The sequence below is a fragment of the Lissotriton vulgaris genome, chromosome 7, assembly GCF_964263255.1.
Source record: "Lissotriton vulgaris chromosome 7, aLisVul1.2, whole genome shotgun sequence".
In the NCBI taxonomy this organism is placed as follows: domain Eukaryota; kingdom Metazoa; phylum Chordata; class Amphibia; order Caudata; family Salamandridae; genus Lissotriton; species Lissotriton vulgaris.
Window position 1 is genome coordinate 1458119717 of NC_141695.1, and position 144179 is coordinate 1458263895.

The following is a 144179-nucleotide window of genomic DNA, read 5'->3' on the forward strand; positions in this document are numbered from 1 at the left end:
GAGCTCATCATAGCTGGCTCCAGGGTATGTCGTCATTCAGCCCGGTTTTGTGTGACTGAATGCGAAACACCCATCTCTGCTCTTTTTCCAATAGGAATCGTTCATTACTGACCAGTTCTATTACAGTCCATGTAATTTCCTCTGGTTTGTGATTTCTTTCCAAGAAATGGTTAGTGAGTTTATTACTTGATTTCCTGCATTTTATAGTGCTCTTATGTTCCCCTATCCTGATTTTTACTGCCCTGCTGGTCATTCCTACATATTCAAGTTTGCAGGGGCAGGTGATCAGGTATATGACATTGGCGCTATTGCAGTTACTGAAACTTCTCTGTTCCCAGACGGTACCGTTGTTGAAGGTTATCTTCTTGCTTTTCTTAGTTAGACCACAGACCCTGCACCCTCCACAAGGATAATGTCCCTGGACAAAATTCGGATCTCTGTGTACACTGATGTTGTTCAGTTTAGGTCTGGTATGGACTAAGACATCTCTCAGGCTTTTTGCTCTTTTGTGTGCAAACATGGGTTTTGGTATTTGCATCCCACCACTGTTCAAGATCTTCCAATTCCTGTTGATAATTTTGGTCACTAGATTTGAACCGGTGTTATATGTAGTCACACAAATTGGTCGTTTTTCTTCCTCCTTCGGTGTTTTTGCTTCCAAAAGGCTTTCGCGGCAGTTGTTTTTAGCCCGTTTGTAAGCCTGGTTTATGATCCGATCAGGGTACATTCGTGCCTTTAGTTTCTTTTTGAGATCATCCGATTGTGTTTTAAAGTTTCCAATCTCGGTACAGTTCCTGCGTAAACGCAGAAACTGTCCATAAGGGAGGTTATCCCGTAGGTGTTTCGGATGGAAACTGTTGTACATTAAGAGACAGTTCTTTGAGGTGCTCTTAAAGTGGGTCGTGGTCATCAATCTCCCATTTTTGGGAAATATGTTCAGGTCAAGGAAAACCAGGTTCTCTCTAGAGGTTGTGCTGGTGAATTTTAAGAAGTCATCTTGTAGATTTAGCCATGTTAGAAATCTTTCGGAGTCCTTTTCATCTCCATCCCAGATGATCAGGATATCATCGATGTAGCGTTTCCATAGCTTGATGTTAGATCTGAACGGGTTGTTGGGGTTCAATATTTTGGTCACCTCTAGGTGATGTACGTATAGCCCAGCTATACTAGGGGCAAATGTGCTTCCCATGCTGGTGCCGTGCTTTTGTAGATATAGGGTGCCATTGTATTCAAAAAAGTTCTCCTTTAATGCAAGAGAGCAACAGCTCATCACCACATTCCGTGGTGTCTGGTATTCCCAAAAATCTTCAAAAAGGACATCCTCAATGATTTCTAAAGTTGCTTGGTGCGGCAAACTGGTATAGAGGCTCTCTACATCACAGCTAATCAATAGCTGGGTGTTAGGATCAAAACTGACTTCTTCCAACAGATTCAGAACATCTTTAGTGTCTCTGAGGTATGTAGATGTTCTTTGAACCATCGGTCTGAGAAAAGCATCTGCAAACCTAGAAACAGGTTCCAGGATAGATCCAATGCCGGAAACTCTGGGTCGTCCTGGGGGGTTCTCAATGCTTTTGTGGATCTTGGGTAGAGTGTATAGATAGGGGATTCTCGGATCCTTTTGACAGAGGAATTCTCCTTCTTTCTTGGTGATCCAATCATGTGCTATTGCTTCCTCTACCATGGTGCCAATCTTTATTTGTATAGTTGCTGTGGGATCCGTTGGGAGAACTTCATAGTTTCTTCTGTCCTGTAGCAGCCTCATGCACTCATTGTCATAGTTCTCAAGGTTCTGTATGACCGTGGCACCGCCTTTGTCGGCAGGCTTGATTACTACTCGTTTGTTGTTACTGAGGTCTCGTAATGCTTGCCTTTCCTTGTTGGTAGTATTGTGGAAGACACGTTTCTCTAGAGGGTTGATGTTTTCCAACTCCATCATTACTGCCTTTTCAAACGTTAGTAGTTCAACAGGCAGGGTGTTATCCATGGGAGTGAACTTTGATTTTGGTCTTAAGTTCGTGTCTCCATGGTCTGTTTCATCATCTTTGTCTTTAAAGAAGACCTGCAGCTTCAGGCGTCGCATGAATTCCTGTACCTCTTGGCAAAGATGGAATTTATCCATGCTGGCTGTGGGCACGTATCCTAGGCCTTTTTCCAAGACTCTTTTCTGTGGAGCTGTCAATTCAATATCAGAAAGGTTCACAACCAGACTTACTTCTGGGTCCTCGTGGCGCCTGTCATGCTCCTTGTTGATACCCGAGGAGTTTCTTCTTCCTCGGTGTTCCAGTGGACCGTGGTGCCTCTCCGGTTCCTCCCCTTCGTTCGTCCTTGGCGCGCCCCTAAAAAAGGAGTGGAGGGGTCAAAATATCCATAGTCTTGTTGTTGGTATCCCCAAGTTGGGAATGGTCCCTGTGGGTGTTGGAAGGGGGGTGGTCCATATTGTTGTTGTGGCGGGTACATCATGGGAGGGTTGAAATTGTTCCATCCTCTCGAGCCTCGAAAGTTCGGTCTACGAAAGTTCCTCCTGTTTCCCCGATATCTCGGACTTCTATTCCTGCTGGAGTTTGAACTTTTGGAGCCTGAATCAGATGTCTCATCATCTGTAGCATTGTCGTTGGCTGATTTATAATCATCCTTGATATAAGGATAGATTCTTTCTTTTGTCCATCGGCTGTTATCTTTTTTAAATTTCTCATATTTACTTTCCTTGAGAGTGGTCTCGAACTCATTGAGAGATTTATTCATCTCATCTAGATACTTCTTGATATCGGCAGGAGATTCATAGCTTTTTATGCGAATTTCTATGGTTTGTATCTCTACCTTGAGTTCACTGGCCAGTCTACTCGCAGTCTTTATAATGAGAACAATCCAATCTCTGGTGCATCGCCACGAGATTTTTGACCAGTCGATTTTGAAGGTCTTATCTTGTAGAAAGATGAAGGGTTCATTGCGAACAACAAGGCCAGATGGTGCAGTGTTCACCTTAAGGTATTCGGACATAAGTAAGCCATGGATGGCTGTTTTTATCTGAGTTCTTCTTAGCTCTTCAAGTTCATCCCAGTCATTGTTTTTATTGGAAGGGCCCGCAGTGTTCAGACCCTCAAATGTTCCCAAGGATGCCATCAAGTTAGAGATCTCGTCTTCAGTGAATGCTAGGCCCAAGTCGGCCATCGTTGGAAGCAGTGGTAAAGAGGGGTCCCCCTTGTCTTTCAAAAGCTTGTTGTGGAAATGCAGAATCACTTGTGTGGTGGTAGAGAGGAAGAGTTCGTGAATTCTTCCGTGAGCCTCCGCAGCTGTGCGCTGCCAGTAAATCCAAACCAAAAGAGGAGCGTAGAGGTATTGATAGGATCACCCTCCAAGCAGGACTTTACATAACCAAAGAGATTCTATCAAAGAAAAGTGAAGTGATGATTTTTATTTTTATTTTTACTAGTGGAAACGGTATTAGGCTCTCTCTTAGGAGTGAAAAGATGAGAGCACAATGTGCTTGTTAAAATACCCCTCACACACTAAAAAACCGTTAGTGTCATGCTTCATCATAGGGGTCTTCCTGCCCCTATAACGGGACGGGGCGTGCTACGACCAGACGACTACGCGGGAGCACTCAAGTAGTGACAGTGGCTATGTGTGGGTGTATGGGTATCAGTGAAAGTGTAGGGACCTAACACTAGTGAGTGTGAAAAAAAATCGAAAAAAGGTTAAAAATTCCCTGGCATAGTAGAAAAAAATACACTTTATTAACTTCTGTAGCTGGGAACATTAAGAAGGGGTTGTGAGGTAGAGCAATAGCTAGCTACCTAGTCGACATGTTTCGTAAGCAGTCCCCTACTGCTTACTCATCAGGACCAAAATAGTGATCCCTACCTGTAAGTACTCATTTCTAAGAAGATATGCCTACTGTCCTACAAACAATACAGCAAAAATCAGCTGGCTGTTTGGGCTTCGGGGCATGAGTAGGCCCAGGTGAAGCAAAAAATAATTCAATGAAAAATGGACCCGTTGTGGTCTCTGTAAAGGAAAAGAGAAAGAGAGAAACCAACATGTATGCGTAAATTAGCATCACAATCTGAGTGAAAATGCAAACAGATAATCGTATTCCACAATGGTGGTGAAATCGCTTTAAATCTCTTGAAGCGATCATGTACCTGTATAAAATCAAACAGGTGAGAGCTTTACAACTATCGGGTTCAGCTGTCTTTCGATAAAGTTTATCTCGATAGGAATCGTATAGTGACCTCAAAATGTGGGTACACTATCATCTCATCATACATACCAACACTCATAACTCCATGCATTTCCAACAAACCAGCAATTAAAAGGGGAAAGGAGGACCCTCCTTCGCATTGTCTACATGTTAAACGACAATAAGCGTTACACTCAACTCACAACCATGTCAAGGGGATCAATACATACTTTTGTCAGTATTGTTCAGAGCCCCATGAGTTTGCAGGCGAGGGGTATTCTGCGCGGTTTACTGTGAAAACAAAACCGCACCTCGTATTATATGCTGGTTATTTACGAGATTTTTAAGTTGTTTGTACTGCCCCCGTTGACCCGTTTATTAAAGACTCGAGGTCAGAGTCTATTACTCACATGTCCGGCAGGTCTAGAAATCATTATTCCTACCCCCGTGCTACTCCGAGGATTGCCCAATTCGTGTATCCGCTGTTGTTTAAGAACCCTGCATTTCCGCGTTGTCATTCTGGTGGGTGCAGCTTACCGCGCTGATGCTAGTGCGCTAACCTCTCAAGATGGCTGCCACCTGGAGGCACAATCGAAGAGTAAAACGGAAGTCTTTCTACAGTGTCAATTCTTGCAATGAATCGTTTTTTTATGAGTGATGATAGTTATAAAATCACAGTTGGTGAACAAAAGGGCTACAGTTTGTGGTAATTGGTCTAATGACAATGTACGCCCTCGGGGGCTGCGGGGTTCAATAAGGATTGAGTGGGTCTTAGTCTGGATAATCGGAGGAGCTCATCATAGCTGGCTCCAGGGTATGTCGTCATTCAGCCCGGTTTTGTGTGACTGAATGCGAAACACCCATCTCTGCTCTTTTTCCAATAGGAATCGTTCATTACTGACCAGTTCTATTACAGTCCATGTAATTTCCTCTGGTTTGTGATTTCTTTCCAAGAAATGGTTAGTGAGTTTAGTACTTGATTTCCTGCATTTTATAGTGCTCTTATGTTCCCCTATCCTGATTTTTACTGCCCTGCTGGTCATTCCTACATATTCAAGTTTGCAGGGGCAGGTGATCAGGTATATGACATTGGCGCTATTGTAGTTACTGAAACTTCTCTGTTCCCAGACGGTACCGTTGTTGAAGGTTATCTTCTTGCTTTTCTTAGTTAGACCACAGACCCTGCACCCTCCACAAGGATAATGTCCCTGGACAAAATTCGGATCTCTGTGTACACTGATGTTGTTCAGTTTAGGTCTGGTATGGACTAAGACATCTCTCAGGCTTTTTGCTCTTTTGTGTGCAAACATGGGTTTTGGTATTTGCATCCCACCACTGTTCAAGATCTTCCAATTCCTGTTGATAATTTTGGTCACTAGATTTGAACCGGTGTTATATGTAGTCACACAAATTGGTCGTTTTTCTTCCTCCTTCGGTCTTTTTTGAATACAATGGCACCCTATATCTACAAAAGCACGGCACCAGCATGGGAAGCACATTTGCCCCTAGTATAGCTGGGCTGTACGTACATCACCTAGAGGTGACCAAAATATTGAACCCCAACAACCCGTTCAGATCTCACATCAAGCTATGGAAACGCTACATCGATGATATCCTGATCATCTGGGATGGAGATGAAAAGGACTCCGAAAGATTTCTAACATGGCTAAATCTACAAGATGACTTCTTAAAATTCACCAGCACAACCTCTAGAGAGAACCTGGTTTTCTTTGACCTGAACATATTTCCCAAAAATGGGAGATTGATGACCACGACCCACTTTAAGAGCACCTCAAAGAACTGTCTCTTAATGTACAACAGTTTCCATCCGAAACACCTACGGGATAACCTCCCTTATGGACAGTTTCTGCGTTTACGCAGGAACTGTACCGAGATTGGAAACTTTAAAACACAATCGGATGATCTCAAAAAGAAACTAAAGGCACGAATGTACCCTGATCGGATCATAAACCAGGCTTACACACGGGCTAAAAACAACTGCCGCGAAAGCCTTTTGGAAGCAAAAACACCGAAGGAGGAAGAAAAACGACCAATTTGTGTGACTACATATAACACCGGTTCAAATCTAGTGACCAAAATTATCAACAGGAATTGGAAGATCTTGAACAGTGGTGGGATGCAAATACCAAAACCCATGTTTGCACACAAAAGAGCAAAAAGCCTGAGAGATGTCTTAGTCCATACCAGACCTAAACTGAACAACATCAGTGTACACAGAGATCCGAATTTTGTCCAGGGACATTATCCTTGGGGAGGGTGCAGGGTCTGTGGTCTAACTAAGAAAAGCAAGAAGATAACCTTCAACAACGGTACCGTCTGGGAACAGAGAAGTTTCAGTAACTGCAATAGCGCCAATGTCATATACCTGATCACCTGCCCCTGCAAACTTGAATATGTAGGAATGACCAGCAGGGCAGTAAAAATCAGGATAGGGGAACATAAGAGCACTATAAAATGCAGGAAATCAAGTAATAAACTCACTAACCATTTCTTGGAAAGAAATCACAAACCAGAGGAAATTACATGGACTGTAATAGAACTGGTCAGTAATGAACGATTCCTATTGGAAAAAGAGCAGAGATGGGTGTTTCGCATTCAGTCACACAAAACCGGGCTGAATGACGACATACCCTGGAGCCAGCTATGATGAGCTCCTCCGATTATCCAGACTAAGACCCACTCAATCCTTATTGAACCCCGCAGCCCCCGAGGGCGTACATTGTCATTAGATCAATTACCACAAACTGTAGCCCTTTTGTTCACCAACTGTGATTTTATAACTATCATCACTCATAAAAAAACGATTCATTGCAAGAATTGACACTGTAGAAAGACTTCCGTTTTACTCTTCGATTGTGCCACCAGGTGGCAGCCATCTTGAGAGGTTAGCGCACTAGCATCAGCGCCGTAAGCCGCACCCACCAGAATGACAACGCGGAAATGCAGGGTTCTTAAACAACAGCGGATACACGAATTGGGCAATCCTCGGAGTAGCACGGGGGGTAGGAATAATGATTTCTAGACTTGCGGACATGTGAGTAATAGACTCTGACCTCGAGTCTTTAATAAACGGGTCAACGGGGGCAGTACAAGCGACTTAAAAATCTCGTAAATAACCAGCATATAATACGAGGTGCGGTTTTGTTTTCACAGTAAACCGCGCAGAATACCCCTCGCCTGCAAACTCATGGGGCTCTGAACAATACTGACAAAAGTATGTATTGATCCCTTTGACATGGTTGTGAGTTGAGTGTAACGCTTATTGTCGTTTATCATGTAGACAATGCGAAGGAGGGTCCTCCTTTCCCCTTTTAATTGCTGGTTTGTTGGAAATGCATGGAGTTATGAGTGTTGGTATGTATGATGAGATGATAGTGTACCCACATTTTGAGGTCACTATACGATTCCTATCGAGATAAACTTTAGCGAAAGACAGCTGAACCCGATAGATGTAAAGCTCTCACCTGTTTGATTTTATACAGGTACATGATCGCTTCAAGAGATTTAAAGCGATTTCACCACCATTGTGGAATACGATTATCTGTTTGCATTTTCATTCAGATTGTGATGCTAATTTACGCATACATGTTGGTTTCTCTCTTTCTCTTTTCCTTTACAGAGACCACAACGGGTCCATTTTTCATTGAATTATTTTTTGCTTCACCTGGGGCTACTCATGCCCCGAAGTCCAAACAGCCAGCTGATTTTTGCTGTATTGTTTGTAGGACAGTAGGCATATCTTCTTAGAAATGAGTACTTACAGGTAGGGATCACTATTTGGGTCCTGATGAGTAAGCAGTAGGGGACTGCTTACGAAACATGTCGACTAGGTAGCTAGCTATTGCTCTACCTCACAACCCCTTCTTAATGTTCCCAGCTAGAGAAGTTAATAAAGTGTATTTTTTTCTACTATGCCAGGGAATTTTTAACCTTTTTTCGATTTTGTTTCACACTCACTAGTGTTAGGTCCCTACACTTTCACTGATACCCATACACCCACACATAGCCACTGTCACAACTTGAGTGCTCCCGCGTAGTCGTCTGGTCGTAGCACGCCCCGTCCCGTTATAGGGGCGGGAAGACCCCTATGACGAAGCATGACACTAACGGTTTTTTAGTGTGTGAGGGGTATTTTAACAAGCACATTGTGCTCTCATCTTTCCACTCCTAAGAGAGAGCCTAATACCGTTTCCACTAGTAAAAATTAAAATAAAAATCATCACTTCACTTTTCTTTGATAGAATCTCTTTGGTTATGTAAAGATAGACACCATCGCCTTGCTGAACCATTTGGCTGAAAATGGGCATAAGGTGTCTCCGAGCAAATTGCAGTACTGTCTGACAGAAGTACAGTACTTGGATCACCGAATTGAAAAAGGAAAGCGGAAGGTGTCACCAGACAGGATAGAGGCGATCATGAAGATGAATTCGCCTACGACACAAAGAGAGGTCAGGATGTTCCTAGGAATGGTTCGTTATTGCCGACAGTGGATAGCTAACTTTTCCCTGAAAGCAAAACCCTCACAAAAACTGACGCACAAGGAGGTGAGTGATCCGGTACCATGGGACAAGGATTGTTTGATGTCGTTCCTACAGCTGAGAGAGGACTTGTGCCGTGCTCCAGCTTTGGGAATGCCTGATTATGCAAAACCATTTTTACTTTACTGTTGCGAAAGAGAAGGTTGTGCTTTGTCAGTCCTAGCACAAATTCATGGAAATGCCCGTAGACCAGTTGCATATTTTTCGGCTACTTTAGACCCAGTAGCCGCAGCGTTGCCCGGATGTCTCAAATACGTTGCTGCAACGGGTGTCAGCATTGAAAGGTGTGAAAGCATTGTGATGGGACATCAATTAGTGGTGTATGTACCTCATTCTGTAGAACTGTTAATGACCAGGACCAAGACACAGCACTTGACCAACAATAGGCTCACGCGCTGCGAGCAAGTCATTCTTGCTGCGGAGAACGTGACCCTTAAGAGGTGCTCTGTTTTGAATCCTGCCACTTTGATGCCACTTCCTAATTATATAGAAGACGAAGAATGTGAAGATCACGATTGCCTTGATGTGACTGAACTATGCACCAAGCCAAGACCAGATATTGTGGATGAGCCGTTGACTGACCCTGATGAAATTTTCTTTGTTGATGGCTCATGTGTAAGAGACGATACTGGTCAGTTGAGAGCAGCTTATGCTGTTTGCACCATTACTGGAGTTGTGGAAGCCGCTTGCCTGGAAGGAGTACACTCCGCTCAGGTAGCTGAAATCATTGCATTGACACGTGCCTGTTTAGCAGGTAGCAAAATTCGAGTCACCATTTACACAGATAGCCAATATGGTTTCGGTGTAGTTCATGACTTTGGGCAATTGTGGTCTCAGAGAGGTTACATGACCTCTTCAGGTTCGCCTATTCGAAATGGGGAGTTTGTGCGACTATTGTTAGAAGTCAAGTCAAGTCAAATGATCTTTATTCGGAAGTCAAAGCATCCATAAAAGTACACACAGGTTATGTTAAAAAGGATACAATAAAATAATTGATAAAATCCAATACATTGTACAATTGATCATACATAAAATAACATTAAAAAGTTGCGTACATGCATACAGAATAGTCCTTTTCAAATGCAGAAGATAACTATTTATGCATCATCCGATGTGCAAAAAGCAATTTTATGCAAAGATAAGCAATGTGCAAATGTTCTTAAATAATCCCCAGACGGGCGTATCTGAACAGTCAAAGTAGCCACTTATCTGAACACCAATGGGAAATACAATACTTAGGTGTGCAAAAAAGCTAATGTGCAAGAGTGCAATGTGCAAATGTTCTTCATGCAGATTCCATACTTGCACGGGAGCGAACACTGGCTTTAAGAAAACTGCTCACAATAAATATCACATCATCAGAAGACATCCTTCGGAAAATTTTCATTGCCTGATTCAGGTCCCTTAGCCCGTGTCTTCAACAATACGGTTTTAAGTGTTGACTAGTGTAGCGTTTGTAAAAACCGCAAAAGAAAAAGTAATGTATCAGACTTTGTTTGCTGCCCATGGAACAAGGACAGTCCAATTGTTTCAGATGTTTATTATAACCAAGGGGGAAACTTAAAAGGTTTACAAAGCTTCCATCCCAGAATCGAAACAGAAGGCTCCTGTTCCACCTGCCTATTGTGGTGAGCAAATATCTTTGTGGTAAAACTAGGGAACCGTTATCAGGCTCAACTACAGAAAGATATTTAGCGATGGAAGATTTGGAATTTTCAGATCTTGCCCGTTCCTCCCCATATAATTCATATAGTGCTCTTTTAACTATATTTTTATGAGAGCAGTGGATGGTGTTAGGGGAGCTGAACAAAAGGCCCTGGCCTACACTAGACAGGCTTTCCTCAACGGCTGTTAACCAAGGTACATGGTGAGACCTCTCACTTTGTAAACAATCGGTTATTATTCTGCGGGTTAGGTGGGCCGCGGGATTTAGCCAAATTTTGAGCCAAAAAATAACAGGTCTTGAGCGGATAAAATCCTCTATGTATGGAAGTTTGAGCTCATTATGGCAAATAAATGTTGGGGCACATAAAACTCCCCCCAATATTTTTCTGCAAAACCTATTTTCCTCAATTTGGATATGTGTGCAATTAGAATATCCCCAACCTTCCGCCCCATAGGTTCCAGTGGGTTGGCATTGTGTACGGTAGATCTTTAAAAGTGAGGAGATAGTATCAGCCTGTTTAGGTTGCCAATGGGAGAGAATCGAATTGATGGATTTACTGATTTTGTTTCTCCCATATGACACATGTGGTGACCATGAGCCCGTATTCGAAAATAACAGTCCTAAGTATGGAAAAGTGCTTGTGCATTTAAGGCTATTATCCCCTGTTTTAATTGCAGTTATATTATATTTTTTGGGCCCGCAATTCATAATAAAAGATTTTTTAAAATTTGTGGTTAGGCCCAAATCTGCCATAAAATTAACAAAACCAGAGATTAGGGTACGTAAGGCGTTGGGTGTTCGGCCTAATAACACTGCGTCATCCGCGTACAGCAGCGCGGGGATGGGGTTACCCTTTATGATTGGAACATCATCAGTTAAAGTGCACAAATTGCTGCTCAGCCCATTAATGTAAAGAATAAAAAGCAGGGGGGCGAGCACGCAGCCCTGTCTGACCCCCCTGCCGATTAGAAATCATTCGAAGTCACACCCTCATTATTAATGCGCACTCTAGTCTTCAAATCCCGGTGCAGGTAAGAAAGAAAGTAAACTAGGGAATCATCCAAACCATAACTAAGCAAAAGTGACCACAAATTCGAACGGTTAACAAAATCAAAGGCTGAACTTAAATCCATAAAACCAATGTACAAAGGAGATTTTTTTATGATGGTGTACTTTGCCATTAACAGATTCAGGTTCAGACATTGTTCGACTGTACCAACGTGGCTTCTAAAGCCGAGCTGGCAGTGGTCTAATATATTGTTATCTTCGGCCCAGCTCCTCATCCTGTTAAAGATTACCCGCCCTAGAACCTTCAGTGTGTTGCCAATTAGTGATATTGGGCGGTAACAGCCGGGATCTTGTCTGTCACCTTTTTTGAATATTGGAACAATAACGCTATTTGACCAAGATTCAGGGATAGAATTGTCAGATAAGTTAATAAATAAATTACATAACAGGGGGGCCCAAATGTTGATTTCAGATTTAATTTGATCTATTGATAGACCGTCCGGGCCGGGCGCTTTATTCCCTGCGCTCTCAACTATAGCTTCCTCAACCTCTGATAGTGCAATATCGAGGGGTATAGCAGGCGTAACATGGGTGATACTGTCAGTGGGGGGCCCTTGTGCGGCATAGATTTTAGAAAAGTGCTTGACCCACACATCCCCTGTTATGTTGCAATTAATAGCTGTAATGTTGGAGCCAAAGGATCTTAGTGACTTAACCTCTCTCAAGAACCCCGTAGTGTCTTTCAGGGCCGCAGACCGGACCTGAGAGTCCCAGTGGTCCTTAACTAGGGCCTCAGAACGTATGCGTACCGCGGTTTTATATGCTGTTCTTAAGTCTTTTACAAGTGTCGGGTCCCTAGGTTTAGATTTCAGGGCTTCCCTTAGCTCTCTATTGGCCCTGGAGCAAGAAGAGTCGAACCAACGAGGGCCACAATTCTTGTTCGTACGGGCAGGTTTCGAGGATTCCCTTTTAATTGCCAAACAGAGATCGCTAAAGGAATTAACGACATCACGTCCAGATCTATCAAGGCATCACGTCCAGATCTATTTATTGTTAGAAGCGTTACAAGGTCCGGCAGCAATTGCCATTGTTAAATGTGCAGCACACACCAAAGGTACAGATTTTGTGTCCCAAGGAAATCGTTATGCCGACGAGGTTGCTCGCTACTGTGCGGAGCAAGGATACTCTTTCACGGAAGTGGAAGTGGGTGGGACACAGGAAAAGACAGAGTTAAACATGATGCTAGAAACAGTTGATACTTGGGATGATTTAAAAGACATGCAAGAGAACGCATCAGATTTTGAGAAAAAGGCATGGGAAACTGCAGGTTGTGTAAAAAGTGAAATGGATTTGTGGATTTTAGCAGATGGAAGGGCAGTATTACCAAATGAATTAGTGAGTCCAATGGCACGACAGATACATGGTCCAGTACATTTAGGAAGAGATGCCATGCTGCGGGTATTTAGTCAGACTTGGTATAACCCAAAGTTCAGAGTAGCCGCAGAAGCAGTGTGTCAGAGGTGTGTAGCATGTCAGCAATTGAACGTAGGGAAAAGGACACCAGTTACATTGAGTCACATTGGAAGGTCTGGTGGGCCTTTCAACCGAATGCAATTAGACTTTATTGAGATGCCAAAAAGCAACCGCCTCAGGTATGTTCTGGTGGTTGTATGCATATTTTCCAGATGGGTCGAGGCATACCCTACACGCAGGTGCGATACACTCACAGTAGCAAAGTTGTTGCTTAGAGAGTTAATACCACGCTTCGGGGTGCCGACCTCTTTGGAATCAGACAGAGGGACACATTTCAACAGTGAAGTTGTGAAGATGCTTTGCTCTGCATTAAATATTGATCAGAAGTTGCACTGTAGCTATCGACCAGAGGCTTCGGGGATCGTGGAGCAGATAAATGGAACTATAAAATCCCGAATGGCCAAAGTGTGTTCATCGACGTCCTTAAGCTGGCCTGATGCCCTGCCCTTGGTACTCATGAGTATGCGTAGCACACCAGACAGGAGAACAGGCCTCTCCCCACACGAGGTTCTAATGGGAAGGGCAATGAGACTTCCATCTGTTCCAACTACAGCTTTGTTGAATATCACAGATGATCTGATCCTGGATTATTGCAAGGGACTTTCTGATGTCATTCATTCTGTGTCTCTTCAGGTGCGGGCTGCTGAAATTCCATCTTCCAGAGACCTATGTCACGACCTGTGCCCTGGTGACTGGGTGCTGGTGAAGAAGCACGTCCGGAAGAACTGCCTAGACGTGCGCTGGAAGGGGCCCTACCAGATAATTCTGACAACGAATACTGCAGTGAAGTGTGGTGGGCTGCCAAATTGGATTCACGCCTCCCATACTCGAAGAGTTCCAGCACCCCTGGAAGAAACAGCTCCTCTCACAGATGAAAATCCAGTTGTGGACGGCGAACCACTAGAGGGGATCAGTCAAGCTGTGGGGTTGTCGGAGGAAGCTGGGAGTGCTTCAGATCAAGCGGAAGAAAGACAAGACGACAGTGAAACTGAAGTTGCCACAGAAGGAGAAAGTTGCTGTGAATACGGCTCAGACACTGATCAAGCCAAAAGTGATCAAGAACCGAGTGTGAGGACAAGGAATAGGAGAGCAAGGCGTGGGGAAGCTAGTTGGCCTGAAAGGAAGAAGAGGCTGAGCTTGAAGCCAACTCCAGAGAGAACTCTTGCTCCTATATCTGAAGACTCAGATCTGGACGAAGGTGCACAGAATCAAGAACAGGAGGGTCCAAGAAGATCAAGGAGGGTCCGAGTGCCCTGCAGAAGATACGCCACTCCTGAGTGGACCTATCTAGCAGCAGATGTCTAGTGCACGGAGATCCGGGAGGGTGAGGGAAGTGACAGTGACCAGTACTGACCCAATCATAACATTGGAAGTGGTGTTGTTGGTACCTGGACTTGAGATCGAAGGGTTGCTGACACTCACTGTCCCAAATCCTCCTTATCTGAGCAGAATAAGAGAACTGGTTTTAAACAGAGTAGAATTTCCAACTTTTGGTCCAACGATACCAGCACTCGAGGAGATCACTCTTCGCTTAGAAATTTTAGAATACGTGATTAGAGCCGCTGGAACACGCATGATTACAGACTGCTAATGACTTTGTAAATAAACATATAGAGAGATAACCTAGCGCCAAGTGGAAGAAGAAGAAATTTAGGGACTTTTCCATTTAGTGGACGGAGAAGGGCTAGGGTTGTCTGTTGCTATAATTCAAAAGACTGATCTTGCAAAAGGGATTATCAGCTTCCAGGTGTGGTTCGAAAAGACCGAATAAGCAAAGAAAACACTGTTGAAGGAGCAAAGAAAAGAGACTTTGTGTTGTGGCAGAAAAATAGAACTACACTGTCTTGAGATCATGGAGGCCGGCAACCCGAACCGCAAAACAAAATGCATAGTAGGCACACTTTTAGTGGGAGTAATTTTTCTTATAGTTTTAGTAGTTACTGTATCATATATAGTGGGACATGAAAATGAAGAGAAGGCAACAAAAGAAGCAAAAGTTGTAGTGACACCGAAACCTACTACTGCTGGGCAAAGGGGGGAAAATACAGAGAAAGATAAAGCTTTACTAGCAGCAGAAGCTCGTAGGTTGCACGTAGATGAACCACAAGGAAATTTCAAATCAAATGCATATGCTAAATTACTTTATGAATACATTGATGCTATGGATGCAAAGGACTGCTATGTCTGCATGCAATTGCCAGCTTCTGTAGACGAAGGTATTAGGTACCATCATCTTCCATTGACTTATGGAATCACATGTAGTTTGTTGCTTAGTATATTTTATGAACGCAATAGCTTTGAGTATTATTTTTCAAACTTTGACGCTGTTTTACCAGAGGTCCCGGCCTACAAGCATATGAACAAGTGGGATTATTATAAGAGTGAAGATCGATTAAGGAAATTTTTCATTCCTTGGAGAACGCTGGATACTTCATATGCCCGAAGAAATAATTTGACTTGTAAAGTGTCAGAAATTGAGAAAAGGTTTATAGGGCAGGTGGATGATCGATATAGGAGGCAGAAGATCCTAAAGGCTTCGGGCCAATGGAAAACAGATTGGACCAAGGAGGAAAAGTCACACAAAAGGAAGGGTAGTAATGGTCCAATAGCTTTAGATCGAGTGCAAAGAGGGAAACTATGTATATACAGGGGTAAAACCAACTATGAGAATGTGTTTGTGGGAGAAGTAAGTTGTGAACATGCTTTCCAAATAGAATACTATACAAAGGATTTCTTGAAGGGAATGCAGGTGATCCCGAATGTATATTTTGTCTGTGGAAGAAATGCATACGTGAAACTACCGGATAATTGGTACGGATCATGTTATTTAGCAATTGTCTTCCCCAAAATATGCCATGCTAAGGATCTAGAAATCATAGAGGGAGGAACTCAAGCCAGAGGGAGAAGGGATGTAAGCAATGATGAGGTAATTGGAGACGTATTTGGTGCTATGTTCCCTCTTTTAGGGCTAATACTGAATGATGTCAAGATTAGGAGATTGGCAACAGTTGTAGATAGATTGTCTGCCAGTACTGCTAGATCACTAATGCTGGTGGAGGGAGAGATGCAATCGATAAGGGCAATGGTTCTCCAGAACCGACTTGCTCTAGACGTTCTGTTAGCCAAAGAGGGAGGAGTCTGTAAGGCTTTGAAGGTCCAGGAATGTTGCACTTACATTCCAGACAATTCAAAACCTCTTGAAAAATATATACAGAACATCACTGAAATTCATCATGAGATTGAGGATCTAACACAGGTGAATGTGTGCGAAAAAGTGGGTCATGGAATGGGTAAAGTTGGAGGTTGGTTTGCCAACCTAGGGAAGGGTTTCATTTGGTACATACTGAAACCTATCATCATAATGGTGATTTGTGTAATCACATTGTGGGGGTTGGTGCGGCTATATCAATGGTATAGATCAAATAGGTTGCAAAGATCCATGAGAGAGCAGGAGCAGAGGTTAGCTGCGATGCAGGATAACCAGTACAGGAGTCTGAGGGCCCTGGAGATGATGAAGCGAGGGAGCACTGCAACGAGTTCTGTTTGATTCAATTCATACCCTCAGGGATGGTGTTGTGATGGTGATGACCTCTAAAGGTCATCAAAGGGGGGAACTGAGAGAGTGCAAATCAAGTAAAATGTAGAGGTGAACCATATTTACAAGCACGTTGCACCAGTCTAGTTAAAGGAACATATAAGAGTGTTGAATTTATAGAGTGCATACATATAAGGGTGTTTAATTAATACAGAGTGCATATATCAGTATGAAAAGCTAATGTAGGAGTGTTTAGAGATGTTAGAATGTTATTAAATTCCATGTTATGTGGCTGTTGCAGAGGAGAATGTAATGCTGCTAAACGTAGAAATGTGTAGGCCTCATGGAAGTTCACTGAGAAAGAATACGTGCCTTTACAATTTCACATGATATGGATTACTGTTGTCATAATTAAAAGTATTATTGATCATAGAACTGAAAATATACGTTTTATAGAAGTGTTCCTTATAACCAGTTGTGTGTAATAAGTTAGAATACTGTTTAGGCTGAGAAATAAAGGTTCATAGTGTGCACAGGCCCATTTCATGTAATTCTAGTAGGCCTGAAGAGATAAGGTTGTTTCTTTTGATCTGCATGTGCTAGTTAGAATCAGGTCGTGTTAAGCATAAATCGTGGACCATGCTCGAAGGTTTACGACTTGTGAGATAAGCTGGAGGCCGGAATTTGGGGCCCACTTCATGGGTGTCTGTTTGCAGGTGCGAGGGGGTTCCAATCAAGAGAGTGATGAATAGAGCTCTGTTCTGGGAGACAAGCACAGGCCTGGAGGAGGGTTCAGGAATTTCCTGGGGGGTACCGGCTTGCCGGAGAAGAGCCTGAGAAGCAAGGTCAACGCTAACAATGAGCCCAGAGGAGTATCAGCATGGAAAAAGCCAGAACCGACACCACGTGAGGGGTGTACGTGAGGGGCGTCTCTGAGGGGCGTTTCTACTGTAATTGTGATTTTGTATTAGGGACAGCACCCCTGGGTGGAGTTAGCACAGATGGCTTGAGGAACCTAAGAGAGCGGATGGGTAGGCAGATAGGGCATAACTGCGATGCACAGATTTACAACAAAGACTAAGGGAAAGTGAGTGATCTTCTTTGGAAGTCACCACGGCTGACACCTTTTGAGGTTAAGATCTTGCTAAGTAGGGATGTCACTTAGTCTAGTGTAGGGACAGTCTAATTTGAATTTTCCTTCCCTTTTGTAAATGTCGCACAAGTTACAACTTGTGTCTATTCTTACAACCTTGATGATCTTTGAATTAGTTTTGGTGATATTCTTCTGTCGCCTAAGAGCATTAAGAGAATTCATGTTTGTACTAATGTCAGTGTATCTTTTGAACCTTATATTGAGATGTTTGTATCTCCAGTTATCTTTGGCTTTATAATAAAACTTTTAAAACTTATTCGCAGTAAGTGGTTCTTCAGAGTTGTGTAAAGTCTTAAACTGATTAACCTAGTAGTGGATTGCTTTTTACTCTATGACAGGTAACAAAGGTTCAGTCGACCTGAGTTGGGATCTAGATCTATAGTGATATCATAAGAGATCAAAAATCCCGCCGTAACAGTTTTGTTAAGCCATCCTTAAATAGGAAGGTCACCGATCCATTCCTTCTCTTTCACAGATCTTATGGCCATTGTGCCTCATTTCTTCACAGGCAACTCGATATGACCTGTTACCAGTGGGTAAGTAGTCCCATCGCTTGTTCTACTGCCCCTCGTTCGACTTATCCGACCTTAAAAATAAAAAAAACACCCTCTGACACACATCCTGTTACTTTGCTTACAGACTGTCGTGCTGCACCTTTGTGTCTTGAAAAAGACCCGCCGCGACCTTAAACACAGGCGCAGAAGGGTCGAAACGTCGACATCCCACCACAGGCCATTGATCTCTAGGATTTCAAAGACTAAAAGAAATATTAAGAATCCCTAGACATTCATCAGCATATGGCCTCAGAAAGATGACTTTGTATTATGTATATATTGATTGTATAGATTGTGTATCTTTCACTGTACAAATTCTCTCACCATTTGATCACTATTCACTATTGTCACTATTTTTGCACAAAAATACACTTTGACAGTCTATTGTCTGTATTTAATGAAATACCAATTGAATGAATTCAATTCATATAAATACCAAAAATGCAATGAATAAGACCTTTAGTCATTAATTGTGAGGTTTTGAATTGTGTTGTCTCAAGAGGGTGTTCTGCAATTACAAATAATTGTATTCTTTAAATTACTCATGATCTGCACACGACAGAACCGCTTTTTATAATAAACATTAACTACCCAGGTTCTGAGGGACACAGGGTCACCCCTTTTTCTTTAAATATGCCCCATGGGGAGATTACGTTTGTGAAGGATGGGGCCCCTTCCTGCACAAAAGCAATCCCTGCAGGCATTTTCCTCTTTCAATGCATGCTGTAGAATGCAGCATGCATTGAAAGAGGAAAAAAAACAAGGAGAAATGAAAACATTTCTCCTCGTTTCGCTTGGCTATATCACCCCTATGGTGTCGCAGAAAACTGATGCATTTCCAGGTTTATTATTTCTCGTAAATCTTGAAATGCATCAGTGGGCATGGGTGTTTCCTGGGAACACCCAAAGCAACACCCATGTCCCGCCCCAACACGCAAAGTGCTTCGTGAACAGGGGCGATATTTACAAGCACAGGTTAAGTCACGCAGGGTGACTTTAACTGTGCTTGTAAATATCCCTTAGCAGGCTGAGCCACCGGTGCGTCACGCAACGTGATGCACCGGCGGCGCATGGGGCTTGTAAATCTGCCCCCAAGTGTTAAAAGACAGAAAAATAACACAGATGAAAAACGAAGGTGAACAGGCAAGGGTTGTGAGATGGATTTTTCCACTTGCTGATGGAAGATGTGTGATATGCTAAGCACGAGAAGCCATGGATATTTAACAGGTTTTAAAAGGAACAATGTATCTACAAACAATCTTCTAAACATTGAGTCGCTACTGTGCAAGGAGTGTCAATAAAGTTTTGCCATGCTACGTTTAAGGAAAGGAGAAAAAATGAACTCATCTGTTTGTAGTTCATTCTGCAAAAAGACATAAAGGCAGTGGTAAATAACTTGCAGTGAGTCACAGGCAGAAACCTTCCACCCCTGATCAAGCCTTGAAAGAGGAGAACCGTGTTGGGTGTATATGACCCGTTGGGCTTCCTGTATGGAATTAAAAGCATTTTACCAATTAAATCTGGTGTTGGCGTGAAGAAGGGAGGCATGGTGTGGATTTAAATGCAGTTGGCTCCGGTGCCGCTATGCTGGCCCGCCAGGCAGGGTCTGAGGCTCACTGATCGGAGCACTTTCTGTGGTATATATATGTATATATATATATATATATATGTATATGACTGCCACGCACTCCAGATTCCTCGAGTGAGAAAATAGTCGGCACTCCGAGTCTGTGTTTAACCAAAAAAGATTTATTGGCAGACCGCCATGAGTACGTGCTTCGCCCCCAGCTACGCGAACTTGTTTGTGGGTTGGTGGAAGTAGCACGTAGCCTGGGGGGGACCATTGAGAAGTGGCTAGATCATATTATGATCTGGGCGAGATATATCGATGATCTGTTTGTCATTTGGCGGGGCGACAGATCCCCGGCTGAGGAATATGTTGCGACGCTAAATGACAATCATCTCAATTTGAGATTCACAAGTACTATAAGCGAGACATCTGTACATTATCTCGATCTAGAGGTCTTTGTAACAGAAAGCTCCCTACAAACCAGACTTTACCGCAAGCCCACGGCGGGCAACACCGTTTTACATGCAGCAAGTCATCATCCCAAAAGTATGATTAAAAACATCCCACTTGGGGAATTACTACGCTTGAAGAGAAACTGTTCTGATCCTAAAGACTTCTCAGAGGCACGAGATGAGGCTTTGTCTAGGTTTAAAGACAGAGGATACTCTAGATCACTACTAACAAATGCAGTGAATAAGGGGAAGCTGGTAGAAAGAAAAGACCTCATCAAGATGAAAACAAGGGAGACAGAGGCAGAAGGTACAGTAAGGATGATTACCAGCTTCAACATGAGATCTAGTGAGCTGGTACAGATATTCAACAGAAATTGGCACATCCTAGGAACTGATACCACTATGAAAAGTATACTACCATCCAAACCGTCTATAACTTACAGACGGTGCCAGTCTCTCAGTGACCATCTGACCAGTAGCCACTTCGAGGAATCCCCCAGAACATCAAAATCTAAACCCATAAATGGTTTCTTTCCTTGCATGCAAGTACAGTAAAAAAGCGGACTAAATATGAGGGCAGACCAAACGACCCACGACCCATAAGAGAGATTACAAAATTCCTGAATTGCAACTCGGAATTTGTAATCTATTGCCTGGTATGCCCGTGCTCCAAAAGATACATCGGGAGTGCAATCAACCCGGCCAAAAAACATATCTTGGAGCACATGCGTGCCATCACAAACAGAGATAAAAACTATCCGGTGGCACGCCACTTTGAGACCCACCACAAAAGCAATAGGGACCTATTGTTTTTTTACCTGATCGATCAACTGGGTAAGAAAGATCGAGGTGGAGATTGAATAACATCATTAAGGGCACTAAAATCCAGGTATATAATTGACCACCAAAGTATGCAGCCTAACGGACTAAACAATGATGAGGAACTTTGGGTCCATTTAGAATGACTAAGTATACCGCTTAAGCTGGCACAAAAAAATGCAATTGTAGTTCTGCAGTCATCACCTTCGATCCTAACTACATAGATTAGGGGGCTATCCTATTGGAAAGTTGTTTTTTTAGTTTATACCAACGTACTCCCAATTTATATCCACTTCTCTACTCTTGCTATAACCTATCTGGGATAAATGATCCATGAACTGTATCATACGCCCATACAGGGCACAACAGAAAATCAAGGGAACTAACATTAGTCGATCAAGCCCATTCAGGGCTAGATACAATAAAATGTACACAAGTGTAATAAGAAATGTAATATCTGAGAACATCGATATATCAACAAAAGATTTCCTACACTCAGGGATGGTACTGTAATGAATTATAGACAATGTTGGTTACAAACCCTGTTGTTTCTTTTTAATATTGCACAAGCACTTTATTGTCACCATTTCCCCGGTGTATAGAATGTTTTAATGTGTATAGATGTAGTGAAAAATTGCACATTATAAGATGGCCGCCATTAAGAGCTTGGCGAGGTTTAGTCCTTTCTTTATGCATATGGAGGGGAGTGGATATAATGGTGTTTTACACGCAAACATGGTTGACACTGATGAAGCCTAAAAGGTGAAACACGTTTGTCAAGGGGGCAGGGGGGTCTGCCAATAAATCTTTTTGGGTAAAATACAGACTTGGAGTGCCATCTATTTTCTCACTCGAGGAATCTGGACTGCGTGGCAGTCATTTAACGCGGCTCACCACCGCGAGACAGAGCACCCGGGAGGAGGAGGAGCGACGGCGGTGAAGGAACTGTTTGGAAAAAATATATATATAACCTACTGGCGGTCGCCAGTAGGTAGTTATAGTTAGAACCTAGTTTCAATAGGAAAAGCATTTTTTGATTTGTTTTAACTTTGGATTTGTTTGACAAATCTTCCTCAAATTCTCCAAAAAAGTCTATATACTCGAGCTCCTATCCTGAAAGTTAGGGGGTGATTCGTGAAGCGGGGGCTGAGAAAAAAGAGGGGTCCAAAAACTTGTTTTCTCCATGTTAATTTCTATAGGAAATTTTGCGACGAGCTACAGCCTGACCTGCTGAACGGAATTACCCCAAATTTGGCAGAAAGGTAGAGCTTGGTTCAGAAAGCGACTTTTTTTAAATGGTGTAAATCCGTCCAGTAGTTTTTGAGAAATTCAAAAAATAAGAGTCAAAAAATCAATTTCACATAGGAAACTTTGTGCAAGGCTACAGCTGAAACTATTGAAAGGAATTACCCCAAATTTGGCACAAAGGTGGTGCGTGGGTCAGAAAGCGATTTTTTTAAATGGTGTGGATCTGTTCAGTAGTTGCTGATAAATTAGAAAAAGAAAAGTTTGATATCTGGGCGTAGCCTAAGTCCTGTGTGCGAGCTTCACTGTGATTGGCTGCTAGTAGTGGAAACCAGTGTTGGCAGCCATCTTGTGGCTCGGTGGAAGTGAGTCACCCAAAAACAGAAAAACAAAGATATAAAACAAGGGAAGGGGGCAGGGTAGAAACACCCGGAACCCCTAGGCCTGTTCAGGAGGTCTTAGAAGGACCCCTAGAGCCCCAAAAAGTATTTTAAAAAAAGAATCGGCAGAATATGCGCTGGGGACGCACGTTTAAATTTAATGAGGCCCTTGAGTTGGCTAGGTTCCGGGGCATTTCTTAAAAAATAATAGCGGGGGCTCGCAGGGGTTGCGCGGGCCCACTGGGGTCCACACAGTCCTGTGGCTTCGCTCATGTTGGGAGGGGGGTTGTGCGGCCCCCCTCCTGGAAGCCTGTATGTGCTTATAACTTTGGTGTCATTTGACAAATCTTTACGAAATTATCCAAAAAGTTTCTCTTTTTTTGATTAGGTCTTAAATTGAAAGGTTGGGGGGGAATGGTGTAGGAGGGGCTGAGAAAAAAGGGGGTCCCAAAACGTGTTTTCTCCATGCAGTTTCGATATGAAACTTTACAGAAGACTACAGGTGAAACTGCTGAACAGAATTACAGCATATTAGGCAGGGAGAAAGGTGATGGTCCAGAAAGCACACTTTTGTTTAAATGGTGTAAATGTGTTCAGTAGTTTTTGAGAAATATAACATTTTACAGTTATCGATATTTGAGAATTGTGACATGTGATTAGCTGAGGGGTTAGAAGCACGAGCGTGCGGCTCATTGGCTGTGAACTGTTGAAACCAGGAAGTTTTGGTAGCGATTTTGTGATTTAGTCCATTAGCTCACATGTCTCCGTGTAGGAGCTATCGGGTCCGTAGTTTTATCTCTGTGAGGCAACACTGGCATCTGTGTGCGATATGCCTTTCATGCTGCCGCTCCTCATATCACTAGGTCATGGCTATGGCTTTAGAAGCCCGTTCGTCAGCTCCCACCTCTCTAAGTTTGCAAGCTAGTATGCTGCTGTGGGGCACAGGTGTCCCTTTGCGAGACTGGGTGCGAACTGTTTATAAGTCAGTCGCACTATATGAGCATTGAAAAGCTATTTTGTGATTCAGTCTGTCAGCTGGCATCTGTCTGAGGCAACTTTGAAAACATACCGGAGCTCTGTCTGTGAGAGATACCCCTTTTAGGCTGCTTCTCCCCACATCAGCAGGTAATGCACTCCGTTCCCATATCACCAGCATACCCCCAACAACCTTATTGGGCCTGCAAGTCTCCCTCTGCGAACCACTGGTGGGCTTGCAGGTGTTTTGGTGGGACTTCTCGGGCTGCAGTTGTATCTGTGAAGTCAAGACTGGAAATATACTGCAGGTCTCCCTCTGCGAGATATTCCCGTCACGCTCCCTCAGCCCAACATCACCACTTCTCAGCTATGCCTTTAGAAGCCAGGGCGTTGGCTCGCAGCTCTCTAACTTTGTGAGTTAGTACGCTGCTGTGCCTCAACCTGGGCGAGCTAGCAAGCTGCTGTTCCTTTGGGAGTGGACCGCCTGTAGTTCTCCCTCTGCGAGTGGAGTGCCACGGGCCACAGGTGTCCCTCTGTGAGCCTGGATGCAAACTGTTGATAAGTCACACTATATGAGCATTGAAAAGCCATTTTGTGATTCAGTACGTCAGTTTGCATCTGTCCGAGGCAACTCTGAAAACATACCGGAGCTCTGTCTGTGCGAGATACCCCTTTCACGCTGCTTCTCCCCACATCAGCAGGTAACACACCCTCTTCCCACATCACCAGCATACCCTCAACATCCTTATTGGGCCCGCAAGTCTCCCTGTGCGAACCACTGGTGGGTTTGCAGGATTCCGGTGGGACTTCTCGGGGCTGCAGTTGTATCTGTGAAGTCAAGACTGGAAACATGTCGCAGGTCTCTCTCTGCAAGATACCCCCTTCACGCTCCCTCTGCCCAACCTCACCACTTCTCGGCTATGCCTTTAGAAGCCAGTGTGTCGGCTCGCAGCTCTCTATCTTTGTGAGCTAGTACGCTGCTGTGCTTCTACCTCTGCGAGCTTGTACGCTGCTGTTCCTTTGGGAGCAGACAGCCCGTAGTTCTCCCTGTGCGAATTGAGCCTAAGGGCCGCAGCTGTGCCTCTGCAAGCCTGGGTGCGAACTGTTGATAAGTCACAGTGAAATTTTATGGTGGTAGGACGTAATTACCTCATCGATTTTGAATGTGTGCACTTAACGCTCTAGGTCTTGTGCATTCCACAGACAGCACCGTTTTGCACCTTAACTTCCATTCTAGGTCAAGTAAACTGATGAAATGCCGCTCCATTAAGAGACATTTCAACCCAGAAGTATTTATCTTATCGACTTCTGATGTAAAAAAATTCAGTGCCCCTTTTAGGCAGCTTTAATGTTGAAAAACAAAAAGGGAAGTAATAAAACTGTACCTTCTGTCATTACTGGGCTCACCAACTCATCCGGTCCTTCAAAATGTGTTCTTTTTACTGTGGCTCGAAAGGAAAGTGAAACCGAGTCCAGGTCCTACGGCAGAACTGAAGGCAGGCTCATTAAAACTGCTTTCACTCTAGCTACATACTGCTGGCATTACTAGCTTTCGTGCGATAAGCTAGCATACAGCTGTAGGCCTTACAGCCAAGACCTTAGCACTCACGACATGAGAGAGGGACTCTCTAGGTGCACTTGACATGCGGCAGCAAGACACCCACAGAAGAAATGAGTACTAATTATTTCTTCTTGCAAGCGTCTACTTACTGCTGATTGGCTGTTAGGAAGGGCTGGGGAAGAGCCGATGAGTCAGTCTCCTTCCTGGACTCCTCCCCAGCCCCTCACAAAGTCCAACCAACAGTGAGCAAAATGAAAAAAAGAGGGTGGAGCTCATGACTTTCCTCGAAGCCTGCTCCACCCACTACTGCCTTGAATGTGCTGGTCAGTCCTGCCCCCAACCATTGAAACCAATGGCACCGAGTTGGCCATGCCCAGGGCCACAAACATATCGCCTAAGTGCCGATCAAACCACTGGCACTAACGAGAGGCCACACCTCTTTAATGATGTCAGCACTCACACTTGTGCCTCAGAGGTGAGTGAAAATCTCGCTCTGCACAGGTGCAGTTGCATGCCCTGTTACAAAAAAAACACACACACATATTGCGCCTGATGGAGCAACCAGTCCTTTAACTGGGCTGCTTGTGAAATGTATCCTTCTCCTCTTTCTCTCCTGTGTGGCAGGGCACTGCCCCGTTTGCCCACATGCACCAACCGCCCCTGCATTCATTAATTCATTCAAATGTGAGGAGCCTTAAAATCCCTGCGAAGAGGCTGGCATTACTAGATCTACTAAAGCAATCTGGAGCAGATATATCCCTCTTGCAGGAGAAACATCTTTTAGTGAGGGATAGACATAGGCTCAAATCCTCTCTGTCCCTTAACCAGTTGTATCACCTCGCCCAATATGAAGCAGGCAGAAAGGAGATTCTTTTTTGCACATTCTTTTCCAGGTATACCCTTGATGTAGTCCCTGTTAAAAATGGAGGAGCAGTGGAAATAACAGTTTAGCCAGGTTCTACCTTTTGTACAATCCTCAATGTGTATGCACCTAACATCAGCAGAAATGTTTTGAAAACAGTTATTTCTAGGGTGTTGTAATGCGTAAAGGATGACCTGTTAGTAGGAGATTTGAATAAAGTCAAGGATAATTCACTAGATAGCTTACCCATGAGATATTGTGCCATAGGGATAGCCTCTACCAATTTTAAACAGTGGTTAAATGATAGAGGATTGTGGGACAGCTGGAGGGAAAGGTGGGAGCTAGAAACCTTCATAAATATGCAAGCTGAAAAATCATTGTTTGCACAAAGCCAAGTACTATTATACCTCTAATAACATGGGTAAATTCATTCCAGCACAACTACGAGTTTGAACAAATCTAGACAGAATCTAGACAGCTCCATCTGATGGTACCATGGTCCAAAATGATGAGGCAACAGCAAATTCTTTCAGGGAATTCTATCAAAACCTGTATTCTAAGCTACCAGGGGACCTTGACAAGGTGCTTCAATACATAGGCATACAACTCAAAGACATGACTCACTCTACTTGCCAACTTACAAGAAATTAGTGAATTAGGATAAAAGGGGTAACATTGGCCATTGCAAGGACTCAAGTCATCAAAGCCCACAGAAAAGTACTTAAAACTATTCCGGTCGAACTTAACCCCCATTCTCACATCTCTTCAATGTGGAAAAAAATGACATTCTTGTGATAATCTGAGCAGTCAGATTGGGTCCCTTCCTTCCTGACATCATCATACCAGATCAAGCAAGCTTTATCCCAGGAACGCAATATGGGGATGACTAAAAATAAACTACTTCATTGTGGTATTCAAAAACCTTGGAGTCCTTTAAAAGCAGTGTGAGACTGACACAGAATTCTGAAATATATAAGGACAATTTATTACACTCATGTGAGGTGAGGCTTCGTCGCCCAAAAGCCATGGCAAATGAGTGAGGCATTACATTTTAATACTCACGCCAAAAGTGTTCTCAGTCAGGGGGGTGACATCCTTGGGAGGACCAGAGGTCAGGAAGGTCAGAAAACACACCGAGCTGCAGACACAAGAAATCAGCAGAAGCGCGCCGTGCACAGCATACCTCCTTGCAGAAACCAGTCCCATGCTGCTCAGCAGTTTTCAGCCTCCTGGCAAGTTGATCACTCCTCCAGATTGTCACCTCTCTGATGAGTCCCTTCAACGCGGTCGCCAATTGTGGTATTCAAAAACCTTGGAGTCCTTTAAAAGCAGTGTGAGACTGACACAGAATTCTGAAATATCAAAGGACAATTTATTACACTCATGTGAGGTGAGGCTGCGTCGCCCAAAAGCCATGGCAAATGAGTGAGGCAGTCTGAGGAAGTCAGAAGGCTGGCGCCTTATATACATTTCAGACTTACACAGTAAGCATACATGAAAGGGGGCAGTCTTGGTTCCTGTGAGCACACAAGGAATACCTAATATGGACATGTAGAACCAAGTGGGAGGAGCTAACAGTTTCAGAACGTAGTGAACACATTCCTATGTAAAACTTAATCAGTAACAGATGCAGACTCTACCAGGCATTTCTGAGCATGCGTGGAAGTGGAGGCGGCTAAATATATCTTGTTACTAGGCAGACTTCAGGCGCAGCTAAAAGGAAGGTAGGACAATGCACATGGCAGCACATGGTAGCCAAGATGGCCTCCAGAAACTAAAATGGCTTCTAAAAAGCGGATAAGATAACTTCTAAATGCAAGATGGCTTCTGCTAACGCTAACCCATTTATGCTAATTTACAACAGATGGCCCTTTTAGCGTTTGCTGAAGACATTCGTATTATTCAGTAGGAACATGGAAAACAGGTGCTCATTAATTTGAACATAATTTCGTCAATTTTCTAATTCATTGCTAGATAACCATTTCCATCCTAAACATTTCAGCAAGGGTATGACCAGGAATACTAAAGAACGGAACATTAGGTCATAAGCATACATACAAACAGTAGGAGGAAATAATGACCACTATTACAGAGAAAATTAGCATTTTCACCACCCTAAGCAATAGCAAATCCTAAAATCTTTCAGAAAACACTATATACTCATGTAAAATGGTGGCAATGCAATCCTTCAATGCTCTCAAATGGGATAGGGACACTTTTCCACAGAGAATGAACTTCTATTCTACCTGTGCTAAAAAGAATACTACTCTAAAATACTGCAGGCAAAACAATAAAAATTAATTCCACAACACCCAGTGTCTTAACTTTTCAGGAATCACTTCTATAACCACGACTTATGCCCAGAGTCCAATTCCAAGTCCCTCTGGCGGACTATTATTGTTCATCGAATCTCTTCATCCATCGCAGCAAGGCCTCTTCATTTCAGACCTTCCATAGAAATGTATCTCAGCATCCGTTGGAGTGCCCTTTTTGGCAAACACTCATAGTTCAGTCAAAAGTCTCAATGTCACAAGGGCAGTGCACCAGTGTCTCTCATCTGCGGCAGACACTTACGGCAGGCACTACAAATGATGTACTCTTCGTCATCAAGGGCACAAAGCATCTCGTGCAGATCCAAGCACTGTCAAGGAAACTCCTTCAGCAAATCAGCAGCACTTTCAAACTCCAACACTCCTTGTTCAGTGTCAGAGGACGCTCAAGCTGCTCGTTCATGGGCACCATAAGATAGTGCCTCTCGCCAATCTCGAATTCTCCATTTAATTTCTTTTTCGTTGGAGCAAAGGTGAAAAAGAGAACGGTGTGGCCAACTTAGACCAAGGCTCAGGCCAAGACGCAGACCAAAGGACTCAAGGGGTTCAGGCCAAAACTTAGGCCAAGGGCTCAAGGGGCTGTACACTGTCAGAGGTTGCCAGTACATAACAGGTACCTTTTTGCGTTTTGTTTTTTTTTCCAATTCAAATTCTGTTGCAAAACCAAAGAGACTCCTTTTCTTCTGTCGTGGAACGCTGGGCAGTAGAGCGAACAAAGAACTAGGGTATACCATTGATGGCGTGCAGATTCCTTACTGGGTGCTGGGACTATAAACCAAAACTTCCTGCTTTTATCTATGGCTGTCACGGATAGGAATTCGAATTCATCTTTGTCATTCATTCTGCAGGTGTCACTCTCCCTTTGACTCTGGAGAATCCTGCAGAACCTATCAATGTAGAAGATATGACACAATTGTTAGTTTCCTTCAATTGTTGTACAAAAACAATTCAATATTTAACAAGGGGATTGCAATCAGTTACCCTACAATCTTCAAAAGAGTGGTCATACGCCATGAGACTATCATAATCTAAAATGCATTATCATTCTCATAGAACGCAAAGCAATGACTCTAGCCTCTTCAATTGTGCTTCCATATGAGAGCATGTCTTCTATCATCTAAGGGTAGACAATTACATAAACATTCTATCTGAATGGAAGTCCTTACATATGGGCTAAACATTTTCCTAAATGAGTAAATCTAAGTGTTCTAAAAACCCTCATCGTAGAACAACTCAAAAGCAAAATCACATAACAGATGATCAGGGGCATTCAGAGAAAAGCTAATTTATCAAAATGGGGAGAATGAAGAACAAGAGCTATATACTTCTAATATTTCCATTATTAAAACACATGTGGTCCATCAAACATTAAAACAGCAGCTAAAAGAACTGAGAACCTAATTAGAATGGGCATTACATTTTTCCCACATTCAAGAATGAACATACAGTGTCTCCTGTTGAGATGAGAAACTTTCCTTTATTATATTATTAAATCAGTTAACCAGTCTATCACTAAGCTGACAGTCAGACTGGAAAGCATCAAAATATAGGCCTAAAGAAAAAGTCTTAAAGAGAAAGAAACAGTCTGGTCAGGTCATACTAAAGGGAATTATGCATAATGTTGTTGTTCCTATTACATCTCTGCAGTCTGGACACAATGCAACATCTGGGGAGAAGCGCTACACCATACACAGTAATCTCAGCTAATGGTCCAGTTCCTTTTTCAAGGAGAAAATGAAAAATTTAGAAAAATGAAAAAAATTAACAAGAGCCACGAATCTATAATTGCATCCTCAGGTCCAATCAAGGATATGTATATAAATCTAGGCCTGTCTGTTCCATAAGGGAGAAGAGCAGTATCTGTATTGTGGCTTCTTGTATATCTCTTTTATTTTACTTCAATACTATTATGTCCAAATTTTAACATCCACTGGTGAGGCGAATGTATTTTCATGATCACAGTATGCAAACATCATATCTGTGAAATTTAGTATGAACAAAAATATTAACCACGTGGTGTAGAGCGACACATACCGTCATACATGTCTCTTCACAACACAGGCAAATTAGTAATAATATCAAAAAGCAGGTAATAAAACAAAACAACATCATGATCAAGCCATCAAATATACATGCAGTATAATAAGCGCAAAAAGCATAAACAAAGCACAATGGCATTTGTAATCAAGCAGAAAAACACATGCATTCATGCAACTGAAAACCTGAAATCCAGACCTGCTTAATTTGTCAAAAACGAAATCAAAACCAAATTGTACCAAACATACGCTTTTTAATTTACTCACACCCTGCTTTTACCAGGTGATCACCAGTTGCTTGTTATCAAACTGGTAAATAAAATTACAATGTGACTTGTGATACACAAGGGTCAGCAAGAACCATTCAGAAGGGAAAATTGCAAAATCATGAAAAAAACACACAAACATTTCATTTCAAAGAAGTCATAATAAAACCCATCTCTTTGCAACATACTACTAACACAGCGCATAACAGAGTAAATCTCAACTGTTAACCAACCATCCGTATTGTAAAACATGCTAACCCACTTTCATTTTGACTGTAAAACTTTTTCACAGACACATTGCATCCCTTGCACCAGCCTTTCCATGTGGCCCCTTCAGACCCCCTGCCCTCAAGGCCCTGAGAGCCTGCTGCCTCTCATGGCCCTGGGAGCCTGCGGCCCTTCATAGCCCTGGGAGCCTGCGAGCCCCTCATGGTCCCCCCTCTCCCCAAAGCCCCTGAGGGCCTGCTACTTTCCTTTCTTCAAGGCTGGTCAAGAATGCACTTCTCAAAAACAAAAGTCTCGTGCAACCCATCTAATGTGCAAGCTTGAATTTTCTGCAAGACAGAGACGCTTGCTCCAAGCAGTCATTGCTCCATCTGTCTTCACTTACTCCTAAACCCCCTTCTCACTGACCTTAAGGTCAAATTCTGCCAGGCGTACCGTGCGGTCCTCTCAGGCCCTAGATCCTATTTCCTCCCTTAAACTGACAAAGTCAGAAACCATTCCCCACTCATTCTAAGCTACAAGATCAACCCTGTTGAAAAACACATGTTATATAAATGACTTCTTTTAGGGATAAAATCCATTTAGTCCTATATTATAAAAGCATTTACTATGAACAAGTTGCAGAACATAATAACATAGCATACCAGCAAAGACAGAATAGGCCCTGCCGAAATTTGAATTATCAATCCTGATATTAAACATAAACCTCTACATCGGGCACAGTGACTCACTGAGCTATGAAGAACAACCTCAAATAATAACAACGCACATGTTTTGTAATAGACACAAATATGCATTCTCTGAAAGCCAGAAACTCTGCAAGGCTATGGTAAATCACAAGAGTGCTATGTAAAAAGCCCATTTTAACTGATTTTCGACTTTTGACTTTGGGGCACTTAAAAATGAAAATCCTACACTTGCATTACATATTAATCAACCCCAGAATGTGCTGTACAAATTACAAAGAGTAAACATGAAGTATCTTGCATGTAATGGCTTAAAAAAAATGAGCTTTCAGCCTGCGCCAAGTAAACCCTTAACATGCAAATGACCTATTTATGCAGTCACACATTACTTTAATCAAATTTTAATTTTGGGAAGTCATAGTATGAGTATTAAGCTTTATGAATATCCAAAAACGATTTTGAAAAACACATATTTTTTTTTCAAATAATTTTTCCATGTTTAATAATTTATTCATTTCTTTATTTTTTTTTTCTCAAACCCAATCTGAATTGCTAAAACCACATTTAAAACCCAAACTGCATCTTTTGCCTATCAGTTTAGAAGCAGTCATGTAGGAGCCTATGCGCAAATCCCTAACTTAGAACAAGACATATTTCCGCGCCAGAATTTCAAAAGAGGACATTTGAGCAACAACCCAAGAATATAGTTTGAAAAACTTATTAAAAGAGAGGAGACCCACAATTGAAACGTCTGCCTGTAATATAAAATAATGCAACTTACTTTTGTAACCCTTTAAAACACTTATTCTGAGTTGCTAAATTCAGCCCGTGTTAAAACTACCAGCTAGTCTCTGGCCTGAATAAACATTCCAGTGTCTTTTATTGCCTTTCAAAAACAACACATGCTGTTCTCAAGGCAGGAAATGGCCTGCACGAAGCTGACCCCAGAACTTTCAGGAAACAGACATTTTTTTAGAAAAGTGTGTGCCACAAAATACATTTAAACTTAGCAAAAATTCACTTTTAGCTGAAACTTTAACATTTTACATGTATGAAAATGCATGTAAGCAAAGGAGGGCTTCAAATTCGTTTTTCCCTACAGAACACACAATTTAATTTTGAGGCCTTTCAGGTTCCTAGTGAATGTAAATTTTAACTTTATCTAATTTAAGCATTTCAACAGTTTGCACATATGTGCCTTTGTTTAGTCTATAATTTAAAAAGCAACATATAGCGATTTTTGCAGGTAACATGCCAAATTACTGCATTCTTATTTAATTTTCACCTAATATCAATTAATGCAACATTTTCCTTAACAGACTGAAAACATCAAGAAATCCACAATCACGCATTGAGCTCATTTCACACAGAAACAGAAATATTTCACACAATACAGCACTTAAGGCATGTGTTTCATAAATTCGCGCCAACGCTATTCACAAGCAGAAATTACACTAACAGGAAAAAAAAACACATTTAAACACACATTAAACCCACAGATCAACACATAAGACTGAAACAAAAAACAAGCCACAAACAGATCTTAAACCAAACCAATTGTAAATGCTAGTTGTACGTCATATTTACAAGGAATGTTTGGCAATGATGTTTCAATTCACAAGTTTTAACTGGCAGAGCACCAAAAACCGCTCTGCATTCCCCATTCAGAAAAGTGCACAGAACAAAGGATCCTTACATGTATTATGGCCATATTTTAGTTCCCTGGGGATACAATATCACCAAGGAAGAAATATGTTTTCACACCTAAACCTATTTAGGTATCCCTTCTAAGGGAAGCCGGCTCATTTACTTCACATCACATTATGGTACCTTTCACAGAAGCAACACATTTTAACATGTGAGCTTAACCAAAGACAACAGGCATGCCAAAAAATAGTGCAGAATATACACTACTATCAAAGGTGGAGGAAATATCCTCGCATTACCTGCCTATATGAGTTGCAACACATACATATCAAATCAAATCATATCAAATCATATGCATATCATATTCTTCGAAGATCACACACAATTCAAAGTAGACAAGTCTATCACAAATTCAAAATATGCCACAGTAAGCGTTCCTAAGACTACCTTACCATACAAAGGCATTCAAAACGTAGAACAGGCGCCGCAAAATTACTTTTACCAAACATAAGCTGTCCAAATTCTAACTGCCAAGTCTTATCTAACAGTCTATCTTTTTATGTTACATTTTAATACTCACGCCAAAAGTGTTCTCAGTCAGGGGGGTGACATCCTTGGGAGGACCAGAGGTCAGGAAGGTCAGAAAACACACCGAGCTGCAGACACAAGAAATCAGCAGAAGCGCGCCGTGCACAGCATACCTCCTTGCAGAAACCAGTCCCATGCTGCTCAGCAGTTTTCAGCCTCCTGGCAAGTTGATCACTCCTCCAGATTGTCACCTCTCTGATGAGTCCCTTCAACGCGGTCGCCAATTGTGGTATTCAAAAACCTTGGAGTCCTTTAAAAGCAGTGTGAGACTGACACAGAATTCTGAAATATCAAAGGACAATTTATTACACTCATGTGAGGTGAGGCTGCGTCGCCCAAAAGCCATGGCAAATGAGTGAGGCAGTCTGAGGAAGTCAGAAGGCTGGCGCCTTATATACATTTCAGACTTACACAGTAAGCATACATGAAAGGGGGCAGTCTTGGTTCCTGTGAGCACACAAGGAATACCTAATATGGACATGTAGAACCAAGTGGGAGGAGCTAACAGTTTCAGAACGTAGTGAACACATTCCTATGTAAAACTTAATCAGTAACAGATGCAGACTCTACCAGGCATTTCTGAGCATGCTTGGAAGTGGAGGAGGCTAAATATATCTTGTTACTAGGCAGACTTCAGGCGCAGCTAAAAGGAAGGTAGGACAATGCACATGGCAGCACATGGTAGCCAAGATGGCCTCCAGAAACTAAAATGGCTTCTAAAAAGCGGATAAGATAACTTCTAAATGCAAGATGGCTTCTGCTAACGCTAACCCATTTATGCTAATTTACAACACATGTTCTAGGGAATACTCAGAGAAAGCACAAAAAAGTCCTCTTTCTATCACTGGACCCTGAAAAGACATTTTAAAGATTTGACTCGACATTTATGTATGGGGTTCTACATAAGCTAGACCCAGGACCTTGCTTTATAAAGTGGACCATTGCCAACTATTAAGCATGTAGAGTGATAATATTGAATTGGAGAATATCAGAACCAATTGCTATAGAGAGAAGGACTAGAGGAGGGTGCCCACGTTTGCCACTTATTTTTACTCTCAATTTGGAACATTCTGCTAATGTGGAAAGGAGGAGGGAGGACATAAAAGAAGTCACAACAGGAAGAGACTCTTTTAAATTGACGATCTTTGCTGACAGCATCATGCTTTCACTAACAGATGCCTTTCAATTGGCACCACACTTCTTAGGTGAGCTAAGGGAATTTCAAGAAGCCTCTAATTGTAAAATAAATATTACCAAATCAGAAGCTCTCATTTGTTTCCTTAAACTCGACTAAACAGACCAGTTACAGAAGCTTATCCCTGTGTTATGGACTTTGGACAGGATTAATTATTTGGTGATATAGATTGGGTACCACCTCACAAATCGTGGCCATGAACTATGCAGAGTTGTTCTGAGACTAAAAGAGGGATGTACAGCGATGGTGTACTAAACACTTCTCCTGGCTGGGTAGAATTTCTCTAATAAAGATTAGAGTCCTCCCACAGAGCCTCTATCTATTGCAAACAATACCACTGCCAACCCACCGTCAATCCTTAAACAACTTCAAAATGTGATCTACTCTTCTATGTAGTGAACAGGGTTCTTTAGCGGTCTGTGGTGCAGATAGGTCTTGCAGACCCACAAATCCCTCTTTCTTCCAGGCAGCTAAACTATGTTCCCTCGTAGAATGGGGAGAAAAGGAGGCATTGAAACAGTGGTCCTTTATTGAACATCTTGTAGCAGTCCCATCTCTATGGCAGGTTCCCTGGCTCATAAGATACACCAAAGCTGGGGATTATATTCCTCACCAATATCTAGAACACATTATCTATCTGGGAGACGGCATCCTGCAGACTGGGTTTCATCTCTTCTCCATCATCCTTCACTCCCATTTCATAAAACTCAGGTTTCACACATGCCCTTACTCCCTCAAAGTTTAAAGTCTGGTGTGAGAAGAAATGCGTCACGTGGCTCTCTGTTTGCAAAACAATGAATACTCTAGTTTGAGGGCCCCAAATTGAAATTCATCCTTCCAGAATCTGAAACAATTACTTACACTCAACTCCACCATTCTGTACTTCATCCCATAATCAAAGAGTGGGTTTTGAGACCTCTAACAATGTTGGCAAAATGGTTGAAAGATGGCCCACATGAAAAATCCCTGATCTCTACTTTATATATGTTTCTCATAGATATGGCCCATGATCCCAAAGCACTGGGATAAAGAAAGATGGGAACAGGAACTTTGGACTTGATTATGAGTTTTGCGGTCTTCTGCTATACAGCAGTGGTGGCAGTCTCCCGCCTTCAGTATTATGATGTCACCGTGGGCCAGTGATGGTGTTTCTGTTGGGGGAAATATGTTTTTTATATGTGTCGATGCAGGTGTGTATATTTTGATTGCAGTGTACACATATTTATGACACGTGAAAAAACACCTATTAGGAGTACTTTCCCATTACTGGAGCCCGGACCATATGTGCCCAGTTCAGTCAATGGGTAAATACTGGAAAACTGACTTACCTGGATTTTGGTGGCAACGGGGTCATTTTCTTTGAGGTTAAGATGCTGCTGGGAAAGGGGGTCCTGGAGGAAGGGATCCTGTTCATAAGTCTTTATTTCGGTAAAATTAACCATAAAAGACATCACAAAATAAAACACACAGTTTAAAACATACAATACATTATTAAAACCAACATAATACATAATTGCATGATACATGGTATTTTCTCTGACTGTTCAAATAAGAAAGAAAGAGTGATCTAGATAACAATAATGACAGGGAAAATTTCTAACTAGCTAATGGTGTGCATAAATTTCATTCTGATTATCCAGGACCAGCCTAAATATTTGGCTACGGATATGGCCACCGGAAGAGATGTTACCGCCCCTAGCAACCTTAGAGCTTCCCCAGCCCTTCTCGTTTTTAGATTTTGACAAATAGGTTTTAGCCATTTTTTCCGTGGGCTAACGTATGCAGGGCAGACAAAGAAGAAATGGCTCACAGTTTCCTTCTGTCTTTTGCACCATAGACAAGAATCTCCTGTACCCCCCCCCCCTCCATTTCTGAGTAAAAGACCTCAGAGGTAGCGTTCCTGCTCTAAATTGATGGAACAATTTCCTGTCACTGCTCTTTGTTATGGCATCCCAATAATTTTCCAAGCGTGTGTCCACTTTGTGAGTCAAGAATCTGCCAGTAAGTGTTATTGAGCTATGATCCATGATCAGTCTACTTCTGTAAGCGGTCCAAAACTGGTCTTTAAGATCCTTCTTTCCAGGAAACACACTATTCCTGGGATCGGACCATAGTTGGTTAAGGCCCATATCGGCCAAGGTGGTTCAAACCGCTTTGAACCAAGGGAGATTGCCACTACCTAGTGTTCTTCTAAGGTCTTCTATACCCTCAACAAAGGAGGCCAATTCCGGGGTAACCCAGATTCTCCTCCATAATAAGATCATTCGCAGTTTGGCTGTTTCCTGTATTGGGTAACAGCCTAGGTCCAACATAAGAGGAAGCATGGGCGTCGATTGAGGGAGACCCACCAAGTTACGTAAAACATTTTTTTTATTATCTCAAGTTGTGACAGGTTAGCATACCCCATAGGTCCGCTCCATAGGTGATTGCCGATCTAATCTTGATGTTGTAAATTTTGAGTGCGGGACTCACTCTTTTGGTTAAGCGATGATCTAAGCTCTTTGACCAGTGTCCCACTCAGCTGTGAAAATGTTAATGACAATACGTCTAGCTGAGCAGACCATTTTAATCTTGTTTACCTGTTCTAAATTTACACCATTGAGGCTAACATGTCCCAATCTAGGTCTATGTTTTGTAAATACCATAAACTTGGTTTTGCTTGTATTTACTTGTAGGTCGTTGGCGTCACAAAATTCCATGAATTTATTAAGTGCCGATTGTAACCCCTTTTGGGTTTTGGAAAGTAGAAGCGTATCATCCGCAAAAATTAAAAGCGGGACCTTCATACCTCCCAAACTGGGTGCTTCTGTAGGGGTATGCGAGAAATACTCGACCACTCTATTGATGAAGAGAAGAAAAAGGGTGGGGGCGAGGACACATCCTTGATGGACTCCTCGGGTCACTGGAAACTTTTTGGTGACTTGGCCCTGCATGCCCCAATGAACCTGCGCATAATTCCTCTCATGGAGTCTTATGATTAGGTCCAACAACCCCATAGGCAAACCCATTTGTGACAAAGCCTCCCACAATTTGGTTCTTGGTACTAAGTCAAATGCGGACTTAAGGTCCACAAAAGCCGCGTAGATCACCCCTTCATTAAGGACCACCACCTTCCAATAAATTAATAAAAATCTCAAGATCTGGTCTATTGTGCTTACGCAAGGCCTGAAGCCCGCTTGCAGTGGTGATAGACTAGACTTTTCGTCCATCCACGCTATGATCTTAAATAGCACCATCCGTGAGATGACTTTTTGTATGGCGTCTATACGACTGATTGGACGATAATTTGTGGGAAGGGAGCGATCCCCCTTTTAAAAATTGGGATGATTTCCGCCCCCTGCCAGGAATCTGGTATCGGACCGCCATCTGCCACAGCATTGGCAATCTTCAATATGTATGGAACCCAGGCTGCCTGATCTGATTTAAAGAGGTCAGAGGGTATACAATCTATGCCGGGAGCTTTCCCCCCTTTAGTCTGATTTAAAGCCAACTCCACATCTAAGCGGTCAAAGAGGGGGTCGTGTCTCGGGGTTCTTGGATAGGCCTCCTGTATGCTTGCAACAGAGTCGATTAGAGGGCCAGGATTGCTAAATTGCGCCCCAAAGTGTGCAACGCATCTGTCTTCAGCTACATGGTTTGACGGAAGCTGAGATTCATAAGAGTTCCCCCATTTGAGGACATGCCAAAACCTCGATTGATTAGAGGATAGGCATGCCTCATAAAGATCCTGCCAGTGTTTGTCATCCCAGGCCGACTTGGCCTCTTTGAGGCATCTTTTATATTCTTGCCTGAATTTTCGTATGCCAACACTATCTTGTGATTTAAGTGCAGCAAATAAGTCGTTATGGGCTTTACGGCAGGATTGGTTATACCACTTGCCCCCTCCCACATTTGATCGGGATTTTTTCCCAGGGTTGGTATTTGTTTTCGTAAAAAACAATTTTAGAAAGAGGAAAAAGTTATCATGCAGCCTGCAAATATCTGCTATATCAGTCGTTGAATCCATGGCGTACAAAACCTCCTCCACTTTCCGTGAGATCAAGCCTAAGGTTACTTCCTCAGCAACTCTGCTCCACTGTACCCTTCTACTGTTGTTCTCCAAAAACACATCTGCTGTAGTACAGTTGTTGGGGGCTCCCAGGCAGCAATTACTATCCAGGGCTAGCCTAAGTACTAGCGGATTGTGGTCACTCTCTGGGCGATCCTCCATCTTCATATCAACCAGAGAGGACCAGTATTCCACCTTAATAAGAAGGTAGTCGGTCCTGCTCGTCCTACGTCCGCTATCAAAGGTGTGCTTTCCTTGTTTGTCGGACGCAGTTCGCCCCTTACGGCTCTCAATCCTCGTTCACGGCAGAATCCCAGCCAATGAAGGGCTGCTTCTGTCCCTTTCTTAATAGGAGGTAGTTCCAGGGGCGGAATCTTCCATAATTTATCCTCCTCTGCCTGGAAGTCCATCTCTCTAGCCGTAAATGGCTCAAAAGTGCAATTAAAGTCACCTGCCAAAATGACAAAAGAATCCCTATCAAATTGATTAAAAATTTGCTCCAGGTCATTAAATATGCCAATTGGGCCACCTGGGATACCCCTTGCGTAGACATTTATGATAACTACCGTCTGGGAGCCTGAATTTGTAAGCTTAAGCGCAAGGATGTCAGGATTAGAGATGGATATCTCTGTAATATGGTAGCCCAGAGACTGTCTTAGCCAGATACATAATCCCCCTGAAGGTCTTCCCACACCACCCCTAGAGGCAGGTTTATAGAAGTTTAGAAACCCAGGTAGAAAAATAGGATCAGTTGCCCAGGTCTCTTGAAATATCAAGATGTCCTGGTTGTTCGCCAACTCCACCCACTCCTCAATGTGAAGCTTACTTCGCAGACCAGCTATGTTCCATGAAATAAGTCTCAGTGAGGATGGATGGTTGACCAAACCTAATCCTGCAGGGCCATTAGTGCCAGATCAGGAAGGATTTTCCCCCCTTGGTCTTGAGAGGGCCTGAGAAGGTACATCATTTGTCATATGATGGGAACAGATCTTATCGTTATTATCCACTCCACCAGCATCCAACTCATCAACTTCCCTTATGATAACTTGAATCCCTCTATATGTACTATGCTCCTTCATGTCATGCTCTATATCCTGCACAGCTTGACTCTCAGCCTCATCTAGTACTAAGCTCTTATCCCGTTCCCCTCTGTTAGAGTCAAGCTTCTCATCCCCAATATTATAAGACATTGCATTTTGTTCACCTAGCAGTGGTACTGAAACTGGGGTGTCAAGAAAACCCGTACAATCTCGAGTTAGCTCCAATTCAATGGGTGGCAAATACAGTCATTCATTTAAATCTAACCCTGAGATAGGTTCATAAAGATTATACAACGGGATATTCCAGTACTCATTGTAGTTAGCATATTTGGTGTGATTTTGCGGTTGGGGAAGGCGACTAGGAGGATATTGGCATACTGGAAGTGGGAAGGGAAAGTTTGGATTGTTAATAAATGGGCGAGGAAAGGATGATACTCTCTGAGCTAGATTCTGGGGGTTAGGATATCTGTTGGTCCTGGGAAGGATATGGGGTCTAACCAGGGCCTCTGGGTAAAAGTAGCTCAGATTTCTTGTTGATATTCCACCCTCTTTTATACCTGGGTACCAGTCGCTTATATATGTAACTACTCTGTGATCCTTAAAATTAACGATCACAACATCACCTTCGATATCTTTCGGTCTAGGACCCACCCAGTTGCATCTTCTTACAGAGATTATATCTCCGTTTAGATGTGCAGGGAGAGGCCTGTTGGATCTCAACCATAAAATGATTTTCTTTTTCAAGTTATCGTTGTGTTCAAAATTACCGTTAAGTAAAAGAGGAACACCGGTTAGAAGGATCACAAAGTTAGCTGACTCTGGAGGTAAGTCAACTGTATGTCTGCGATTTGAGATGGGTCTTTTATTATTAATATGCCCCCGAGGGCTCAGTGGGCTTAACCGTTGTAATGGGCGGTTTATTTGGAGCCAACAGTTTCTTATCTTTGGGTGGCTTGTGTACAATCTTCGGCTTACTAAGAATAGTTGGGGCAAGTGTAGTGTTGGCTAATGAAATTCCTTTGGATTAGTTGTGATTACTTGGGATCGAAGTAGAAGAACTTGTCTGGCAATTTTTACAAGTTTGATCTCTGAGTTCCACAGTATCAGAAATTGTACTTGTGTTGGCTGCTGCCAGAAGGCGATCCATTTTTTCCACCAAAATTCTAACTCTCTCCATTAGAGGGAGCATGTAGGCTTTAAGAAGCTGTTCGAATAATTCTACTGGCTCTTTCTTAGACATAGTTAGTAATTCTCCAGGGAGAGATGGTAATAGATGGGTGGCTGGTGATAAATCACTCGCTAAAGGACTGAATAAATTAAGATTGGGACCTGGTGGAGGAGGAATTTTATTCTGTAGATTTTTCCCCTTTTCTTTTGACCCCACCTTTTTTCCTTTTTTTCCTGGGCGGAGAATGGGGAGTCGTCCGCGTCTTCTTAGGATTGGTTTTAGCCTTGTTAGCAATTTGTAGTGAAGTAGTCTCAATGGGGTCGACAATGTCAACTGAGTGATTTGAAAGGGTTGAATGCAGTTGTGTAACACAAATCAGGGGAACTGGGGAATTCAAATCAATTAGACTGTTATAAACAATAAGGGGGCTAATGTTGTGGCTGGTATTGTCAAAAGGGACAGGGGGAGTACTATGTTCTTGAAAGATACTGGGTATGGGTATAGGGTCGGTACTGAGTAACTCAGCATCCGTCTCTATCCTACCAGTACTGCCCAGTTCTTGAGTATTGTTTATATTTTGGGGAATAGTCAGTGGTTTCTTTTTTAGCAATTCAATAGAGCGACGACGCTCTGCACGCTTCTCCTCTAACAGAGGTTCTTTATCGATATCTTTGATTGCCCTCACAAAGTATTTGTCCAGGGGACCAAGAATGGAGACCCCAACACTCGAGGGCAAGGGACTTAACAAATCTAAAGACATTTTTGTACACTTAACGTGTCCCAAATAAGCAACAAACCTATAACAGAGATGTCCAGGCTATAAATGTTAGGGACCATGCCCAGCCCAGCCTCCTGCAGCCCCTGACGGCCACAGACGGTACCGCCCTTGTCCCGGGCTTCTCCCGGCGCACTCCCGCGCAGCGGTAATGTGACTTACTTAAATAACGATTGGGTCAATTAGAGGTGTGCTTTTTCCTTCGTCCGGGGCTCAGGAGCGGGGCTAGCAGGGAGAGCGGGCCAGGTGTCTTCACTTGGCCTGCAGGGACTCCTGGAACATCAAGTCCCTGCACTTGCTCGCAGCCCTGCTCGGCCCTTCTACACCCCGATAGGTTTCCTTAGGTGGCGCCCTGTCCTGGGCACGAAGCGGGACCCGCGAAGCGGGATCCGCGAGTTGTTATCTGAATTCCGGGGTTAAAGGTCCAAAGTCTCACGGAACAACCCAACAGGCACCAAGCAGCTCAGAAATCAAAAGGATCCCACCATACGATGAGAGAGGTGTGCTTTTTCCTTCGTCCGGTGCTCAGGGGCGGGGCTAGCAGGGAGAGCGGGCCAGGTGTCTTCAATTGGCCTGCAGGGAGTCCTGGAACATCGAGTCCCTGCACTTGCTCGCAGCCCTGCTCGGCCTTTCTACACCCGATAGGTTTCCTTAGGTGGAGCCCTGTCCTGGGCACGAAGTGGGACCCGCGAAGCGGGTTCCGCAAGTTGTTATCTGAATTCCGGAGTTAAAGGTCCAAAGTCTCACGGAACAACCCAACAGAGGCACCAAGCAGCTCAGAAATCAAAAGGATCCAGGAAGGGAGGGAGGGAGGAAGGGATCCATGTGGGAGACTGAAGGGACGAAATTGTTTCCTTTGATTCTGCCATCTCGAAACAGTGAGTCTTCCTGCCATGGTCGGCTCATCGGAATGCCAGCTCATAATTCAGACAGAGATTAACTTCTTTGTACCACCCTCTGGCAGCTGCTTTTCCCTTACCACCATCGAGGAGGTCTTCAAATGGCTGTGGTTGGTGCTGGTGCTCCAGCAGTCTTTCATTCAGCAAACTGCCAAAATCATAATACGGCGGACGGACCGCCAACTGTGTGACAATGATTCCTACGCCAACACGACAGCAGTCCCAAGACTGCCAAACTCGTAATCAGGCACTTAGACTGGAATTAACACCTGGGAAGTGTGGAAAGCTGTTTCACCAAGCTTACACCTCTACTACTGAGGTGCACAGGGCAAGATACTGACTTACTGGTATCAGACTCCTGAAAAAAAGTTGGAGGGGAGGTGGATCAACAGGTTCCCTACTACTTCTCTTATGGCATTGTCCCAAGTTGGGGAGATATTGGGTTGAGTACATGGATGAATTAAAAAAGAGTATTCAAAACCAAATTTCTAGAGATCCTAGTGTCATACCATCCATCACAAAGATCCTCAAAATCACTCAGAGGCAAACAACAAGCAATGGCTATGGAAGTCAAAATGCAACCTCTACTCACATCTTGCTGAAAGGCTTTCATCACCACTATCTCTACATGGTTAAATATGGAACACTGTGGCTGTGAAAAAAGGATAACTCTAGTGACAGAGAAGAAACTCAAATTCTATGAAGTGGTCTGAAATCCATGTATACAAATCTTAGTACACACATTTCTAGACCTCTCTTGTGCTCGCTACCTCAAAGTTTCTAGGTTTATCTCAGAGGAATTGTTGCAGCTCTTGTCCAGATTAACACCAGGGGGTTGCAACTGCCAACAACAAGGGATACCAAGCCACCATTGATGATAAAAAAACGGAAAGGGCAACCTTCAGCAATGAATATGCTGTTATTAAGACAAACATTAGGGGTGGGTTTGTGAGGGAAGAGTTGTTCACAGTTAAAATTTGCTGTATCATACTGGCAAGTGGCCCCTGCAAATTGCAGGGAGGTGCCATTGGTCGCGCTTGGGACCAGAAATGGCACCAGAGAGGAGAGCACTGTGTTCCTCTTCTCAGGTTATCAAGTTTTCAGAATAAGCCCAATCGCCTTGTGTAGGACGTCATTTCCATCTAGGGAGCATGGGACCTATGGGAGGCAGGGTAAGGGGTTTAAAAACCCATGACTAAGGGGTGTAAGGCAGTGCACAAATGCATACATAATTGATATTCAAAGAAGTGGTTTCTTCGAAAACTGTGTATAGATATTGTGAACAATTTGTATTCCGAAAAATGTTGAAATAACCAAGCTGTACCTTGGGTTAGTTTACATATGTATATTTGAAGGACTAGCTACAACAAATTTACAGTAAGCCCACTTTTTTCTGTTGGCAGTCTTGTTGTTTATGTTGCTTTATGCATGTCAATCATAATGGTCCATCATAATGGATGCCAGGCAAAAGCATGAGGTGCTACACCTCAATATAAGTGCCTAATCTAGGACCCTCACCATGCCCACACCAACTACACCTCACACACTCTGAGACATCATCAGTACTCTAAATTCTACCATCAGCATATGATGACTGCAACAACATCTTGTGAATTTGTCATTTGTCACAGAATATATCTCCTTTGCACATTCTTAAATTGGTATCCCTCTTTCAACATGCTTCAATTACACATACACCAAGTGCCATCGATTTAGACCTATGTATGAATTGCCCTGTTTTGAAGAAAACGTAATAGCTCTTCGAGCCATATTTACAAACCGAGGGGGATATTCACAATAAAGTGGTGGTGTGAGGCGTTAGGCGAGGGTCTCACACAAGATGATGGCAGGAAAAGTAGCTCCAATGGTATTGCCCAACTTAACTCAACAGATGGCCTGTCCAGGGCACAAACAGGCCCGCAAAGGAGGCTCAGCAATGGGCCTTACTTACCATCACAAAAATACCCAGCCTTTTTTAAACCAACAGGCAGAGGGCAGATTTACAAGGCCCTTGCAACACTTTTGCGCCGCTGTTGCATCACTTTTTTGGCTAGTCTTGAAACTTTAGTAAGTAAACACATCATGGAGCTGAACACTGACTATGTAATATTATGGGGTGGGGATTTCAATTGCAGACTTTGCACATTATCAGAGCTATTTGTATGTACTTACATGGAAGAAAGCCCAGAGGGCCAATGCCATTTTGAACATACTCCTTGTGGCAATGTTTTTAACTCTATATTATCCAACTGTTCCCTCTTTTTAACTATAGATTTGATTTCGGGGGCAGGTCAGGAGGAGATCACTTATACTAGTCGTTGCCAGAGCTGTCTTATCGACTTTACTGCCCTTTCTGACTACAATAAACCTAAGTCGGTACATTTTTCATTTTGAAAAGTACTTTTTAGTGATCACTTTTCTTAAGTGATTCATTTTGAAACACAAAGCAAGAAGGTGACATTAGCAGCGCCACCCTTAACCCAACACAGAAATAAGGGTCTCATGTGTAAATGGGCATCTATGAACCCTGTTATGGCCCTGGAAAAACGTTTGAACATAACATGACATGCCTCGAAGATGAACTAAACCCAAAGAGCCTGCTAGAATCATTCACTAGCATCACTATAACAGTAAACTACATTTTAAAATGTGATAGAAGGCCTAATCCCCTTGAACAGTTTAAATGGTTTGATAGCGACTGAACAATTAAACTTGTTGAAGCCTTAAAACAAAAGCACAGAGACAGGTGTGAGCATGTAGATGCCAGTATAAAAGGACCATTGCAAAACACAGGAAAATTGTCAGGAAGGAGGCATGGGAGAGGCTGTATGAAGCTAGCCCCGATGGTATACCGGCCAATTTCTTCCTGGCAAAACCTGACCTATGGCTCCCAGTTGTAACCAATATTTTAAGTAGTGTCACAGTTACAGGTCCCCTTGTAACATGGTCAAAAGTAATAATTGTCCCCATTTAAAAAAAAGGGAGATAGGTCGAACCATAAATGTTATCGCTCAATATCACTGATTGACACCACTTGTAAGTTAATGGGTAGGATTTTACTTGACCGCCTCAAAATATGGATAGTGGAAAAAGGTAAATTTTCAGATAATCAATATGGTTTTAGAAGGGGCCCGGGTACGCTGGAGCAATGCCTCAATTTTCATCTGGTAATCAGTAAATATACTATGGCAAAAAACACTAATCTATATGTGGGCTTCATGGACCTGACATTGGCCTTTGATTGTGTGATGAGAGGAAAACTATCACAAAAGTTGATAGGTATGGGTATCGATGCGCTCCTGGTTTATTTTCTAGTGCAGATGCATTGTGAAGTGTGGGGCAGAGTGAGATACGGGACTTTTGGAGAATTATCACCCCAAATTAAAATGAACAGTGGCGTTCGACAGGGGTGTGTGTTAGCCCCTTTCCTGTTCTGTTTGTATGTAAAGGATTTGGAGAGTTTCTTGAATGAAGGGGCAATTGAGGTGCTTAGGGTAGGGCTGATAAACCTCCACGCATTATAATATGCAGATGATTGCATATTAATCTCGAGCGGTGTGGCTCTGAAAACCCTTGTCAACAGATTTAATAAATTTATAAGTTGGGTCTAAAGAATGACACCGCCAAGTCACAGGTCATGGTGGTGGGGAAAGTTCACTGTAAAATGAGATCCCGTTTCATTATAATGAAAAATTATCTCAGGTTTCACATTTCTGTTACCTCAGTATCCCATTTGATCAGAAAGGCTCTTGGGCCCATTTCTTAGAGGTCAAGAAAAGGAGCTTTGATAGAACGCATGAACCCCTATTCAGGTTCTCTAGGAGACTTGACTGCAGACCGATCAAGGCCCTCATTAACATCTATAAAGCCTGACGCTGTGCTGTGATTTTGCACCGGGCTAGGGTGCGGGATTCTGTAATTCTTCTACTGTAAATACTATGGAAAACGTATTCCTTAGAAGATTAATGTCTGCTCCCCCTGCCTGCCCTCTATCATATGCCATAGGGAACTGGGGCTAACCCCATTGGCGCATCGAATACAAAGTGCCCCAATCATGCTTTGGTGCTAAATCTGGGAAAATGAAGAACCGGCCAATTTAAGAGTGTTTAAACTGTGACCATGCACACAAAATACCGGTGCTCAGCTATGTGAAGACCCAGCTGGCTCGCATGGGGAGGCAGGATTGTTTTCTAAACCCTTACCTTATTACTTCCGCCACAAAACTCCAACTAATAAGAGATTTTGTAAATATTTTAAGTGAGAGCAGAGAACATGTGGAGATCAGTAAAAAGCAGGTAGCAGACTACTTACCATTGGTTACCACTGAAGGAATTGAGCCGTATCTTCTGTACGCTTTCAGTCATTTAAGGTTTTTTTTTACCTCACTAGATTCAGATTCGGCATTGCTCATTTGTTGGTGTCGTATCCTAGCCATACATACCATGATGCCCAACTGGATCCCTGACCTTGTGACTGCAATCCAAGCCAGAACATGCTGCACTTCCTCAACTTCTGTGAATTATATAATAAAACGCGCAGGGAAATCGTTTTTTAACACTCTTGAGGTTTTGAACATCAGAAAATGTAGGCCAGCTTTGTTCTATCTCCGAATACTTCAATCAGAATATATCTGCCAACTGATATATAGATTTATTTCTTCTGCAATTTGCTCAAGGAGGTTAGTTGGAAAATGATTGTCCTCTTTTTTTTCTAGGACTTTGTATTGTTTTTTACCCTCTGACTTTGTTTAAAACGTCTACCTGCAACCTGTGGAGGATTTAAAAACAATTTCAGTCATTGTCAACAAAGCACTTTGCACTTTAATATTGACTGTTTATAAGGTAGTATGTTTTGGCTGAAACCCAAATTGTAGCTGAAAGTAAATGAAAAATGGGTAATGGATTCCATTTGATCGAAACCTGCCAGCCACTTTGAATAGACACTTTGTGTTAGCTGCTCCCTGCTAGTTTTATGTTTTTAATGCATTTTACGTATTTTTTTTACATGTGTGACTTTTATGGTTTATTAAAAATCAAAGAACGCGTTTTCAATGAATAAAAAAGATTAGCATAAACCAAGTCTCCGGACCGAGTGGAATAGGGTAGGAGTTCGACCCTGTCTGCAAAGCACTAAAGCAGCCTTTAACCCAGAAAACACGGCCCTAAACATACGATTGACAAAATGTATCCATCTCGCATATATAAGGTTTATGCCCTTAGGTGGCCCCCCAGGTCGTCCAGTCCAATAAACTATTAGCTTCTTGCTACTTGTAATCTCCTGCACTTTCTTTCAGCAGTTAGATGTAATAATTTGGCTGCTAGTATTGGACATTTTGTATTTATGTATTTATTTACTTTTAACTGGTCTTTATACCATTTAAGAATTTTTTTATAACATGCATTGGTTTTTATTACACTGTATATTGGAAAGGTTTTAATTAACCATACACAATAAATATTATTATTATTAGTAGCCAGCTACAGGCCATAGGATTAGTGGTTAGACATAACATAATTTTGTTTTCACACCACCACTTGGGCCTCTTTGTGTGCATATAGGGATCAACTACCCCTGCGTCATCCAACCAGACCAGCAATGGACCCCTTTAGATTCTCATATCCCACTGAGTATCTGTTCATGCTACCGTTAATCCTGCTTTACCCATTTGGCCTCCTTGTGGCAACTGTTAAAGACGTTCAGGGATGCAGGACTGTTTATCAGCATGTACTTATGCTCTTGCTACATTGTGTGTAGAGAGAGATTACAGGCTATTTTAGCACACAGTAGTACTCACCATAGATGTATGTATGTAACAATGAGGCATTATGGCGAACCATTTCATGACATTTACATTTATTTCATGTACGAAATTGGGTTTTTGGTTGACTGGGGTGGAAGCCCCACTCAGGCAACCACCACAATCCTTGTCAGCCTGAACCATATAAGTCGACAAATTAACCTGTGCGTAATCCTCTGATAGCTTGGCACAATGCAGTTAGGCTTAATTTAGAAGCAATGTGTTGAGTATTTATGCTGCACCCATGCAGTAATGTAGGAAAAACACAACACTGGAAAAATCTAAGCAAATTTAATAAGTACTGTCAGTTTTTAATTATGAAATGAGACCAGAATGACAAAAATCGAATCAGTAGATCTGGAGATATGCAATATAAAAGTTTTAGGTAGATATAGCGCCTGAACTGGTGGTTATCTAGTCATAGCAAACACAAGAAGGTGATGGACAGAGCACTGAAACTTTTCAGATACTCACCCCCAGTCACAAATCTGTGTTGAATCCATCATCATCCTTTAGCTCACTTCGCCACCTAATGTTCAGATCCAGCTATATGCAAATCAGTCTTGACCCTGTGCATCATGGGAACAGTCTGACCCAAACTACGAAGCTAGGTCTTCCCTGAACTGGAAACAAGCATCCTGGGACCGGTTTCTAGGTAACACCCTTCATCAGCCAGGCTAGCTTGAATTCAGTGGCAAAGCGAGCAAGGGACCCACGTCTGGGCATACCACGCCAACTTAGGGCAAACAAAGCAAACACAAGGAGATGTCATGCCAGACCGACGGAAAGTCACAATTTCAGGCTGGCCGCGATGGGCAGTGCACAGGATAAAGGGCCAGGTTAGTCCTGTTGAAAACATTGTTTTCTTAAATACTGATGTGAAGAATTCCGTTCACATTGGAGGAGGCCGAGAGGTGCAGGACAGCTTCATTGATGGTTGTCGCTGTAGTGCGTAGAGCAGGCTCGGAGGCATGGGCTGTATTTGGTGTGGCGCGAAGAGCTGGTCGGGCGGCATGTATGGTCATAGATGGAGCTTCATGTTGGCAGTCACCGGAGGCTGGTGTTGCTGTAGTGTGATGGGGAAGATCTCGCATTGCTGGTTGTCTTTGTAACATAAACATAACATGTGTATTTATAAAGCGCAAGTTCACCCGTGGGCATCTTGACGCTGAATAAAAGATGTTTATTGTTACCCAACTCAATGGTGCTCATTTTATTGACCTCAGATGGATGAAAGTCTGAGTGGACCTGCCAGGATTTTAACCTGTGACCATGAGGCTGAACACAGGACCCTGCAGTGGACGCATTAGTCCACTGAGCCACCAGACCCAGCTTTAGAGCAAAGAGTGAATGTCAGGACTACTACTGATCAGACCCTTTTTGCCTGTTCAACAAGTCAACAACGAACAAATCCAGACTTACCAAGGGTAAAGACCCTTACCTGGAAGGAAGCTTGGAGATTGAACAACTCCAAGATGGCCGACAATGCATTAGGAGTGCAGGTCTAGTCTTCCGCTGCACCCTGAGCCTTTCTTGGAGCGCTCACAATAGAACGCTGATGCACTTCACCCGAGTCCCCAACAGAAATGCACACATTCATGTTTCTCTCATAGATTAGTTAGTTAGTTAGATAGGTTATCGTCAAGTTCATCTGGTTATTTACCTTCCAAGAATCCAGAGAACAATTCCTGATACCAGTTCGCTTCCCGGAACCGCTTCGTCGAAGTGGTTACTTCGGAACACATGCGCAGATAATTCCTTAAGTGAACACTGCCTCTAGAGACCTGCACAATTACATAAAGGACGCTACTTCGTTGAGGGAGCAGTGTTTGAGTATTGGAGTACATGCAAAATTCGTCAGTATAAACCCTCCTTGACAGATACTGCGCAATAAGTCGAGAGAGCAGTGTCTGCGCTTCACGTTGATGAGACAGCCCTACGAACACCACAAGCTGACAACTGTGAAAGGACTTTATAGAGCTAAGTACCTTAAGTAATATAAATATCTTATAACTTAATAGACAACAACAGCCAATGAATCTCTAATGAAAAACATACAATAAGAAATTAATACTTACCAAAACAGATACCTAGCATTAAGCTGGTAACCTGAGAAAACAAACTAACAGAAAATAAATTAGAATAGAATACTAGGTATGTATAAAACAAGTTATAGAAATTAGAAAAACAAGGTAGGAAGAGAGCACAGATAATAAGCAAATGTTTTAGCTTGATTAATCGCAGAAATTCTTCATGCAAGAAAGAAAGAGTTAAGCTTATAATTGCAAGAAGATACGAAGACAATAGAAGAGATGCAAAGGTCTAAGGTTACACTGGTATTTTGGTCTTAATGAGAGATAATATAAGATTAATTGTAGACACAGGGCCCGATTCACAGAACTAACTTAAGACAAATCCTAAACTTGCTACCATTTTGGTATACTCAGAAGGCACTTACTCATTTTGGTATTCACAGAAGGCACTTACACATTTCGGTATTCACAGAAGTTAGTACTCCGAACTTTAGGACTCCTAAATGCCTTCTGTTAATACCGAAAGTCTTAAAATTAGGATTTTTCTCAGTTTAGTAGTAGTAAAGTTAGGACTCCTAACTTTAGGACTCCTAAATGCCTTCTGTGAATACCGAAAGTCTTGAAATTAGGATTTTTCTCAGTTTAGGAGTAGTAGGTACAGGCAGGACCAGTGCAGCAGATACGTATGGCAGTTACATGGAGGCCCCTGAAACTTGTTATGTCCCTGCAGCTCAGACAGCTGACCCTTGGAGTCATTCAGGTTAGTTTAGGTTGAAGGGAGGCATTCCAGTCTTCCTTTTCAGAGAGTAAGGCAGTCCTCAAGCAGCAGGGCAGTCCTCTGGTGGCAGCCGGGCAGCCCTCTAGTGGTAGGGCATGCCTTCTTCTGTAATGTCCACAATTCCAGGAGTGTACTGAAGAGTTGTTCTGAATATTACATTTTTATACCTGGTGCCAGCCTTGCTGTGTTGGGGGCCACCCTATCCTACCCTCATATTTGGTTCTGGAAAGTTCTTGCCTTCCTCTGTCAAGCTTCAGGAAGTCTGGGGTGATAAAAGTCCAGTGTAAAATTATTTTGAGTGTGCTGGAGGCGAATCCTTTGAAGTGTAAGTGGGGCAGGGCACAGCTCCCCCCAGCCACCCACAACTAGTCCCCTTTGTGCCACTGTCTTGGAGATATAGATAAACCACAGCAGCATAGACATTCACAGTCATGTCACCCAGGTCACTGGCAGAAGGCACAAATGGTTAGGACAAGAAAATGCCAACTTTCTAAAACTGTTATTTTCAAACTTATGACTTAAAATATGACTTTACTACTAAAGAGGATTTTGTCAAATTACAATTCATTCAAACTGAACCCAAACATAATATCTTTACCTACTCCCAATCCGCAGTTAGCACTTATTACACGGAATAGGGTAAGACAGTGTTAGTCCATAGGAGAGATAGACCTTACAGTGATGAAAAAGAACTTTTAGTTCTTTCACTACCAGACCATATTAAACTTAAACCTAAGTTATACCTTTTAAATACCATGCACCATACCCTATGAGCTTTTAAGGCCTCCTTCAGGGGTGACCTATAAGTATTAAATAGGAAGGTTTGTTTTGCCAGATCAAAGTGGCAGTTTAATACTGCACTACTGGGTGCAATGATAGACCTGAGATATTTTTTAAAGGGCTACTTTAGTGGGTATCACAATGAGTGGAGCAGGCCCACTAGTAGCATTTACTCTACATGCCCTGGGTACAGGTAGTGCCATGTACTAAGTACTTTTATATATATTAAATGGGCCAATCCGATGTAGGACAATTTCACCTCACCATGTTTGAAGGAGACCGCATAAGCACTTTAGCACTGGTTAGCAGTGGTAAAGTGCACAGAGTCCTAATGACAACAGAAATGAATTCGGAAAAACAGGAGGGGTGAAGGCAAACAGTTGGAGGTGACAGAGAGGGCCAAGTTCAACACTTCAGTAAAGCAATAAAGAAAGTACTCTTCGTGAAGTGAAATGTTTGCTCCGCAAACATCCATCGACTACTTCTGTACACGAGCATCATTTTATGGTATAAGTTGTTCACATTTCGAAAAAAACATTACATTTTTTAGGTGAATACAAGTGCCCATTAGTTCCTGCTTATAGCATCAGCTATGGTGAACATTAATTCAGCCTACACATTGACTGTGAACATCTAAGAGTATCAAAGGATACCTTTAGGGGATTTTGTTGCATATACATTTTGAATCTGTAGTAGTCAAATAGTTCCTTGTTGGGACCTTAACACTTGGTGTCCTGTCAGTATGATTCTGTTATCCTGTAAAAGCTAGGCTCAATTGTCTGCAGACCATGGATGCCACTCACTATCACCTTACCAGCTTTTAGAAAAACCTAAACAGAGATAATCTGTTTCTGGCTTTACTGAAAACAGCTCTTTCACGTCCATCACCATATCTTATTCTTCTAATAAAAACATGTATTTTCGTTGGTAGTGTACATTGTTTTAGAATTTACCAGCCTAACTATAATTTTTATTTAAGTTATTGACATTGAAATCATGCTTGCTCAATACTCTTAAGATTTGTATGTATTCTTCTACAGCCAACTGATACTTCCATGATTAGAAAATCCTTCTAGTAGTGAATATTGTCTTGTTCTTTCATGAGAAACTGTAACAAAGACCTACCAAAAATGTCCTGCACATATTGCATTGTGGCTCATAGTTCCCTCCTTATTAGCTTTGCAATCCAGGTGTTTGATTATTGTGCTATGTTCATAAACGAAAACACACTGGCTGAAAATGAGTATGGTTAAAGTGCAAAACCCTCAAACCCTCAAATCCCCAAAGGCCCTTCCTAACACATATATATTAAATTAAACACTGTTTTATATCTTTGTTGATGTGTGTGTTTCAGGCCCACATCTGCCTTCTCGCCTCGGAGCCCCTCTGAGTGTGCTCAACCTCTGCTTTTCATTTATTTAGCATGCTCAAACAACGAATGACTGTGGCGCTCTGGGGAGGTTCATCAAATACATTTATTTATGTGACTACCCACGTATTGGGCAATGCTCACTGGGAGTCTTTCTTCAGAAAAAAAATATTTTCTGTGTTTTCCTTTAGACAGCATTTAAAACACTGTGCTAGGCACTAAAGACAGACTCGTCTTTAACCTCAATCAGAAAAAAGACTGTTAAATATTAAAAGGTGATGTTAATAACAAAATCACAATTTATATCAATACACAAATCAAATCTAATAAATCATCAGTAGTGTCATCAATGACGCCATTAAAACATCCCTCTAACCACAATTCTTTACTGTCACAGCCTTAACGTCCTCTCCTATTGCAATGACACACAACTCATTCTCCCCCTATAGACAAGACACCCAGTACCCAGATTAAGTTCCATGCCTGCATAAGTGATATAACTTACTTGATGAAGACCAACTGTCTGAAACTAAACACTGACAAGACTGAAATTATGATCTTCAGAAACTACACATGGAGGTCAACAGATGATCAATGACATAATATTGGTGAAAACAATATTGAATCATAAACTGTAAACAAATAACAAATTATTCAAATGCATTTCAAAATATTCAGTAATTAACAAACAAAAATACACTGAGCAGTTCATGTAATGTTAGGAATAAACATTAAAAATGAAATTAAACATAAACAATACATCCAAAATCACACAAAGGGCCTCATTAGGATGGCAGGGTGCCTCCAATAGGCCACAACGATCAGAGGGACCGACTGACGCTGCCGACTGGCTCAAGGAGCCCATCAGGCCATTGGTCATATCGTATTCCCTACAATAGTGCATTGCATGCACAGGAAACACAGTAGGGATTATGATGTCCCTTTCCGACAGCCTTTCCGTCGCAGTCCGACCGGCTTGGAAAGGCTGTTAGCAAGGAACTTTGGGGGCCCCTAGCAGGGCCCTGCTCTCCTGGGCCTGTGCAATGATGCCTGGGCGACACCACAGGTGCCCCCAAACATCCATATGCTGTGTGCCAGGCACCACATGGTGCCTGGCACTCGGTGCATAGATGTTTAAAACATCCCGTTTTCCATTGTGGCTTGTGCTGCAGCCCTTTGCGGGCCGCAGCTCAAGCCGCAATGGGAAAAGCCATGATTCTGACTGCCTACACACAAGTTGCATTAGGATTTGGCAGGTGAGAACGCCGACTACTTGTCAGTCAGTCCTAATCCTGCAGCCACACTTCATCTTCAGCCCTATGTGAACAACCTGCTTTGATCCAAATGTCTTTTTCTTCCTCACTAGCCTCTTCCTGCAATTGCCTAATTTCTTCCCATGTCCCCACAGAAGAAAACATTAGATGACAATTTGTATCAGATTTCTGCATCTCTTTGTTAATTGAAATTGAATTTTGGGCACAAAAATGTGCAACTTTATCAGCGTATATGATACCATTAGCTACATAATCGTTTCCAGATTTGTTTGCTGGACACTTCACAATTCCAATCTGTTTGGGCAATTGTAGTGCAACTAGTAATTCCTTAACGTAGTTACCATTTAGAATTGGTAAACCAGAAGATGTCAAAAATTCACGTTGCAACCACAATTGTCCAAAATCGTGGACAACCACAAAACTATTTTGACTATCAGTACATATGGCTATTCGCAGATTTGTCCCAATTATAAATGCTCTGGTCAATGCGACCATTTCAGAAATTAATTTGAGCCGAACTTACTCCTTTCAAGCATGAAGCTTCAAGAACCATGGCCACTGTCCAACTGCAAGTGAAGCACGCAAAGTACCTTTATCATCTCTCAGACAAGATCCATCCACAAACATTACACAATCAGATTCAGGCAATGGTGTGTCCTTTATTATATCAGGCCTCGGTTTTGTACACAATTCCGTCACATCAAGACAATCATGATCAGCTTCATCCAACACTTCCTCACTACTTGGACTTGTTAACAATGTAGCTTAATAGAAGGGGCCCCCCAGGGGAAAATGTAGGCAGGTTTGCGGGGGAAGAAACCAAACAATCAAAAAGAAACAGAGAAGAACCCTGCCAAAACATTTTTAAAAAAGGCCCTAAATAGGGTCCTATAAATTAGACAGAGAAACAGAGCCACCCAAACACAAGTCAGAGAAAAAAGATCATTGATGTTTTGACAAATAATTTTATTATTCATTTTTTCATTTGATCTTTTTTAGAATTAACGATACAGTATAAAAAAGTGACAAAAGTACCAATCATTCCATTAAATGGTCAAAAACATAGCAGCAGCTTTCTATAGTCCCCCACAGACCATCTACTCTCACATTCATAAATACACACACTCTATCATATCCATGCACCTAATCTCTCATTCACAACTAGCAGCGTAATCACAATATCACATTAGCGCCATCTGATAGATGGATGACATGGTGACACACAAATCATCCAATAAAGAGGCGATGGTGGCAAAAACACATATAGGACTAATGATGAAGAAAACATTCCTATTGCCCGCAGTGGTTAAGCCGGATTCAAATTTGTGCAACTTGTCACAGTCACATTCTCTGCTTCCAGAATCACTCTCTCACATCTTGTGAACCGACTACTTGTAAGATGCTGTGTTCTAGTTCATGTCAACAAAATCTCAACAGAATGTGGCATATATACTCTCAATGAATGTCCCTTTACAATTGATTCACTCTGTTCCATACTCACACAAGTAGCAGCAATTGCTTTTAAACATCCTGATAACGCTGCAGCCACTGAATCTAGTGTTGCAGAAAAATATGCCACTGGATGACGTGCTGTTCCATGAGTTTGCGTTAGAACTGAAAGTGCACAACCTCCTCACTCACAACAGAATAGTGCAAAGTCCTTGCTATTATCTGGCATTCCTAATGCAGGTGCTGGACAAAGGTTGTCTCGCAAATCTACAAATGCCTTCATTTTCTTCTTAATTCATTTCAATTGGATTGCTCACATCTCAATGTGTCAATCTCTGTAATGGCTAGGCTGTCAGTGCAAAGCTACTGATCCATTGTCTGCAGTATCCAACCATACCCAAGAACATTGGAATTTCTCTCTGTGTTCTGGGAGGATTAATTTGCAAGATCACAGTTATTTGATCTTCTGATACTTTCCTGACTCCTTTCTCAATTTTGTGTCCCAAGTATAAAACTTCTTTTTGACAAAATTGCAAGAACAACTTTATCTGTCACACATTCTTCCCTCGTCTTTGATGAAACAAGCAAATCATCAATGTTTTGCACCAGAACTGAGTCTTCTGGCATCTCCAATGACTCTAAAAAAAATTCAAAATGTGATTCAAAATTGAGGTACTCCCTGTACACCCTCAAGGAACTGGGCACCGTGCCAAAACATGAACTACGAACTGGAATGCAATTAAATATTGGCTATCTAGATGTAAGGGTATTGAGGAAAATGCTTGGCACAAATCAATCACGGTAAACCACTCTGTGTCACAAGGAATTTGGTAAATAATTACTGATGGGTTTAGCACTATTGGGCAACAAGGAATCATTATCTTATTAATCTTCCTCAGGTCTTGAACTATCCTATACTTCCCACTTGGTTTCTTAATCCCCATAATAGGTGAATTACATGGACTCCCTAGTATTTCTCTCAAAATGCCTTGTTCAATCATTAATTCAATTACAGGGGTTACTCCTGCAATGGTCTCATTTTGTTTTGTGGCGTTTTTGGCAATTCTGCACCTTGTTTGACTGAAATCTGAACTCCTTTCATCAATCCAATATCTTTCCCTGAAAAATCACATTAGTCATCACTGTGTCTCTCAGTTCAACAGCCAAATCCTTTGCTGTAAATTAATTACATCTTTGTCCTGCATCTGAAATGCTATACCATCTGGTGTACAATAGATGGTACAGTTCATTTCGCACAGTAAATCTCTACCTTGAAGGATAACCAGATTTGTATCACACACACCACAAAACGATGCAAGTCTTCAAAATCTCCAATGAGTACCATCATTGGTTTTTGTCATTGGCGTTCTGATGAATAGATTTGAAACACCTACAACTTGGATAGTATCTCCAGAGAGGGGTGCGTAAGGGATTTCCACTGTTTTCACAGTGGAACGGGTAGCACCAGTGTCTACAAGGAATGTGATTACATTGCCTTTAACTTCATCCACAAAAGTACCACACTGATCTACATTTAGAGATGCGCCAAGCATGCACTCCTCCTCCCCCCTCGGGGACGGTCATTGAGATGTATCTAAACCACTCTCCTGGCACTGCAACCAGTGTTGTGAAGCCATTTTGATTATTGTTAGCTCGCTCACCTGCATGAAAATCCACATTCGCACTGCATCTTTGTACCTGAGCATTCACATTGTTTGGCATCGGAGCTTGTGGTATCTGTACCCGTGTAACTACCTGTTGTGGTTGTAATTGATTTCTATTCATATAAGTTTGCATTTGCTGTTTATAATCCTGATTCATTTAAATATTCTCTCAAAAAACCTTACACTCGCATTTCCAGTGTCCCAACTTGCCGCATTCATAACAAGGACATTTCTTTTTCATCACATCTTTATTACCTCTACCTCTACCTCTTCCTTGAAAAGAAACACCATCATTCATCAAAACACCTCCCATGTTAGAAATGTGACCATTCTGAGTATTATGATTCTGACCCCTTCCTTGAAAAACTGTTTGAGAAAAATGTACAAAATGACCACCTTTTTGTGCCACTTAAATCTGTGCCCACATGAGTTTCTCTCTCAACTTAATATGCCCTGTTTCAAAATCATCACTACAATATTTTGCATACCATAATATTTAACCCTCGGCAAAGCACTACGCTACATTCACATAGTTTGCTAAGTTTGCACTACGCGAACTGCACGTAGCACAGTGCAAAAATGCGTAGCGTAGTGTAGAGTAGCGGTCATTTTTTGCTTGCTCGAGGTCCTCAACGCCAAGTTGGCGACCGCGAGCAAGCAAAATGACATCCTTGTGAGACTTTTTCCTTGTTCGCGATCAACAACATCAAGTTACTGATCATGAGCATGGAAAATAAACCTCCCGGCGAGATTCTCAACGCTGGGAGGTGAGGTTTCTCATTGCGAGTGGTCGCGCATGCTTGTGACCGCTCGTGATGGGAAACTACCAGTCCGCGTTGAGAAAGCTGCAGCTCGAGTAAAAATCTACTCGAGCACAGAAAAGTACAGCTTGCACTGTGCAAGATGCCGTTTTCAATTATTGCACAGTGCAGGATGCTTGCCCGCACTGTGCTATCATTGAAAACGACATCTTGCACAGTGTGAACATGCTACTACGCAGTTCCCATAGTGCTACGCGTAGCTTGCGTAGTGCAAAGTGCACTTTGCGCAGCTACGCGTTGCGCTACTTCGCAAACTACGCCCACCCCTAATAATAATTCATCTACACTCTTGTTTTGCCAACAAATCAAATGTTGCTGAATCATGCAATTAATCTCAGGTTTCAGACCAAACACAACCTTATACACAAATGTTCCCCTATATTTATCAGTTATGCTTTCAAAACCACTATACTGTTTAAATACATGTAAACGCCTCTCATAATAAGCATGTACTGTTTCTTTCGTCTCCTGAGTTGTTCTATCTATTTTTACCCAATCTGTCTTTTTTGGTGAAATCTTTCCTTCATGTAAGTAATTACTTGGTTATATTTTTTCATCACTTCATCTGACGGTGCTCCAGTCTTTGCATCTCTGGGATATTCTTCTTTTGGCCAATCTACTGCAATTTTACACTCAACCCATAAATCAGCCGGAGCCTCAATGTCAACTAAACCATCCAAATCTTCCAACAAGACTTTTGAAACTTTTGCAAATCTCTTTACTTGTTTGTACCACTCAGCTGGTTTTTCTCTCAATCTGGGAGACTCATTTGTAAAAGAAAGTATATCCTGCCTTGACCATGGAACATGAACATGTCCACTTCCTGGTACCTCTCTCATTGGATCTATCATTTCAATCGCTGTTATCTCTGTCCCTGTTTCTCTCACTGGAAACACAGATAATGCTCCTTTATCTGGAATTCTTTCTTCTTTCTTTTTAGTCCACCTTCCTTTCCAACATTCCAATTCACCCCAATGTCTCAGTGTATTAATCAACTCTTTAATTTGCAATCGCTTACCAGAAGCATTCAAACTCTCCAAATCTTTGTCAGTAAAATCCAATCTACATGTCTTTTACAAAGCCTTTGATTTCTCTATGTCAACTCCGTAAGTATATGCAACTTCAGCAAATCATGAAGACTCTTCGCTCTCATTGTAATATTTTTACACAAAAACAACAATTATTCTTCCTGATATTTACTTAGTCTTTCTGGACTAATTGTACCTAAGATCATTTCTTTCAAGTCCGCTTTTAATCTATATACGTCCATGCTCGAATCAACTTTATTAGACACCATCCCTCTAATCCATACATTCAACTCTTCTGGTAAAGGTACTATTGCAACTCCTGAAGTATTTGCCACTTCTCTCACACTCTGCAATACTCTTCTAGGTTCTACTTGTGCATTACACTTTGGGGTTTCTAGTGATATTTCTGAAATATCAATCAATGTTCCTGTCTCACTCACTTTAGCACTAATATTAATCCTAATGTACTGTCAAAGTATGTACTTGTGAAATATTCCGACCCTCACTATACAATTGAACTAAGGGAACAATCATCACAGGAAGTGATAAAGCTTCTGCATTCAGATTTAATTGAGTAAACTTTTGTGTCAAATCATCTTTTACCTGACTCATTACATTTGTATGTCTTACTTTGCAAGGCTGACGAACCTCTACTTGAATCATGGAGCATTTGAGGGAATTCTCTCTTGTTCGTCCAGAAATGGTAAAGGTCTGTTTAGTATTCATCTAACAACTCATCATCAAGTTCATTTGGATCCGGATCTGTACTTTCTACATTCTTCTTTTTCTCTTTACACTTCCCTCCAACTTGATCCTCAACTATAACAACCGGATATAAACATTCACCTGCTGTAATCACATCGCTTCTCCATCTTTCCATTTGGTATCCCATTTTGCCTATGATTATCTACTCACAGTACTTCTGAATTTATTCGCAGACCTATCTCTGTCTCTCTTGTATGCCTCATGTTCCCATTCCTCAAGTGCTATGTACTGCATAGGTCTAGGAGTTGGTCTAAGTTGCTTTGTTTGATATCTCAAGTTCTCTAAAGTCCTGACATTAAAAGTACCATACTCTGAAAATGGAAAATTCCCATCTTCTTCTGTATATTTCACCCAATTCTCCAACCATGTACATGTATGATATCCTCAATCTCAAAACATAAATGAAGCAGGCTAGCCATCAGGAATTCCCTCTCAAATAACTTCATTCCATTTTGTTTGTTAGGCTAAAACCCAAACACACTGAGAAAATTCTTCCGTATTTCCCCAAAAGCTATTTGTTCACGCTCCCCAATACCAGCGCGGATCACACCAACCAACTAATAACAGCACAGCACCCTTTCATAACTATTCACACCAGCTGACCAATGCCAGCACAGCTCTCTGTGACGTCAGTATAACTCCCACTCCTAACCTTCCCTTTACAGAAATAATTATCAGTAAATTTAAAACTCTTCTTTAAGGGTACCAAGATTAGAAACAATATAAAACAAACCTGCTTGTCTGCTCCACGAAAATAAAGAGATAGATTCAATCACTCAAATAATTATTTCCCTACTCATGGTTTATCAACCAGCATTACTCCACCCTCAATCAAGTTAAAATTCCAAAATTGCCAATTTAATTCATATAACCATCCTCTGCTACCAAAAACTGATCCAGCATTTGGGAACTGACACATTTTTATCTTACGGAACCAATTTATCTAACATCTGTTTATCCTCTTCCTCTATGATTAATTTATTTTAGTGGTCAGGGATTGGCAAATGAATGACATCATTTCAAAATAGGGACCTACATAGGAATGATCATTCAATACAACTACATGGCATTAATAAAGACAAACTCTGTTTCTTATCAATTATGCTTTATCTAAATAAATGTAAATGCTCATCAAGTACAATACAGCTCGAATCATAGATCATCACACAAGAGAACAATAGTAAAGTAATTCATAATAACACATCTCAAATAACCTTGTCGAGAGAGAGAGAGAGTGGGTAGGCGGAGAGACAAAAGAAAAAAACATTTGCAAAATAGGATTTATGCAAATTCGGTATATCATACTAACTTATCAGGCAAAGTACTTGAGATCTTGAAAGCTACTCTCTCTCTCTGGCCATGAGAGTAAGCTGGGCAACCTCAAGAAGATTAAAAAGCAAAGTCAAAGTGTCAGGATCAGCAGAACTGCAAGCCAATAAAGTTAGGAAACAGCAACACAGCTCTCTCCTCATGCAAAATAAAGAATAAACGCGCCAAAGCCCCCACCCTCTCAGTACTAATGGTTATACCCTGAATCCACTCAGAATACAACCCCCATATATCATCACACAGAAAATTCTTGAATCCCATTGCTCAGAAAACAGGGGTGTATAATCACTCCACTCTCAATGTGCCAAACTTTTCAACAGTTCCATTGTGTTTAGACAGCTCACGTCATCAACCTTCCGCAGAGGAAATTCAGATACCGCTCTTCCGTCACTTGTACATTTCTCCATCTCACAAATGCATCAATTTTGCAGTACAAGTGTCCACATACTCCACTCGGCAAGGAAGTTCCAAAGTTTCTTTTTCATTAACTATTTAAAAATAATGTGCATAATGTAAGAAAATGCAGGCCAAAGTATTTATAGAGCATTTATTGTGGGGTTTAATAAAAAAACAACGATAACCACATGCGTATTTGTTTTTCCTAGAGTGCATTTAACTGCTCGGCAGAGAAGGCATCAAGAATATATTTAGGTTTAATTTGCTTAATATAATGTAGAATGAAAAATATGTAATTTTTCCGTCATGAGCTCCTGATGATGGCCTCGGTTTAGTGGAGGAAACATTGAACATTATGATGTGGTCTGCTTTCCCCAGCAGGCCACCATCCCTGTATTATAGCCCATTCTCAAAGGGTCGCAAATTGCGACTAGCGTCAAGAATATTAATGGGACAGGTCAATTGCGACCCCATTGGGAATCGCTAATTTGTCTGAGACACATTAGTTCATTTCATTTTGTGACTCTCCAATTGTCGGTCACATAGAATCGCAATTAGAGACTTGCCAAATGAAATGGTTGTACAGCTGGCCCAATTAGACTAAGCATGCCATCGCCGTGGCACTGCCGACACATCACCACCAGCCTGGCTGTTAAGATGGCGGTTGGGATGCTGCTGGCTTGGTGGTATACTCCTGACCTCCACAATAGCGGTCCAATGGTCAGACCGCCAAACTTGTAATCGGGTCATTAGTGTAAAAAAAGCCAAAAAAGGCTAGTTTGCCTTTTAAATAAAAAAAAGTAGCTCTAGCCTTTGTCTCTGAAACCGAGGTAGCAAAACAGTACAACTCTCTTATGAAAAGGCTATCTTACCAAAAAAACAGACACAAACTAAATCCCCTAATGGACTACTTTGAAGACACTTTGGTTGGCAGACTGCACTGCTTCGGATACAAACGCAAATACAATGGTGGAATGTCTATGACAGTACCACAGCTCAAGAACTCAAAACCAACAACACAGTAGAAGGATGGCAGACCACCATCTAAGCCATACTATGGAGAACCCACCATACAGTCTATAAATTCATAGAAGCCCTATAAAAGAACAAAGCTACCAACAACTAAGCCTTGGGCAATCAGTAACCCAAAGTAAGCCATATGTAAGTAAACAAACCAGTAGAACGTGCAATGTGCTACAGTGTAAATTTAAAGTTGGAATATTTATGAACAACAAAGGAGTAAATTACTATAGCAATCCGTTTGATAAAACACCTCTATACGTACAAAGTAACCAACGGTCTTTAACAAAGCTACACACAATCACAACTTAAGAATTTTAAAATATATATTAAACAATATATTTTTATACATCAGTCATACAAATAATACAGAAAATGAAGCTGACAAATAAAAATAATAAATTTAAAAAATAATTAAAAATCAACGCATCAGCAATCACATAGCACCACATTAGAAAAACACAAAATAAAACCAAGTAAATCAAAAACATAGAAATGTAAAATAATACCTGACAGTTGCTGCAAATTCACATAGGCAAAAAAACATAACATTTCCTGCCACAAATAAATAAATAAATAAACTTACAATTCTGTAGCTGCAGATCCCTGTTTATATGCATGTTCTCAAAATATGCTACACCAAAAAGTGAATTGATTGAAATAATCCATAGTCACAAGGACAATAAAATCTGAAAAATTGAACACAGAAATGCCCCAGTAAACTAGAAAATAAAAAATAAAAATATGGTTTACCAATAAAACCAATTCATTTCCTTAAAGAAAATGCAAAAACCACAGGTCCACAGTAAAAAATCTGATCCGTAAACATGTAAACATAATCACTATATTCGAATACAACATAAATATAAAATTACAAATGTAATAAACATAAATTAGAACATCACAATATAGAAAATAACTCTACCCTACTACCAAAGTCTAAGTTAAACCTAAAACACAACTTAGAAAACAACAGAACCCAAAATACAATTAATTAATCCACAAGATTAGAAGTAACATTATAATTGACTTTAACTAACTCTACCAACATCCCCCACCCCCGAAACCTTTCTAATTTTTTTTTAATGTTTTACCCTATCCAACAACCAGCAGCTGGTAGATGTGACTCAATCCCTACAAATACAGCAAAAAAATCACACAAAAATATTACAAAAGTAGACTTTTATGTAAAAAATGACTGCTTAATAAAAATTTAAAAAATCTTATCTTACTATAGAAAACAATGGGACTTTAAATTACAATTGTTAACAATTCTTAACAGAGGCGAGAATGTGGCCTAGCAGCTAGGGCGGTCGACCTCGGAGCTGGGAAACCGGGTTCGAGTCTCGGCAGGGACACTCAACATTCTCCCCGTGCCGAACAAAAATGAATGTGTCCTTCAGTAACTTAACTGGTGCTTGTGTAAATCGCTTGGATACCTCTGGGTCTAGTTTGCGCTATATGAAACTCTACAAAAAAAACGTTTAGCAAATATGTAACAATGTTATAAAATATGTATGAAACGTTAATAAATGTATTGTTAAAATATAAATAAATGTGTAAAGTATAAAATAAATAGTAGTGTAAAAACAATAAGTATTACATCATAGTACTATTTATAATACACTTTAAAAAGTATATCAAACTTGCCACAAAATAAATAAGCATGTATTCCAAATGCATGTGGTTTAAAAATAAAACATATTTGGAAAAAATGTTAACAAATACAAAAATTGGAAAATGCTAAAAATATGTATATATATAACACGTTTTTTCAGTTTTTGTAGTGGGCTGACCCCATGTGTTCAGGTGACAAAGTAGACGTAGCCAAATTGAGTTTCTTGTATTATATTAAGATGATAGGTAGAAGTTACAGCAAGCCCCACCAGGAGCAGCCTCCTAGCTGCTCAGTCCATTTTCCAACTGACAACACTCACACCAGGCACCCAAGCATTCCCCACATGTCACTCACACCAACATTCTACACGGAACACTCACACTGGCTAAGCAGCTAGTTACAAAGAGGAAGGGAACATATATACATAACCTGAGGATACTACAGTTTCCTATTTTACATACATGTGAATAATAATACCATTATATAATACAAAATTAACTAGAGAAGTATCAATATTTGAAAAAATGCCATACAAAATATGCAAAATGGTATGTATGTGAAAAAATGTTAACAATTATTTTGTATGTTTCAAATATAAACTCAACATTAAAACAAGTATACAAATCTAAATAATACAAATATTAAACTAAAACAGTGTCATTTCCTATGCTATTACAAAAAGCCAATACTAATGATTTATGTGATAATTAAAGTTTTACACCCGTTAAAAACAGTATAATGTAACATATTATATTTAACGTGTTATACACCACAATAGTTACATGTACTACTCCTACTGAAATCGTTTTAAGGCTTATGTTGAATACTAAATGGATCACAGTTACTAGTCACACTCCAATATCAGCTATTTAGGGATAGGTGTTGGACACCAGAGTTGTGTTATTTATTATTCCAACTCCAATCTAAGCCATTTATGGGAAAATATTTTGGACATTGAAGTTGCGATTTTTACTATTCCCAGTCCAATTAAGGGCCTAATTATGAGTTTGGCAGTCCAATGACCCGCCAAACCCTCAGTGGCTGCACTGCTGCACCGACGATCCGATCACCCTAGTACTAGCTTGTGAATTGGAACGCCCAAGAACCGCTGCAACCGCAAGGATTCGTGATTCCTTAGCAGTGTTGCAGCGGTGTGAGGTCACGATCTGCTCAGCACTGCCAAGCATATTACACATTTCCTCACATCCACCTGTTTCATGGTGGTGAGCCCACAATGAAAAGGGTGGCAGTGAGGAAACTAAGGGGGCCTTACATGGCATCCTATTGCCTCAGGGCCAGGGAATGCATGTAGGGGAGGGGACATATTTTGCTCCTCTGTCTGCTTGCACCCCCAGTTCTTGCACAGCATGGACTTCATAGTCATGTGATTTGCGTTCCCGTTGAGGTGCATTTCTAAGGCTCAGATATCAGCCTTTGAAAGGCACCGCCAAAGCACCGCGCACCAGACCAGGAGAAAACTCCTAATCTGGCAGGCGGTTTAGTTTAGTGGTGTGGGAGCGGGGTGCTGGCGTGGTAGCCTGCTCCCACGCTGTCAAACTCACAATAAGTCATTTAGGGGATGGTTCGGAACACTAAAGGGGTTATCTTTACTATTCCCTCTACAAACTAAGCCATTTAGAGGATAGTTCTGAACATTAAAATTGTGACTTTTAATATTTCTACTCCAATCTAAGTCATGTAATGGAAGGTATCGAACATTATAAGGGGTTATATTTACTATTGCTATTCTAATCTAAGCCATTTAGAGACAGGTGTTGGACACAAAATTTGTGATATTGTCTATTCCCACCCAGTCTAAGCCATTGAAGGGAAGGAAGGTTCTGGACACTAAAGGGAAGGCATTTACTATTCCAAATGAAATCTAAGCTATTTTGGGGAAGGTTCTTGGGCAATAAAGTGCATAGGCACTGAAAATAGGGTTGTGCTGCGTGCTGCAGCAGCCCCAAAATAATATTGCTGGAGTTCCAAAGGTGGGTGAGTAATAAACATTTCTCTCAATTGTGTTTTAATCTTTTCACATGTGCACACAGCAAAAGTGACAAGATAAAGACAAAGGGGCATATTTACAATAACTGGCACACCCCTGCATATCAGCAGGGATGCGTCAGTCATTGTGCGCCACATCTCTGCCATCATGGATACTCTGCATTTACAATGTGGCACACCATGGGGCAAAAACAGCACAGATGCGTGACGCATCTGTGCCGTAAAAGTGGCACATTGCTGGAGTTGCGTTGCAAGTGCGACGCAGCTCCAGCAATGCTCTGGGGGCCCTACCTAGTTAATGCTGCGTCAATCCTTACGCCTGCTTCAGGCAGGCACAGTTTCGACGCAGCATGGGCCTAAAAGTGACTGGGTGAAATCTTGTAGATTTCACTCAGCCACTTTTAGGAGGTGTTCCTGTGTCGGAACGCCCCCACCCCCTACGATGGAATGCCTCCTTCTGGCGCAGGGCTTTACAACGTGACGCATCTGGGAGATGTGTCACGTTGTATATACCTCGCACCATGGCGTAAAAGAGGTGCAAGGGGCTTGTAAATCTGTCCCAAAATATAAAGACAGTGTTCAGACATCAGGCTGCATCGTCTGACAAATTGCTGCTTATTCTATTAATTTAGAAATGTGTGTACTTTTCTTTCTCTGACTGCACAGTGAGAGGATTTTGGTGAATGAAGTATATGAAACTTTTGCAGGTGTGAAAGAAAATTTAAGTACAAATAAATGTACTATACATATATTTCAAAATATATCAGCAGTTAGGCAGACACAGATGAAGCACTTTTTTGCATTTTTGAAGAATAATGGACATTCAGATTTTATTAGGATCAAAATAAATGAAAGCACTTTACTAGGTGATATCTAAATAACAAATATTGGCTTATGGCAGAGTTCCTCACATTATATTTTGTGAGTTACCCAATTTTATCAGTAAAACTGTATGTCTTTGCAAATGTAGTGGTCATTTCAATGGGGAATGTGCTGTCTATAAATGAAAGTGATCTACCTCATCTTATTTGTGACAGTATACTCCAAAAGATACCACAAGCTACATACTGTACCCTTACCATAAAGGTGGCTTATTAGCTACACTTATTCTTTGTGTGACGATTGGATTTTTCACAATCTCTATGAAATCAGTGATGAAACATTGATAACAGCATTCCTATTCAGAAAATTGTTCCAGGACCACCGCTAAAGGGACGACATTTACTATTCCCACCCCAATCGAAGCCATTGAGGGGTAAAAATGTAAATTGATACTTGTATAGCGCACTACTCACCCGCAAGGGTCTCAAGGCACTTGTACGAATACCGCTGTGGAACCCATCCTGGCTTTCCCTGTGAGGCGTCCACTCCTGGGCACCCTCAAGGTGGAGGCCAGGCATCCTTAGCGTTGTGGGGGCCGTCGTGGAGATTAAGCAAGCTATTGCCCAGAGTTGCAGAGTGGGACTCCATGATTGGAATAGGCACTGAGGCGAGAATTATCAGGTCCGTGGAATTTTGAGCCCAAGACCCGCTGAGGCAGGGAATTGAACTCTGGTCCCGGGCTAGACCTCTGCATCAGGTTCTGCCGCTCTAATCATTGAGCCACTAACGTTGTGACATTTACAACTCCCACTCCTATCGAATCCATTTAGGGGTAGGTTTGGCCACTAGAGGTGTGACATTTACAATTCCCACTTCAGTCTATCCCATTAGCGGAAAATGTTGTACACTAAAGTCATTACATTAGCTATTTCCATTCCAATGTAAAATAATTATTTGTAAGTGTCAACCACTATGAATTACATATTATATCTTTAACGCTCCAAAATAAATTATAATATTATTAATTAAAATAAATTATATTAATATTATACAAATCATATTAAATACAAATTATGTTACATGTCATAATTATTTTATATTTAAAAAACGTAAAATGCTTTTAAACAATGTAAACCATAGTGTTATTAAATTATATACTTACAAAATTGTCATTAATAAATACAATAAGTATATAGCCATTTAACATAACATTTAGTTAAGTTCAATAAAAAACTAAACAAATAACAAGATATATTAGCAAAACACAACCACCTTACACAAAAGTATGAATAATGAAAATTATATTTTCATATACTAATTTTAAAAATGTACCATAACTACAAACCTAGACATTGCACAAAAAAATAAATACCTGGTTTACTTTTCCTGCAGTACACATAAAAACTATGTTACTCGAGGACATATAATTCACTTTTTTGTTTTAGTAAAATATACCACTATATCAAGTAAAACGTAAAAAATAATAAAAAGCTATAGATTGTTAATTAATATATTATAAAAAATTTAATCTATAAAAAAAAATATATTATTAATAAGTAATTTGTTTCTTTTTTTCACAAAATTTGGAAAAACATAAAATGTAAACATTTTGTATAATATAAATTACCACATATTCAAATATATAATTTACATTTTACCCTTAAATACGAAAATGTTTAATCTAAAAACAATTTCATAATAAAAAATGATTCTTGATAACGAACTTAAAATTTAAAATGTAACAATTTGCCTTTTAAAAATAATTTACTAATATCTACTAAATTACACATTGAAATTATAAAACAAAATTGAAAATGTCAAGGACATGGTGGCCGCGTCGCGCGCAGGAGGCTAAGCACCACAGAGGAGCCACATTGAGGGCCAATTAATTTAATTTAGCCCCCCCTCCAATCGCAGTGGTACCGATGTGCCTTACCGCGTCTGGGGATCAGGCGGTGACCACGGTTGCAACAACAGAAAAACAGTGGAGTCAGGACGCTGACGCCGTGACTCACGTTGGTGTAGGTCCGCCCTGGAGCTCAGGATGAGCTTCGGGGCAGCAGCAAGAGGTCTCCTCTGGGCTAGCGGTGGCAGCATCAGCACATACGCTGCACCTGCGTGTTCTGGAGGACTGGAGGGTTCACTGACGGTTGACGGGGAAGGAGCTGAGGGGCACACAGCCACTGTTCCCGGGAAGGAGACCTCGGACAGAAACGGTAGGAGGCAGTTCTGGTGAGGGTAAATATATTTTAAAAAATATATATAAATGTAGAGATATAGATAAAACAGTTCTCCGACCAGCTAACAAAGATCCCTCCATATTGTTTACCAGCTTCTTACCCTACAAAAAAGGCTCTCCCTAAAATGCAAGTGTGCAAACCTAAAGTGAAGCCTAGGATGGAGGTACAAAAGATAGGGAAATCGCAGAAAAATTAAAATGATGACATTTGAACACAAGGTAAAAATTACCCCCTCGCTGAGGTCCTTCTTCAAGGTTTTTTTCCCCACAGTGACTCTGCAAGAACGAGAGCAAGTTGAGGTAGGGAAGCTTGGAAATAATTTAGATACAACAAGAATGAAGGCAGGGGTATACACCTCAGTACAGTGGAGCTTAATCAGGAAAAGACCCTAAAAGTTACCAATGTATTAGAAGCTGAGTCCCAGGTGGTCGACACGACACAAGATAAGAAAGAGGGGAAACACCCACCAGATATAACATCTAAAAACTTGGGATAAGGAATAACCAACGTAGAGACCTTGGTTAGCTCCCTAGAAGTAATGCTCTCTTCACTCACTATGGAGAAGGTGTTTGCAGTATCAGAAGGAAATCAAGGGGAGAAACATGGCTTCTGTGAGGCCTTGGAAGATGGATACTCTGTCAGAAAGGACGCAAACACTTGAAACTACAGTAGAGGAATTGAAAAAAGATTTAAATAATAGTAAAATGGAGCTTCAGGTGCTGCATCGGGATGAGCAGGGGCTGCAGGAAAAATTGGAACAGCTGCAAAATAACTCCAGAAGGAACAAATTGAGGGTCTTGAACATTGCTGAGGGGAAGGAGGGGGATAATTTGAAAACTTATCTGGTGTCATTGATAAGGGCATCGGATCAGATCAAAGAAACTGAGGCTGACAACGCGAAAGACATTCAGAGAGTGCACAGAGATCCCTTTAGAAAGAATCCAAATAGAGTCAAGCAAAAAAAAATACTCATTAACTTTCAGACATACGCCCTAAAGGAAAAAATCCTCCTATGAGATTAATGCATAACAACAAAATGCACATGGTAAGAAGTCCAATGAAGGTAGACGATTTATTACAAGCCATTAACCCCTTCCATGCTGGGCCGATTTTGCTCGTGTGCTAGGCTTTTAAAGAATGAGTGGCTTTATGACAATATCTTAGAGTCTCTCCCGCTCGGTTTCTGATTTTTCAATAGACACGCTTGGTAATAAAGGAATGTGTTGAGTTATTTAGAAAACAAAGATGGGTGCAATAGATAATATGTATTTTGGAAAAGGTGATGGACAGAGTTTCTGAATGATGCAGAATACTCCTACCCAGTCAAGAGATCAGGGCTTGATCCTTCACCGTTTTTTAGCTCACTGCACCATCCCAGCTTCAGAACCTGGCTATATGCAAATTAGTCTGTTCCTGTCCCAGTGCATGATGGGAACAGGGCAAACCAAACTACCAAGCCAATTCTTATACTGGGAAGGAGACAAGCTACCGGGGACCGGTTTCTGGCATTTCAGCCGTCGTCGGCCCGGCTTGCTTGAATCCTGATGGTGTAATGAGCTAGGGACTCACGTCTGAGTATACCCTCCCACACATAGTGTGGATAAAATCTATTTTGGAAAAGGTGATGGACAGAGTTTCTGAATGATGCAGAATACTCCTACCCAGTCAAGAGATCAGGGCTTGATCCTTCACCGTTTTTTAGCTCACTGCACCATCCCAGCTTCAGAACCTGGCTATATGCAAATTAGTCTGTTCCTGTCCCAGTGCATGATGGGAACAGGGCAAACCAAACTACCAAGCCAATTCTTATACTGGGAAGGAGACAAGCTACCGGGGACCGGTTTCTGGCATTTCAGCCGTCGTCGGCCCGGCTTGCTTGAATCCTGATGGTGTAATGAGCTAGGGACTCACGTCTGAGTATACCCTCCCACACATAGTGTGGATAAAATCTATTTTGGAAAAGGTGATGGACAGAGTTTCTGAATGATGCAGAATACTCCTACCCAGTCAAGAGATCAGGGCTTGATCCTTCACCGTTTTTTAGCTCACTGCACCATCCCAGCTTCAGAACCTGGCTATATGCAAATTAGTCTGTTCCTGTCCCAGTGCATGATGGGAACAGGGCAAACCAAACTACCAAGCCAATTCTTATACTGGGAAGGAGACAAGCTACCGGGGACCGGTTTCTGGCATTTCAGCCGTCGTCGGCCCGGCTTGCTTGAATCCTGATGGTGTAATGAGCTAGGGACTCACGTCTGAGTATACCCTCCCACACATAGTGTGGATAAAATCTATTTTGGAAAAGGTGATGGACAGAGTTTCTGAATGATGCAGAATACTCCTACCCAGTCAAGAGATCAGGGCTTGATCCTTCACCGTTTTTTAGCTCACTGCACCATCCCAGCTTCAGAACCTGGCTATATGCAAATTAGTCTGTTCCTGTCCCAGTGCATGATGGGAACAGGGCAAACCAAACTACCAAGCCAATTCTTATACTGGGAAGGAGACAAGCTACCGGGGACCGGTTTCTGGCATTTCAGCCGTCGTCGGCCCGGCTTGCTTGAATCCTGATGGTGTAATGAGCTAGGGACTCACGTCTGAGTATACCCTCCCACACATAGTGTGGATAAAATCTATTTTGGAAAAGGTGATGGACAGAGTTTCTGAATGATGCAGAATACTCCTACCCAGTCAAGAGATCAGGGCTTGATCCTTCACCGTTTTTTAGCTCACTGCACCATCCCAGCTTCAGAACCTGGCTATATGCAAATTAGTCTGTTCCTGTCCCAGTGCATGATGGGAACAGGGCAAACCAAGGGAAGGAGACAAGCTACCGGGGACCGGTTTCTGGCATTTCAGCCGTCGTCGGAACAGGAACAGACTAATTTGCATATAGCCAGGTTCTGAAGCTGGGATGGTGCAGTGAGCTAAAAAACGGTGATGGATCTAGCCCTGATCTCTTGACTGGGTAGGAGTATTCTGCATCATTCAGAAACTCTGTCCATCACCTTTTCCAAAATTGATTTTTATCCACACTATGTGTGGGAGGGTATACTCAGACGTGAGTCCCTAGCTCATTGCACCATCAGGATTCAAGCAAGCCGGGCCGACGAGGCTGAAATGCCAGAAACCGGTCCCCGGTAGCTTGTCTCCTTCCCAGTGTAAGAATTGGCTTGGTAGTTTGGTTTGCCCTGTTCCCATCATGCACTGGGACAGGAACAGACTAATTTGCATATAGCCAGGTTCTGAAGCTGGGATGGTGCAGTGAGCTAAAAAACGGTGATGGATCTAGCCCTGATCTCTTGACTGGGTAGGAGTATTCTGCATCATTCAGAAACTCTGTCCATCACCTTTTCCAAAATTGCAATAGATAATATGTACAGACCAGAGTGCACACATAAGAGGGGTTGCAATAGTGGTGAAAAACAAGCACAAATATGGATATCAGATGTGAGAGCGGACCGGGGGAGAAGGTGGATTGTAACAAGCATAAAAATAATGGATAGGCTACTAATATTAGTAAGATATGATGGTCCAAATCAAGTCAATTGAAATTAGAGCTGTACCTACGCCCAAATCACAAGCCTATTTGAAAGACATGATGAATCCACATGCTCTGTGTGAAATTCAAGATGGAACAGAATGGGATTCGAATTAAGGAGATCAAGGAGGAGCAGTCTCTGGATATTCTGAGGAGTGAGACAGAGATAGAAGAGGCATTTAAGGAACATTTCTGGGTTTTCTACACTGAGGAGATAACTGCAGAACAGGAGATTGAGGGATGGTTAGCAGGCTCTATCCAACCCTCAGATATTAGTCAGCAAAAGATCTTAACTCAGGATATTACACAGGAAAAAGTCAGTATGGCCATTCAGTCAGGCAAGGGGGAGGTAAAGCTGCTTGGCCAGATTGTATACCAGTGAAGCTGTATACAATTTTAGGGGAGGTGTTAAACCCAATTATGACAGGAATGATAGGAGAGATAATAGATGAAGGGGTGCAACTACCTAACTCTTGGAATCAGGCTATAATCACCCTCAATTTGAAACCAGGAAAGGATCCAGCCAGGTGCAAATCATATAGACAGAAATCTTTCCTGCATTCGGATTGTAAAATCTTCACAAAAATCTTGGTAGGAAGCCTGAGTAAGATAGATGGAGATGTGATACATAAAGATCAGAATGAGTTCATAAAATGAAGTTATCCACATGAGTTAACATATGGGTTATTAGGAGCTATTAATTTGGCAACAAATTATGCAACCCCTTATGCAACCCCTTCTGCAATACCAGCATTAAATGCTTCTAAAGCCTTTGATAGGGCGAGGTGGTCTTACTTGTTCTCTGTTCTGAAATGGTATGAGCTTGGAGGTAGATTTTGTAGAGCAATCCAATTAATATATCAAAACTCCTCAGCAAGAGTTTTAGTAAATGGGAACCTATCTTCATCTTTTAAAATACTCAGAGGTACAAGACAGGGCTGTCCCCTTTCCCCCCTTTTGTTTAATTTTATATAGAGCCCTTTGCACATATACTCAGAATGACAACCGACACACCTTCCTTTTCTCAGGGGTAATGGGTGAGAAAGATAGCATTACATGAGGATGATCTTATGGTTTTCTCTTCGGATCTTGAGGTAGCTCTGCCGGCTTTTATACGGTTGGCTTTAGAATTTGGCAAGGTGTTGGGTAACGTAGTAAATAAGGACAAAACAGAGGTTATGGTATTGAATCAAAGAAAAGAGAAGCGGTTGATCAAGTAGGAAATGTGATACCTGGGGTTAAAAATTGTTCAAGATATAAATGAAATCACAGAAACAAATTTGAGTAAAATATTTAGAGAGATTGTGAAATTAACAAAGGGATGGGCACATCTCCCCTAACGGTTCTGGGGAGGGTTAATCTGGTTAAGATGACGATATTGCCAAAACTATTTAATATTATACCCCTGCACTTTGAGAAATCTTCTATAGATAAAATCCAACAGGCATTGAATGCCTTTATTTGGGCATATAAGGAGATCAGGTTCTCCTGGAAAAATCTGTGGAGAAAAAAAGAGAAAGGAGGAATAACCCTACCAGTTATACAATATTATGCCTGGGCCTTCCAATTAACAAACTCTAGAATGCTTGCAAAAACACCAGACGGAACAGAAATGGGAACTACGGGGCCGATTATGATGGCGGGCAGACTTGAGTCTGCCAGCCATCGTAGCAGGATCGGGACCGCCCACCTGCAATGCGGCAGTCCTGCACCCCTAATTATGATGCAACCGCCACCCCGGCGGTCGCATCTGGCAATTTAATAATGCAGCAGGTGCTGCTGGCTGCAGCACCCGCTGCGATGGTAAATGGCCATGTTGTGCATTTCCCTGCACAACATAGAAGGCACCATGTGGTGCCTGTCACCTTGTGCATGGAAATGTAGTGTGTACCATGGGTACCCCCCAGTGCACAACTGCCCCCCACAGAGGGGGCCCATAACAGGGCCCCGGAAGCCAGCGTCCGCCCGCCTTTCCATGGACACCAGCATTGTGATCTGGCAGGAGGTGCCTTCGAGGACCCGCTCCTATATCTCCTGCCTTTTCTGCTCTGCCAGGCAATCAGGCAATCATTACGATTGCCTGTGGCAGAAGTGTGACAGGCACTCTTTGTGCCCGCCACGCTTGTGGCACGATTCCCCCCGCCATCCTAAATGGAAATGGGAGCCAGATGGTGGAGGGACCACCACCGCCACCGCCGGGCCGGTAGTGGCGGTCCCTCCGCCATCGTAATGAGCCCCTATGTTCCTAGCAATGCTAAAAGAAAGTAGTGTTATAGGCAGGGGAAACCCAATGAACCCTTGTAGGCTTGGGCACTGTGCGATTCAAGTCAAAAGATGCTACAAGGGATTTATTTCTAAATTGTTCAGTTTGAATTGTGAGTTGTACCACAGTAACACACTCAATGGTATCCACAGAATAACAATCTTGTTGTATAATGATAAATTAATTAGTGGAAGGTTAAAGGAAAAACAGAGCACAGAGAATTATATTTCAAACAAAGTTTTTACTAGAAAAAAGTTTGGGGAGATAGATACAAACAAATCAATTGTAGCAAAAAATCATGAACAAAGATAGGCAAAGTTTTCTCTATAGTTCATGACTCAACACATCAACTTCTAATTAATGAAGAAAACAACCCAAATTAATCAATAAAAAGTGGTTGTAAGTTCGTGTTACAAAACAACATTAAAGGAGATGATGAAATGTCGACGTTTCGGTCTTGGCTGCAGACGTCAAAAAGACCATCATCAGGACGATGTTTATTCAAATGCTGAAAAGAACTCCCTTAAGGTTTGAAAATTTAGACCTCCTCCGTAGGTCTGCGAGAGTCTGGTTGACAACAAATGAATTCTTAAATATAAAGAGATAAGACCACTTCAGTTGGTCTCAAAAAGACCCGCTGTGTACTTGAGTCGAGGTTGTAATCCGGTCGTTTTGAAGAAACAGCTCAGTCGGCAAAAAGTGTATCCTGACCCGTTCGTCTGTGGAAAAGAAAGTAAGGCGGATGTAAATGGCTTCCTTTTTAAATTTGGAAACCCGAAGTACTTAAAAAAAATTACACTAAAGGTACTGCAAGCAATGGTGAAAATATGGTACTACATCAGACAACGTTCACAATTAGATTACTATTCTCAATGTGCGCCTATTTGGGAATCACCAGGGATCACAGAGTGTCCTAAAGACAAACTAGAATTACCTATAAGAAACGCAGGTGTAAGCGCCAGGGGTGATTTGACACGGGCCGGTAGTCTTATACCATGACGATAACTAAATGCGATGATGGATGGTAATTTTTCAAAGTTTAAATACATAAAATGAAAAAGTTAGGAACAAACCAGAAAACTGCTGTTGGATGTGGGAAAGGATTTGGTAGAGTAACTGATCGCAAAACCACCTGAAAACAAGTCTCATTCTGGTACAGGGAAATACACACCTTGGATGGAGATTTCACTTTGGCAGAAGAGTTGTGGGGAAGATACTTGCAGAGGGAGCAGTTACAAAATATATGGCAAGTATCGATGTGTATATTATATCCCATTGTTAAGCCTGCTTTATTAAGAAGAAACTACCTTTTCTTTCTCCACAGCGCATATATAACACCGGAAAAGCTATCAAAGATGGGGAAAAGAAGACCCACCATATGTGCAAAATGTGGCCTGAAGAAAGCGACGGATGTCCATATAGTCTACCAATGCCCAGAAATCATGAAGTTCTGGGACGGAGTACAAATAACAATATCAGGTATTTTGGGACTGCAGATCAAGGTAAGCCTATAACTGGTCATCTTTGGTGTAATGGAAGGTCTTACGGGCATCCCTAGAGATCTGCTTTTCTATGCAATTTTACTGGCCAGAAGAGAAATTTGTCGTACATGGGTGGGAGGTCTCCCACCTCAGCATTTGGAGTGGTTGGAGTCTTTCTTCTATATGTCTAGGATGGACTTATTAGAGAAAGACTCTAAGAGGAAAATATTCTTGAAAACCCTTCAATTTTTGGGGTAGTGGGGCATGTAGGGTGTCGCGGGGAGTAAGTGATAATGAGTATATATGAATTATGAAATATAGATCGGCAATTGCAAGGACCCTCTAGGGGATTGATTATCTGGGCTAGACAGCAGGCAGGTTACCAGGTAGAAGAGCCAACGATTGACAACCCCGACATTTTGACTATTAAAATATGATCTGAATAAGAGCCAGAGCTTATATTGATTAATTTCTATGCAAGAGGGATGGTGGGAGGGAAAGCATCACCAACCATTTATAGCCTGGACTCTTTTATTACCTCACTAAAAGGGGTAAATCACTGGGTAATTGCTAGTGATTTCAATTGTACATTTGAGCCACTCAGCCTAGAAGATGGAAGTCTTACCAGTGAGGAGGATGCAACTTGGGGTATTCCACTCTTAAAGCTTCCCCCAATTAGCAAATGGTCAGAGGCAGCCCTCAAATTAAAAAGGTTATCTTTGTAGAGGGGCCTCAGGGTCATCAATGGGAGATCTAAATCTGATAGTGAAGGCACCTATACTTTTAACAATGGGTTAAGAAGTAGTAGAATTGACTACTTCTTTATTAACTTAGAATTATGGTCAAGGTTAGGGGACATGGAGGTCACCATAGAGCAGAGCGTGACCATGATCCTTTAATATTGACACTAGAGGTACAGGGCCAACCTTTGGTGAGGGTAGGAATGGCAATCGCGACGGCAGATGTAAATATGTCCCAAGACTGTTGCAGATTAAAATGGGCACTGGTCTCAGAAGACGAGGGCACTATGGACTTGATAAAGTCAACTCTTGAAGATACTTTATTAGCCCTCTCATATCTTGATATGCATGAGGATTCTCTTCCTGCTCTTACAAAGGCTCATGAGGACCTGTTTGAAAAGTTGACATTTTTTTTTACAAAAAACAAAAGACGTTCTAAGCAGCCTATCCAAAAATCAGCAAAATGGTACGATGGGGCATGTAGGATAGCATTTAGGCACCTCTCTCAAGCTATCAGGTCAGGAGTCCCACAGGAAGTTAGGAAAGCTAAGGCCTGAATACTAGGAAACCCAGCAAAGGGCAAAGAAGACCATCAATGAAAATAGATGGAAGGATTTGCTACATGCAAGCAATGGGAAAAACTGGTGCCAGTTCTGGCAAATATTTAAATGGGGAAGTGGTGACATAGGGCCAGTACCAGTTAATAATGTTCCACCAGAAGTATGGGTCGCGCACTACCAGACCCAGTTTGCATCTCCTACAGGTAGCCCTAGACATTACCCTAGAGTAATTTCTGATACAGTCCTAACCTTTGATTTAGGGGAAATTGAGGGAGTTCTGGATGGTGTCGCAGCAGGTAGGGCCCCAGGTCCGGATTGTATCCCGGCAGATATATTTAAATCCGATAGGCAGAATTGGGTCAAATATATTCTTATTATAGTTAATGTCCTCGCAATAGGTTCCCCCTTACCAGAATCCTAGCGTGGGGCAGAAATCATTCCTATTTATAAAAAAGGGGACCGTGCCAGCCCAAATAACTATAGGCCTATAAGCCTCATAGACACTTTGCAAAAGATTGTAGCCAGACTAGTGCTAAGTAGGGGGAATATTTGGATAGATGAAAATGAAATCCTATCCACCTATCAAGCGGGTTTCCGTTCTCAAGTTAGCACTATCAATCAAGTTTTTAGATTCATGATGATATATTGGAACACTGTGGTTTTAGCTGGGGGGACTCTCTAAGCAGCATTTATAGACCTTAAATCTGCATTTGGCTTAGTGCCCGTTACTAGTTGTGGGACACACTTAAGGAAGCAGGGATGCCCCCTGAGATTTTAACATTTATTATTTAAGCTTCATGAGTGTAATTATGCCCAGGTTCGGTGAGGACAACAGGGTGGGGTAACAAATTGCTTCCCTGTGAACAAGGTAGTACGGCAGTGGTGTGTTTTGGCCCCTACCCTTTTCTCATTGTTCATAAATAATGTTATCTCATATTACACTGAGTATCCAACTGACGCCCGTACTCTTGTTGGTTCGAGGGTTCCGCTCTTAATGTTTGCGGGCGATACTTTAATTTTGTCCGAAACACAATCTGGTCTGCAACAACCTCTTGACAGATTCACCCTATTCTGCAATGACCATGATCTAGTAGTTAACATTGACAAGACCAAGTTCATGGTGTTGCACAAACATAAAATAGTGAAAGGCAGAGTAGAAATTAATAATGTGCCTTTGGAGCAAACTGATTCCTTTACGCACCTGGGTGTAATGATGGGCAAAAGGATGAATTGGAAGCCACAGATAGATTTACTAGTCCTTAGGCACAATCAACTAGCAGGGGCCCTTTAAAGAGAACACCGTCTGTCTTACACGGAACCAGTTGGACCGGCACTAACTATTTATCAAGGGAAAATTAGGGCATCAATAATTTATGGTGCAGAACTCTGGGGCTTCGAAAATGTAGGTCCTTTAGTCCTAGCCCAGAACAAGTTTCTGAGATTATTGACTGGTCTCCCCCGATCGTCCCCCCTTAAACCCCTACTCTTAGATCTGGGATGCACATCTTTTGAGGAGGCAGCTGGTTTTAGACCCCTGGCGTATTGGAGACGGCTAGGGACAACCCCGGAGTTAGCACCTTATGCTAAAGCAGTTAAGAATATTGGAGAAGCTGAGAAGTCTTCAAATATCACTTGGTTACAAAAGGTTATGGGCACACTATTTGATATGGGGCTCTGCCAAAACTGGTACCCAGGATTTGAACTTGAAACAAAAGTAATTGGAAGTAACTTACCTAGGTTTGGAGGGGACTCAACTCGAGGTGCTGACGAGTTTCTTCACACTGTGGCAAAAAGAAGAAGAAGTTACGAAGCTCTGAGTAACCCTGAACCGGAGGCAAGTCGCTGTTCACGGAGCTGTGCAAGAAGCGGAGAGCAGGTATCTCCAAGAGAGGTGCCTCCATCACCCAGTCGGGACCAATCTGCCCCACTACTGCCCTCTCATGCACTGCATCGGTGCTGGGAATAGGTGGGAACAGTGGCGACACGGAGTGGAGTGCGAGCGTTACCAGGTGAGGTGCGTCCTTGGCACAATCCTTGCCTAATTGGTCCCTGGAGTCGACAGAGGCAATTGCGAGGCGGAGGGTAGAAACTGGAGCCCCCTTCCTCAATACCAGAACGTCCCACTGCATCGGAGTTGTGCAGCGGAGGTGCCGGAGAATGCAGCAGGGTGAGCCGGTGGGCAGAGCTAAGAGCCCCCTGCACATCAGAAAGCCTGCCGAGAGACCGAAGAGGCGCGAAAGAAGACAGGCTGTTACGGAGAAAAATTTCGGAAGCAGGATCTGAGACGCAACATCGAAAGTGCAGGACCATGTTGGGGAGCTCTTCCCCCATTGACCCCTACGTTGTCAAAGATGGAAAGACGCAGTCAGGCCATGAAGGTGAGGAGGGAATCGTGAGGAACCTGGGATATAGAAGGAGCAAGAGCATGTCCCGCCGCCCCTCCTCCTTAAGCGTCCTCTGCTAGAAGCGAGGGGCAACACGGACACGGCAGGAGTAAGGAAGGGCTGTGCTGAGGAGCTACTGCCAATCTATCCAGGGAAAGTATCACTGCATACAGTAACGTCTCAGTATATCGAGATCCTAGTCTTTTAGGGCCAGATGTAGGTGGCCCAATACCGGTCGGTAACGGCGGAAAATTCCAGAATTTCGGCCGTTACCGACCGGTATTGGGCATTTGGGATGTGGGTGGCCTAAATTGCAAATTCAGTAATTTACCGATTTGGTATTTTAAGGAATCGGTAAATTACGGATTTCTTAAATACCGAATCGGTAAATTACCGAATTTGCAATGTAGGGAGGCTTTTCCCATATTAGGATTCTTTATTTACTACCAACTATAAGTTGGTGGTAAACAAGGAATACTTTTGAAAATGCAAATCTGTGCATTTTCAACTGTGCCATGTGGCATGTGTGCCACATCTGCACACAAGCACGATTCAGGGGTGCAACAGGGTGTCAAAGTGACACCCTGGCACCCTTGAATGTTTCTCCCATTTTACCAAATCGGTATTTACCGATTCTGTAATTGCCATTCATTCCTATGGCACTCCAGGCCCATAGGAATGAATAGCAATTAACGAATCGGTAAATACCAATTCAGTAAATACTGAATCTGACTGATTCGGTAATATTTACTGAAAATGTATCTACATCAAATTTACCTATTCTTAAATACCGAATCGGTAAAATTCGGTATTTAAGAATAGGTAAATTGGGATTACCCACATCTGGCCCTTTAGTCTTTTAGTCTTTAACAATGTCAGGTCACCACCTAAAACCCGAAGGAACTAACTCATACTCTATAATTTACCCTCCCATTATCTCTAAAAATGCCTCCAAAGCCTTTAAACACAACCTTCTCAGAACGAATCCAGAAACACTCATAATAGACCCATCCTTTAACTTTCAAAAAGGTGTTTTTATAAGCGACTTTATTTTCTTTACTACTAAAACGGCCAAATGGAGAAGCGCAATAAACAACCTACTAAAAATACAGGAATCAAAAAACATTCCATATGGAAATAAGTTGCTCACTACACCCTCTACAAAACTTAGGGCATCTCTAAATATACCGTGCTATAAAAATGGCACGCTTCTCATTCAAGCGGTCAATAAAGATCTGGAACGCTTTGACAAATTTTTCTCTATATAAAAAAACAACGTCCTCAGCAGCCCAAATTTAAAAAGAATCACTCCACAAATTTCCAAGTCATCACTGTTGCACATGGAAACATACTGGCTAGGGCTGAAAATTGCAGGAAAGTGAATCTCATCAACCTACTCAAACTATATCGATTGAGTGCAACAGCACTAATGATGAACCTCAAACAGGGCATCAGGAAACCAGTAATTCACAGATTAATGCTAACTGTAGCGCTTTTGCGCTTGTTGGGCTAAACACCAATATTGAACCCCAATTGTTACGTCAGAATGCCAATTACCCGAGTGATAATGTACCTGAATGCACCAAAGATATAAAATCACATCAATTGGATCTTGCGTTGACATTTAAAGTCGTCTCACCAATGTTGAACAACATCTATGTCATGACTCATGGATTCAAGCAAGCCTGGCTGAAGACGGATGTAATGCCAGAAACCGGTCCTAGGAAGCTTGTTTCCGGTCCAGGGAAGGCATGGCTTGGCAGTTCAGGCTGGACTGTTCCCATGAGGCACAGGGCCAGACTGATTTGCATATGGCCATGTCTGAAATGGGGTAGCAGAGTGGGCTAAAGAACGGTGGTGGATTAAACCCAGATCTGTTGACTGGGTGTGAGTGTTTGATTGGTTCAGATGCTCCGTCCATCACCACCCCCTTTTGTACCACAGTAGAACTGCTCAGGCAAATAATAGAAGGATCAATGCCAACAACCTTATGAAAGTGTCGTTCATGACTGATGAATCTATGCCACCTTTGATCAATGCGCAGAAACACTTTTGCTGCATACTGCTCAACTGTCAATCAGCAAATAAACACGTGGCTGACATAGCCGACCTCATACTTAACCATGAAATTGATGTAACCATCCTAACTAAAACATGGCTTTCTGACTCTTTGTCGCCTTGCTTAGACCTATTAGTCCCCTCGAACTACCAGGTTCTGAGACAGGATAGAAATATCAGAAAGGGTGAAGGAATCGCTTGTATACATAGATCGGACATTTCCATCACAAAAATACAGGCTGATTATTTAGAGTCTTGTAAATATCTAGGCATGTCCTTAAGATCAGCAGATAACCAGAACTGTAAACTCCATGCACTCTACCAACCCCCGGGTACTAAGACCAAATTCATCGACCAGATGATTGAAATCATTACTTCCAACTCTAATCTGCAGTCTTATGATATTTTCTTAGGAGACTTCAATATTAAGTGGGAAGATCAGGATGACAATCAAATCACCCTGTTCAAAACCTTCCTGGAGGAGCAATCTTTAGTCCAAGGATGTCATCTCTCCACCCACACCAAAGGCTTCACCCTAGATTGGATCATAGCTAAAGAGATATCAATTGAGAACATTATAATCACACCCTGCGATTTGTCGGTTCACCACATAATTACATTCGAAATTCCCCTCAGAAAAACAAAATCGGCTTCACAAACTATTAAACCCAAAAAATGGACCAGGGACACCAGACAAATTAATATGGAAAGCATAGCAGAGCGTCGCGAAATTTATTTGCAGCCACCCAAGAGCATGGTTGACTTCAATGACCGCACTCTGCATTATAACAAATCAATGTCCAGCATTATTGAGGACATAGCCCTGCTAAAACTAAAAAGGGTCCCGGAAAAAGACAAAAACCGTGGTTCAATAGTGCCCTTAATTAAGAAAGAAGGTCACTGAGATTATCAGAACGTAAATGGCGGCAACGCCCTGCTTTGACCCAACTAATCCTACTGAGACAATCCAGGAAAGAGTATAATAAAAGCATTTTGAAATCTAAAAAAATAATTCTTCAGGAAAGAATTGCATAACGCAGTAAATAGACCTAGGAAATTATTCGATCTACTTAAAGAACAATCAAATAAATCGGCCAAAGTGGCACCAGTCATTTCCAAAACAAGCTTAAATAGCAAAGATTTCTCAGTCTTCTTTACAGACAAAGCGAGCTCATTGGAGGGGGAACTCAAAAAAGCAGCTGAAGACATTGAAATGGAGAAGGGTTTGGGGGATGAAGTTCTAGATGAACAAGAATTAGTCAAACCTAAAAACAATGCCCAATGGTCAGGTTTTATACTGGTCAGTGAACTAGACATATCAAAGATAATGTCGACCACTAAACCTAACAATTACTACAACAATCCCTTACCGGCTAAATGCTGGTCTTCCATAAACCACCTACTAATCCCGTCTTGGACTAAGATCATTAATGCCTCATTATCCCAAGGCCAAATACTGGCCTGATTAAAAATAGGGCGAGTCATTCTTCTCCTTAAAAAAACAACAGAGAACCCCTCAGATCCGAACATTTTCAGACCTGTAACTAATATTCCCATGTTGGCCAAAATCCTGGAAAAATGTGTCCAACAACAACTTAGTCTACACATCTCTGATTTCAAGCTTTTAAACGACTGCCAATCCGGTTTCTGTCCAAACCACAGTACTGAAACTGCAATTCTGCACATAGTAGATGACGCGTTACTGGCTCTCGACCAGAACGAAACATGCATCTTAATCTTGTTGGACCTGTCGTCAGCTTTTGACATGGTGAACCATAACAAAATACTCGATCGATTGAGAAACAGAATCGGAGGGCACAGTTCTAACCTGGTGTAGCTCATTTCTTGAGAATAGATCGCAAAAAGTCATTGTCAACCAAAACTTTTCAAACGCAACCAATAATACTATAGGAGTTCCACAAGGATCTACGCTATCCCCGGTACTTTTCAATCTATACATAGAACCTCTCACAGAAATACTACAAAAAGCTAATATTGCTTTCCACATGTATGCTGATGACACTCAGCTGTACATCAAGGTCGCATCGGCCGATGATATTAAGACAATGAACCTAGCGCTAAAAAGAACCCTTCTATTGTTAACCAAGAACCAACTGAAGCTAAATCCTCATAAAACTGAATTCCTACTGAATACACCCCAGAAACGCAAAATATTGATAGCAGAATGGTCCAACCTTTTTACTGCTCTAAAGTGCACTCCGAAGATTGTTGACTCGACTAAATCACTGGGTATCATTCTGGACAAAAAACCTGAACATGTCAACACATATCAACACAATGGCAAAAAACGCCAGGTTCCACTTAAGCTACTTGCGAAAACTAAAACCATTTCTAAATAAAGCAGACCTCAAAACAGTGGTTCAGGCCCTGGTCATTTCAAGAATCTAATATGGTTGCACTACCTTGGCAGGGCTCCCGGAGATCTCAACAGCCCCATTGAAAGCATGTTTTAATGCAGTCACAAGACTTATAGCAGGATCCAAAAGATTTGACCACATCTCCCCATACTTAAAAGCTCTCAACTGGCTACCCTTCGAAGCACAAATTAATTTCAACTGGCATGCATCACTCATAAAGTAATACACAAAAAACTCCAGTCTACCTTGCTCAGAAACTCTTGGATCCGATCCCTCAGGAGTAAAGCGGAACTATTACTGAAACCGGCTCGCTTCTGTAAGAAAAGAACTTACGACCGAGCGTTCTCAGGGGCAGCACCGAGAATTTGGAACGCCCTGACATCAGAAGAATTACATCCATCGTAATTTTCAAAAAGGAAGCAAAATCATTCTATATGAGGAAGTTCCTCCCCTAATTAATTACAGCTGAACGTCTGTATATGCCATGTTTGTTTTAAATTTCATGCAAGCTGCTCTCTATCCAGGTTGTGGACTTGTATATACATTTTCTCGTGGTTTCATAATTCAAGGGGCTATATGGTACTTTATGTGTTTATAGTCTCTACTGAAGTGTAAATGTCGTAAAACAGTAATGTTTTGCAAAATGTAAGTTTCGGATTGTTGAAATGCTCCTATAAAGCGCTACGATACCCCATGCAGGGTCATGTTCGCGCTATAGAAAACACTAAATAAATAAAAATAAATAGAAATGGTCTGTCAAAAGTCCTTGTCATTGGTGAATAGTGCCTCCCTAACAGGCCTCTTCTTTGAACATAAGTACGAACATAGGCTGGAGGCCTAGTGGGATTTTATTATGAGACCTGGTGACAGGAAACTGTATCACCAATTCAGAGTGGGTGTCCTCCCCTTAAAATCTTTCATGGCTAAGTGGGATGATGTTGAAGACACAAAATGCCATATGTGCCTATCCCAGGAAGAGTCTTTAACACTTGTATTGTTTGTGTGCCCCGCATACATGGGCCCACGTCATAAATGGCTCAAGCCGATCTGTTTAAAAATTGGCTTTAGATCATGCCAATCTGCACTGCGCATTTTAAAGTCAGACACTAGGGAAGTCACAGTTATAGCTATGGCAACATTCTTGAGCTGGACATGGGCCCTTAGAAGGAATACTTTTGATGCAAATGTAGGCTCTGCATTGCATTAAGTAACCTGTCTATTTTGTGATGCCCTTCTCTTGTTGCCAACCATGGGTAAATTGTATTTAAAAAAGGAACCAACCTCACCTTGTTCCGCTATGGATTTAAAGTTCTTATTATGATGCTTTATTCCTTCTGAATATAATACATTTTTATTATTAAGTATTTTAAGGGTGCAGAATTTTATCCATTGAAATGTTTTTATCCAACCCTATTTCCTTTGGCACTGTCCTTTTAAAACATTTTTTGTCATTTTACTACATTGTATGTATTTTGTATGTGTCTTTTATGGTTGAAAATGATCGAATAAAGAATAATTTGACTTTAAAATATAGATCTGTCCAATGATTACACCTGAAAAACTCTTTAGCCCGGCGGCAGGGTACCCGGTCTGTACTTAAAACAGCTGATGGTGTGAAACAAACACCCCGAGAGAGAGATATCAGTGGGGAAGAATATGTTTATTGTCAGACACCTTAGGTGGTTGGTTTTACTTTCAAAAAAGGGCTGAAGTAATGGACATTTTTCTCTGAGGTGAATGAGGATAAAAAAATATTTAAAAAATTGAAAATGTAATTTTGTTAATATTCCAACATATAAAATATTTAAATTAAAAATATTTTTAAAATATTTTTTTTAATGTGCTCATAAAATGAAAAAAATATCAAATTCATAATTATATATTTAATTTAAACATTTTCAAATTTCATGTTTTAACTGATACACCAAATTTTGGCCGTGATGATTGTGGGGTTGGCTGCTGCGCCTGGTCTCTAGTGATGGTTGAGTCTGGTGGGGGTTCAGCGCAGGTCCTGGCGGCCAAATCAGCCGAAACACCAACAGGTATGCATGGCTGATTATGTGATATTACAAAATGAAGGGTGTTATTTAAAGTAAGGCAGATCTACTGACTTTGTCAATGGTCAAGTAGGCCTATTGGCTTTATGAGTGGGTCAGCATATAAACATTTTTAAAGCTCACATATTAAATTTGTTATAAAATCACCAATATTTATAATCAAATGTATGTTTCATTAATTCACATAGTATAATAGTAAATAAAAGTGATAGTCATTTAAATTTTTTATTTAAAAAACAAAAGTGTTTAACAATTTTCAAGCTACAAAGTGCAGCTTTAGAACCAAATATAAGGTGACTCTGCACTCAAGCAGAGAGCTCTAGCAGGAGTGCTTTAAAGAAATAGATTAAGTTCTCCTGAGGTTGTGGATTTATAACCAAAGAGACTTAAGGCCTGATTACGGGTTTGGTAGTCCGACTGCACGAAAACGGCATCCCTTGCTGTCAGTAGCCCACAGCGTTGGTGGTCTTTAGACTGACGTGTTACTAGTTGACTGTCGAGTCCGCTGTGTGGCTGAGGCAGTCTTGCGGCAGGGAGCAATGGTTTTCCATATCAATCAATGTATGTGTGTGTACATTTCGACTTCACATTTGTCAAATGTACACATATGCATGATACATGTGAAAAAATACCACCTACCTATTGCCGGAGTCCTACCCATATGTGGCCAGTCCAGGCAATGGGTATATGGTTCATATAGGACTCACCTGTAGATCGCAAAAACAGGCTTGTATTCTTTGGTGTGAAAATGCTGTTGTGAAGAGGGGATCTGGAGAAAGGGATCCACATCAAACTCTGCTTGGAAGAACTGGAGCGGCTTGAAAATGCACCCCAAATCCTTTGTTCCCGCCAATTCAAAGTTGGTGGTTGGACTGCCATTCTTGGCTCTTTGGAAAGCCAACTTGTACTACGGACAGCAGTGAAGCCTCAAGTACTGCCCTATGGCAGCTGCCTTTCCCCGACCGCGACCCTGGTGGTTGGCGGTGTGCTGGCAGTGTCAGCGGTTCAGCTACAGTCTTTGGAAATGCAATCTGCCCTTCTCATATTACGGAGGTTGGACAGCTGAGGTTGCCGCATTTGGACTGCCGGTATGGTGGTTCATGGACCACCAAACTCATAATAAGGCCCATACTTGTTTTTTTAATGTTGCGGGACTGCTGATCTCCCTGCAGTCCCTCCCCACAATACTAAAAAAAAGTTTGATGTTGCCTCTGGCCTCTTCTTGGGACACTACAAACAAGTAAATATATTGTGTTTAAATTCCAAGGGCAGTATGGGTGCTCTTTTCTAGGAACAATGAATCATAACGTAATGACTTTTGTCGCTTATTTATTATTCAAGTTTTTCTAAATATGAGTAGTTGGGGCCTGCAGCTCCCCACACCACACCATTGCTAGCAACGTGGAACCCATCTCCCCAGGTAAATTGTTATTTTTTTTATAGGAAGGAAGGCATGTGGCCCCCTCTCTGAGTCCTGGAAGGCCCTGAAGACCCCATCACCCAGGGCCAACATTAATTTTTGAAAGGTGATGGGGCATGCAGTACCCTTACCAAAGCCATAAAAGGTTATGGGACCCTATCACCTAAGCTGCATTTTGTAAGGGGGGGGGGGTGGGGAATGCTGCCCCATCCCTGAGCCTTTTCAGTTCCCTGGAGCCACCATATTCCCTCAGACCTATTTCTTTTTTTGAGGGGATGGGGGCACGTGGATACCCTCCCCAAGCCTTTTTTTAAGAGGATGAGGGCATGTGGACACGCTCCCCAAGCCTATAAAGACCTAGAGGATCCCATCCCCATTGTCTGATGTGGTTGCACCGGTGCCCATCTGGGCACCCACAGCACACAATTTTGGGGGCCATGGGGGAAGACACAGGGTTCCCATGACTCCATAGTTTCTCCCAAATACACCCATCCTGGCTGCAGAGAGAGTCGGCATTGCTCCCGTCTGGTAGGAGCAGGGTATTTTCTCTGCTCCCGCCGGGTGGGAGAAATCTCTGTTTTCCTGCCAGCATGAGAACAAACAGGGAATCAAATACATGCTCCTACATGGTGGGAGCATTTTTGCAGCTTGCTAGGTGAGAGCTTACAAGTCTTCCCTGTCTGTGCTCTGGCAGACAAGAAATCAGTGTCCTGAATTTGATCTCTCTGGGACCCGAAAAGTGAGTCTACCCCAGGGGGTGGGGTCCGCGGGGTACTTGGTGGTTCAGGGATGGAGACTGTAAACCCCCTCCACTTTTGAAAATAGTAACCATGGGACGCTGTCTGTGGGGTTTTTCTAGGTTCAGTTGGGGGGACCCGCAGCTCCTTACCCTTTCACAAATATAGCAGCCCCTGGGGGATGGGGTCTCTGCGGCTGTTATCATCCTGGGAGGGATGCCCACTCCCCCTTGCCTTCCTAAAAATGTGCTGGGGATGTGGGATGGGGTCCCCAAGGCCAAACTTAGATGATGAATTTATGCCACATGACCCACCTTTCAGAAATATGGCAGACCCGGGGTTCCGGTCCCCGAGCCATAAGCAGTGTGCGGAGTGGAGCCACCCCCCTTCACCTTTTTAAAATGTGTCAGACTCTGGAAGATGTGGTCACTGGGGCTGAAATCAGCTTGGGAGGGGGCCAACATTAAACTTCCCTTTAAGAAAAGTGTTGGGACCGAGTGGATAGGGTCCCCTGGGATAAAATCAGCTCGGGGAAGGAGCCAATTGCACACCCCTTCCCCATATTCATATTAAATAAATATAGTTTGACCGCTGGACCCTGGCTCACCATGGGGTCATTTTAATAAAGAAAAACAGTGGCACCCGCCATTTTGGATTTTCTGTGAGAGAACTGTGGGACCATGGCAAAAATAAAGTATTTTAATTTTAGCCAGGTGGGGAGGGTCCCTTTGGGACCCTCCCACAAGCGCTAGGAGTATTGGGTATCATTAGCCTGCCCCTTTGTATACTTAAAAAAAAAAACTTTTTCAGGTCAGAGAACTAAGTCCCAGAGTCCTTTAACGGGGGTGCAACATTTGTTTTCATATTGAAGGCAGCCAATCAGAGCACCTGCTCCTCCCAGGGGTGTTCAAAGGGGAAAAAAACTCCCTCTATCAGTTAGAACACTCTATTTTCTAAGTTGTGCTCACAGGACTCTTGCATCTGACCATGCAGATATACAAATATTTTTTTATCTAAATTTCTCAAAAACTACCAAATGGATTTACGCCAAATCACAAAAAGCAAGCTTTTTAGACTAAGACTTAGGCTCCTGCCAAATTTGATGTAATTCCGTCAAGCTGTTTTGTTTACAATGCTTTCCCATAATCCCAATGGAAATAACTTATGGAAATTGCATTTTGGGACCTCACTGCCCTCCTTTTTCTCTGATAATGCTTGATGGATCACCCTGAAACTTTCTATGAAGAAGCTGAGCAAAACAAAACACTTTTTTGAACAGTTTTGTGAAGAATTCCTCAAACTGCACCAACATTATTGGCAAATAAAAAAATGCCATTTCCTATGGAAACTCAATCCTAACTATCACAACCTAGTGGCAAATTCCAGGGTGTGTGTGAATGTGTGTGTGTGTGTGCATGTGTGTGCGTGTGAGTGTGAGTGTGAGTGGGGGTGTTTGTATGTGTGTGTATGTGTTTGTGTATATAGACAGATACATATATAGATATGCTGCAGAGGTAGTGAAAGGCCTGCTGTAGTTCTGATTGATTTAAAATTCCATAGAAAAGGTAGTTTTGTTTTCTTCATAACTTGGATGCAAATCAACGAATGTGCACAAAACATACCAAAACAAAGCTTATCTACTTTGGATTAATTATGGTTTCATCCAGATTTGTAAGGCGGTGCCATGAAAATGTGGGGTCCCAAAAGTTCCACTTCCCATGTTCATTCCCAAGTGAAGTTTAGATCTGTAATACAGAAATAACAACTGAACAGAAATACACCAGATTTAGCATGAAGTTAAAACTCCACTAAAGGAAATTACTTTTTTGGTTTGGGGTAAATAGATTCAGTAATTTTTGGGAAATTAGGGGCAGATTTACAATCCCCTTGCGTCACTTTTTCCCCGCTGTTGCATCACTTTGGTGACGCAGCAGCGGCATAAAAGTTGAGGCTCATTTACAATGTGATGCATCTAGGGAGATGTGTCACTTTGTAAAGCCCTGCGTCACAGTATACCTGTGCCAGGTATAATTTATGCAGGGTAGGCGTTCCCTTGCAAAAAGCCATGTAGAACTGGCGCCATGAAATTTCAAGATTTCACTGCGTCACTCTGCGCCTTCACTGCGTCCAAAGCCCTACTACTGCTCAGACCAGGCATAAGGATTAACACAGGGCATTTTACATGGGACCTACCTATGTTTTCTGCCGCATTACTGGAGTTGCGTCACTTTTGTGACAAACTCCAACAATGCGTCACTTTTCCTCCAACAGATACGTCAGAATTTATGACGTATCTGCAATTCCTTGCGCCATGGTGCACTGTATTATAAATACAGCGCATCCACGGTGGCGCAAGGACATTTGGAGGTGACGCAAGGAAACTGATGCATCTATGGAGATGTGTCAGTTCCTTGTAAATCTGCCCAGCAGTATTTAAAAAGGGAATAGGGTTGGGAATGAAGAGATTACATGTTAGAAAAGCTTATTTATTAAAATTGTGACCATTAAGAATGGGTACATATCCTCAATTTCAGAGTTTAAAAAAATACTCAAATGGTATTATCCGAGAGACTTTATTCTCCCATCAGCCATTTAGAATCTTGGATATACCTTTGGAACTACAGACCTGATTGGCTGGCCACAACGTCAGAGAACATCATGCTGCCTCTGAAATAAAGTTCGAAATAAAGATAGAATTCGCTTTTTATTAGGATTTGGTAATCCCAGTGTGGCTTCATGTGTGGAGTTGCAGATCCTCTACACATTTGTGGATCTGCAGCAGATTCTTGGGCAAACAAACATATTTAAAAAATAATGATCTGGCTTAGAACAGAGCCTGTGGCCAATCTATCTGGCCCAGGATTTGCACAGCAGGGGGTTAGCCACCCACGGGGGCCTGGCACAGAGTCTGGCCAGAGACCAGGGCCTGTGGCAACCATCATTACACACGGTTGAACGACTTGTGCAGCAGGGATTGCATATACGTGGTAGAATTGGAGCACAGATCCAGACATTCTGCCCAACTCTGTTGCACACAGCCAAAGGCCTTCTTAGTGGGGGGTTGGCTGCCCACATAAAGTTGGGCACAGGGCTTGATAAGAGGCCAACCTCCTTTACTAAGCTTAGCACAGCAGGGGTTGGCCACCCATGGCGGCTGCGTGCAGTGCATAGGCAGAGGACAGGTCCTGCCATCAACCCTAATTGGATATGGTCAAAGGTCTTGTGCAGTAGGGGCTGCATGTAGGGAAATATGCCCTGTGCCCAACTATGATACACAAAGCTGAAGGAATTGGCAGTGGGAGATGGCAGCACACATAGGGTTGTGCACAGGGCCTGGCTGAAGGCCAGTTCCCTAGGCAAACCTCTGTTGTGCACTACTAAAGGCCACACACAGCATAGGGTGGCGATTCCTATGTGGAACCTGTGACACTGAAGGTCGTGCAGAGCAGGATTTGACTGCAGATCTCTGCAGGTCATGCAGATTTCTAATGAGGCAGTTAAGTCATTGGCAAGTCAAAAAAGTCGTGACCTTCCCCCTTTAAATTGCTCCCATTGATTGATATATAACATTTGGTATACCAACAGAAAACTAAACCTGCTATACAGGTTTATCAAAATGTCATAACTCAGTGTCAAATTTATTAGTAAATGAACACTTTTTGGCATGGTGTAAGTGCAGCCCTTGGACCAACCAACATCAGCCCCAGCACCCCAGAGCTCTGTGTACAAAAGCATTGGAGCAGGAGTGCAAGAGTGCTTGTAAACTGATGAAAAGTCCCACCAGGCCATGCATCTTATGAACTTGAAGACCTAGCGCTCCTACCAGTGGCACAGCAATTGTGTGCCAGTGTAGAGTGTGCATCCACTTTCTCTCCTGACCTCAATCAGCGCGGGAGGGGGTTGTTGTGATGGGCGTTTCCTGCTTCCCCAGACACTGGCACAGGGAGTGAGAGAGGACACTTAGCAATGCGTATCCGTCCCCATGAACTGGGGTCTTCCAGGGACCTCATCACTAGTGTTGTTAGAGTGCTGTGGTGCTCTGCTTTTCTTGTGTCTTTTCCCAGGGAGATTGAGGCATTCAGGGGCATCCAGAATGGTTGGGAGGAGAAGGGCATCTTTGCTCGCAGTGGCGCCCGGGTCCTTGGCCCTTCTTGAGGGTAATTCTGAGCTGAGCACTATGCATCCTGTTTCCTGCCTGTTCACCTTATGAGTTCAAATTGGTCTGGTCTATTGTTCCGCCCCGTTGTTCTGACTTAGAAGCTGTTCATGTCATTTTGTTCCTGGTGGACAGCTGTAGTCACCAGGAGAGGTTTCTTTGGTTCTCCTGGACTCTATATTTTACTTTTCTGTTGAAGGCTGATTTTTACATTGCTCTCCCTCCAAAGAGAGAGCTGGGGCCTTCCTCCCAGCAGTTAGTTCCTTACAGCCACATGCATCAAAGGAAATTGCATTCGCAAACGGTGCGAATCGCAAAATTCGGCCGTTTGCGAATGCAATTCCCATTTTTGGGATGCATTAACATTTAAGAAATTTTCGCAATTTAAGAAATCGCAAAATTGCGATTTCTTAACTTGCGATTGGATTTAAGGAATCTCAATTTGAGATTCCTTAAATGCAATGCATCAAACTTTTAAAATTTGCGAATTCGCAAATAAGGGGAGCAAATTACCATGAAGTTGACCTTCATGGTAATTTGCGAAAACTTTGAAAAATGCACTAAAGTGCATTTTTCAAAGTTCCATTTTACACATACACATGTGAGTGTGCAAAATGTACTCCTAAGCAGATTTCAGGGGTGCAACAGGGTGTTCTTTGGACACCCCTGCACCCTTGAAATTGCATTCTTAATTTGCGAATTTTTAATGGTGAATTGCAAATTAAGAATGTCTTTCCATTCATTCCTATGGGCCTCTAGGCTCATATGAATTGATGGGGAAGTATTCCTTAATTGCGATTCTCAATTAGAGAATCGCAATTAAAGAATTTTAAGAAATCGCTATTTTTATAGCGATTTCTTGATGCATTGCAGTTTGCAGTTCCTTAGGCCCACATGCATCAAGCACTTTTGCATTCGCAAACGGTGCGATTCCTTAAAATCGTCCGTTTGCTAATGCAAAAGTGCTTTTTGGGATGCATGAAGCAATTTTAGAATTCGTAACATGTTTGCGAGTTCTACAATTGCGGGTGCTTTTAAGAAGTCGCAGATGTGCGATTTCTTAAAAGCAATGCATCATTAAATTTAAAACTGTAAATTCGCAATTAGGGTGCCAAATTTACAGAGTGGTTGAACCACTCGGTAAATTTGGGAAAAGTGTTTAAAATGCTTAAAATGTTTTTTTTTCAACATTCATGTTTCACACACACATGTCCTTAGGACCTGTGTGTGTGAAACATGATGCGAAAAATACATTTCAGGGGTGCATGGGGGGTCCTTTGGACCCCCCCCTGCACCCATGAAATTTTCAAAGTGCCACTCGCAATTCCCATTGACTCCTATGGGCCTTTTGGCCCATAGGAATCAATGGGAATTGCGAAAATTAACTTAAGAATTCGGTATTCATTTGGGATTCGGTAAAAATTGCGATTTTTACCGAATCACAAATGAATACCGAAAATAATGATGCATAGCATTTTGCACTTCTTAATTTGCGATTCCTTATTTTTCGCAAATTAGGAAGTGCAAAATGTCACAATGATGCATGTGGGCCTTAATTGTGATTCCTTATTTTTCGCAATTAAGGAATGCCAAAATGCAATATTGATGCATGTGCCTGGTAGCTCTTTATTTTGGACCTACCCTCTGAGTTCTTAGCTCCTGGGGTCTATTTCAGCAACCCGTCCACGGCTTACCAGCAGAGTACCCTCTCTGTCGCAATCTGCAGGTCCAATGGCTTTGGTTACCTTGCAAGACACCTGTCAGCAGCTGTGTCAGTGGTCCACTCCTGAAGGAGGTCACCTATCAGTAGGACCCTTTCACAGAAGATCCAGGGGAACCCCCGTGTTTACCCCTCTAAGCAGGTCCAGCATTCTAATATCCCTCTGGGGGTAATGAACGAGTTCAGCACCATTGGCCCTGGAGGACAGGTTATTTCTCCTTCCAGCTGGGCATTCCATTCCACAGAGAGTGCAGAGATCACAAAAGTGACATTCGATCTGCACTCAGGGTACTCATAGGTTTGGCATTTCAGCAGCATCTCTAGATCTAAGTAGGGTGAAACTGTACTATAGGTCAGATTTTTCCCATAGAGTATAATTCAGTGAAGCGCCCAGATTTTTCAATAGTCACTAATGATATACACTATACATATCTACTCACATTATAAGTGCTACCCGGGGGTAGGCACCAATTCCTGAAGGATTCTTTGTGCGACAAGCTACCAGCACGCAGAAAATGACTGAACTTGAAAATTAGTAGGGCAGAGCGCCCTGCTACCTGAGACTATGAAGGCCCTGGGTAGCCCATCCATTGGACAGCTGAATTGCTGTGTCCCAGGGAACCCACCCCTGGGACACAGTGTTTTTTTCTGACAGCATTAGCATATATTTGCTCTCACTCTGTAGGAGCTTTAAAAATTCTGCTGGCGAGGGAGAGCAGGCTTAAGTTTTTCTGCACACGCTATTGCAAACAGGGAAGCTCACATTGCTCGAGCCCAGTGAGGTCAAAGAAATACAGGGGCATATTACCAAGCAATAGCGATAATTGTCGCTAATGCTTGGTTAGCGTGAAAAAATTAACGCTGAGCTGCGGCGATTTTTATCGCAGATAAACCTTGGTATTACCAAGGTTTATCGCAAATGGGATAAAAATCGGCCACAATGCATGAATATCGCTGAAAAGTCAGCGATATTCATGCATTAGCGAGCTAATGTTCTTAGCCATGTTATCCACCTCCCATTGGATAACATGGCTAAGAACTGCTCAGGGCAGGTGTTAGCTTTTGGAGATATTCACGCTTAGCGCGAATATCTCCAAAAGTTGGTAATAGGAGATAGCGATGTTAGCGACTGTTTTCAGTCGCTAACATCTTGGCACGCCCACTTTGCATGTCATTAGTGATAAATATCACTGACATGCAAAGTGGGGCCCAAGATGGTCACTATCTCCTACTAGCTGTCGCTAACTGGTGTTAGCGACAGCTAGGTAATAGGGAGATAATTTTATCTCCGCTTTCTTGGCTTTTAAAGCCAAAAAAGCAGAGATAAACCCACTTGATAATATGCCCCACAGCTTTTCCTGCCAGGTGGGAGCAAAACCGAATCATGCAGCGACCAGGATGGGAGCATGTGGGAGCTGGCTGTGACCGTACTATCACGTGCTGTTTGGTGGGTGCCCTGGTTGGGCACCAGGGCACCCACCTAGAAAAGGCAGAGGCACCAAGAGATGAAGTTCCTGGGGCCTCCATGTGGCCCCTTTAATTTACGTGCGTCCAAGAGGTATGGGGTGCTCAGGCCTATTAAAGTAAGGGTGAACACCGCCCTCCCATTTAATATATGACTTGGCCACAGGGGATGGGGTCCCCAGGACCCCTTGTGACTCAGGGAGGAAGGCTACACACCAAAATTTTTGTGGGCTGCTAACCAAAAGCAGACATGACCATCAGCTGGGAGAAGAGAGGGTTGTCCACAGGGCATTGCCTTTGGGCTGGATCTTGGCTCAATAGAACAAATTCAGCCAACACCAACTATGCATGGTCTTGGCATGGTACATTTCCTGTGCCCAACATCCACTGCCAACATTTGGAGAAAATGCTGTACTGGCTTATCAATGAAGTTGACACGGCGCAGACCTGCCACCTCTTAGACACAGCATACTACCTCTCACCTCTGTTCACGTTTTAAATTAATTTAGCAGTGTTCATGAAAACACTGCCAGTGTGCAGGTTAGATCCTTCAGCTTCAATAAGGCTCATGGTGACTGGAGAAGGAAGAGGAAGGGTATATGAGCCAAGATACGTCTACAGAGTGCTGTTTATTGGACAAAGCGCTCTGTAGGTAGATTATGGATTCTGCATGTGTGAGGCACGTAATTTGATCATCACCTGTGAAACTGTAAATGATCCCTGTGTCTAGAGCATCGAATAAGCATTCAGAATGGATTATTAATATTAATTGTGACATGGACCAGCTAACAGTTAAGACCACATCAGTTGTGGAAAAGGGACTACAATGATAACAGGAGTATACACCGGGATTGAATCAAGTAAAATAGGGATTGAAAGGTGGCTACACAGTTGCCAACACCTATTGTATGCATAGGCCAAGCATTAGATTAGTAATCAGGTTTGCTCTCTGTGCCAGAATGAACCTAAATCTGAACATTTAAGCCCAGATTTCCTATAATTTTCCATCCTGGTTGCATCACTTTTGTGGCAGAGCCTCATGTCAATATCATTTATTGCATTTACTAAGCCATACCATGTCACTTTGCGTGGTTTTGCGTGGTTTAGTAAATACAAAGTAATACAATACAAAGCATAGTGCTGCCTTGCATTACTTTGCATCAGGTTCCCATTACATGGGTTAATCGTGGGTGTTCCCATGTATCCACTCATGTATTAGGTTTGACACAAACACAGATTTACCAAGATTTGTGAATTTGGGTTAGTGCCAAAATTGTACACCTACCCAACAGAGGTGTAACAAGGAGAAATATCTTTGTTTCTCCTCCTTACCTCCTCTTTCCATATGTGCTGCATTCGAAACACACATAGAAAGAAGAGTTTACCTCTATGGATTGTTTAGTCAAAAATACAATCCTGCCCTTAACAAAGGCATCCTTGCACTATGGTGCAAGGGAGTCTGCAATGGTGCTAGGCGCCAGCACAAGGATAAGGCAAGAATGCACCATATATTTGTAAACATGGAGCATTACCTTCTCATAAGTAACTCACCTTCCAGACACTACCAGATTTCCAAAGTAGAAATGCCCCTCCCACCCCCTCTTACTACTTCCTGTTTTAGTTGTGCTATCTGGGACAGCTGTGTCTCATTGAGCTCTGTGACCGCAGGGCTGCAGGTAACGCCTAGTATAATGGAAAATTGATTTCAGCGCCAGTTCTAGGGAAAGGGGAGGAGATGCCATATTTCTGTAAATAAGGTGCTCTCCTGCTCTCTCCTTCTCATGCAGCGCAGCATTTGCGGCTGCTGCACTGTGCCGTGTGAGCTAGTGGTAAATCTGGACCTCAGCGGGCTGCCAACGAGCCAGCCAGGAAAGTGGAGGCCATAGCTTCCACTTTCCTGATTGAGGACCGGAAGTCATGTTTGAAGACAGCCACCTGCATCCCAGGGATCTCATTACAAGCCATGCATCTCCCTTTGAAGTAGTGTATCCGAGCCGACACCATGGGGCAGATCTACCCACAAAGGGTTTCCCGGCGCCGAGACATTGTAGTTGAGCAAAAAGGTATGGGAAGTACAAAGTGGACAAATCATTTCTCAAAAAGCCAGGTCTTGATGTTTCGCCTGAAACTAGCATGATTGTCCTCTTTCCAGATGTGAGAAGGGAGTGAGTTCCATAGGATAGGACCAAGATGGGAAAAGGATCTCCCTCCCATTCTTGCCAGTTTAACTCTGGGCACCCTAAAATTGGCTGCTGATAGAGAGCGCAGATTACGTGTGGGAAGATAGGACTGGCTAGCTCTTGCAGGTTTTTAGGTGCTGTACCGGCTTTGATCCTGAACATGTAGCTCAGGGCTTTGAACCTAACCCGGTTCTCGACTCTGAGCCAGTGAAGTTCCCTAAGATGTTTGGACACCCTGGCGGTTTTCGGGATTTTACACAGTAATCTTGCGGCGCAATTTTGGACAAGTTGTAGGCGTTTTAGGACCGCCTGATTTGAGCCCAGATAAAGGATGTTACCGTAGTCAAGCCGAGATGTAATGAGTGCATTGACTACGGTCTTCTGGGTAGCAGGGGGCAGCATCCACAAGATTTTGCGCAGCCATTTCATGATGGTAAAGCATATACCAACGACTTTATTTGCTTGTTGTTTCATAGAAAGTGCATTGTCGATGGTAACCCCCAAATTTCTAACTTGAGTGGATGGTGTAGGGAGATCACCTAAGATAGACGGCCAGTGGGAAGAACTGCACAAATCTTTGTTTTTCCCCAACAGGAGAATCTCGGTTTTTTCCCCATTTAGCTTCAGCTGGTTGTTAGACATCCAGCCGAAGATTTCATGGAGACCGAGTTTAAGGAGGGAAGGGGCAAGGGGATCAGATTTAGATAATGAAAAAATGATTTGCGAGTCGTCTGCATAGGTCATTAAGGAGAGTCCAGATCTTTCTGCTAGATCAGCCAGTGGGCGAAGGTAAAGGTTAAAAAATAAAGGGCTCAAAATCGAGCCCTGGGGCACTGCATGTGGGGCACTAAACGAATCAGAGCATGCGAGGGAAGAGGCAATCTGAAACGTGCGTTGTGAAAGGAAAGACCTAATCCATTCCAATGCTGCACCCCGATACCATTTCTCTTAAGTGTGGCCAATAGAGTATTGTGAGAAATGGTATCAAAGGCCGCACTCAAATCTAACAGAATGAGTGCAACCGTTTGGCCATCATCCAAGAGTTCCCTAATCTTCTCAGTCACTCCTAGTAGAGCAGTTTCGGTGAAGTAACCTGCCCTTAAACCTGATTGAGAGGGGTGTAAAAGGGAGTTGGCTTCAGTAAATGTGGTGAGGGCAGAGTGGATGTGCCTCTCAAGGATCTTAGAAAAGACCGGGAGAAGAGATATGGGCTGATAGTTAGCTAAGATCTCGGGGTTTGCCGTTGTTTTTTTAAATAATGGGCTGACTATGGCGTGTTTCCATAGGGAGGGAACCGTAGATAGTTGAAGGGAGGAATTGAGCATATCGGCAATGGTGTTTAGAGACGGATTATCCAGTTGATTTAGGACACTAATGGGAATCGGGTCACGAGGGGAGCCTGACTTGATGGATTTGAGGAGGGACCTCAGAGTCTCAAGGGTAATAGAAGGCCAATGATCTAACGTACATCCTTCTGTTCTCACAGAAGTGGAGACTACTTCTTGTGGGATGTTGACTGGGATGTTCCTATTAACGTCAGTGATGATATTTTCAATTTTTTTTGTAAAAAAGACGGCCAGATCTTGGCATTGTTGGGTGTTAAGTGGGCAAGCCGCAGCAGTAGATTTTTAACCCGCCAATTCTTTGACGGTGTTAAAAAGCGTCCGGGCCATATTGGGAGCTGAGTTTATCGTATTTGCTACGTGAAGGGCTTTGGCTTTGATACAGGCAGTGTGGTAAATATTCCTAGCTTTCCGATATAATTCTTTCTTTATGGGGTCGTAGTTTTTTCGCCATTGCCTTTCAAGTGCTTTACATTTCGATTTCTCCACTGTCAGACACTCGCTGAACCACGGAGCTGGGGGACGATGAATGTTACTCTTAAAATGGGAAGGAGGCAGGCAGACATTTGCTGCGTTCTCAAGCCACGTATGAGTTGCGTGGGCAATAACTTCCATGTCGTGATCATAGACAGGAGGATTTTTGGCCGGGGTAATATTTAATTCTTCAATGTTCAACTTTTTCCAGTTACGCATGAAGGTGACTGGACGGTCAGGGTGTGACTGGGAGAATGCTGCTAATGTGAGTTTGAAAATATTTAAAAAGTGATCAGACCAACAGATAGGGGTCGAGCTAAGCCATTTTAGTTCATGAAGATTGGAAAAAATTGGGTCCAAGAGGTGGCCAGCTTTATGTGTCGGGCCTGTATTAAGCAGTGTCATATTCAGAGCCGTAAGATCGTCTAAAAGGTTAGCACAGGAGACATTGGCTAAGTCATCAAAGTGTAAGTTAAGATCACCAATTAATGAAAAATTTTTGGAGGAGAGGTGAAAGGGTGTAATATAGTTTGCTAAATTAGTAGCCCATGAGGTGGCGTTCCCAGGTGGCCGATAGATCAAAATACCGGAAAGTGTAAAATTAGGGTTAAGGGAGATTTAAAAAAACGCAGCTTCACAATCAGGGATGTCAGCTGATTCAAGGCTACACGTAAGATCCCTAGAGTAGATGATTGCAATGCCCCCGCCTACTTGCCCAAGTCTGTCCTTTCTAACGATGGCATAGTTAGGAGGGAGGGCGGTAGCCACGTCAGGTCCTGCGCCATCATGGAGCCAGGTTTCTGTCAAGAAAATAGCACTGGGTTTTTTATCTACTAGTAAATTAAAAATGTCGAGTTTATGTTGCGGTAAGGAACTGCAGTTGACGCTGTAGAACATAAACTCAGATTGTTTCTGTTTTAGGGGATGGCTCTGTTTGATAGTACCGTCGCTTATTTCTGGATAGGGTTGAAAATCGGTAAGAGTAAGCGCACATTTAGGACAGGAACGGTTACCAATGTGAGATGGCATGAGTATAGTGCATTCAGCATTTTTCTTCGGACGTAGGGCCCTTAGCTGTTCAGAGGACATCATACCTGTATGTGGTGGGGCTGTTGTAGCATAGTTCCCTGCCCTGTGACCCGGCCTTGCCGGGACGGGCCCAGACGGGCTGGTCTTAGGCTCGTCTTTGGCGCGGGTTCGGCGCGGGCGCTGCGCATACTCGCTGCGCGTCATAGGAGTCATCTGGTTAATGTAGAGGACGGGCTAGTCATCAGCTCCGCCTCTACATACTCGCCCAATCAGTGCCCGCCCCGGCCTGGAAGCCGGAAGAAGGTCCTGCCCTGCACCCTCCACACAAACAAGCCTAGCGCTTGCGGTGGAAACTGGGCAACAGGGGTAACGAGTGCCTCAATGGTAAGTGGGTGCAAGTATGATACCAGGCCAACACACAGTGCAATTTTAAAAACAATCGCCGCAGTGAGTTTAAAAATTTCTTTAGCCCTCTAACATAGATCGTTATACAGCGCAGGTCCAAACTAGAAGCATCAAATCAGGGGCTAAGCAGTGCAATTGTAATTCATTCACACAGCAGAGATTCGTTGTTCCACAAAGCGCTTCACCATACAAAACATGGTGCAAGAATGCCTGTCAGCGGCGGTGCATCCATTAAGGGCACTGGGGCGTTGCAACACCAGACATCTGTGCCCGCAGCTCCCTCTGCTTTTATGAACTTAAGTAAACTGAACTCTCAGTCAGTTTACTTAAGTTCAGTCTGAGATGCCTATGGAGAACTGAACTGACAATGCCTGCCAGTTAGCATGACGTCGGACCGCCCAACCTCTTCAGAGTCTGGAGGGCGTGGGTGGCCCAACGTCATGATAACTGACAGGCATTCACATTGTCAGACCAGGGGCAGCAGCACAAGTGCGCATGAGTGGGGACAGAGGGTGAATTTTTCCTCCGTGCCCACTCATTTGCGCTAGTGCCTGCTGTGGCTGGCGCATGCTCATTAGAAGAGCGAGGGTTGAGCAAAGGCTCAAGCCTCCATCTCCTAATGGGCTGGGCGGGCAGAGAGTAACTGTGCCCTAAGGCACCAGGGTTGGCTGAGAGGGTTCGGCGGATGTTCCTGTAGGCGCCAATAGCAATGGGACGGACCTGGACCCCGTAGCACAGGCGGCACGGACCGGGTACGTTTTTAAAAAATTATTTTAACCCCCGGCCCTGCGCAACATGACCCATGACCTCCACGACCGCGAGTATTGCAAGAGCTGGGACTGTCTCTTTATCTTGTGGAAAATATAATCACAGTCGGCTGTGGCCAGGCAGGAAGGCAGGAAGGCAGGGTGGGAGGCAAGCAGGCAACTTCAGCGAACGCACCCCATCACATTTATAAAGGGTGAGTGAGCTCTGATGTCTCTAAGTTAAGACTAGAAGGTTCCGGTACAATAACGTACTAAATAGAAAGGTTTTAAGTGCCGATGTTTCACATCACGTGCACAGAAAAAATGATGTGTTTTAATGCATCCAATACATACTTAAATACGCGAGCACACACACAGTGTGTACTCTCGTATATTAGTATGTATTGTAAAAAATGGTTGTGTCAAATGAATTGGAAATACAGAGCGCGCAAACATGCTCTGAGGCAGGCACACAAAGACATCTACAACACACGATACTACCTGCACACAGGCACACTCCCCCACCAACCCGTCACACTTGAACTGCACAGAAGCGCATCCACGCACACAGACACAAGACACATAATCGGAAACACAGACCCCAGCCCTCCTCACACAAACACACTCACACTAATATCACACACATCAGTATCTCACGACACGGCAGTCACGCAGTCCAACACCACAGAACAGCGTACACTCATCACGCTCACCAACTACACACAACAAGATAAAAAAATACCAAAGAAAATACTCCCTCTTATATGAAAGAGGCCCCGCGCAGATCCCGGTTTTCTTGCCATATCCTGAGCTGGTAAGGTCAAGGGTTAACATTTATTCTTCACTGTTTAAGTGGTGTAATCTCTTTTTAAGTATATCCCAATCCCCGGAAGAGTGAGGGTAGGAGAGGGATCAAATCCAATTTTATCAAACTGTGCGATAACTTAAAATCTTTACAGTATAAAACACAAGGAACATCACCCCCTCCCCCCCCGGCGCGCCCGTCTCCCAGTAAAACCAAATGTACAACTTTAAGATAGAATACTGACTGTTTTTGCCACTTTTTGTCCAATCAAAGTTCTATTAAAAGAAGAAAGGGTTTTGTTTATTACTTAACTTCACGGCTACTAGAGTCTGGGGGAAGTGTGGAAGTTCGGCATGAACATTCTCACTGCACTGCACAGTGGATGGGTTCTTCATTGGACCCTTGTCCAACCCTGATTTAATTTCTGGGTCCAGTATTTCCAGTTACTTTGCGGGAACTCCCTAAGTTAGCTGTAAGCTGACATCGCTAGGGCACCAGATGGCGCTCCTTGCACAGTGTCGAGACCCTTAGGATCTGTGGCCTTTTGATGGAGGTTGAGTGCCATTTTGACTTGATGGGTGAACTTGCCGACCAGGGCCGGACTAGGAACAGAAACCGGCCCTGGCACACTGCTCAGCCAGCCCCCCCAGGGGTGGGGGGAGTGCAGCAAAGCAGTGTGCGAGGGCCGGTTTCGGCTGATTTTGTTAATGGGGACCGAGATTGCCGACCCCCGTAACAAAAAAACGGCCCCCCAGGGGTCCAAAATCGGCCTCCACCCTAGCGGCCCACCGGGGAAACGCCCGATGCCCGCTATGGCCAGTCCGGCCCTGTTGCCGACCCTAGCTAATAGACAGGTCGTAGTTTCTGAGAAGCACCAGTCCGAGGCCTCTCTGCATGTTCTATGGCCTAGATTCCGTAAGGCCGGGCACAGCAAACGATGACGGTCGCTGACCAACTTTGTACAGCAACACAGCAGGTGTACCCAAGACTCTCTGCGGTAGTTGCATAATCAGCAGGCAATGGCACCGTCCGTTCGTGCCCATTTTGGGTTAAAGTCCGCGATCATGAGGGCCAAAAGGCGCAGATACAGGATTTTCTTTCTCGCATGGGTTGTTAGTGAGTCTTGCAGGTATGGTTGGGGTTTGCCAGGAATATAGGACTTATCCAATGCCAGAGTTAATGGGTTGTGCCGTAGCGATAAGAGATCAAGCTCGAACGAGATGGACTGGACTTGGCGCTTTACAGCTTGGGCCCAGGCAGAGTATGGAATTTCGTGAAGGGGCAAGCTCTTACCCTCGATTTTCAATAAGTCAATGCCTTGTGCCACCTTAGAGTGCCATGGGGAGGAGAGGGATGGGAGAAGACACCAGAGATTAGAAGAGGGGAGGGGCAGGGAGCAGATTTTTCTTATTGTGTTTCACTTATTTGTGGGGTGAGGCTGAGGCACAAGGACATTGTGAAAGTTAAAGGTGCGACCAAGGGTGCTGCAAATACGATGCCTAATGGCACATCGGTTAAGTACGAAACAAGGCTCAATGGAATCCTTGTCTGCCAGGTCTTAGGGTACTAGCTAGCCTTTTGTGTGAGACCTTTAGACCCTTCACCTGGCAGGGATAACTGGAATTATGCAGTTTAGGGAAACCAAATTATGTGGCAAGAAAATACAACTTACAGAGTGTAATAGGGCACATTTTATGATATTATTACTTCATTTTTTGTATGCGTTGACACTGTCTTGGTAAAGCTTACACCTCGTTAGTATCAGTTTAACACTAAATGCAGCAATAGGCAACTGAAAGTTGACCAGTTAGCTTCTGCAAAGGGTCTCCACTGGGAAGCAACACGTCACTGTGTTTTTAGTTACTTTTAAACCGTTTGAGGAAGATACGTTTTTTTCCCTCAAAATCTGCAAACTATGCAGCAGATGATGGAGTATGTGACAAATGTGGCAAATCCATAGTTATGTGGAATACTCTATAGCCTCAGAATCACATATTTCCAGCAGCCCTGCCTAAAGGTCCTGTATTAAGCAACATAATTCTGACTATGGCAAAGTGTAGATTCTTGAGTGAAAAGACTTGCCAAGTTTCAGTAATAAAATACAGATACAGAATATGAAGGAGCGGTGCAAGTGCCTATTATGAGAAGACAAGCATTGGTAACACATGCTGTCAGTGTTCTGCCTACTCTCATTCTCCTGAGGTAATTGCAAAAGGCAGAACTCTAATATAAATAGAAGGAACATAATGAACACACTCCCCACTTTGGGGTACCAGTGTTATAGCCAGGGCCACAGGATGTATTTGATGCTGCTGCGTTTTAGTCATAATTATGGATTTGATACCTTAGCTATATAACCCATCGTCTACAGCCTAAGTTGAAGATTTTAACAAAAACCATCAGAAAAAGGATCAAATGTTACTAAAAATGCAGTAATATGTTGCTGCACAGTGAAAGGCTCTTCACACAGTGTTAACTTTTGCACAAAAAAGAACTTAATAATGAAATAATACTACCCTGCAGCAGCATTACACTGTAAAATGTAGTCAAAACTGCTACATAACTTGGTACTTCCTGTTGCGTAATTCCAGAGGACCTGATTAAAGTGCTGCTGCTCTTCCGGTCCTTGAGAGAGGTGGAGAGAAGCAAAGGAGAGAGATGGGTGGGTACTAGGGGTCATAAGGAGGAGGCTGGGGCACAGCTGGGTGTATTGCATTATTAACCTTCCTGCTTCCTCAATTTTGCTTGAAAATGCTCCATTTATCCACTATTCTTTCAACATTTTCACGGGGGAGAACCCCCGAACCCCCCGTAGGGTTCGGGGCGTACGCTCGCTCACCTCAGTGCAGTACCACAATGATTTTACGCCTCACTACTTTCAAATATCACCAGCCGCCACTGATGCCTGTGTAGTTGAGAGCTTGTTCCTGTGCAGGAAGGTGCCCCTTCCTGCACAGGAACAATCACTACAGGCATTTTCCTCTTTCAATGCGTGCTTTAGAATGCAGCACAAATTGAAAGAGGAAAAAACGAGGAGAAATGAAACCATTTCTCCTCGTTGCACCTCGCTACGCCACCTCTAGGGTGGCGTAGCATTCAGACGCATCTCCAGATTTATGATTTCTCGTAAATCTGGAGATGTGTCTTGTTCCATGGGTGTTGCGTGGGAACACCCACAACAACACCCATGGGACGCCCCTTCAATGCAAAGTGCTGCGTGTGAAGGGGCCATATTTACAAAGATAGCAAAAGTCATGCAGGGTGGTTTTTCCTGTCCTTGTAAATATGGTGGAGCCCCCTGCGCCATCAGTACGTCACGAAAAGTGACAACCTAGTGGCGCAGGAGGCTGGTAAATCTGCCCCCTACTCGATTTGGCCAACTCTTTTGCTTTTCAGACACAAGAAGAAATACAAATGACCTTGAAGTTTTCTCCCATCATGTGAGGATAATTTGTAATATTTCCTATTCAGGATTGCCAGGTGTTTCCTTGAGTCCCGAAAAGGAAAATTGTTCCTCAGAAGGAGCACACTAAATAAGTCACAACCTCTGCCATAAATTGACGGATGGCCGTGTGGTTGAAGGGCTCTATGGTTTCTGACAGCAGACCGAGCTGTCTCTCCACCTTGGGTAACCTGGTACGTTTCCCACTTCTAAATTAGGCGGGCCAACAGCTTGTGTGGCTGGGCAGGTAAGCCGCCATATTATTATGGCAGTTCAAATGCTTGGCCAAAGTCAAAACGGTCCCCTAAATATTAACCCCCAATCTGATATACTCATTAAAGTAGTAACCGTGCCCAGCCTGCTTTGAAAAAGCGATCGATCCGCTTACTGTTTCTGCCCAATCACACACGTCTCTTCTAGTAAATAGACTTATTGATGCCCCAAATACTAAACTCAAGGCAGACAGGAGACGTCATCTCATGTCCTTGCACCACGCTGACGCTGTTTGCAAAAAGCACTCTACAGGACGCAGTGGCATAGATTACATCTCCGTAACCGCTCAGTGGGCATATTAATTGCGTTCCTGCCATTGTGCAAATTGGTTCTAAACCCACATTTATTTTTATTGCGGTACAAAGCCTGAAGCTTTTTGCTTGATTTGGTAAACTCTTTTGCTTTTCAGACACAAGAAGAAATACAAATGACCTTGAAGTTTTCTCCCATCATGTGAGGATAATTTGTAATATTTCCTATTCAGGATTGCCAGGTGTTTCCTTGAGTCCCGAAAAGGAAAATTGTTCCTCAGAAGGAGCACACTAAATAAGTCACAACCTCTGCCATAAATTGACGGATGGCCGTGTGGTTGAAGGGCTCTATGGTTTCTGACAGCAGACCGAGCTGTCTCTCCACCTTGGGTAACCTGGTACGTTTCCCACTTCTAAATTAGGCGGGCCAACAGCTTGTGTGGCTGGGCAGGTAAGCCGCCATATTATTATGGCAGTTCAAATGCTTGGCCAAAGTCAAAACGGTCCCCTAAATATTAACCCCCAATCTGATATACTCATTAAAGTAGTAACCGTGCCCAGCCTGCTTTGAAAAAGCGATCGATCCGCTTACTGTTTCTGCCCAATCACACACGTCTCTTCTAGTAAATAGACTTATTGATGCCCCAAATACTAAACTCAAGGCAGACAGGAGACGTCATCTCATGTCCTTGCACCACGCTGACGCTGTTTGCAAAAAGCACTCTACAGGACGCAGTGGCATAGATTACATCTCCGTAACCGCTCAGTGGGCATATTAATTGCGTTCCTGCCATTGTGCAAATTGGTTCTAAACCCACATTTATTTTTATTGCGGTACAAAGCCTGAAGCTTTTTGCTTGATTTGGTAACTAATTTCTCGAAATGGCAGGGATCCAACGGCTTTATGATAGGAATGAATCAATGGGAGATCACGACGGCCCGTGCCAGCGCCCCCTTGGGTGCTGTAAACTGTAACACTCAGCACCGAGCGTCTTTTTTGTGTCTCTTCGCTTTTACACTGTCAGGGAGTGGACAGGTATACAATGAAATGTTGAACAATAGTGCCATCTTGCGGAATTATTGTAGATCGAATAACATTCGTCCCACACAACACACTCCGGTCTTCAAGAATGCGATGTTGGAAGGCATGGACAAGCAAAGTGGGGACATTCCCAGAGACTTCATGTGCCAAAGCGCCCCCAGAGATGGTGAAATGTGTCTCTATTTAGCAATGATTTGTTTTTATTTTTTTCTTTATTTTTTATGACAACTCATCTCTCTCTGTGCCTACCTTTATTAATGAAGCAAGCACAAGGAAATGATGGACGGGGAGCTGAAACTTTTCAGACACTCACCCCCAGTCAAATATTTGGGTTGAGTCCATCATCTTTCTTTTGCTCACTTCAGCCCCCCAGTTCAGACCCAGCCATATGAAAATCAATCTTGACCCTGTTCCTCATGGGAACAGTTCAGCCAGAACAGCAAAGCCAGGTCTTCCCTGGACTGCAGCGGCGGCTGCCATAAACAAAGGTGGATGGGTCGGGTGGGGTCGCGCTGGAGGCGATGCGCAGTGTAGCGGGGGAATACAATATATATTTTTTTAAACTTCCCTTTTGCATGCCAGCCGCCTCCAGCATCGCGTCTTATCACGCCACCTCTCCTCTTTTTCCTGGGTCCCAGCAGGCCTAGGACAGACTCCCTGTCCAAACCCTGTGCTGCATAGCAGTGTGGGCATTGGTCTGAATGGTCAAGAAAGACACCCTGCTCAGACCAATCACTTTTCAGTAAATTTCAAAGAACCACTTTGCACCATTTTGCATCAGTTTTGCTATGCAAACTTGGTGCAAAATGTTAGTATATCTGGCCCTATGTTTCCCTCCGAGATAGTAGTTTGTGGCGAACCCTTGTTACAGAGGTTCCCCTCAAGATAACAAAAGTTTCCTGGATGACTGATGTTGGTTTTTATGGCTGGTGGTCAAACGTGTGATTTCTACATTAGAAAGTCATAAAGTAGGATGTATATTTGTAATAATATTACATAATGAACACCACACCCAACAAATATTTGCACAGGCTTCGGTTTTCATTACTTTTTATTTCATTTTACACCACAACCCCACACTTTATCTAACACTGATGGAAAAGAAAACAAGATTTAGACACATCAACAGCAAATAGTGTTAACAGTGTGATGTCTTTCCACTGATATACACTACTGCTTACTGTTTCAGTAATGTTTTTGCGTACACAGGTAATGGGTGTTGCTTCGATAGAAAGCTGACTACACACCTTATTCTCAACAGGGATGCTGGACTGCAGTTCTGTTGGTAGTGTCTATTTTACAATTTAGGGGTATATTCAAGAAGACCAGCGATACCTATAGCAAACGCCAGTTAGCTGCAGTTTTTTCATCGCCGCCTAACCCTGAAAACTATCGCCAAGTTAACTACATATTAACATGCCCTCACTACATGGCGATAGTATCAGGGGAGGGTGGTGAAAACTGCCGCTTACATCAGCGCAATGGAGATAGGAAATTCGGCGTTAGCGGGCGAAATCTAGTGATAGCATTAGCCAAGGCCTGGAGCATGTGTTGAGACCACCAGCCCCAGCACAGGTGAGGCTTTTCTTAGCCATGCCAAGGCCTGGAGCATGTGCTGAGACCACCATCCCCGGCACGGTTGACTCCTCTATGAGCAGAGCCAAGGCCTGGAGCATATACTGAGACCACCAGCCAATGCATCAGCAGGTCCTCTATGAGCCGTTTCCAGTCTCAAAGCATGTGCTGAGTTCACCAGCCCATGCATAGGTGAGTCCTTTTTTAGCAGTGCCAAGGCCTGGAGCATGTGTTGAGCTCACCAGCCCCTGCACGTTTGAGTTCTCTATAAGCCGTGTGCAGGCCTGGAGCATGTGCTGAGACCACCAGCCCCTGCACAGGCGAGTCCTCTATGAGCCGTATCCAGGCCTGGAGCATGTGCTGAGACCAGCAGCCCCTGCACGGTTGAGTTTTCTATGAGCCGTGTGCAGGCCTGGAGCATGTGCTCAGACCACCAGCCCCTGCATGGGTGGGTGCTCTATGATACAAAACACACAATTGAGCAGACCAGGTCTGGGAGTGGTGTGTAGCTAAACCGGTAAAAGTGAAACCTCTGGGTGCATGTGTGGTCGTATGCTGTTGAGTAACACAGGCCAGAACAATTCCCCTCAGCCCACCCTTGTGGCGGAATGTCATCATGCGGGGATTGTTGATCACTAGATATCAAAACCGACTTCATCATGCCGGGACTAGATATCGGTGCTCAGGCCGTAATGTTCCTCAAAAGAGAGATGTGAGTAAAGTGCAGTGCTTAAGTGATCGTGGTGAGTAAAATTAGCTACCAAGACTCAGGAGATATTTGAACTGAAATCTCGGTGCCAAAAGTTAAAAAGCGCCTAGTAGTTATACATTAGGACTACCTTCCTGCGCTGTGCATAGCGGTCGACATGTTTCAGCCTCGAGGGAAGTTATCCCGGCTTTCTTCAGGACCTCAAAAAATGATATAGCTACTGCAAACAAAAAATACTATGTGAAGTGAGGAACAACATAAGATGTAGTATGGAGAAGTTACATATCTACCCGGAACTTTGTGCTCCAAATGTCTGCTGGAGGAAGAGGGACATGTCTTCTTCCCAGCTTTATGTGGGTGAAGACCTCACCTCACCCGGCAACCGCTCGGGAGAATGAGGCCCGCTCTGTCCGTCGGTGCCCCAAGTTTTTAGCCAAGCGGAAGTTGAGCCACGCCCAGGCCTGGAGCATGTGCTGAGACCACCAGCCCCTGCACGGTTGAGTTCTCTATGAGCCGTGTGCAGGCCTGGAGCATGTGCTGAGACTACCAGCCCCTGCACGGTTGAGTTCTCTATGAGCCGTGTGCAGGCCTGGAGCATGTGCTGAGACCAGCAGCCCCTGCACAGGCGAGTCCTCTATGAGCCACGCCCAGGCCTGGAGCATGTGCTGAGACCACCAGCCCCTGCACGGTTGAGTTCTCTATGAGCCGTGTGCAGGCCTGGAGCAAGTGCTGAGACCACCAGCCCCTGCACAGGCGAGTCCTCTATGAGCCGTATCCAGGCCTGGAGCATGTGCTGAGACCACCAGCCCCTGCACGGTTGAGTTCTCTATGAGCCGTGTGCAGGCCTGGAGCATGTGCTGAGACCACCAGCACCTGCACGGTTTGAGGTTCCGTGACAATTGTAAGTGGTGTTTTCGACTCGCACGAATATGGTCGAGTCTGGTATCTACGAACCGCAAATGATGAGTTTAGTAAGTGTGCGCAGTTTCGCTGTGCTAACTTAAACCGTTCGTTTGTTACGTGGGTTATTCATCTGTACCCACGGGTTCCATCTTAGATACGGCATCCATTTTGTCTCTTGCCCTCAAGTAGCCAGCGAACGGACGTTGTCTGTTTCGCGACCCTGGGATTCCCAAGACATCCGCGGAAGACACATGTTCTTTCAAAGTGTCTTTATGACGAGGGGGATGATACTGTAAGGCAGATGGCCCCGCTCGAGGCTCATCTTGCCGTGCCGGTCTATTGTCTCAGCCGTGCATCTCATTAGGCACGTCCCTTTGATGCCTGTAGCTCGTGTTTCCTGATACCTCCCCTTTTACACCCTTTTCGATCTTCCCACTGTTTCCATCTTCCTCTGCACCTGTCCTTGTTCCTTCTTCGATCTGTTTTACTGCTGATTGGAATGTACTAATGGTGGGAAGATGGGTTTTTACAGTTGGGAACCGCCAAATGTTTCCACATATATGTTCCGGACCTTGAATGTATCAAAGCGACCAAAGCGACCCCTCTTGGGGATAATTATGGGAACCAAGTCGTAAACCTTTGTGTACCATGTAACCCTACGGGAAAATCGTGTATAAAAGGAGCGATCCACAGTACCAATTTGAAGCAGTCTCCCCGAACTACACTCGTTGTACTTCCTGTGACTTCTGTGTTTCCCTGCAGTAAATAAACCTTGAATCTTTGACGCCGAAGGAAGTGTCCCGTGTCTCTGTCATTCGTACGCCGGAGCAGGTTACCCACGAAGGTTTCAGGTGTTTTCCCCTGGCACCGCTGGGTCTTAAAAAACCCAGTCCTTCAGTTGGCGCCCAATGTGGGGCTGCATCAGTGGTACCGGTCCAAGCCCGACGATCGTGAGGAACTTCGTGTGAAATCTCCGAGGGAAGGTGCACTCCGCTTCATCGATCCTGTTGTCGAAACAAGTGGCCCGAAGACTTTTCCCGCGAAGATTCCCGCCTCCTGACGGCTGCGACGGACTGCTGCCCTGACTGTAGACCTGTTTTGGCGCCTGGCGTAGACCTTGGTATAGCGAGACGACTGACGGGCCTTCCTGGTGACGCCATCGATCTTTGAGTTAAGTATTTGTGGGTCGCTCCCAGAGTTCTTGGTTGTGGTTGCTTAGTTGTTGCATGGTTCCATTGCATTTGTGGTTCTTGGTACTTTGTTGTTATATTTGACGACTGCAGCCGCCAAAAACCGAGGGTTTTTGCTCTTTGCAGGGACTTGGTAAATCCCGTAACCCTTGACGTTTGTGAAACTCGGCTAGTGTGCAAGATGCCTGGCCGTAGTACTTTGTTTAGTTGTTTCAGACGTTGTGGTACGGATTCCCGACTGGAGGACTCGTGTCCGATACCTCCGGTTGGAACTCCCACTTATGAGCTCTACAGCAAACACGGGCTAGGCCCGATTACTTTTAATGATTACTGGATTCGTTATACTAAAAAAGATGGTGTCCTTAGTTGGCCACCTCATGGTAGCTTTGAGACCCCGATCTTAGATAATCTAGAGGCTAAATTGTTCGAGAAAAAGTCAAGGCCGGCCATGTTTGATGCCTTTCGGTTGTGGCGTAAAGAAGCCCGACAGAAAGAGATCAGACAGACTAAACGTAATCAGAGAGATGGTGTTGCTACCATTGTAAAGAAAGCAGAGCAGTTTCAGCGTGATAAGGAGGATAAGAAAAAGGAAGTGTTTGATAGGCTACAGCGTATGTCCATAGATAAATGCTATCCTGTTTTGCCTACGGAGTCGGATAAGAAGGAAGAGTCAGTTGAGGATCCTTTAATGTCTTATCTTATGAAGTCACCACCTCCGTACGTACAGGGTACCACAGCTCCTGTGGTCCCCCCTGTACCTGTTCCTCAACCTGTTCCTCAACCTGCACCCGTTCTTCCGACTGTTCCCGCTCCTTTGCCTATTGCTATTCCTACTGCTCCTCTGCTTCCACATACTCCTGCTCCCGCTACTGCTCCTGTTTTTCTTACTCCTGTTGCTTCTTCTGTCTCTACTCCTTCTCTTGTTAGTCCCTTGTGCTATACTTCTCCATCTACGCGTAGTCGTACTCCTCCTGTTGCGGCTAGTTTTTTTCATTCTCTCGGACCCGTTTTTGGGTCCGCTGGTTCAGATGGTCCTCAGAGACGTAGTCAGCTTCCCGGTAACAGGGAACATGCTTCGCTATATAATATGGCGATGGGTTGGATGACGCACCCTCTTAGAAATCCTCCACGTGTTGTACTTGATACGTTTTGCCAATTCAATGTACCGACACAAAGATACGTGTTCGAAGAAATGTGCAAAGTTCTGCGCGACCAGATATCGGCCGATGCACCTGACGAGGTGTTGACCGCTTTGTCTGATCTACAGCTTCAGTTCTCGAATGGACTGATAGTGGATACTAATGTTCGACGTGCTGTTGAGCGGTTGTTATCTTTCCGTCCCGCTCCTATACCTCAAGCTTTGTTTGTTGAGGATGTTGAGAGGCAGTTAGATGCGTCCGGTCAGTTTCCTATGCGTGAAGTTCCACCAGTGTGGATGCCAGGTGATGCTGCTCAAATTCCACCGATCCTGCCACATTTCCAGAGAGTATGGATCCATCTCCCATGGAAACGATCAGAAGATTTACAGGTAAAGCAATCTTTGCCTGACCCTCGCAAAAATCCTACGGGGTATTATAAAGAATTGTCGCAGCTTGTAGACGCTACGATAATGAATCTTGCCGATATCGACATGCTGTTCGGCAATGTCGTACCGCAACCGGTATGGGCTAAGATTCGGCACGAAGATCACGCAAACGAATTAGGTGGCGATTGGGCTACTCTTACTGCGGCGGACACGCAACAAGTTGGCGGGGCTAAGCCTGAACAGCTCATTACTGCTCTCCCTCAAAGAATAATTACCTTAATGAAAACACTTATGCCAGCTATGAGGGTGAACTGGGACAAATTGTCAGCCTGTAAACAGAAGAAAGACGAGAGTGTCTCTGATTTCTTTACGAGATTTGAGGAGGCATTCATCGATCATAGCGGTCAGGATATGGGCACTGAGGGTGGTCAGCGGTTGTTCGTGGACAAATTTGTCTCTAACTTATTGCCCGATTTGAGCAATAAATTAAAAAATTCTGAGAGTGCGTGGGCCGTTTCTACTTCGGCTCAAATATTGGCGACAGCACAGTATTATGAGAACAGAGAGAAAGAGGAGAACGACCGCGCTGATAAAAAGACGAAAGAACTTAAAACTAAAGTGTTGTTGCAGCAGGCCTATCCTCCGTGTTCGAATCAGAATGCTTCGCAGCAAAATAGACCGCAGTCGCAATCAAATAGGTCGCAACCTCGAAATGACTCCTCTTCCCAAAGATCTTCGTTAGGGTACAATCAGTGTGCCTATTGTAGACAGGAGGGTCATTTAAAATTCAACTGTCCCGTTCTAAACGATCGTAACAGTGGTAACTCATCTAGAGGAGGTCGTGGTGGTTCTCAGCAGACATCACGTGGTAGAGGTCGTGGTGCTCAAAATGATCGTTCAGATAATTCATCAAATTCCAATAATTGTTTTGACCAACGTGGATCATCGCAAGGACGATCTGCGCAGTACAATGTAGACGATTATTACGTCGATCAGGGAACTGACGACAGCAATTACTAGGACAGCCAGAGACAAGGAGAGGGAGTGGTATCAGTTCCGGTTGATCAGAGAGGGCCTTAGGTCGCAGTTGCTACATCGGGCGTCGTTGAGCCTTTTCTGTTGGACACTGGTGCAGCGAAAAGTTCCATAATGCATTCGAAACTCCCTGGCGCACCTTTGTCTGGCTTAACAAATGTTTCCGTTGGATTCTCTGGCGCCCCTGTTAGCAATCCAGTTTCGCGCCCTTTGCCCCTTACAATTGGGCCTCGTGAGCTTCAAGCTCCATTGATTTTGACTACGGGTTGTGGTGAAAATCTTTTGGGCCTGGATTTGCTAAAACGTTTGTATGCAACTCTGTATTGTTCTCCTGCGGGTGTAAAGCTTACTTTAGGAGAGAGGGTTGTCTCTCCTATGTACTTGTCTCTCGATAAGCTTCCACCGGAATTGAGTTCTCTTCCTGCATCTTTGTGGGCAACAGGTCCCAATGATGTGGGCCTGCTTGACATCTCCCCTTACGTTGTTCAGTTGAAATCTAATGTACGGTTGCCGCGTATTCCCCAGTATCGAATCTCTCTTGATGGTGAACGAGCACTGTTAGCGATCATCTATGATTTGATCGAGAAAGACGTTATTGAAGAAACACGGGGAAACGTGTGCAACAGCCCTGTACTGCCCATTCTAAAACGTACTGATCCTTCGAAACCACCTGTTTATCGTTTTGTTATCGATTTACGGGAGGTAAATAAAATTGTGATTCCTCAGTTCCCTGTTTTGCCTGACATCACGGCGCTACTGACTCTGATTCCAGCTTCTGCATCTTGGTTTTCGGTGATCGATTTGAAGAATGCGTTTTTCAGCATTCCAATTGCAGAAGAAAGCAGAGACCTTTTCGGTTTCTCGCTTGGTGGGCGTAGCTTCCGGTTTAAACGCGCTCCTCAGGGCTACTGTGAGAGTCCATCGATTTACAGTCAAGCCTTGAAGGGTCAACTGGATGCGTTTACGTTGCCGGCTGGTGCGGCCTTAATCCAATATGTCGATGACTTGTTGGTGGCTGCAGATACTCAGGACATTTGCAAAATTGCTACGGTGTCGTTGCTGCAACATCTCTGTGATTTACATCACAAGGTGTCACCTTCTAAACTCCAGTATTGTTGTCAAGAAGTAACCTACCTAGGTCACTTATTGTCAAAGGAGGGAAGACGGTTGACCCCAGAGAGAATTGCAGCAATTGCACGAATGACTGTGCCAACAACCCAACGAGATGTGCGTGCCTTTCTAGGTATCACGTCGTATTGCAGGCAATGGATTCCAAATTTTTCATTGCTAGCGAAACCATTGGTGGCTCTTACGTGCAAGGATGTTTCAACTCCTTTACCATGGACGGAAGAATGTCAGAAAAGTTTTTCTGAATTACGTGACTCATTGTGTTCGGCTCCTGTGTTAGGTACCCCTGACTACAGCAAGCCGTTTACACTATATGTTCACTAGAGGGAAGGTTGTGCTTTGAGTGTTTTAACGCAACCTTTTGGTGGTAAGCAACGTCCATGTGCATATTTTTCCTCGACCTTGGATCCGGTAGCTAGAGCATTGCCGAGTTGTTTGAGAGCAACAGCGGCAGCTGCGGTGTCCATCCGACAATCAGCAGGACTGGTCATGGATAATATGCTTACGGTGATGGTTCCGCATGCAGTCGACACTCTTTTGAATCGTACGAAAACTCAGCACTTGACGAGTGCAAGGTTGTCTGGGTACGAGTTGACGCTGCTGGCAAGTCATATTCAGATAAAACGTTGTAATGTTCTGAATCCGGCAACTTTGTTACCCATTAGCACAGAGTCAGATGAAATAGCAGCCCATAATTGCTATTTGAGGACTGAGGAGGAAACAAAAGGTCGAGTGGACCTTAAAAACACTCCTTTGGAAAATCCAGACGGAACTTTGTATGTGGATGGTTCATGTTTTAAATTGCCGAATGGTGATGTGACTACTGCGTATGCTGTTGTGACTTTGAATACTGTTGTGGAAACTGCGATATTGAATCAGAACTCTGCCCAGGCTGCAGAGCTGATCGCTCTAACTAGAGCGTGTGTGTTAGCGAAAGGGAAACGTGTGAATGTGTTTACCGACAGCCAATATGCGTTTGGCGTCGCTCATAACTTTGGACGGTTGTGGAGAGAGAGAGGTTTTATGACATCGCATGGTACGAAGATTCAGCATGGACAACTAGTGAATGATCTTTTGGATGCACTTACGTTGCCTAAGCAGGTAGCGATTGTTAAATGTAGTGCACATCGTAAGGTGACGGACGATGTTGGTCGTGGTAATGCCTTTGTGGATGAGATCGCTAAGGAGACTGCCCGGAATCTTAGCACTAGAATGTATGTGATGAGTTCGGTTAGGTGGCCTACAGAGACTAGTATGTGTGAGGATACTATCGAGAGTGTGAAAGCAATTCAGAATGAGGCCACCGAGACTGAAAAGACGAAGTGGAAAGAAAGTACGGGAAAGTTGGATGTGAATGGTTGTTGGGTTGATTTGTCGGAACATAAGAGATGGATGTTACCGGATGCGTATGTGCTGGCTGTTGTGACAATGGCGCATGGGTTAGCACATATTAGCGTGAAAGGTATTTGTAAGTTGCTGTCCCCTGTGTGGAAGAATGATGGTATCACGAAATGTGCTGAACGGTTGGTTAAGAATTGTATGGTATGTATGTTGTACAATCCTGGTAAGGGAACCCCAACTCCTCCTGGACACTTTGCTCCCCCCTCATGTCCTTTTGAGGTGATCCAATTAGACTTCATCCATATGGAGAGATGCAACAACCTGAAATACGTTTTAGTTGTGGTTTGCGCGTTCTCCCGATGGATTGAAGCCTACCCTCTTAAAGACAACACTGCTCTGTCGACTGCGAAAATCCTACTGAAGGAATATTTTCCTCGGTATGGAATGCCTCGGATTGTATGGTCGGATAACGGAAGTGAGTTTGTGGGGAGTGTGATGAAGAGTGTGTGTAAGGGCCTTGGAATTAATCAAAAATTCCATAGCGCCAATCATCCCCAGTCAGCTGGTTTGGTTGAAGGGTATAATGGCACCCTTAAACTGAAGCTAGCGAAGATTCAGGCTACGACTGGTCTTTCGTGGCCTGATGCTTTACCCTTAGCTTTATTGTCAACTAGGGCAACCGTACACTCCCGAGTAGGGCTTAGCCCCTATGAAATAGTGTTCGGTCGTCCTGCGAATGTGTGGGGGGTCCCTAGACCTGGTGTGTTCTCCAGTCTTGAATACCCAATGTTGATTGACTATCTTCATGATCTGACTGCTAAACTGAGGTTAATTCACCAACAGGTTTACGAAGCATTGCCGACGCAGACGGAGGGTCCAGGCCACCAGCTCCAGCCCGGAGACTGGGTGGTAACCAGAAATTTTGCCCGCAAGAAGAACTTGGAACCCCGGTTTACTGGACCCTACCAGGTCCTCCTTGCCACGAGAACTGCCGTTCGTTTAGAAGGCCGGAAAAATTGGGTGCATGCCACCCATACGAAGAAAGTTCCTATTCCTTTACCGGCAGACTCGTGGGTGAGGAGGGGCATTGCTTCAGCTGAATCCGAAGGATTGCCGGCGTTTGTACCTTTTAGCGACGCACAACCTGTCGGAGAATCCTCAGCGCAGCAGAAAGACACTGTTGAACATTTGTCATCAAAAGACTCGAGACCAGAACATTTGGCTGATCAACAGGACTTTGTTCTCTCATCGGATCCCTTGTTTGATGAACATACACGTCCTGGGAAAACTCAATACTTTTTGCGTTCCAGCACTAAGGACAAATAAAATATTCCGTTTTGCCCCTTGACAATTGCATTATCCCGTTTTCCACGATCAGTCTGAACACCTGTATCATTGTAATTATTTTGTATATATATATATATATATATATATTGAGTTTCGTTCCATATGTATTTTTGCTTCCACAGCTGAAAGACATTTTACGTATACATTGTGAATAAAGGCCGTAGGGCCGCGCGTGTACTTCCTTCTGGTTAGCAGGTCTTGACGCTAGGTTAAAGACCGTCGGTTCCTGGGAACTCCCAGGGATTGACTACTGCTACACAGAACGAAGTGCGTCAAGAAACGTTGCGGACGGTCATAGGGGATGGCGTTTTCAAAACTGATGGACTTGGAAGAAGCTCAGGCGCAAAGGTTCAAGCTACAACAACTTACTCGTACCAAATGTTTTATGTTTCAAATATACGTACTGCTTCTGACTGTTTCTGCACTATTGGCGGGTGGGGTGTATTACCTGATGTCGTACTTCTTGCCTTCTGCCATACCTACTCCTACTTCTGACCCTAAACTTACCTCCACTGCATCTCCTCATTCTTTTCATATCTTACCCGAACACGAGCAGGCTAGACGTGCAGAATTTCGAAATAATTCCTTTATTCAGCTCCTTCATCAGCACCAGTTAGTGGTTAATACTACTAATTGTTGGGTGTGTGGACTAATGCCACATACCACGGATAAGGGAATTCCATATCTGGTCTTACCATATAGTTCCCAGGGTTCAGCTCGAGCATTCCAAACAATGTTTCGAAGCGCACTAGATTCTTACCCCAGTCGAGAGCCACGTTCTCCCTACTTTGGCCTTGGCTCGTATCATAAGCCTTTGTCTATAGCGATAGAAGATTTAGATAGAGATATCTATGAGCCGTCGCTCATCCCAGAGGAAGAGGTACAAGCCTACAGGGTCCTGAGTAAGGTTGAGTATAGTGCGCTCACGAGTGATAAACAGCTTAAAAGCTCGCCTCCGATATGGGTCGTACGCCACATTGGTAATTTTTGTCTAATGGGTCGTGGCCGAAGATCGAAAGCCCGACTTGGAGAGAGCGCTTGCACCGAGAATTACATTCTGCCGATGGTCTCGTCCCCTGTGTTTCTGGCTGCCAAGGGTACATACTTTGTCATGATCGTGCATATGCATGGTTGCCCTCTGACTTTATGGGCTCATGTTTTATCGCAAATTTGTTGCCTCCGACGTTCACTGTAGACGCAGACTATCACAAAACTAGAGTTGTGAGAGGCGTAATTAGCGAAGAGGATACTGCCGGTCAAGAGGCAGGAGACTTTTTCAAGGGTTTCCTCCCGTTTTGGGGGCCTATGGTTAATAGTAGGAACCTGAGACAGTTGACTCGAGTGGTAGAATCAACAGCTAATATTACTGCCAGTGCCCTTGGTAATATCACCACAGAACTTCAGGCGGATAGACTTATGACGTTACAAAACCGTATGGTTTTAGACGTGATCTTAGCATATCGAGGTGGGGTATGTAAGGTGATCCATTCGAGCTGCTGTATTTTCATTCCAGATAACGCTCCAACTGTCTATCAAGCCGTCTCAAAGTTGCATAAAATCTCTGAATCCATACACGTGGATGTAGGGGATTGGACGCTACTTGGGTGGTTTTGGGGCCTGATGTCGACTTGGGGTTGGAAGATTCTGATGATCATCGGAGTCGTTGTGGCATTCCTGTTCACCTGTTGCCTTTGTGTGCAGTGTGGTCCTGCCTTATGTGGCCTTTGCGCTACAACGTGTATAAGACAACCACCTGTTACCAGGGGGACTCGGTTGGACAGAGCTATGTTACAGCAACAACTAGATGGTCTGATGAATATCGAGTATGATTACGACTAGTGCTTGCCTACATGAGGGCAAAAGGAGCATCTGAGGTTCCGTGACAATTGTAAGTGGTGTTTTCGACTCGCACGAATATGGTCGAGTCTGGTATCTACGAACCGCAAATGATGAGTTTAGTAAGTGTGCGCAGTTTCGCTGTGCTAACTTAAACCGTTCGTTTGTTACGTGGGTTATTCATCTGTACCCACGGGTTCCATCTTAGATACGGCATCCATTTTGTCTCTTGCCCTCAAGTAGCCAGCGAACGGACGTTGTCCGTTTCGCGACCCTGGGATTCCCAAGACATCCGCGGAAGACACATGTTCTTTCAAAGTGTCTTTATGACGAGGGGGATGATACTGTAAGGCAGATGGCCCCGCTCGAGGCTCATCTTGCCGTGCCGGTCTATTGTCTCAGCCGTGCATCTCATTAGGCACGTCCCTTTGATGCCTGTAGCTCGTGTTTCCTGATACCTCCCCTTTTACACCCTTTTCGATCTTCCCACTGTTTCCATCTTCCTCTGCACCTGTCCTTGTTCCTTCTTCGATCTGTTTTACTGCTGATTGGAATGTACTAATGGTGGGAAGATGGGTTTTTACAGTTGGGAACCGCCAAATGTTTCCACACTTATGTTCCGGACCTTGAATGTATCAAAGCGACCAAAGCGACCCCTCTTGGGGATAATTATGGGAACCAAGTTGTAAACCTTTGTGTACCATGTAACCCTACGGGAAAATCGTGTATAAAAGGAGCGATCCACAGTACCAATTTGAAGCAGTCTCCCCGAACTACACTCGTTGTACTTCCTGTGACTTCTGTGTTTCCCTGCAGTAAATAAACCTTGAATCTTTGACGCCGAAGGAAGTGTCCCGTGTCTCTGTCATTCGTACGCCGGAGCAGGTTACCCACAAAGGTTTTAGGTGTTGTCCCCTGGCACCGCTGGGTCTTAAAAAACCCAGTCCTTCAGGTTGAGTTCTCTATGAGCCGTGTGCAGGCCTGGAGCATGTGCTGAGACCAGCAGCCCCTGCACGGTTGAGTTCTCTATGAGCCGTGTGCAGGCCTGGAGCATGTGCTGAGACCACCAGCCCCTGCATGGGTGGGTCCTCTATGAGCCACGCCCGGGCCTGGAGCATGTGCTGAGACGACCAGCCCCTGCACGGTTGAGTTCTCTATGAGCCGTGTGCAGGCCTGGAGCATGTGCTGAGACCACCAGCCCCTGCATGGGTGGGTCCTCTATGAGCCATGCCCAGGCCTGGAGCATGTGCTGAGACCACCAGCCCCTGCACGGTTGAGTTCTCTATGAGCTGTGTGCAGGCCTGGAGCATGTGCTGAGACTACCAGCCCCTGCACGGTTGAGTTCTCAATGAGCCGTGTGCAGGCCTGGAGCATGTGCTGAGACCACCAGCCCCTGCATGGGTGGGTCCTCTATGAGCCACGCCCAGGCCTGGAGCATGTGCTGAGACCACCAGCCCCTGCACGGTTGAGTTCTCTATGAGCCGTGTGCAGGCCTGGAGCATGTGCTGAGACCACCAGCCCCTGCATGGGTGGGTCCTCTATGAGCCACGCCCAGGCCTGGAGCATGTGCTGAGACCACCAGCCCCTGCATGGGTGGGTCCTCTATGAGCTGTGCCCAGGCCTGAAGGATCTTCTGAGACTACCATCCCCTGCACGGGTGAGTCCTCTATGAGCCGTGCCCAGGCCTGGAGAATGGGTTGAGACCACCACCCCCTGGTAAGGCCCCGCCCATGCAGGGGCAAGCACGTCTGGCAGCAGGGAAAACACAGGGCTGAGAACTCAGGGGCATATTCACAAGGACCAGCAATTCCTGTTGCAAAGCCAGTTAGCTGCACTTTTTTTATTGCCGCCTAACCCTGACCACTATTGCCATTTGAGCGGCTTATTAACAAGCCCTCTCTACATTGCAATAGTATCAGGGAAGGGCGATGAAAACTGCCAGTAACATCAGCGCGATGGAGATAGGAAATCCGGCGTTAGGGGGCGATAACTAGAGTTAGTTCCCATTATCGGCTAGAAAACTCACGTTAGTCAGCCCAACGTGCGTTTTCTTGCCTCGAATTGCAAATAAATAGCCTATCAGTCATCCTCCAATAGAAAATAGTCATAAAATACAATAACATGAAGAATGGAGTAGCCAGGGCCAAGTGCAACACACATCAACAACCCCTGCAAGCCAGCCAACATCCAGGATGACCAGGATGAAAGCCTTGACGCCTCGTTGGACCTGCGTCTGGAGCCTGGGTGCCTCACTGGACCTGCGTCTGGAGCCTGGATGCATTGCTGGACCTGCGCCTGGAGCGTGAATGCCTCACTGGACCTACATCTGGAGCCTGGATGCCTCGCTGGACCAGCGTCTGGAGCCTGGAGTGGGATGTGGAGGAGCTGGGGAGTCGATGAGCCATGGCGGTAGACATTGAGGTGCGACGATCGACCGTACCTGGTGGTGTAATCTGGCAGGTCGCATGGAGACCCGTTGCTGACCTGTGTGAGAAGACCACCTTGTGACCCTTGGTGCTGTTAATGGTAGAGGCGCTCCTGCGCACCAACGTAGTGAGGTCAGCATCGCATATTATGATCCACCACTACACCGGGGTGCACGGAGGGGATTACCAATGGTGTGTGCCGTCTCCCTGCATCACAGGCCGGATGATGTTGGGCTGGCCATACGCTGTGGAGGATGAGGCCCCTGTGCTACACTGAACATGTGTGGCATGAGCGCTGCAACTTCACGCCTAAGGGCCCTGCTGCATCAACCACATAGGGAGGACCACCAGTGGGACTAGGCGGCGACTGCTTTACCCAGCCTAGTGAAATCAGACCTGGATGAGGCTCCTGCTGGCTGAGTCACAAGTTTGGAGAGAGTGCAGTGGATTGGCCCACGGTGTCAATGTCCAGGTAAGTAGAAGGTGGGCTGGCTGGTGTGTCTGTGGGGGCATGGGGCTGGCTGCGGCATCTGGTGGATGGTCAGCGCAATTGTCGTCAAGGTTTTTGATCTTGAGGTGCAAGTAGGTTCCAAGCTTATCGCAGAGATCTTGTGACGAAGTGATGACTGTGGCTTCTCTGTGTGGGTTGGAGAATTCCTGACTGACACTGAAGACTTGCTTGGAGTTGATGGAGTTGGCGAGGATTTTGTTGTGGATTAAGTTCCTCTTGGTGGTTCTGATTTGGTTGTGGTAGTCCATCATGGCATCCTTGTAGGTGGTGTAGATTTCAGGTGTCTTGGTGTTTCTCCAGTTCTTCTCCAGGCGTCTGCAGGTGCGTATTGCTTCTTGGAGATCGGTGGTGAACCAGGCGGCTTTCCTGTGGCACTGTTTGTCATGGTTGCGTAGCGGGGCAAGCTCATCTGCGCTGTTGGAGATAAGTGTGGAGTTTTGTGGCTGCGAAGTTGGCGTCAGGTGCCCAGGTGAGGGTGGAGTTGGGTTGCTCATCAGTAACCTTGCTCCAGTTCTTTCGCGGTGGCGTGGTGCTGGTTTGGGTGCCTTGGGTTTGTCAACAGCAAAGTGTATGCGTGTGACTGAAGTGAACGCCGTTTGTGTGGTGACAAGTTGTTTAAGTCCGATGTAGGCAAGGTTGTTATGAAGGATGGTGGAGTTGGGGTCGCAGGGGTTGTCGAGGTGGAAGTTCAGGTCTCCAATGAGTATGTAGTTCATTGAGGTGATGGCGTGGGGTGCGATGAAGTCGGTGATGGTGGTGGCGAAGGGTGTCTGGGGGCCTGGGGTCTGTAGACAAGGGTTCCTCAGAGTGTGGAGTTGTTGCTGGGCTGGATCGGGAAGTGCAGGTGTTCAGCAAAGGGGAAGGTTTTTCTGGAGGTGGTGAAGTGATGAGGCGGAGGGTGCTCCTGTGGGCGATGGCGAGGCCCCCTCCCGGGTGGCTGGGGTGGTCCTTCCTTTGGATCTTCTTACCATCTGGGATAGCAGTGTTGATGTTGGGTGGAGGAGACATTGGTCCAGGTCTCCGTGAAGAAGGTGATGTCGGGCGAGAGAGAGTCGAGTAGGCTTCAGATTTCCACGGCATGTTTGTGCACAAAGCGCACGTTGAGGAGGATGCATCTTAGGGTTTCGCCGGGGCTGGCCTTGGCTGTGTTGGAGGCCGGGGTGGTGATTGATGTCTGGTGGCAGTGGAGGCAGGGGAACTGACCGTAGGTCGTGTTTGGCGATGCCTTTTAGCAAATTCTGAGTTTTCCAGGGTTGAGTGTGTGGAGCTGGGCTGTGCTGTAGCAGTGGGTATCTCGAGATCCAGGATTCATGGTGCTGGTTGCAGTAGGGTCGCGGTCGGGCACAGACTGGCTTGCCTTAGGAACGCCTTCGGCACACCAGCGGCCCAATTTTAAGTAGTGGAGGGGGCAGGAACAATCAGCTGAGATGTGGGAACGGTGGACGGCAGGGATGCGGGCTACAGTGGCAGCAGCTGCGGGAAGCACGGGCTCAGAGATGCCAAAAAACAGATTCAAAAGGGAAAAACAAGGGATAACTAACTGATGTAATTGTGCTATGTATCCTCAGGGGGTGGGAAGGTGGGTAGGACTGCTCCAAACAAGGAGCAGGGCATGGGCAGATTGGCATGCCCACTCAAGTGCACAATGACTGTTTGGTCGGCCCGCTCAGGTAGCCCAAAGCAGTCACATGCACTTCTCTGTTCGCAATGCAGGCTGCATTACAGCCTGCATGGAGAATATGCCCACCCCTCTGGCCCCTGGCTGCTTGACTTGTTCCATTGCCAATTACCAATACCGCCGCCACATTACAGCATTGTGATTGACTCAAGGGAGGGAGCCTGCCAGCCTACTTCCTTTCGCTGGAAGCAGTCGCAGGAGAGTAGGTGCTACGAAGACAAGGGACCCGGCTTCGAGGTAAGACTTCCCTCATTAACATTTTTACAACACCTGCTCACACACACATCCTCGAGTCCACGCCCCATCCAGTGTTCTTTCCGGTGTTTACCACCTCACAGCAGTCCAGCCCCCCCCCCCCAGCACTACTCAATTGCGGCCGCTGTGTTCCCATGCACAGCGGGCATACCACTCGTGTGCCAAAGGCACATACGTAGTTGTGACGCATGCCATGACATCGCATTCCGTTCCAATGCATACTAAAACTAGGCACATTGCAACAGTTGAGCAGGTGTTGCTTAGCGAAGACATAAATATCACTATTTCCACTTCAGTGAGTGCAACCAAAAACTAACCCTTGCACCACAAACCCAACTGTGAACCCTTGAATTCCTTTTTGAGTCCCCAAAACACACCCAAAAATCAGTACCTTCCTCCTGCCTGATGGCAGGCGTGAGGGTGACACAGTGCCACAGGGATAGGCTGGCCCCATGCATTGATGGATTTACGTCATGGTTGTGACACGACTGCAGCAATGCGTGACTTTGATGCAGACAGATACGTCAGGATTCCTGACGTATCTGTCATTACTTGAATCATGGAGCGGTGTCCAGTGAATACAGCGCATCTATGCTGTCACAAGAAGGGCATAGTGAGAAATGTTGCAACGCTGTCTTGTCGCAGCGCTGCATCATTTTTCATGACTGGGGCCCAGGAATGCGCAATATCCTATTGATGGTGCGCATTCCTGCACTGTAGTTTTGTCGGAGGGCAGCGCTGCAACATTGCTTGCAGCGTTTTCCACCACCAAAAATTGCTGAGATGATGCCCCAAGTGTTATCCCCATTTTTAAGACCAGCTATTTTCTGTTATTAAGTAACTGGCTCTAACTGCGGTTAGAGATATTTTTTAGGTCTTCAGAACTTCAAGCATCCCCTTGTGAATATGGAGAAGTAGGGCTTGCGGGCGTTTTTGCACGGGAACGCCTCTCCTGCATATAATTATCGCTAACAGAAGTGGCGATATTCACAATAGACGTTTTTGCCTAAAAACTGTTGCTAACGGCTGTTAGCGACATCTTGGTAATAAGGCAATCAAATTATCGTTGCACTAGCTGCAGAAAGGCTACCACATCACATCAAACTGTTCAACAGACCCAATAGTATGCTTAAGGTATTCCCTGGGAGCAGCCGCCACCTTAGCCTCGAACACAGTGTCAAGCAGTGACTCGAATGGCAATCTCCAGGAGAAGCAGTGGGGATTCCATTCTGACACAGCGAGATCGATAGTCTGGTCAGAGTATATGTGTACTATATCTGAGCCACATTGGACCCAGGTTACGGTGTCTCTGAACAACAGTAAATAATCAATGCAGGAATACATATTGTAGACAGCAGAACAAAATGTGAATTTAGCTCTGTTATGATTCCTATATCTCCATATATCTAGTAGTAGTTCTTGTTCCATTATGTGACATATTTTGATGTAGTAGAAGACCATCTTCTGCGGGCACCTACTGATTCATCAAGATTGGGATTAAAAACACAATTAAACTCTACTCACCATATTAGCATACATTATTGAAATATAGCAATGATCTGTTGTGCATTGTAAAAAAATTGTGATGTTTGATAAGTGGCAGTGCATAGGGAGAAATGGGTCTCTTGGATGAATGCCCCATCTACAGAATGTCTCTTCAAATAAGCTGCCATGTTGCACACCTTACTGTGATTAATTAAGACCCTACATTATATATAATTAACTTTAGTGTGGACAGATGTTATATCTGCAGAGTGATATCAGCCCAAGCCGGTTATATCTGCAGAGTGATATCAGCCCAATCATATATGTCATTCCATGGCTTACAATCATCAAAGGTTTTCAGCAAAAGCTTAGTCACCTGTTCCATCAGAAAACAAAAACATCCCCCGGTCAACCACCCACACTGTGACACTCAACTAGCAGTGAGCCATAACCCAATCTCTTCCTCTACACAACAACCTCAATGGAAACAATGAGAGCATATACCAGAGCACACTCAGGGCAGTGCATGACAAGCCCCCGTCACACCACATAAGCACTTGTTGCTGCAATGTAACTTTAAGACCGACAAAGAATCAGCCAGGTAAGAATTGTAGCAAATTTAACGGGCTAAAGGCAATATATGTTGCCCTGGAAGAATATCACAACATTAAACGCTACAATATCCTAAAACCCTTCCACACTAAGAATCAAGAGGGCGCATCCACTAAACTGCACAGCGACAACCAAATGTCAAGTCGTATATCATTATGCATCACTGACAGAAACAGATCTAGTAAAATCATGGGAAGTAGTTGAATGACAGAATTACCTTATATATAGTGATCAAAGTGGTGACACCAGTATATTTAAGCATAGTTAATCACCCATATATTGCAGAGAGGGCACCGCCTCAGACCCTCAGAGCCACTTTTGGCTCTGACCAGCAGTATATTTATTCAGAGCCCTGAGTACCTACTGTGGATCAATAAATATATTTTCCTTGTCTCCCAAGACAACTCTAAGTCAAGCAGGGTATAACATGCTGTATTCTATGCTCATTATTTGAAGATTATTCTTCACCTGCAGAAACAGTCTCCTATCTTCCTGAACTCGCCAAGTAAAATCCTGAATCCTCTAATTAAGAAGTAAACGACTTTGGGTTGGGACAAGACTCTGGGATTGGTCTAGGCTTCAGAGAACGATACACTCTCTACACTAGAGTTGAGTCACAAAAACGTTTCCACCCCAAAATGTTAGTCAATAATTTATCCACAAAGGCATTCACGTTTCCAGAACTAGCATTTTCAGGCACCCAGACTATTCAAACATTGTTCTGCTTTGATCTTGCCTCAGGTCATCGTTTTTGGATTGTATTGCTGCTAGGGCCTTTTTCATTTGGGTAAGAGTGTCTTTGTCTGCCACAGGTTTGTACTCAATCTCAGAGAGGCTGCTTTCCATCAAGTCGAGTAGCGACACATGCTTATCCAACCACTGTCATACGATCTATATGGTATGTTAAGGCATCAATCTTAGCATTGGCAGTCTGAAGGCTGCATTGCTTATATTCCAAAATGGAGCAGACATCATTCTCTCAAGTGCCATGTTCCAAGATACTCATTGCCTGCTCCATGCTTCTACCTCCATTGCAGCCACTGGTGTATTTCCTAGGGTTAAAAGTGAACTTAGGCTGTGATTTGTCTGTCTTGCCCATCTAGACAGGTCACAGGGCTCTCCAAGATCAGTTTAATACAAGAGAGTTATTAAGGTAGTCAGCAGCAGCGCCTCCTCCATATGTGTACCATCCTCAGGCAATGTCCACAGTCATTAGGCTGCCATGCTTGATTACTAAAGATAACACATATGTCGACCAAGGACACCCGGCAATAGCAACCTTCAGATCAACCCAGGAGAACACACAGATCAGCAAGCAGGTACTGGAACTTCAGGTAGAAAGATCTTTTAGAGGAGTAGCAAGAGGTTCATAAACATGAGACAGAGATATCATTTGATGGCAAGAGTAGAGAAGACAGTTTAATAGCCCAGCATGATCAAGAAGAGAGGTGAGCAATCCACTTACTCAAATGTTCCAGAAAAAGTACCATCACAGCATTAGATCTTCTTTCTCAATGCTTATATCCTAGACTGCAACAAAAAAGATGTCCCACACAATCCATACTCTTCAGGCAAATACAAGGTATCAGAAGTCAATCTCAAGTCCAAGTAAGTAGGTCTGCAGGACAGTCCCAAGAGAAGAGCACCTGGAGGAGTAGAGTACACAAGCAAAGCTTCAAAGGATCTAAACAAAACGGTAGCGCACAATGGGTTGCAAAAGTCATAGCCCACACATTGATTGCTTGCATGAGAGGAATGCAGATCAGTGATCCAATGGAGAGAGAGTCGTGACCCGAATTCCAGGCTGAGCTTGAAAGTCATATTCCTTGGGTCATGCAGCAAATCACAAGGACTTCCTGATCTGCTCTGTTCACTTGGAAGGTGAGGGAAAAGTCCATTTGTGTAGGTCGTGCCACAGCCAAGTCACAGGCTTCCGCTGCGACATCCCACAGCTATAGAAAAGTCCAAAGTTGCCATTTGCCAGGCCATGGCATCAGCAGTAGCCACCCATTGGGATGGCAGCGATCACTTCAACAGATGCCAGTGGAGTTTCACAATAATAGATGATCTCAGGTCATCAGTGTCAGCCATATTCGGAGTCTCCAAAAGTGTTTAATAATGGATCCGTGGTGCAGCTGTGCTAAGCTCAGTCCTGTATACCCACAAAAATGTGTTCATCTTATGCAAAGTTGTGGGGGCGACAAGGAGCCTGTTATTTATAAAAAAAAAGTGCCTTTTTTTGTTCGCTGCTCTAAAAGTTCTTCTGATTTTGGTCCAGATTTTATTCCAAATATAAATGGGTCAATCCATATCTAAATCTTGTTTCCAGGCCAACTCTACCTTAGTTTTATCTCTAGTGGCACTGAACTTTAGTGAGAAAGCGTATATGGTAGAAGCTTTAGGGCACGTTCTTAGAAAGGTATGAGTTTGGTTAGCGTTCATGAGAGAAGAGGGAGGAGTTGAGCTAAATTGAGCAATAGCAAGATCTATAGCACTTTGTAATAGTTGGTACTAATTTTGAAAAGAGAAGGGGAGAATAAACAAACAACGGTTCTGAGAAAAAGGTATAACCTTATTAGCATCAAATAAATGGTTCACCCATATTAGGCCTTGCTGTCTCCGTGTTTTCCAGTAAAAAGGTTTAGCTTTGATCAACACATGTTTGTTATGCCACACAGTGGATTTCAGAAATGTTTCAATATCATTAAGTGGAACAGATAATATTGTGCCCAGTACTTTACTGGTGTGTTTAACAATGGGAGTGGATAATCGTTGGGGTTTCCGAGTACAAGACAGATATTCTTGAATGGAGACGGGGTTGAGGTATGAATGTTCAAGCAAAACCCACAGTGGTGATTTCGATAGGGAGCCCAAAATCCATCTAGAAGATTGATGTAAAAGGAATGCTTTATGATAGTAAGGAAAGTCTGGAAAATTGACTCCTCCTTCTAATTTCGGACAAATTAGTTTGGATTATGACATGCAAGCTCTTTTATTACTCCAAAGAAAGGAAGATAATGAAGAATTAATTTTCTTTTTTTTGTTGAGATGTTGCAATTGGTATGTTAGAAATAGTGTAAAGTACTATGGGGGACAACATCATTTTGATAGTATCTAAAAGCCCCCAACAAGAAAGATAAAGGGGATGCCCTTTATTTACTAGGGTGGCCAATTTTAAAGAACATTTTTCTATATTCATGGATACAGATGATTTAAGTGATGATGTGAAATACATTCCTAGATATTTTATATGCTTACAGTTCCATTTAAAATTGGATATGTTAAAATCATCCTTAAATGTACATTTTGTCAAAGGCAATATCTTGCATTTGTCATTGTTTAACTTATATCCCCCACACTGTTTTGAGAGAAACAATAAAATATCATCTACATATGCTACCAATTTAATGTGTACAATGTCAGATGTATAGCCATGTATGTCTGAGTTTTTGCGTAATTTAGATAGGAAGTGTTCTAAGGCTAAATTTAAAAAGAAAAGGAGTTAGGGGACATCTCTGCGGAAAACTTCTCCCCAGACTAAAATCTGAGGAGGTAAGGCCATTGGCAAAGATTGCGGCTCTATGACTTGAGTTAGGAAGGCAGATTAAATTTATAATTTTTGGACCAAAACCAAACCATTTAAGTGTCTGAAAAATAAAAGGCCAATATACCCTATCAAATGCCTTCTCTGCATCAAAAGCAATTGCAGCAATATAGTCAGATTTATGACAAAGCTTTGGATAATATATCAAAGAATAAACAAGTGTTCATGGGCGTCCGCAGGGAGGGGCAAGGGGGGGCACTTGCCCCCCCTGGATGATCACCCAGCCTGCAATGTCTGGTGCTGAGTCAGTGGCATTTTTATTTTCCATTTTTATGTCCATGTATTGTTTGTTATATATTAGAATGGATGATGATCGGAGATCGGAACTTTAAATTTTGTGAGCAGGCAGGCCTCTTTTTTTGTATAATTTTAGGCCAGCAGGCAGCAGCACCATGGAAATCCCTATGACATCATGGCGGCAGACGGAGAGTGCTGCGCACAGCGCCACCTATCTTACGCTGCATGCGCCAGTGCGCCACCTATCTTACGCTGCAAAGTACTGCGCGCCCATGCCCGCGCGTAAAGTCACAGCCCCCACCCCCACAGTGGAGTGCAGTCAGTGGTGTTGGTTTCCAGGCCAGGGCCGTGACAACATAGGAGCAGGAATTTGGGAAAACGGCCGGCAAGATTACAGCGCGATTGAAGGCCCGGGCTTGCCTGCTCCCACCCACAGCTTGAAGTTGAAAGTAAGTGAGTCATAGCATGTCCTAAACTACACAAGAGATATCCTTGTGCAAGCCGCGTGGAGCTATCCACGCCCTCATATGCATGTTCCAAGGTAGCTCAGTAGACTGATGTACCTGCAGCACAGATCTGTTTGTAACCTTCAGGAGATAGTACAGTGAGGGGTGGGTTAATGCACCTGCAGGAAAGTTCTGCTTATTACTTGAGAAAGATTGCTCAGCTCTGTATGTTACTCCACCTGCTGTGGATGTCAGTCTGTAACCGGGACGTAACAGGAACCACGTATGAAGTAATAGTAATGCATCGATAGCCACTGTATCAAGTGCATGTCTCACTGGCCAAGCCCCCAGTGTTACTGCCCCGCCCCCACACTTTCGTACCCCAGAACCAGATCACAGTTCTCTATACTTCACTATTTTGCACTTTGGCAATCTATTATCTGGTTACTCATGGGTGAATGGGAGAGTCTAGATGATGTAAAAACTTGAAATTGTTACAACGTATTGCGCCTTTTAAATACGCATGTTAAGAATGACTTAGTCAAGAACAGAAAGCACGTATCTTCCTCATTGTGTCTTTGTATGTACCCGAAGGCATTCGATGGTTGAGTGCATTCCACCGTGCACTCAAGACACAAATGGAGAGTGCGGTTAAGCAAGATCCGATGTTATTCACAATATCCTTGCTGGGAGTTTACCTGCAGGTAGCGCCCTAGTGGAATTAAAAAAATCCTCCGGGAATTCCACGAGATACCAGCAATGGGGGACTGAATAACCATTGTGTATCCGTAGTCGGAAAAAAAACGTGTTTTCTGTAATGGAAATACACCTTGCGTGTGTTAGATAGATAATAGGTGCGCCCTGACCATATTTCTCTTGAGACGCTGTTTGCGCAAACCTCGGGAGCGCGACACATGCAACGTTAATGAATAGCAACAGATCCCCCTGAGTAAATTACAGGAATGTTTCCACTCTGGGGTGAGCTTTTGTGAATATGCAGCGTGTGTGGAGTGAATAAACACAACAGGAAGGCACGTCGGTGTTCGCTTCATTATCGTTAATGTTAGAGGTGAAAAGGCGTCAGCAGCGGTCGCGCGCCCTGGCGTGGACTGGGCGGGAAACGTGCAGCACGCGATGCTTCCTTCACCCTCCTCGCTGCTCATTCCTATGAAAATCACCTTTAGTAACGCGTCTTGGTATTAGAAAGTGACTCGAAAAACATTGTAATTAGCGAGATAATATTTCGATTTTTCTTTTCTCGGAATAGGAAGGGTGTGGAAACCACATGCGAGAAATAGAAGTAACCTGCATGGGTTCCCTGGAGCAGAAGGGGATTTGAAAAAGTGACACACCACAAGGCAGAATATGTGACTCATGAGTGCATAAGTATTCATGTCGCAAGTTTTAATTCAGGACTGACTGATTTATTTATTTATTGGTTTTAGAGTGTGCTGTTGAACGTTTTTTCTGTTAATACGGTGTATGAGATCATATGCGGCCTGATTCCTGCTCCTCCAGCGCACCAGTTTTTCTTGTGCCCCACCTGGCACACATCATGTCGGAGGATGGCAATGACGTTAACATTTTGCCCCCCCCCTGGAAAAAATTCTGCGGACGCCCATGCAAGTGTTATCTGTGATGAGGTGTCTCTTTACAAAACCAGATTGTTCTTTACCAAATAAGTCAGGAAGAAAGGATTCCAATCTTAATGCCAGGGCCTTGGAATTTTTTTATAATCAATGTTTACTAAAGATATAGTCCATAATTCATACAGAAATGTGGGTCTTTATCTTCCTTGGGGATGAGGCATATTAAAGCCTCTAAAAAGATCCAGAAGTTGTACCAGCATGTGAAAAAAGTTATAAGTTGATATAACCTGGGGAGAAGCAAATAAGCGAAATGCACAAAAAACTCTACAGTAAATCCATCTGTCCCTAGGGCTTCATCTTTTTTGAGTGTATGTAATGCAGTGCATAGTTCATTTGGTGAAATATCAATGGGTTAAGATTTAGTTGTGTGTCAAAGGATTTCTTAATGGAAGAGAGATTTTCTGGCATCTCATCCTCTGAAGCTGAGGACTCTAGTGTATATAAAGACTCATAAAAAATCAATAGAATTCTTGTAATATTTCAGAATCTTTATATCTAGGTGTTTGTTGATCATCTATGATTGATTCAATATCAAGTTTGTTTTGTGTGACCTTGAAATAGTTTGCTTGCAGTTTACCAGATTTATTCTGGCCACCACAACATTTTGCACTCCATTTTAACAAATAAAATGAAGCATTATCAGTAGATTCCTCATTAAACTTAAGTTAAGTTGCTATAAGTTCAGTTAAACATTCTTTCAATTGGGTAGCATATTAGTAATGTTCCAGTCTCTTTACTTTTTTAAAAAAAAGATCTCTAGCATGTTTATGAGCCATGTGCCGTTTTTTAGAAACGTAGTTAATGATAAAATCGCGGGCGGCCACTTTAAAAGCGTCCCACACTGTGTGTAAAGGCAGGTTTTCTGTTTTGTTAAAGAGAAAGTAATCTTTAAACAAGGAAGTAAAAGCGGAGGTGAATATAGGGTCCAGAAGTATCAAATTATTAAAACGCCATCATTTGGAGACTTTCGATTTATTAGGTATGTCTAGTAAAATAGAGACAGTAGCGTGGTCAGATATTAGCATAGAGACAATTTCGGCAGATTGTAGGGATTGAGAAACATAATGAGATACAAATATGTAGTCAATGCATGATTGGAGATGGTGTACTGGGGAAAAATAATTATACTCTCTGTTAGACCCGGGATCCCTGGTTGGCTGAGGTAGGTACCTTAGGCCAAATAGGGACCCGCGTTTCCACGTCAGGGACAGGAAGGTCACCTTCTGAGAGAGCCCCCGCTCACCCCCTTGTTAGCTTGGCATGAGCAGCCAGGCTGATCTTCAAGGCAAATCTGTAAAGTATTTTGAATCACGCTCACAGCAACCCAATGATGACACCACAAATAGACTCCAAACAAGCTTTATAAAAACGGGTATACATTTTACATAAAAAGATATACAATAAGACCACAAAATATAAATCCAACATATGATTATGTGTACTATTTCTCCTGGCCGGTTGTTAGTCCAGCCAGACCTTGTAAGTTCTGGTGATATATCTGGTGAACAGCCAATTGGCCGAGTATATTGAACAGAACAATCTCCTGGATGAATCCCAGTTCGGATTTCGCAAACTTCATGGAACCGAAACCGCTCTCATAAAGGCTGCCGATGATATCAGAACCATCAGAGACCAAGGAGGAACAGCGATACTGGTCCTATTGGATCTCTCGGCAGCCTTCGACACGGTCAATCATACGGTTCTGATTGACCGTGTCGAAGAGATGGGTATCTGCTCACTGGCCAAAGAGCTCTTAGCCTCTTTCCTGTCGAACAGGACGCAGGCAGTGACTTTGGGCGTATTCCAATCCACCGAGCTCGCCCTCCCATGTGGCGTCCCACAGGGCTCATCCCTAAGTCCGACACTTTTTAACATCTATGTGTCGGACTTAGCTAGGGTAATTAAGAACTACCGGATGAGCCTTACATCTTACGCCGACGACACCCAACTGGTGATCGCGATCAAGAATGACGGTGAAGAAGTATCTGCCAGCTTCCAGGAAGGTATGATAGCTATTAAGGATTGGATGGCCGAGAACTGCTTCCGCCTCAATTCAGATAAAACGGAGGTAATGATCTTCGGAAAATTATCCCCACACTGGTCCAATAAATGGTGGCCAACTTCGCTTGGAGCCCCCCCAGAGCCGGTACACAAAGTTAGGAATCTGGGAATTGTCTTTGACGACAACCTCAGTTTCGCTAACCATGCCAACCAGGCAGCGTCCTCTGCTTTCTACAAGCTTAGGATTATCAGAAAAATCCTGCCATTTCTACCCGAAAGTACAAGGAAAACGGTGGTGACTTCCTTAGTGCTTTCGTCCATTGACTACTGTAATGGACTCTTTCTAAACGCGCAGGTAAAGGTGGTGGCCAAACTGCAGCTGATTCAAAATGCTGCGGCGAGGCTGCTAGCAGGCATCCCCAGATTTCACTCTACCAAACAGGCAATAAGAAACCTCCACTGGTTAACGGTGAGGAATCGCATCAGATTCAAGACCTTGTGTCTCACCTATAAAGCCCTCAAGGGTCAGGGCCCAGCGTTTCTTAAACAGAAACTATGTCACTATCTCCCAAAAAGATCTCTTCGATCGGAACAGAGACTTCTTCTGGTTGTGCCACGAACCAGGACTGTTAAATGGGGCGATCGATGCTTCATCAACTCTGCAGCCAAACTCTGGAACACGCTTCCAATGGAACTAAAATCGGCTCCATCGTTAATCCAATTCAGAAAACTTGTAAAAACATGGCTATTTGACCAATAACCGTCCAGGACAGCTTTTCTCAAAGTAGACACTATGATTAACATGAGGTCGCTAGCTTAAGTCGCAGCGCCGAGACACCCACGGGTATATGTGCGCTTTAGAAATGTTTAAAATAAATAAATAAATAAATAAATATTAATGTGCTCTCCAAAACATCCCACTGTAACACTAATACCATGTTATGCAGTTCCTAATACTAGAGTCAGGCACTTTTGCAATGTAAAAATAATGCAATGCGTAACATAACAATCAGGCACTTTGCAATAACGCAACAATCAGGCACTTTGCAATGTAATAATGCAATGCGTTATACAACCACCAGGTACGTCGTTATGCAGAAATAAGGCAATGTGCAATACACTAATCAGGTAGTTCGTTATACAGGAATAATGCAGTGTGAAATACGCTAATCAGGTAGTTTGTTATGCACAAACAATGCAATGCGTCATACTGCAAACAGGTAGTATGTTATGCAGAAATAATGCCATGCTTCATACACTAATCAGGTAGTTCATTATGCAGGAATATTGCAATGCTTAATAAACTAATCAGGTATTCCGTTATGCAGAAATGATGCAATGTGTAATCCAACAGTCAGGTACTCCGTTATGCAGAATAAGATAATGCTAAATAAATTCCGGCTCCATTCACAGTGCCTTAGGTGGTTTCTCCGCCACTCTTTCTGACTCAAAGTCAGCCTCTGTCAACAGTTTCCCCCAACACAGGTATGGTGTAACAAAAAGTGCAGCTCTGCACTCCGGCCCCAGTATTGCCACTCCCCTGGCAATGCAGGCAGCGATACGAGTTGAAGCAGAGGCTTGGGCTGCCAGAATGAGAGCGAGGCCACAAGCGATCCCTCTGAGCCTGCACCCCACCCCAGGAGTCAACACACGTTACCTGGGGGGATCCCCCACTCACTCTCCTCTCCTCGTCCAGCGGTTTGGGCATCCAATGCAATCTTTGTGAATTGGCAACGGAGGGCTCAGGCCTGCGGTTCAGCTCCTCCGGGCTACAGGTCTGAGCCGCTACTACTAAGAAGATCTCAGGTTGCCACAGGACACACGCACACAGCGTCGCTGTGCTGAGACTCCCTTGAGCTTTGGGTGCACGATCAACGGGCACTCCACACGAAGGTCCCAGGCTGCACGAAGTTCAAGTGCACAGCGTTTCTGAGACTCACTTTAATTCTGGGTGCACGATAACAAGGCAATCATCACAAAGGTCTCATGCTGCACAAAGCACACACACACACAGCATTGATGAGACTCACTTGGACTCCGGATGCACGATAACAAGGCAATTCTCACAAAGGTCTCACGCTGCACAAAGCACAAGCACACAGCTTCGATGACACTCACTTGTAATCCAGGTGTGCATGATAACAAGGCAATCCTCATGAAGATCTCACGCTGAACAAAGCACACACACACAGCGTCGATGAGACTCACTTGGATTCCGGTGCACACGACAACTGGACAATCCTCACAAATGGTTCAGGCTGCAAAAAGCACACTCACACAGTTTTGCTGATCCTTGCTTGGACTCCAGGTGCCCACAATCACAGGGCACACCTTTCGAGGGCCTCAGGCTGCAAAAGGCACATGCACACAGAGCCGCTAAGACTCTCCTGGAAGCTTTTGTGTTCCCGAGTGTCCAAAACAGGGAGCCAGCTCACCTCAGATAAGTTTCTTTAGCACACAGCACAGCAAAGTCCTTAAAACAGGGTGACACAGCAAACAGCAAAGTCCCTGTAGCCTTTCCCTGGTTAAAACAGCAAACTGCAGGCCAGCCCCAGAACATACTGCAAGGGTCAGTCCTTTCCTTCAGTCTCTTCTGTTGTTTCTTCCTTGGCAAAGGTTCCTCTTGAATACACACAAATAAGGACTGCCACCATACTGGGTGACTGTGGCACCTTTTGGAAAGCACAGCCTCTCACGCTTTGGGGGATCACAACAAGATCCTTTCCTTTTGGACCGTGTCCATTGACCAGCTTGACAAGCATATCACTTAAGTGAGGGTGTGTCTGCTACATTTTCGCTTCTCGAATGGCGCTTGTTCTAGTCAAATGGAACATAATGACCCACAATCTCTTCTTTTTCCTCAATGCATATACGATCGGACGAAAGGAGGAAACAATCATTATTAGAGCTCCTCTCGCCTGGGGCTGCATTCACATGCTTGGCAAGTGCATTTCAGATAAGAGCATTGAATGAAGCGCAGTGTACTTGTGTATGAAATAAGATCATAATAACCTTTTGAGGTATTTCTTATAATCTGTTTTCTCTCTCCTACAATCAAGAGTGTGACTATCGGGGGTTTCTTCTTGCCCGCTGCCAGTTCCAATTCAAAACAGGGATAAAATCGGTGAGTAAGCACACATCATACCCCTGTTGGTTAGCGGACATGACTGTGTGGGTGACAACCAAATATTTGCAAAAGCTGGACCGTTTTCTTTTTTTAAATTGAAGCCATAACCATGTACATATTGGAGGGTAAGGCTCTATAGCTCTTCAGTATGGTATGACTGACACTCCTTGTTGCACAGATGTGTAGTTAAATATTTATAACACATAATCATGTATACATGGAGGAGGATACCACTCCTAACTGTTAATTTCTGTTTTTCTTTCTCCCACTGTGTTGGTCTCCTCTTTTTTCTCCTTCTTAGTAATACTACTACTTGCTGGAGGATATTCCTCGTCACGGAAGGAACTGGTTTTAATACACCCTTATATCTCAATTGGAGGAGAGGGTCTCAAAACACTGGGACAGGTAGAGTCCTGATGAAGGCCGACTTGACCCTACACTTGGGGGATTTACTTACGGCCGAAACATGTTGACCACCTGACAGTAGAGGAGGGGTGTTAGGAGCACATAATATCTCCCAATCACCACCATCATTCACGTTTTTAACCCTAGCCGGAGGGTCCAGATACAAAGTCTTAGGCACAGCGACACTTCCAAGCTAGTTTTAATTCACTCCACACTGCATCTTCACTACTGTCGTTCCCAGCTACTGTGATATTGTTTCTCTTTCTTTGTTTTACGCACTGGACTCACGTCTGAGCATACCCATCCCACTCGGGGTGACAAATGCAAAAACAACAGTTGATGGACAGAATGCAGAACAATGTCATACATTCACCCCAGTATGAAGATCTGGGCCTAAATCCATCGTTTTTTTGCTCACCAGCCATTCCAGTTTGAACCCAGCCATATGCAAATCAGTCTCGACCCTGTGCCCCATGGGAAAAGTCCAGCCCGAACTGCCAAGCCAGGTCCTCGATGGACTGGAAACCAGCATATTAGGACTGTTTTCGGGCTTTCAGTCCTCATGAGCCAGGATAGCTTGATTCCAGTGGCATGGAGAGCACGGGACTCACATCTGAGCATACACGTCGAGGTGACAAATGCAAAAACAACAGTTGATGGACAGAATGCAGAACAATATCATAAATTCACCCCAGTGCAAAGATATGGGCCTAAATCCATCTTTTTTTGCTTACCATGCCATTCCAGTTTGAACCCAGCCATATGCAAATCAGTCTTGACCCTGTGCCCCATGGGAACAGTCCAGTCCGAACTGCCAAGTGAGGTCCTCTGTGGACTGGAAACAAGCATCCTAGGACCGGTTTCGGGTGTTCAGCCTCATCAGCCAGGATAGCTTGATTCCAGTGGCATGGAGAGCTCGGGACTCAAGTCTGAGCATACCCGTCCCATTCCGGGTGACAAATGCAAAAACAACAGTTGATGGACAGAATGCAGAACAATGTCATACATTCACACCAGTACAAAGATCTGGGCCTCAATCCATTGTTTTGTTTGCTCAACATGCCATTACAGTTTGAAACCAGCCATATGCAAATCAGTCTTGATCCTGTGACCCATGGGATCAGTTCAGCCCGGACTACCAAGCCAGGTCCTCCCTGGACTGGAAACAAGCATCCTAGGACCGGTTTCAGGCTTTCAGCTCTCATCAGCCAGGATAGCGTGATTCCAGTGGCATGGAGAGCACAGAACTCAAGTCTGAGCATACCCGTACCACTCGGGTGACAAATGCAAAAACAACAGTTGATGAACAGAAGGCAGAACAATGTCATACATTCACCCCAGTACAAAGATCTGGGCCTCAAGCCATCGTTTTTTTTGCTCACCGTGCCAACCCAGTTTGAACCCAGCCATAAGCATATCAGTCTTGACCCTGTGCCCCAAAGTAACAGTCCAGCCCGAACTGCCAAGCCCGGTCTTCCCTGGACTGGAAACAAGCATCCTAGGATAGGTTTCAGGCTTTCAGCCCTCAAAAGCGAGGATAGCTTGATTCCAGTAGCATGGAGAGCACGGGACTCAAGTCTGAGCATACCCGTCCCACTCGGGTGACAAATGCAAAAACAACAGTTGATGGACAGAATGCAGAACAATGTCATACATTCACCCCAGTATGAAGATCCGGGACTAAATCCATCGTTTTTTGCTCACCTGCCATTCCATTTTCAACACAGCCATAGGCTAATCAGTCTCAACCCTGTGCCCCATGTGAAATGTCCAGCCCGAACTGCCAAGCTAGGTCCTTCCTGCACTGGAAACAAGCATCCTAGGACAGGTTTCAGGCTTTCAGCCCTCATGAGCCAGGATAGCTTGATTCCAGTAGCAGGGAGAGCACTGGACACACTTCTGAGCATACCCGTCCCACTCGGGGTGACAAATGCAAAAACGACAGTTGATGGACAGAAGGCAAAACAATGTCATACGTTCACCCCAGTACAAAGATCTGGGCCTCAATCCATCGTTTTTTTTGCTCACCATGCCATTCCACTTTGAACCCAGCCATATGCAAATCAGTCTTGACCCTGTGCCGCATGGGAACAGTCCAGCCCGAACTGTCAAGCCAGGTCCTCCCTGGACTGGAAACAAGCATCCTAGGACCAGTGTTGGGCTTTCAGTCCTTATCAGCCAGGATAGCTTGATTCAAGTGGCATGGAGAGCATGGGACTCACGTCTGAGCATTCCCGTCCCACTCGGGGTGTCAAATGCAAAAACAACCAACAGTTGATGGACAGAATGCAGAACAATGTCATACATTCACCCCAGTACAAAGATCTGGGCCTAAATCCATCGTTTTTTAGCTCACTATGCCATTCCATTTCGAATCCAGCCATATGCAAATCAGTCACGACCTTGTGCCCCATGGGAACAGTCCAGCCCGAACTGCCAAGCCATGTCCTGCCTGGACTGTAAACAAGCATCCTAGGACCGTTTTCGGGCTTTCAGACCTTATCATCCAGGATAGCTTGATTCCAGTGGCATGGAGAGCAGGGGAATCACGTCTGAGCATACCCGTCCCACTCGGGGTGACAAATGCAAAAACAACAGTTGATGGACAGAATGCAGAACAATGTCATACATTCACCCCAGTACTGAGATCTGGGCCTAAATCCATTGTTCTTTTGCTCACTATGCCATTCCAGTTTGACCCCAGCCATATGCAAATCAGTCTTGACCTTGTGCTTCATGGGAACAGTCCAGCCCGAACTTCCAATCCAGGTCCTCCCTCGACTTGAAACAATCATCCTAGGACCCGTTTTGAGTTTTCAGCCCTCATCAGCCAGGATTCCAGTGTCATTGAGAGCACAGTACTCACGTCTGAGCATACCCGTCCCACTCGGGTGACAAATGCAAAAACAACAGTTGATGGACAGATTGCAGAACAATGTCATACATTCACCCCAGTACATCAACTGTTGGGTTTGCAGGGGTGCATCGTAAGCAGCCCTATGATGAAGTATGTCACACATTTGTGTGAGTGAGGGCAGTATTAACATTCACAGCATGTACCTCCACAAAATATAAACAGAGTTTGTATTACTCCCTACTCCTTTTGGTGTACTTAAAGGTTCCTCTTGACCACAAAGTAGCCACAGTCTTGTTCAATCTTGATCAAGCCATTCTCCAAACTTTAGGGGCTTCAGCTCTCATAGTTATGCCCCTTAATGGATTTGAAGTCTTTGGGCCCGATTCACAGAATGAACTTAAGACTAAATCCTAAACGTACTACTATTTGGTATTAGTCGGATGTCCCGTAGCGATAGTGGCAGGTATGTTACCCGTCTGTTAATACAAAGCAGGATTGACGCTTTCTGCAGCATGAGAGAGATTAAACTGTGAGGGGTGTATAAACGCGCTAAAACAAGCAGGGAGCAACAGGAACAACCGATGCTGGCGCTTGAACGGTGCTGATTCTTTAAAGCGGGGTTTAGCGCTAGAGGTATTTTGTTGAGTGGAAAGCTGATCGCAGAAGGAGTAGGTGATGGTAGGATGTGGGGGGAATGAAATATGGGGACTGCATTTTAATCCTGAAATTTTTAGTATTATGACAATCACTGATGTCAAGTTTGACCAATGATATGGTGTTTGGTAAATGAATTGAGCACTTATGCACTTGTTTGATAATGTTATAAAATTAGAATGGTAACAGTTGTTATTTCATTTGTTATTCCAGTGACCCCTGATGAAGGGCACGTGATGCCCGAAATGCATTGGGTATTTTAAATAAACTCCACTGTCTGACGAAAATTGCTTTATTCGTGTTCGGTGTATGAGGTTCGGATGGCCCAGCCGTAACATGTGAAACATTGGAAATTGGCAAATATTGGATCGCAGTGTGCTTTAACTGGATTATAATTGAATACATGGATATAATCTGAACAGTTGATTTATTGCCTATTCTAGGCTATCTCAGTTGTGTGTTTGGAAGGGGCAGCAATACGCTCCTCCCTTCTGAAATACATGTACCCAGGCACGTTGTGGGCATATTGCCTTTCCAAACGGCACT